The 140,648-nt window shown below is 38.9% G+C and overlaps 6 protein-coding genes, 1 long non-coding RNA gene and 5 other non-coding genes across 16 annotated transcripts; 2 read left to right on the top strand and 10 right to left on the bottom strand.

Annotated features, from left to right (window-relative positions):
• Positions 1-7,549: 7,549 nt before the first annotated feature.
• fgb (fibrinogen beta chain) lies at positions 7,550-17,508 on the bottom strand. Its single transcript, XM_023297158.3, has 13 exons — positions 17,368-17,508; positions 16,661-16,690; positions 16,468-16,571; positions 14,757-14,859; positions 14,605-14,673; positions 12,781-12,895; positions 11,487-11,593; positions 11,282-11,396; positions 10,260-10,379; positions 10,036-10,158; positions 9,856-9,950; positions 8,528-8,718; positions 7,550-8,160 (listed from the first exon to the last, which is right to left on the bottom strand). Exons 1-13 carry the CDS (start codon positions 17,446-17,448, stop codon positions 7,929-7,931), a joined length of 1,485 nt encoding a protein of 494 aa, XP_023152926.2. The 5' UTR covers positions 17,449-17,508; the 3' UTR covers positions 7,550-7,928.
• A 2,623-nt stretch (positions 17,509-20,131) lies between these two features.
• Positions 20,132-25,613, bottom strand: si:dkeyp-75b4.10 (galactose-specific lectin nattectin). Its single transcript, XM_023297159.3, has 6 exons — positions 25,459-25,613; positions 23,416-23,747; positions 23,005-23,096; positions 22,241-22,375; positions 21,951-22,059; positions 20,132-20,497 (listed from the first exon to the last, which is right to left on the bottom strand). The coding sequence occupies exons 2-6, from the start codon at positions 23,696-23,698 to the stop codon at positions 20,430-20,432; spliced, it is 687 nt and encodes a 228-aa protein (XP_023152927.1). The 5' UTR covers positions 23,699-23,747; positions 25,459-25,613; the 3' UTR covers positions 20,132-20,429.
• Positions 25,614-29,976: 4,363 nt separating this feature from the next.
• tlr2 (toll-like receptor 2) lies at positions 29,977-44,398 on the top strand. Of its 3 annotated transcripts, none has more exons than XM_055007491.1 (12): positions 29,977-30,111; positions 33,153-33,491; positions 34,636-34,792; positions 34,876-35,025; positions 36,058-36,264; positions 36,351-36,473; positions 37,773-37,923; positions 38,771-38,935; positions 39,025-39,204; positions 39,280-39,420; positions 39,765-40,273; positions 41,979-44,398. In XM_055007491.1, exons 2-12 carry the CDS (start codon positions 33,203-33,205, stop codon positions 42,382-42,384), a joined length of 2,478 nt encoding a protein of 825 aa, XP_054863466.1. In that variant the 5' UTR covers positions 29,977-30,111; positions 33,153-33,202; the 3' UTR covers positions 42,385-44,398. The 3 variants fall into 3 exon arrangements, with proteins under 3 accessions (XP_054863466.1, XP_054863468.1, XP_054863467.1); XM_055007493.1 differs by having other exon boundaries at positions 39,963-40,273; XM_055007492.1 differs by lacking the exon at positions 29,977-30,111 and adding an exon at positions 30,224-30,351.
• Positions 44,399-45,427: 1,029 nt separating this feature from the next.
• On the bottom strand, positions 45,428-51,021 carry LOC111586856 (serine protease FAM111A-like). The gene is made up of 5 exons (XM_023296684.3): positions 49,268-51,021; positions 49,025-49,155; positions 47,219-47,297; positions 46,824-47,012; positions 45,428-46,721 (listed from the first exon to the last, which is right to left on the bottom strand). Exons 4-5 carry the CDS (start codon positions 47,010-47,012, stop codon positions 45,549-45,551), a joined length of 1,362 nt encoding a protein of 453 aa, XP_023152452.2. The 5' UTR covers positions 47,219-47,297; positions 49,025-49,155; positions 49,268-51,021; the 3' UTR covers positions 45,428-45,548.
• A 326-nt stretch (positions 51,022-51,347) lies between these two features.
• Positions 51,348-62,997, bottom strand: rnf175 (ring finger protein 175). 2 transcript variants are annotated; one of them, XM_023296681.3, is made up of 9 exons: positions 62,876-62,997; positions 62,465-62,502; positions 61,493-61,634; positions 58,672-58,826; positions 56,671-56,778; positions 55,788-55,908; positions 54,338-54,471; positions 53,674-53,775; positions 51,348-52,054 (listed from the first exon to the last, which is right to left on the bottom strand). In XM_023296681.3, the coding sequence occupies exons 1-9, from the start codon at positions 62,894-62,896 to the stop codon at positions 51,934-51,936; spliced, it is 942 nt and encodes a 313-aa protein (XP_023152449.1). In that variant the 5' UTR covers positions 62,897-62,997; the 3' UTR covers positions 51,348-51,933. The 2 variants fall into 2 exon arrangements, with proteins under 2 accessions (XP_023152449.1, XP_023152451.1); XM_023296683.3 differs by having other exon boundaries at positions 62,866-62,991.
• A 17,258-nt stretch (positions 62,998-80,255) lies between these two features.
• Positions 80,256-85,479, bottom strand: LOC111586577 (uncharacterized). The gene is made up of 7 exons (XR_002747995.3): positions 85,329-85,479; positions 84,227-84,356; positions 83,334-83,380; positions 83,033-83,119; positions 81,349-81,408; positions 80,797-80,854; positions 80,256-80,551 (listed from the first exon to the last, which is right to left on the bottom strand). It is a non-coding gene; the product is annotated as an uncharacterized LOC111586577 (long non-coding RNA).
• On the bottom strand, positions 80,627-80,718 carry LOC111586582 (small nucleolar RNA SNORD14). Its single transcript, XR_002747999.1, has one exon. It is a non-coding gene; the product is annotated as a small nucleolar RNA SNORD14 (small nucleolar RNA).
• LOC129348214 (small nucleolar RNA SNORD14) lies at positions 80,928-81,020 on the bottom strand. The gene has a single exon (XR_008600688.1). It is a non-coding gene; the product is annotated as a small nucleolar RNA SNORD14 (small nucleolar RNA).
• LOC111586581 (small nucleolar RNA SNORD14) lies at positions 81,481-81,573 on the bottom strand. The gene has a single exon (XR_002747998.1). It is a non-coding gene; the product is annotated as a small nucleolar RNA SNORD14 (small nucleolar RNA).
• LOC111586580 (small nucleolar RNA SNORD14) lies at positions 83,192-83,284 on the bottom strand. The gene has a single exon (XR_002747997.1). It is a non-coding gene; the product is annotated as a small nucleolar RNA SNORD14 (small nucleolar RNA).
• Positions 83,452-83,544, bottom strand: LOC111586579 (small nucleolar RNA SNORD14). Its single transcript, XR_002747996.2, has one exon. It is a non-coding gene; the product is annotated as a small nucleolar RNA SNORD14 (small nucleolar RNA).
• Positions 85,480-86,695: 1,216 nt separating the features above from the next.
• Positions 86,696-105,949, top strand: LOC111586576 (tripartite motif-containing protein 2-like). 2 transcript variants are annotated; one of them, XM_023296329.3, is made up of 14 exons: positions 86,696-86,853; positions 93,189-93,815; positions 95,357-95,505; positions 96,018-96,198; positions 96,300-96,559; positions 97,729-97,867; positions 97,955-98,140; positions 98,655-98,850; positions 99,390-99,493; positions 99,587-99,754; positions 99,857-100,025; positions 101,202-101,272; positions 101,424-101,564; positions 101,655-105,949. In XM_023296329.3, the coding sequence occupies exons 2-14, from the start codon at positions 93,717-93,719 to the stop codon at positions 101,805-101,807; spliced, it is 2,016 nt and encodes a 671-aa protein (XP_023152097.2). In that variant the 5' UTR covers positions 86,696-86,853; positions 93,189-93,716; the 3' UTR covers positions 101,808-105,949. The 2 variants fall into 2 exon arrangements, with proteins under 2 accessions (XP_023152097.2, XP_054863470.1); XM_055007495.1 differs by lacking the exon at positions 86,696-86,853 and adding an exon at positions 92,583-92,711.
• The last annotated feature ends 34,699 nt before the right edge of the window (positions 105,950-140,648 follow it).

The raw sequence follows: 140,648 nt of genomic DNA on the forward strand, positions 1-140,648 counted from the left end.
AAACGAGAAGAGATAAAAGCATGCATTAGCGCCTCCTGCTGGCCTGAGAGAGAAACGGTCGGACTCTGGCTATGTTCTTCAGATGATAAAAACCTATTTTTGTTATATTCTTAATATGTGGCATAAAATTCAGCTCAGAGTCGAAAATCACGCCCAGGTTTTTTACAAATTTTGCTGGTTTAAAATCTTGTAGTTTAGATGAAAGTTTCTCTCTCTGGCCTTCAGGACCTATAACTAAAACTTCAGTTTTGTCCTGGTTGTGCCATTCTTTCATCATGTGGCACGTTTTTACAACATGTTGAAAAATTACATTTTTCGACATAGTATACTATGGCTTTTTTTTGTGCCAAAATTCATCATGAGTTTTTTTTCAAAGAAAACCTTTCTGGAGAGTTTTTCATGGCCTCCTTTACATTATTTCATCATATGGCAAGTTTTTACAACATGTTGAAAAATCGCATTTTTTTTCGACATAGTATACTACTGGGTTTAAACCTGAAAATATACACGCTCAGCACAGGAAGGAAAGACAGAACTCACGACTCAGATCTTTTACTTGCTGCAAGGGGAGATAGAGACTGAACACACTGCTGCTTACAGGCTTCCTTCTCCGAAGAGTCTGTATCTCCTCTGCGTCTTTTATTTAGTTTCAACCAGTCATGTAACATGGGGCGGCATCATGCATCAGCATAAGATGTATTAACAGAGAAAGTGTCAGAGAAAGTGTCACTTGCATTATCTTATCATATGGAACATGTTAACCCTGTTCTCATGTTTCTACTGAGTACATACAGATTACAGTTAAAATGTACATGTACTTCTCAACAAGAATTTGTATTAATAATTAATTAGATTTTTTTTATTATTATTATTATTATTATTATTATTATTATTATTATTATTATTAATAATAATAATAATAATAATAATAATAAGTTGTGTTATTGTTATTATATTAATATTATGGGTGGGCCTTTCTTGTAATCATAATTATTATTATTGCCAATATTAATGCAAAACTTTCAAATAGTCTATACAAACTATGCACACTACTCTTTACAGAAGCCAACATACACTGAAAGCTTATCTTGCAATTAAGTAACACTAGGTAGTCATTAGAGTAGGAGTGTTTGGTCATCAACACTCATTTTATTCCATTAAGAAAAGTACTATTCAAAACAAATGCATTCCTGCCACAGTGTTTTTCATAGGCTAAGTAAGTTGGCTAGCAAGCTAGCTTCAAGTCGAGGGCAAGGCAAGCACTCGGTTGAGATTTGAGAGACATATTAAACTCACCGCTTTCTTGTTTTCTTTTCTCTTCCTCCTCCTTTTTTTCTTTCTTTTTTCACTTCCAGAAGGATAACTTCTCTTCATTATCTATCGTCCTCTCCGCAGTTACGCCTCCATGTTTTTATTTACTGAAGAGCAGCTGCACACGCTGTGGGCACCTCTCTCTCCCCCTCTCCCTCTGTCTGACAGAGAGAAGGAGGTGAGGGAGGGGCGACTTTGACTCACGGCAGAGGGGGCCCCTTCAGGGGCTCTGCGACGGGCGGTTGTCATTGCACCTTGTAACTGCAGCTGTCTAGTGAACGTATTCTGTCCCTGTTTGTGTCAATTCTGTTGGCCCACTTGGGGCCCTTCCTAGCTAGGGGGCCCCAACTGAAAACAGTTTAGAAACAGTCTGACACCAGTCCTAAAAACTTGAAAACCAGTACAAAAGCAGGACCACAACCACAACTAAACTATTCCTATAGAAAGTCCAAGATCCACCCAAGACAGTCTGAAACCAGTCCTTATGCAGGACCAGATCCAGAGTAAAATAAATCCTAAACCAATTTTAAATCACATCCAAAACCAGGAAAACCAAGACTGAAACCAAATATAAGCCAGTCCCAAGAAAGTCCAAAACCAGTCCAACATACAGAAACCAGTCCAGAAGCACTTCTACCACCATGCTTGATGGTAGGTTTGGTGTTGTTGGGGTTAAAAAAAAAGCCCCCCCTGAAACTGTCTTAAACCAGTCCTAAAAAGGTCTAAAACCAGGACCAAAATCAAACCTAAACCAGTCCAAAAAAATGTTCAGAACCCATCAGAATACAAAAAAATCAACAACCAGTTCAAAGTCAGTACCAAAACCAGACCTAAACTACTCCTAAAAAACAGTCCAAGACTAAAACCAGTCGTAGTAGCAACACTAATTCACATTTTATCTGGTCCATCAAATCACAGATACATTCTGGGTTACTGTGGCACCTTGATGGCGTTTAAATTTGAACTCTTCTTTAGCGCTCGTTGCTCTGCTTCATGCTTTGCTGCTAACGTCTCGTTTCTGCTACCAGGTGGACATTGACATGAAGCTACGATCCTGTCATGGATCCTGCCGGTCGGCGCCACCATTCGACGTCGATCATTCCAGCTATGAAACGCTTCGAGCTGACATGGATGAGACTCTGTCCCGGAGGAACAAGGCCACTGGGCCTCCTGAAGACATCCCTCATATCAAAGTGCAGCCCGTGGATGCAGGCGTGGCGTCGTCTGCAGGATATAAGAGCATCCCGACGGTCCGCAGAGAACTGCTGACTCAGTTTGAGGACGTTGGACAGAATCAGTTAACGATGGAGGAGGGACTTAATGCCGCCGAGCTGGAGTGACAGACGCTTTAACTGAGGTGGGATGTGACCATGTTGCAAAAGAAGCACTTTGTAGGTTTTAAAAGAGTAAACAAACTGAACTATCATCTTTAGTTGGCAAGGTTACAGTTTTGTATTACACTGTGATGGTGGCAGTTCTATCTCAGAGAGGACCTGCTCCTTGGTATAATTCCCAGCTGCGGACTTTAAAGCAGGCGTCCCGAAAGCTGGAAAGGAAGTGGTATTCCACTAATTTAGAGGAAGTTTATGTAGCTTGGAAAAATAGTCTAGTAATTTATAAAAAAGCTCTTCGTAATGCCAGGACAACATATTATTCATCTTTAATAGAGGAAAACAAGAACAACCCCAGGTTTCTTTTCAGCACTGTAGCCAGGCTGACAAAGAGTCAGAGCTCTGTTGAACCTTGTATTCCTTTAGCTTTGAGCAGTAACAACTTCATGAGCTTCTTTACAAATAAAATTATTACGATTAGAGAAAAAATTACTCTGGCCCTTCCTGCAAATGTCACAGATGTATCATCGAGTACAGATACTTTAGAATTGGCTGTAAGACCAGATGGATATTTAGAATTTTTCACCCCCATACATCTCTCTGAACTCATTTCAATAGTTTTTACATCCAAACCATCAACATGTCTTTTAGATCCTATCCCAACTAGACTGTTCAAGGAGGCTTTACCTTTAATTAATTCCTCAATGTTAGATCTGATTAATCTCTCTCTAGTAACAGGTTATGTACCACAGGCTTTTAAGGTTGCTGTAATCAAACCTTTACTTAAAAAGCCCACTCTAGATCCAGATGTTTTAGCCAACTATAGACCAATTTCCAACCTCCCATTTCTCTCCAAAATTCTGGAAAGAACAGTTGCAAATCAATTATGTGAACATTTACAAAGGAATAGCTTGTTTGAAGAGTTTCAGTCAGGCTTCAGAGTGCATCATAGCACAGAAACAGCTCTGGTGAAAGTTACTAATGACCTTCTCATAGCGTCAGATAATGGACTGGTCTCTATACTTATTTTATTGGACCTTAGTGCAGCATTCGATACAATCGACCACAAACTTTTATTACAGCGACTAGAACATTCTATTGGCATTAAAGGGACAGCACTGGACTGGTTTAAATCCTACTTATCAGACAGGTTCCAATTTGTGCATGTCAACAATGACTCTTCTGAGCATACTAGGGTTAATCATGGAGTTCCTCAGGGTTCTGTCTTAGGACCAATACTGTTCACATTATACATGCTTCCCTTAGGCAACATTATTAGGAAGCACTGTATTAATTTCCATTGTTATGCTGACGACACTCAATTGTATTTATCTATGAAGCCAAATGAAACTAATCAGCTAGCTAGACTGCAAGATTGTCTTAAGGACATAAAGACCTGGATGACCTATAATTTCTTACTACTAAATTCAGACAAGACTGAAGTCATTGTATTTGGCCCCAAACATCTTAGAGAATTGCTTTCAAAGCATATAGTTACTCTGGATGGCATTACATTGGCCTCCAGTACTACTGTGAGGAACCTCGGTGTTATCTTTGACCAGGACATGTCCTTTAACTCGCACATAAAACAAATCTGTAGGACTTCCTTTTTCCACCTGAGAAATATTGTGAAAATCAGGAACATCCTGTCTCAGAGTGATGCAGAAAAACTAGTCCATGCATTTGTTACTTCTAGGCTTGACTACTGTAATTCCTTATTATCAGGTTGTCCCAATAGCTCTCTGAAATATCTACAGCTGATCCAAAACGCTGCAGCCAGAGTACTGACGGGAGTTAGCAAGAGAGATCATATTTCTCCTATATTGGTTTCTCTTCATTGGCTTCCTGTTAAATCTAGAATAGAATTCAAAATCCTTCTTCTGACATATAAAGCTCTTAACAACCAATCTCCATCATATCTTAAAGACCTGATAGTACCATATTATCCTAGCAGAACTCTTCGCTCTCAAACTGCAGGCTTACTTGTTGTTCCTAGAATCTCTAAAAGTAGAATGGGAGGCAGAGCCTTCAGTTATCAGGCACCTCTCCTGTGGAACCAGCTCCCAGTTTGGGTTCGGGAGGCGGACACCCTCTCTATTTTTAAGACCAGGCTTAAAACCTTCCTTTTCGACAAAGCTTATAGTTAGGGCTGACTGGGGGACCCTGACGGGGTATGCTGGTGTTTTCATTTGCACAACTGACTTCCCCTCTTGACGTCCCTTTAGTTTGCCCCTAGTTATGCTGCTATAGGCCTAGGCTGCTGGGGAACCTCTCTTGATGCACTGAGCCCTTCTCTAACTACCTATGTATTTACTATATATACCATTATTGCATTACATTCACTCTGTTTCTTTCTGTGTCCTTTCTCCGAGTGTCCCTGGTCCCAGAGCTGGATGCTGGATGCTTCAGATGTGTGGCTGTGTTTTATGGTCCTTGTGTCCCACCCCCCCACCTCTCTATCTCTACCCCTCTATCTGTATCCCTCTATCTCTACCTCTCTACCTCTACCCCTCTACTTCTATCCCTCTATCTCTACCTTTCTACCTCTTCTGTCCCTCTCAACCCGCCCGGCCAGCAGGCAGATGGGTCCCCCCACATTAGAGCCGGGTTCTGCTCGAGGTTTTTTTCCCTGTTAAAAGGGTGTTTTCCTTGCCACTGTCGCCTTTTGGCTTGCTCTGGGGGTCAGGCATATGGGTTCTGTAAAGCGTCTCGAGACAATTTGACTGTAATTGGCGCTATATAAATAAAATTGAATTGAATTGAATTGTAGGTCAAGAATAAAAGAGACTAAAAACCACCAACAGCTCAGACTGCCTTTGAATCTAAATAATGTCAGTCCTTCTAAATATTTCTATACTGAAATCTGGAGTATTTCCTCACTGTTGAGTCTAATTACTATAAATAAACTGAAATAATAAAAACATTTTCTGAGGTTTTTCTTTTTGCAAAAATATTGTTTTTTTCCTGTAAATTTGTTTGTTTTTTGTGAATTAAAGTGCAGTGCTACCACTTTTGGTTCATAAATGAATGTATTTGAACATATTTATTAGATGGTTGTGGTTTGATGCATGTTTTTGAAGTTTTTTTGGGGTGCTCTAAAAACTGAATAAGAATGTTAACTGTTAATTGATCAGTTGCCATTATTAGATTAATCAATTAAAAATTGATAAAATGATGACCCAAAATGCAAAGGACTTAGAATATACAGGTTAAACTTAAAGAACTATTTGCAGCCATCAAATGTGAAAAAATGGGAGTTTTCTTTTGAGAATCTGAACGAATGTTTTTGTGTTCTGTGGTGTATGAAATAAAAATTTCAATACATTTGAGAGGAAATTCAACTTTATTTCTTGTGTTTTTCATAAGCTGCACTATTCAACTACAATTTTCACAACATACTTTAAACAATTTTTGAGGACATATTACACTATGGCTATTTTTATTTTTAGACATTTTTTCCAAGAAAACTTTATCATAATGTTTTTCACAACATACCTTACACTATTTTCACCATATGGCATGTTTTTATGACATGTTGAAAAATCACATTGTTTTTGGGCATAGTATACGATGACGTTTTTTTCACCAAAATACATCGTGATTTTTTTCACACAGAAAACTTTAAAACATGCTGTGAAAAACACTATAGTACACTATTTTCACCAATATGGCATGTTTTTACGATATGTTGAAAATTGGCATTTTTTTTCCTGACATACTATACTATGATCTTTTTTCCGGCAAAATACATAATTTTTATTTCAAAGAAAACATTACTAGAGCATTTTTCACAATCTACTTGACATTATTTTCACCATATGACATGTACATAGGATATAGTATACTATATATATACTTTTTTTCACAATACCCGTTATTATAGCGTTTTTCACAACATGTTTTGCACAATTTCCACCATATGGCATGTTTTTATGACATGTTGAAAAATGGCGTTTTTCAACGTTTTCTTTCTCACCAAAATAAATCATGATTTTGAAGAGGAAAGAGATCCCACTGATTCTCTGTCCTCCCCTTTTCTATAGTTCATAATCTCCTCTGTGGTGTAAAAACAGATAATTATCTTCATTGCTGGAGCAGAGTTATGAGTTTTTTTTAAATGGTAAAAATAATGAAAACAAAATGCTCTTACAAAACATTAGAATTTGTCACGAAAAGTAAAACACTGACAAATTCCACGCAATGCAACTTGGGTCGATAAATTATTGCCTCCTTTTCATGAAAAAAACTATGACTTGTTTTTTCCATTGAAATACAGCATGTTTTTTTTTCCACAATGGACATGACTATAGCACTTTTCACAATATACTTGACACTGTTTTCATCATATGGCAGGTTTGTACGACAAGTTGAAAAAAAAATCACATTTTTTTTCAACATTGTATACTATGACGGTTTTTTTCACCAAAATACATCATGATCTTTTTTCAAAAAAAAAATTACTCTGGCGATTTTCACAACATATTTTACACTATTTTCACCATATTGCATGTTTTTATGACACGTTGAATTTTTTTTGACATAGTCAGTTATTTTTGGCAAAATACATCATGTTTTTTTTTTCAAAGAAAGCTTTACTATAGCGTTTTTCACAACTTACTTTACAGTAGCTTCACTATATGTCCTGGTTTTAAATCATATTGAAAAATTGTTTTTTTCCCAACATAGTATATTATGACATTTTATTCCATCAAAATGCAGAATTTGTTTTCCACAATAGACTTTACTATAGTGTCTTTGCAGTATTTTCACCATGTGGCATGTTTTTGCAATATGTTGAAAAATGACATTTTTTTTTCTCCAAAATACATCATGTTTTTTTTCACAATATAATTATCTATAGCTGTTTATTATTATTGACAACAAAATGAAAACTCTGTAGAAGGTGGCACAGTTTGACTCATTTATTATCAGTGGACAGTCAGTGTCACACATAACAAGACAGACATCACATCGCAGTAGATTTAGTCATAGCTCGTCCGGTTTCTCTCCTTAATGTTGAAGGTACCACGTTTATCTGACATTAAAACATCTTCCCTACATGTCAGGCTTTCATTTAATGCTGTTTTTTAATGCTTTAAATATTTCAGTTTCTTCACTCTTGTTACGCCATTTTGTCCAGACTCTGTGTAAAGGCTACAGCCAAATGACGACAAAATGTCAGTGGTGCAGCGTGAACAAAACTCATGTTACTAAACCTAAATTCTTCCTGTAATATTTCTCAGAGTCTCCTGTGTGTCTTTTATGTGTTGACGCTGTCCGACACGGCTATCTGGAGGCAAAGAAAGGCCGTATCTTCATGCTGATGGCCTTGAGCGAATACCAGCTGCCCTTCCAGTTCATCCACACCACGCCGTCATCTGTGCCGTGCTTGGCCATTTGCTTCGTGTAGGCCCCGCCTATGTAGTACCGGCCGTTGGGATTGGCTGAGTGGCAGCGGTTGTACCACCAGCCGCCTCCGTCTTCCCTGGCACACTGCTTGGATGGATCGCCGGGATTCCTGACGGGCACGAACAAGGACAGAAATCGTGTGAAATAGCTGAAAAATCTGACAAAGCAGATGCATTTAAATGGACCTGGTTGCTGCAGTAGTCCACCATTACCATCCATTAGCTTCCAGGCTACAGTTGTTACATTACTGAGACAAAAATAATTTTATGAAACATTTTGTTTGCAGATGTGTGAACCAGTGTGCATTTTCACTAGCATGTGTTGAAATTTTGCATGAAAACAAACAACTTTAGCTAGTTTAAACACACTCGAGGCAAACTGCAGAGCCCCTGATAAAAGAAAAAATGGACGGAAAAGTTCAGCAACACATCAGAAAACTTGTAGTTCGGACAATGCATTTGTTTCAGGACACCCACCAGTTGTCGTTGTCTCTGTCGTAGGTGCTGAACATCATGCCGTTGTGGATGGTCATAGTGCGATTTTCACCAAACAGCTCCAGGGATCCTTCCAGGAAACCGTTGCCAGCGTTACCAGAGTAACCGTCGACGGCCAGCACATAGTTGGACGTCTCCGACTGGATGGTGAACTGGCGGTACTGGGCTTGGACCTCAACGAAAGCAGCAATGTTTTTCAGATTCATTCGAAAACTAAACAACAAAGTTCTTCCTGGACAGTGTAGAGGGGTATTTAAAGTAGACATTCATCAACCGAATCAGCTTGGATTTAAATTCCCCACCAAGTTAATCAGGCACATTTTCTTCATGGCATTCTTTGGTTTTTGAATCAGTTGTCCCTGATCATTAAGTAAACCCAACTTAATGTCAAGATAAAAGTAAGCAGGATGTCATCGAGGTAGTGTTTGAAGTTTGTTCAGAATTACAGTTTATTGTCTGGAGTTTGTCTTTCTTTGTGCTGGCCTTTATCCCTTTATTAAAAATACAACATATGGACACCTATATATCAACTGGCCTAGTTTATCAGTCATTATTGGCAGATATTGCAGCAACACTGTCATTCAAAATTTTGGGGCACTTAGAAATGTCTTTATTTTTGAAAGAAAAGCAGTTTTTTTCAGTGACGATAACATTAAATGAATGATAAATCTAGTGTAGACATTGTTAATGTGGTAAATGACTATTCTAGCTGGAAACAGCTGATTTTTAATGGAATATCTCCATAGAGGTACAGAGGAACATTTCCAGCAACCATCACTCCTGTGTTCTAATGCTACATTGTGTTAGCTAATTGTGTTAGCTAATGGTGTTGAAAGGCTCATTGATGATTAGAAAACCCTTGTGCTGTTATGTTAGCACATGAATAAAAGTGTGAGTTTTCGTGAAAATCATGACATTGTCTGTGTGACCCCAAACATTTGAACAGTAGTGTATTTGCATGCTGTGCGATATGCACTTTTTCTTCTTTTGAAAAATATAAAGCAGAAAAGGACAGTTTGGGCTCATCTAGAAATGGAGCACTTCCATAATTTGTAAGCATCACAGCTGACCAGATGGTAGTATCTTCATGGTTTGAGAAAAACAGCGCTGTACAGTTTTTCACTTTCAATCGATAATCAAAGATTCAGGATCAGTTGTGCTCTACAGAGTCACGACGTCCTAAAGCCCAAGAGAAGGTCCTCAAAACCAAACCAAAGCCAGGTGTATTTGCCTTAGTATCATAAGACAAGTCAAAAATCCTGACATTTGAGTAGTCATTTCTGCTGTAGTCGGAAACCCCGAGGACTCACCTTGGCTCCTGTCCAATCCTGCATCTCGATGAGAACCTCAGTCGGGCCCATCTTGGTCACTTGACTGATGCGGTCGTTACCCAGCCAGTACTCACCTGTCACAAGACAAGGAGGCAAATAAATAACGCTGAATTGAACCAGTGTCGAGTATAAGACAGTGGAATGGTTTCGTCTTCTCACCAGGAGTCTCACAGTGACCCTTGCCGGCATCGAAGGCGATGTTGCCGAATCCACGTCGATATTCATCCCAACGTCGGCCAAAGTCAACGCTGCCGTCGAGCCTGTTCTGGATGAGAAGCCATCCTTGGAAGAGAGAGATAAGAAACAGTCTTAAAAAAAACACAGAGACCGAGTGAAGTCTGCAGGAAAAACAAACTTTAGTTGGGTGGACGGTTGGATGTCACCTCCGTTCAGGGTGGACTGGTCGCAGTAGACCTTGTATGGAGAGCTGAAGGCATCGGGCTTGATCAGGTACATCTGGGAGTCTTTTCCTCCACGACGGAAGATATCCTCACACTCCTTACCTGAATCACAACAAAGAAGGGTTAACTACAGAAAATCTTCCCGTCACACGGCCCTACAGCTTTCTGAAGATGACACAGTTTTGTCCTTTTTTTTAAGAACAGTCCCAACGAGGCGACAATGAAGCTTCACAAAAACATTTGTGATCCACATGGGATGAACAATATGAACTTGTTGTGTCTTTATATAACCATTTTGTGTCTCTTTTTGGTTGTTTTGTGTGTCTCTGTGGTCATTTTGTCCCTCTTTGTGGTTGTTTTGTGTCTTTGTGGTCATTTTGTGTGTCTGTGCTCATTTTGTGTCTCTTTGTGGTCATTTTGTGTGTTTTTGTGGTCATTTTGTCCCTCTTTGTGGTTGTTTTGTGTCTTTGTGGTCATTTTGTGTGTCTGTGCTCATTTTGTGTCTCTTTGTGGTTATTTTGTGTGTTTTTGTCACTGTTTGTGTCTCTTTGTGGTCATTTTGTGTCTCTGTGATGATTTTGTCTCTCTTTGTTGTTGTTTTGTGTGTCCGCCACTCTTTTGTGTTTCTCTGTTGCTCTTTTGTGTCTCTTTGTGGTAATTTTGCATTGTTGTTTGTTGTGTGTCTTTGTAATGATTTTTTGTCTCTTAGTGGTCATTTTGTGTCTCTGTGATGATTTTGTCTCTCTTTGTTGTTGTTTTGTGTGTCCGCCACTCTTTTGTGTCTCTTTGTGGTCATTTTGCGTTGTTGTTTGTTGTGTGTCTTTGTAATGATTTTTTGTCTTTTAGTGGTTGTTTTGTGTCTCTTTCTGATTATGATCCAATTCCTGCTCCCCAGAGGAAGAACTGTGCTACCAAGGCCTCTAACTAGTCCCTAATGTGTTTTAAGCTTCTTCTCATGGTTTCATGGAGGTTATTTTACCACCTCTAGGGGGCATCACACCTACCGGACACCACTGGTATGGGGCATTTGGTCTTGCATGGCTCCTTGCACTCCTCCTTCTGGGCCTGGATGGCCTTCTCCAGCTTCTGGATCTTCAGCTTGATCTTGTCCAGAACTCCCTGCAGCAATTAAACAATCGTTTTATTTGCAGTCTCGTTGTTTTAATCCCATTAAGCATTTTATTCCGGTTCTGGTCAGCTCTGCTTTACCTGCAGCACTCTGATGTTTGAAGGGAAAACGGTGTCCACAGTCTCCTTGATGTAGGCGTGTTGCTCCTCCACTCGGTCGGTGTATTGACCCACCACCCGGTTGTTGTCTGCCAACATTCAGGAACAGAAAACAACAAAGGAGTGTCAGCAAAATTTACACTTCAACACCCAGACTTGTATTTTAACTGAACTCAGTCTGTTGCAAAAATATGTCTGACTATGTAGTCTTCCTCTAAGAACAGTTTGATTTTAGAGAATGACTAAAAACAGACACAAAATAACTGAAACAGACACAAAATGACTGAAAATAGACACAGCATGACTTAAAATAGACAAAATTACTGAAAATAGACACAAAATGACTAAAGACAGACGTAAAATGACTGAAAACAGACACAAAATGATAAAAAAACAGACAAAATGACTGAAAATAGACACAAAATGACTAAAGACAGACACAAAAATGATTAAAAATAGACACAAAATGACTGAAAAGATTCACAAAACAACAACTTCCAACAAGTTGTTCCTCTGTTCGCTGTTTCTCTTTTGTTTTTCTGTCATTTAATGTAACATTTGGGTCATTTTGTGCCTGTTTTTCATTGTTTTCAGTCTCATTTTTGCAAATTAGTCGTATTTTTTGCAGTTTTGTGTCATTTTGTGTCTATTTTTTGTCATTTTCTTTTTCAAAAACCCCATTAGTCAACGCCTACCTCTAAGAGCAGTCTGGTTTTTAAGTATGACCTAAACATTTTAAGGGTACAGAATTTTAAAAAATTAGATTTCAGGAAATTTCCCAAAATTAAACCCAGACGAAACTTGGATCGTGACAATCTGCATTCTGGTATCCGGTCTTCTTATCAATTATTGCCTATCAATTCATGCTTTTTGACACTAAGCTTATTTTGAAGAATCCACTCAGATATGATCAATGACACTTAAAGTAGGATTCATGCTTTTATCTCCTCATGGTTGGATTATTGCAATGTTGTTTTTTATTGTACAAAATGTAGCGGTGAGACTCCAAACAAAAACAAAAAACTGTGAACACATTCCACTTCTTAGCCACCCAACACTGCTCGTTTGTTCAGAGATTGATTTCCTATTTTAGAACTGCTGTTTGGAGGTCTGCTTTCAGTCTTTGCTGTTGAGTTACACTCACTTTTACTCCTGACATTGCATTTGAGTTTGAACTAACTCACAGTTTTCAGCAATTGTTTAGTTTTACTATCTGCTGTTTTAATATTTATTCTTCTTTCGGTTGGTTGTGTGTTTTTGCGCTTGTCGTTCTCACCATTAAAGACTCGCTGCCTCTCCCGCAGAGTGATGGACATGCCGTTGACGTAGTTGAAGATGTTGTTGGAGGATCGGGACAAATCCTCCACCTGAGGCTTCAGCTGCCTGATGCTCTGTGAGAATCAGATGGCAAAAAGGAATTAAAAGGAAATGCCAACGTCATAACTCCTGACAAAAAACTGTAAAAATGGATGCAAAACGACCACAAAGACATTATAAAATACCTAAAGGAGATGCAAAACAACCAAAAACAGACACAAAATGAGTAGAAATAATGCAAACTAAGCAAACTAAAAAGAAGCACAAAATGACAAAAATATACATAAATTTCTTACAGTAAGACACAGAATGAGCAAATGTAGAGGCAAAATAAGACACAAAGAGAGTTATAATGGCCAAAAGGAAATGCAAATTAACAAAAGGAGCAGCAAAAATTAAGACAGAGGGAGGAAATATGAGCAAAAACAGTAATAATGGTTAACATGAGGCACAAAATGACTGAAAACAGACACAAAATGACTGAAAACAGACACAAAATGACGGAACACAGACACAGAATGGCTATAAACAGACACAAAATGGCTATAAACAGACACAAAATGGCTAAAAACAGACACAAAATGACTGAAAACAGACACAAAATGACTGAAAACAGACACAAAATGGCTGAAAACAGACACAAAATGGCTATAAAGAGACACAAAATGACTGAAAACAGACACAAAATGACTGAAAACAGACATAAAATGGCTATAAACAGACACAAAATGGCTATAAACAGACACAAAATGACTGAAAATAGACACAAAATGGCTATAAACAGACACAAAATGACTATAAACAGACACAAAATGACTGAAAATAGACACAAAATGGCTATAAACAGACACAAAATGACTATAAACAGACACAAAATGACTGAAAACAGACACAAAATGGCTATAAAGAGACACAAAATGACTGAAAACAGACTCAAAATGACAGAAAACAGACACAAAATGACTGAAAACAGACACAAAATGGCTATAAACAGACACAAAATGACTGAAAACAGACTCAAAATGACAGAAAACAGACACAAAATGACTGAAAACAGACACAAAATGACGGAACACAGACACAATGGCTATAAACAGACACAAAATGGCTATAAACAGACACAAAATGACTGAAAACAGACACAAAATGACTGAAAACAGACACAAAATGGCTATAAACAGACACAAAATGGCTATAAACAGACACAAAATGACTGAAAACAGACACAAAATGACTGAAAACAGACACAAAATGGCTATAAACAGACACAAAATGACTGAAAACAGACTCAAAATGACTAAAAACGGACACAAAATGACTGAAAACACACAAAATGACTAAAAATAGATTAAAATGATGGAAAATAAACACAAAATGACTGAAAACAGACACAAAATGACTGAAAACACACAAAATGACTAAAAATAGATACAAATAATGGAAAATAAGCACAAAATGATTAAAAACAGACACAAAATGACACAAAATAACTTCCAATGGCTTGCTCCTCTGTTCACTGTTTTGGTGCTTCTGTCATTTCTTTCTCATTTGTGTTGCTTTTTTGTAGTTTTTTGTTGCTTTTTTGTCATTTTTAGTCTCATTTTGTGTCTTCTTTGCCATTTTGTGCCACTTCGTCTTGTATTTTGTCATTTTGTTGTTTCATTTGGGTCGTTTTGTGTCAGTTTACTGTCGTTTCCTGTCCGGTTTTGTGTCATTCTGTCTTGTTTTGTGTTGTTGTGAACAGAAAAACAGACTGAAGCTGCACAGCTGAGGTTTTGTTTACCCTCTTGACGTCGTCCTCTTGCTTCAGCAGTGTGGTCTTCAGCTCACAGCCGGTGGGACACAAGACGCCCTGGTGGACGTGAAAAGCTCCGGTTAGCCTCGTTTTGTTCATTAAACACTTCCTGAATGTTGGATGTTGGCTTTTCTTCTCACCATCTGCTCTGAGGCGTGACTACATCCTCCAGCTTCGGGCTGCTGGACCTTCTCCTCCACCTTTTGACCTCCGACCGGCGCTGAAGTCGGCCGACCGCGATACCTGGAAGATAAAACACACAACAGCTCGTCTGCAAATACCTGCTTTTTGTCATTTTATCTCTAATTTGTGTCATTTTGTGTGTTTTTCATTTTGTCTCGAGTAAACACAACTTTCAGTATCAAACTTTTACAATTACATCTTTTAACCCTCTGAACTCAGCAGGTTTTTTTTTGTTTAATTTTCGGCTTTTTGTGTCTCATTTGGGTCATTTTGTGTCACTTTGTCTTGTTTTTTTGTCATTTTGTGTCTAATTTGATTCGTTTTGTGTTTTTCATTTTGTCTCAAGTATGCATGATGTCAAACGTCAAAGTTTTACAATTAAATCTTTTAACCCTCTGAACTCATCCTATTTTTGTTTAGCTTTTGTGTTATTTTGTGTCTAATTTGGGTCTTTTTTGTCAGTTTTTTGTCTCTTTCTTTGTCCTGTTTTGTGTAAATGTGTCTTTTTTCTTGTTTTTTTGTTGTTTCGTGACTCATTGGTGTCGTTTTTTGTCATTGTGTGTCTCATTTTTGTCATTTTGTCCTTTGTTGCCATTTTTATGTTTTTTTTTGTCTAGTTTTTTCATTGTGTGTCAAATTTCGGTCATTTTGAGTGTGTTTTGTATCTTTTTTCTGTCTCGTTTTGTGTCAATTGTCATTTTGTCTTATTTCTGGTTTTGTGATTCATTGGTGTCATTTTTTGTCATTGTATGTGTAATTTTTGTCATTTTGATGCTATTTTTGCCTAGTTTTGTGTCATTTGTGTCTAATTTGTGTCATTTTGTGTCTGTTTTTCAGTTTGTCTTGAGTATACACAACTTTCAACAAGAAAGTTTTACAATTACATCTTTTAACCCTCTGAACTCAGCATTTTTTGCATCTTGTTTTTGGCCTTTTGTGTCTCATTTGGGTCTATTTTCAGTCTCTTTTCGGTCCTGTTTTGTGTTGTCTTTTTTTCTTGTTTTATTGTCATTGTGTGTCTCATTTTTGTCATTTTGTCTTTTTTGCCGTATGTTATTTTGTTTTCTAGTTTTTGTCATTTTGTGCAGTTTTTTGTTGTGTTTTGGTACTCATTTGTGTCATTTTTTTGTCATTGTATGCCCGTTGCATTTTGTCATCTTGTGTTTAATTTGGCTTGTTTGTTGTCATTTTCTGTCCCATTTTGTGTCATTTTTACTTGTTTTTTGTCATTTTGTGTAGTTTTGTGTCATTTTTTTCCTGTTTTTTTGCAGCTTTCTGACTCATTTGTGTCATTTTTTGTCATTGTATGTCTAATTTTTGACATTTTGATGTTGTTTTGTCCAGTTTTTGTCCTTTTGTGTCTAATTTGGGTCATTTTGTCATGTTTGCTTTGCTGTTTTGTGACTGATTTGTGTTGGTTTTTGCTCTTTTGCGTCTCATTTTTGTCTTTTCATTTGCCATTGTGTGTTGAATTTGGGTTTTGTCTGTTTTTTGGCTCATTTCTGTCACTTTGTCTTGTTTTTCTGTGATTTTTATGTTTTTCGGTGCTGAAATGTGAAATAAAAAGTCTTCAAATGGTTTCACACAACTCAAAGTCCAACATGTGTCCTGCTGCCGTGGAGACTTTAAAGCCAAACACCTGTGGAAAGCTGGTTGACGTTGACGTACCTGCCGCCGCCGCTGATTGGTGGAGGGGCATTTCGGTTTCGGCTGTAGTACTCTCTGCCTTTCACCAGGGGGCGATGACCACGAGCGTTTACATTAGCTCCAGCCTGCAGGGTAAAAGTGGTGAAAAACCAAACGTTAAATGCAGTTTAAGCAAAGAGACGTGAAGGAAAGGCAGCGGGTTTGTTCTACGTACGGTGGTGTTCTGGTCTGTTGTTTTGGCGTCCTGCGGTGAAAAGAAAAAAAGAAAGTGAAGATTAGAACTGAAGGGTTTTTCTTTGCATCTTGTGCGATTTAAAAGCTTCATCTGACACCAAAATGTGTTTTTAATTAACACATAATCTGAGCTATTTATGCTGCAACATGTTGTCCGAAATAAATTAAAAATTCACAGCAGTTGATTTTTAAAAAAGAAGAAAATCATATTTAATGCAAGGAAACAGTATTTAAACATGAAAAAAACTACACATAAGATTCTTTGTGTTTTTATGTTTATTTTTTTGTTTGTTTTTTAAAGGGGCTTGGATTTGTGAATATAAAAGAAAAAAATACGACGCCACACAATTTTAACCATCAGCCTTTGATCAGTTACACAGATTTGAAGTAAGAAAATAACAAAAACAATAATAATAATAATAATAATAATAATAATAATAATAATAATAATAATAGACAGTTTTGTAAACAATAAGTGCTTTAAATTCACCCCTTTAAATTAAATAAGATTTTTAATGTTGCAATGGGTTTTTGAACAATAAATTTGTGATTTTCTTCTTTTGAACACCTAAATTCAATCTCAGCATCAATCATCATTTTTTACACTGATTTTACCCTTTAAAAAGGAAGAGAATGGAAGGTGCAATATAATGTATAATAATATAATGATTATTTTATGAGACTCACCGTGTCGTAGTCGTCATATTCCAGATTATCTGCTGCCCAGCTCACATAAACGCACAAATACAGCAGCAGCAGCGTCTTCATCCTTATAAAGTTAGTTTCCTCCAACTGTCATCAGCTGCTCTGCTCCCTTTTCTGAGCCTGAAATCTCCTTCCATCTGCTTTTTATCCTCAGTCCTCTCCCACGTTTATTGATCCGCTAAAGTCGGTCATTAACTGCCAGGACAGTTTGTTCAGGTTGACTCAGTGTCTGTTTGTCGGGGAACAAAAGGGCAAAAGGACTCCAGAGTTTACTCAGACGTCAAAACACTAAGAAAACGCAGCGTTGCTCTAAAGTCCTGTGTGTGTTTGAACCAAAGTCACAGTTTATCAGAGCCAGAAACTGTGAAAACAGAGAGAATCAGCTCTTCTATAGTCCTTGAACTCATCATGTGTGACTTTTGGTGTCAAGGTTTATGAAAAAAATTAAATAAAATAAAAGACAAAATAAAAAAAAGGCATTTCTGTACAATTTTTTTGCATTAAGAGCTGTATTCTCTGCTTTTTGCACCGTATTCTCACTAGCAGTTTTCATTTTGCATTACTGTGTTTATATATTCTTTTTTAGATGTGTAAGAATCTGTAAATGCATTACAGTTAAAGTTGATCTCTATTAATTAAAGTTACTCAAAAATGAGTTAAAGTTGCTCTATATTTGCTAAACTTGCCCTAAAGCTGATATTATTAGTTAAAGTTGCTATTAGTAGTTAAAGTTGTTCTATTTTTTAGAGCCTTTTTATTTTTCTCTTTCCTGACTCCTAGAGTGACACCAACAGCTGAAACCAGATTTTCTTGTGTGTTGTGGATGTTGGTGACCGATTCTGAATATATCATCAAAATTACTTTTCTTCTAAACATCTCATCTAAAAATTCACCATAAATAAATTGTTTGCACAAACCAGATTCTGTAAAAAGCTAAAAATTCTGAGTTGTTCGGTGCAACAGTGAAGCCCACAAAGACACATCTACGACCAAATGCCACGAGGCAAAAATTTCAGGGAGTTTTCAGCTGAAATGCAGGCAGAGACGAGTGTGGAAACAACTTTCAACAGGACTTCAGTCTCTTTAGGATGTACAGGTAAACGGTTTTCTGTTGAGTCTGTTGCTTTTCCCCATGTTTTGCCAAATAAATAAGCAAAGAAATTCAACTTTTGCTTTACTTTTTTTTGATGATTTGTGCCATTTGAACACATTCCTGCGCTGAAAAATTAACCATAGTGAAGGAAAACCAATACAAGAGCCAAAAAAAACCAAACTCAAAACTGGTTTTGTAAACTAGGGAAGTGAGCGAGTTTGTATTCCGAAGTCAAAAAATGTGAACATTTTGAATATTTTTCAGCTAAAGGAAGAGTGATTTCAACATTTCTCAATCAGAATACGATTCCTGGCATGGTTGACAGGGTTTGATATTCAGAAAGGACCGTTTCTAAACTCCTCTTTGCTTATTTTCACCCACCTGGAACCATTTATATTCGTCTCTCTGGTAGCGAGAACTCAGAGGAACACTGTTGACTCAATGTTTTGCCTGATTTGAACTCGGGTCATTCACTGAAATCCAAATATTAGCTCATCTCAAGGTGACTATTGACAAGATGACTTTAATCTCTCTATTTTGGAGATTCTGAACTCTTTTCTTTTTCTGGATTTATTATTTGAGCTTTTTCTGTAGAGACACGGCAGTTAGTGTTTTTGAAGTTCAGCTCACGTCGTTCATTTTGGTGAAAAAGTCGCAGCAGTTTCCCGTCACTGTCGGGAAACTAGGACAATGGAGCAACCGATGTTTGCTCGAGTCCAAAAGGCAACGTTGTGTTACGAGATCACTGTCCTCAACGCCCATACATGCTAGTAAACAAATCTGGCAGGATGCTAATTTGATCTGTTATCGCTGGACGTCTTCAGCTGTTAAATTCATCACTAAGAAGTCTAAATTCTCTGATTGCAGCTCCTCAAATGTGGCTGTTTTCTGTTTCTTCCCTCTTCTGTCACCAGTTAAAGTTAGTTGCTCTAAAATGAGTTAAAGTTGCTCTATATTCGATAAAGTTGCTCTTAATGAATTAAAGTTGGTCTATATGAGTTAAAGTTGCTCTATTATAGTTAAAGTTGCTCTAAAATGAGTTAAAGTTGCTCTTAATGAGTTAAAGTTGCTTTATATTAATTAAAGTTGCTCTTAATGAATTAAAGTTGGTCTATATGAGTTAAAGTTGCTCTATTATAGTTAAAGTTGCTCTAAAATGAGTTAAAGTTGCTGTTAATGAGTTAAAGCTGTTCTATATTAGTTAAAGTTGCTCTATTTTAGTTAAAGTTGCTCTAAAATGAGTTAAAGTTGCTCTACATTAGTTAAAGTTGCTCTAAAGGAGTTAAAGTTGCTCTAAAATGAGTTAAAGTTGCTCTAAATGAGTTAAAGTTGTTCTATATTAGTTAAAGTTGCTTTATCTCAGGGTAAGTTGCCCTATTTTAGTTAAAGTTGCTGTAAAATGAATTACATTTGCTCTAAATTAAAGTTACTCTATATTATTGAAAGTTGCTCCATATTATTTAAAGTTGTTAAAAATGAGTTAAAGTTGCTCCATATTATTTAAAGTTGCTCTAAAATGAGTTGAAGTTGCTCCATATTATTTAAAGTTGCTCTGCATTCAAGTTGAGAACTTTGGACAAAAAGCCACACCTGTGTGAACAAAATGTGTGTGAATTTGTGTATTCCTTAACAAAAACCTTCACTGGTCCAGTCTTTGTTGCTGTATTTTTTTATTGCCTAGTTTTACTGCTATTATAATTACACTTCTTGCAGCATGCTTGATTGTACTTTTTCAATGCAAAGAAAAAGAGATGATCATTAGAAAAAAGAAGCCACAGCGAGTTCACATGGAGAGTTCTAGGCAGGTGGACTGGCCAGATTCAAAGCCTAACCCTAACTTTGAAGCCAACCCCTAAAAGCTGAGGAAGAAAGGAAGCCTTTGTGTTGGGTGGTTGGTACTTTGGCACACAGCTCCACCTTGTGGTCAGCTTTTCACATTGTCCGTCTGGCTTCATATCTGCTTGCAGCAAACAAACCCCAGAGTGCTGTTGCAGTAGTCAGGGTACCACTCCAACTTGACTGCAACACAAAGACAAAGACAAAGAGATCAGACTTTAAGGATTTCAAGCTGAACACAGAAACACAGCGACTGTGGCTGGTCCTACTGTCAGGGTCCGAGCACCGCGTGTTGATATTTTAGGGGAATGGCTCAATAGCGCCCCCTGCAAAATTATGAAAATTCAGCCCCCGAACCACGTTTCACCTACAGCTATGAAATTAGGTACACATATGCAACTTGTCAGGGCGCACAAAAAAGCCTCCTGTACAAATACCCAAAACCCAACAGGAAGTCGGCCATTTTGAATTATGATTCATATTTTGGATGATTTTGTGTCATTTTTGCACTTTTTCGAAAGCTATAAACTCAAACAGGGTAACCCCGAGAGAAGTGAAATTTTACCAGGATGTACAGCAGGCATGGTTGAACATAAGTTATCAAAACACTCCACAAAAGTCTGAGGGCAAGGAAATGGCAGCCAGCGGATTTCGGATGTTTCACCATGAAACAGGAAGTGGTGTCTAACTAGCCTCTACATGCTCCAATCTGCCTCAGTCTTGACATGTGTGATAAGAGTCTGGTCCTAATCACATCCATAGGCCAATATACAGGGTGTCCCAAAAAAATTTGATATCATTTCACAGGCCAAGAATTTTGGCAATTCTTGTTGAAATAACCTCAAATTTTCACAGAATGTATAGAAACAGATCAAAATTTTATATTTAATGTTTTATTTTTGTTCTGTTTTCAGGTTGAGCCGTTCCCTCCCAAAGAGAAGCCATATTGCGTCTTGGAATATGCTGGTACACAGTCACCCCAGACTGTGCAGCATGGCGTGAGCCGTGTCACAGGCGCTGCACATATTGAACACTTATGAAATCAGTCCCATAATAAACTTATGATGTTCAACACCTAAACTGTTCAATTTTATTGAGCTAGACTTAGTAGTTTTCAAGATAATTGTAAAATTTTTTGGGACACCCTGTACATTCACAGTCATGGCACGACCTGGTGGTCAGGGCATGTTCAACACAACAAGCTGCACTGATGGTGGTCATTTTGGATGTTTTGCCATAAAACAGGAAGTGCTGTCTAACTCGCCTGTACAGGCTCCAATCTGCGTCAAATTTTCCAAGTGGTTTTGTGTTAGCGGTCAGAGAGCATTATAGGATTTCAGTTAGCAACAGGGACCATGACAAAGATTACTGTGGTAGTTAATGACTTTGGTCAAAATTCGTGTTTTGAAGATGATGTTTCTACAATCAAGTGGTATCATAACAAATTCATGATGAAAATTGCTTCATCAGAAAATTGAAAAGATTCACTGCACTCACTTTGTTGTAACAGTCAATCAATAAAATGGTCAGTTGAGAAAGCAGTTTAAAATTAGCACCTCTGGTACAGAGAGAATGACCGGTTGTCTACAGGAACACGTGTCAAGGTACAGTGATGTGTGTTTGTGTGTAGTATTACGGTGATAGTTCATCTTCAGGCAGTGGTAGCCGTCGTGGGCGCTGTAGTCATCGTGGTACCAGTTGTCGTAGTTGAACTTAGAGCCGTCGCTCCACATCCAATAACCCGGCTGTGGATGGATACAAAAATTCAAAAATTTCAGTATAACGCAAGTGGATTCAATGTAAGTACGTTATTGCACCAAACTCTAACCGTCTTATTCTCTTAAATATTTACTGTAACACCTCCTGGTCACATATCGATCAACAATCTATTAATGAGCAGGAGAGTAAAAGACAGTATTTCCATACATATATGGCATCAAAGCCACCGATCCAGGCCTGTGGGAAGTCGTGGCCGTCTCCTTTGGTCAGTCCCTTGATGAAGTAATTCTGCTCGTCACTGTGGATTGACGCCAGGTTGCCCCCTTCAAACAGACAGTAAAACTGGAACAAGCAAGAAAAACTTCATTAATTACACATCGGGATGGGTGGCCTTCACCTCAACGTCGGAAGAGTGATGCAGCTCAAACGAAGATCCTTAGTTAAATTTTCTCTACCATTATTTTGGTTGATGTCTGGTAAACATTTTTGTGCTGTTTTCCGTTTATTGTGCGATAATAACTTCGACACCTAGCTTAGCTTCATGTACGGTTCGGCCTGTTTTCTGATGAGGCTTCTCAGTGTCTAGGGGGAGTGCTGAATTTTTTACTTTTTCATGGGATCTGGTGCAAATCAGGCATTGTGGCAGTTTAAGCTAGCAGCGGGAACCATGACAAAGAATTCTGGGGTTGTTCATGGCTTCCGGCCTGAGTTCAAGTTTTGACAATAAACCTGTAAAATCTGGAGTTACCAAGAGTGAAAAGACAATTCTTCATTCATTACTGATCTTCTTATACAGTAAATGATTTGAATTTTAAACTCAGGTTTGGTTAATTTTCTGACACATGACATGATAAAGGGCCATCGGACAAGCTTCGTAGATGTGATTTTACCCCCTAAAATAGTCCTAATTGTAACATGTATGAAAGGCTAAGAGACCAGTGTTTCGTCTTTGTCGCTCTATCAGTCCTCACCTCAGCTTCGATCCATGTCTTCTCAGAGTCGATGTACTTGTAGCACTGCTCGTCGTAGTAAGTCCAGCCATCCGGGCAGTAATGGCCATGTTCTAGAAGAAAAGCAAACCCAGTTCAACTCAGTTATCTGTGCACATCAGGCTTTTTTTGGGGGGGGGTGTTTGTTTGAGTTGGTGCAAAAGTTTAAGATATTTGTACTTCGACTGCAGCTCGCATCGAGCTTAACTGGAGCTTTTCAGGAGTGTAATGTTGTGGAGGCTGGGTTGGTTAGAAGTACGAATGGGCCTCAAGTTTCCAGGTAATTTTCTTGACAGAGCTGGGTGTCACCCACGACTACTGACAAATAGACCATCAGAAACCCGAAAGGCTGATTGCTCTCTTTTTTTACAGTTTAAATTCACAACCACTCACCGCAGTTGAGAGGGTCGGAGCCCTCCGGCCTCTTCGTATACGGTATCTCTTCCCCGGTCTTGACGTTGACACAGTAGCAGTACCCGTGTGAGCACTGCCACGGGACGAAGTAGCCGTGCTCGTCGCACTCCGGGCAGTACTCATCAGGATAGTACGGGCAGTACATCCTCTTGTACTGGCAGGGCCCTTTCATGGCAACGCTTGTGTTGAGCGGACCTCCTCGGCTCAGGGACAGAACGGTGCACAGCGCCAGCAGCACACCGAGCATCCTGGCAGCGAACATGATGATCACGACTGGGGTGGGTGACCTTCCAAAGCACTGGAGTTAAAAGCTGGAAAAAATGTTCACCATACCTTAAAAGATATTCATCTATCTATAGAAAGATGTTTCACCATGCTGAATGTATCTTCAACAACTTGCTCCTCTGTTCACTGTTTGTGTCTTGGGTTTTTTGGGTGCATTTATGCCTTTTTTCCATTTTATGCAGTTTTTTTTTGTCTAGTCTGTCATTTTGTGTCTAATTTGGGTCATTTTGTGCCTGTTTTTTTTTTTTTTTTTTTTAAATCATTTTCTGTCTCACTTTGGGTCGTTTGTCACTTTGTCTTTTTTAACATTTTGTGTCCCATTTTTGTCGTTTAATGTCCATTTGTTGTCTAATTTCTGTCACTTTGTCTTGTTTTTTTGCCTTTTTATGTTGACTTTTGTCAAATTTTTGTCATTTTTTGTCTTATATAGATATTTAACTTTTTTAACTTTTAACTTTAACTTTTTTGACTTTTCTTTTAACTTTTTTCCTCTCTATTCTGTTCATCATCAGTAGAAAGATGTTTCACCATGCTGGATGCATCTCTAACAAATTGCTCCTCTATTCACTGTTTCTGTCTTGTTTTTTTGGCTCATTTACGCTGTTTTTTTGTCATTTTGTGTCCCATTCATGTCATTTTTTTGTTTCACTTTGTGTCGTTTGTCATTTTGTTTTTGTGACTCATTTGTGTAGTTTTTTTTGTCTTATTTCTGCCACTTTCTCTTGTTTTTTTGCTGATTTTTATCTCGTTTTTGTCATTTTCTGTCTGATTTTGTGTCTTGTTTCTGTCGCTTTAGGTCCATATACAGTAGATATTACACTATTTCCATGTTTCCAGCCTCTGCAGAATTTTCCTCTCTGCTCTGCTAATCATCTGTAGAAAGATGTTTCACCATGCTGAATGGATCTCCAACAACTTGCTCCTCTGTTCCCTGTTTCTGAGCCATTGCTGCACGCTTTTTATTGATCCAGTAGGTTGGATTTTGTTCTAAAGTTGTCCAAAAGAGCATAAAACTTTACTAAAGTAACATTAAATAATCAAAAATGATCCTAAAAATGATCCAAAATTTAAAATAGCTTGAAACTTGTCCAAAAATGTCCAAATTAACTTGAAAACTGTCCAAAATGACTTGAAACTAGTTCAAAATGACTCAAAAATGTTTCAAAACAACAATTTTAAACAATCTGTACAATATTTAGTAATTTTGGAGTCTCTGGTCATCATCAGTAGACAGATGTTTCACCATGCTGAAAGTATCTCCAACAACTTGCTCTCTGTTCACTGTTTCTGAGCCATGCTGCATTTATTTTATTCATACAGTAGGGTTTTTTTTATGACATCTTTAATTTCAAACATTTTGGGTTGAACAATTGTTGATCTGTATCTCAATGTTTGTTTGTTTGGTTTTTTGTGTTTCTATGAAATATGGGGGGAAAAAAACGAGCAAATTTTTAATCAAGATAACTATAATAAAGTAATTTTAGATGACCACTGACTATTAGACCACTGGAAACCTGAAAATCCAAAGCTTCCTTCTGTTTTTCATGGTTTCGTGCTCTGATAAATGGTGCAATTTTGCAGATTTTCTACAGAAGTTAAAGATGACTGAGCTCAAAATGGTTCAAAATATCAGTTTGCACGCTCACACAGCTGACAATTAGAACTCCATGCATATGCAGAACTCAACAATGTTGCAAGCAAATGAAGCAGAATGAGCAAAACATGAAAAAGACTCACGAAGCAGACTTGCTATCTTCTGGATCAGCTGGAGTGTCGAGTCGCGTCTGGCAGCCTCCACGGCTTCTCGGCCTTTTATCCCTCAGATTTCTGGCTCGTCTCCATTTCCCAGAACTTTAACTGTAGCCCTGAGGCCGAATGTCACAATAACAATGGGTCTTTTCAGCACATATCCCTTCACCTTTACCTTGTTTATTCACCGTAAACAAGCCATTGTGGGCGCAGTTATTCCCTCCTGGACGGCTGCGATCACAATGAGTGTTGGGTTACGCCGCTTTGGTGTCGCTTCAGCCGCATTGTTCGTTGAGTCTTGGCTTCCCAAAATCATATCTCCTCTGTTTGTGCCTTTTCAGGTTACCTGTAACTTTAGGTTCAAAAGAATTATTCCAATCACATCAACATGTGCTCTTATCTCACTCGATGCTGCTCTTATCTTACGTCCTCATATTGTGTAAATCTGGGTTGCAGACAATTTAAACACTGTGACCTCTTGAGATGGGCTGTATCGTATCACATCATCACGGAATATCTAAAAAGTGGTTGGTGTCCAATACCGCCTATTATGATATGTTGTTGCATATTAATTATGTTATCACAGAGTAACTGAGGCCATCGTGTCACAGGATCTAACTCCTCTTGAGGTCACGCTAACAGAACTGGGGAGCTTTTCGCTGTGTCATCATGAAAGTGCAAATCAGGTAAGTGCTTTCTGCAGCGCCCCCTGGTGCGTGGACACCGTCGTCTACACTTCTATTAAACAAGCTGCTTTTTAACTGAAACCAACTCCTGACTCCTCTTATGTCCAATCTAAATCAAAAAATGAGCCAAGAGGCAGAGCTGAGGCAACCTTGGACTGTCCCATGGCTGTCGGTCAAGGAAGCCACACTCTTAATTATGCATAAGTTTAAATTTAAATGGACAACGTACATACAGCGGTCATGAATGGGGGGAAATTAGCCATAAAGACCATTTTTAAATCAGGCTGTGAAGAGGTTTATTTCTGCAGGAAAGTTGGGCATTTTGGGGATTGGCTCACTTTTGGAGGCGACCTCTAGTGGACATACGAGGAACTGCAGTTTGTGGAGTTACGGCATTGCATGAAACCTCCCATCAATGCCTCCAAGCAGACCTCCTCAGGTCCAGCTGATTCTGTATCTACAAGAACTTTAGTATATTTAATGAAGCAATGCAAAGATTTACCATCATAATATGAATATTTTCTGAGTTAGAGGCCTTTGAAATACATAGAGGTGGGTGGAAATGTCACTTTTTCCATCATTCTTGAGCCTCAGAACTTCAGTGCAGCAGAGAGACACATGACATTTAGGAGGAAAAACACATCTGAGTTCTGGTGGAAACTGACACCAGATCAGTTTTACATCCATCCAGGTGTCACAGTCTAAACACTGAATCTGGTTTCTGTTAATGTTTTCTATAACCAACGGTGAGCATCAGTATTATGGGATGTATCCTAGTCTGAACAGTTTAACGTCTATGACATAGAGTCCTAGAAACAATTATTGGATGTGTTTTCTTTTTCAGTTGGGCCGATAATGCAAAAAATGTCAAAAATGTCTCCGAATTTGTTCAAAATGAGCCAGAATTTATCCAAAATGTCTCCTAATGTGTCCATAATGGCAAAAAAAAAAAGTCAAAATGTATAAATTAGCTGCAAAAAGTCAAAAATGGCTGAAATTAGCCAAATTTTCTCTAAATGTCTTACAGTTTGTTCAAAATTACAAATGAACTTGGTCAAAAATCTGCCCAAAATTGTCCAAAATGTCACATAATTCATGCAAAATTACAAAACACATTGTCCATAATTTGTACAAAATTACAAAAAAGTCCAAAATATGTTATAATTTTCCCAAAATTACCAAAAATATGTTTAAAAAATTTACAAATTAAATGTCAGAAAGTGAAAAATGGTCCAAAATTAGCCAATTTTTTTCTAAATGTTTCACCATTTGTCCAGAATTACAAATGAAGTTGGTCAAAAATGAGCCACAAATTGTCACAATCTAAAGACTAATTCATGTTTTTTGTTCATTTTCTCTATAACCATATTTAAGCATCAGTATTATGGGATGTATCCTAGTGTGAACAGTTTAATGTCTATGACATAGAGTTATAGAAACAATTATCGTTACCCTGGATGAGTTTCTGTTTTCTGAAAATTCACCAGAGAAAACTTAAAACGTGCCTTTTGGGTCAACTTTAAGGCTCATATTAGCATGTTGGTAGGTGGTTGGTGCCTCATTTAGGACTTATTTTGGTTATTTTGTACAAATCATGAGCAAATTTATTTATAATTTTGGACAGATTAAGTGACATTTGGGACATTTTTAGGTTCTTTTTGGAATTTGTTTTAAAATTTTGACCAAATTTAGGCTCATTCTGAATTTTTGGGGGTAATTTTGGACAAATTTCAGCTTCTTTTTCACCAATTATGTTTAGAATTCTGGACAAACTGTGAGACAATTACACAAAATTTGGCAAATTTTCTTAATTTGTACATTTTCAACACATTGTTTTGGTGATTTGGGGTAAATTATAAGACACTTTGGAAAGTTTTTCGCTCATTTTGGACTCTTTTTTCATTTTGTACAAATTATGGACAAACTGTAAGACATTTAGAGAAAATCTGGCTAATTTTGGACCACTTTTGAGAACTTGTGTTAATAGATCATTTAATAAACACTTATCTGCATGTTTGTTCCAGTTTACGCATGGTAAAAATTACAAAGATTTGGTGAAAAATCTCTTAAATTGTGGGCTGATGCACCCAAATGAGAAAGTGCAGCCAATGTAAAGAGTTTAGAGTCTGTAAACCTGAAAATCAATGCAGCATCTTTAGCTTCACTTTGAAAAAGCTTCTATTTGCTCTGGATTATTTATGAGGTTTTCTTCATGATATATTATCCAACCCAGTCTGTGACCCAGATATTCACAATAGCTGTCAAAAAAACAAGATGGGTGCAGCTTTGTATAAGATAACAGAAGATTTAATGTATCACACTCTGCATTTTAAATGCTCCTAACGGACCTAAAGTTACAAGTAACTCAGAAACTACAAGGTGGGACGCCATTGAGACACCGAACAAAGCGGTGAAAGTGATACGAAGATGGTGCAACCCAAAACTGCTGGTGATTACAGCTATCTGAGACAGAATATCTGCACACATGAGGTACAAACTAACTGAACAAAGACAAAAACTTGGCTGAAATAACAAACATCTCATCATTTCATCTACTTGTTTTTGTTATTTTGAAGTTTACCATGTTGGTGTTCAGATGGTATTTTAGAAACAATTTTCACACCAAACTGCTACTTTAACAAGCTGCCATGCACCGACTTCAAGTCTGTATTTTAATACACTGTGGGCACATTTATTAGGAAAGTGAGTATCTTGACCTTATCGACATTTTCATGCATGTTTTCCAACTCAGTGCTATATAAACTTGAGTGTTCGTTGGATTTACGTATTTTCAGGTGATGTTTATTTTGGTAATGAGGGAGGTTGTGGCCTTAAGTGATCAACACTATATCAAGGTGTGCATAATTATTAGGCAGCTTCTTTACCTCAGTCAAATTTGACATAAAAAGAGATTCAACAGACTCTAAAAAGTCAAAAATGCAGCACTCTCGAAGTAGGTAAGCTATTGAGGCATCATCACTGAACAATCCAACATTTTGTTGCAAATAGTCAACAGGTTCATGAGAAACATGGAAGAAAAAAGATGCAAATTAACTGCTAAAGATTTGAGAAGAATTATTTGTAAATTTTGAGTTGTTTGCTTGTTGTTCTTACGCCAATAAATGAATGTAAACAAGTGAGATGGGAAATTTTTAAGTTTTCATTTAGTTGCCTAATAATCGTGCTCATATAGATGTTCTTGTGATAAAGCCATAATTCACGATTCCTTCGTTGAACATTCAGGTTTGAGGTTTATCGACATTTTGGATTTATTGAGAACACTGTATTTCTTCAAAAATAAAACAAAACCTCAGGAAAACAACTTGCCTACTAAGTGTGTACGTAGTGTATTCTGCATACCAACACTGTAACAGAGATGCTCTAAACATAATATTAACTGATTTATGTCAACCATCCAGTTTATCGGCCTTTATTATTCGTAGCACTTTCCTTGATTTCTCAACAGAGTTATTTTTCATTTTAAAAAGTTCACCGGACACGACTTTAAGCCAGTTAGAGTGTTGGTTTGACGCAGACAGGAAGCCATTGTGGTTACAGTCCTGTACACATAGCAACAGCAACCACCTGCAAAAAAAATGTCTCTATATATAAAAAATGTGGATGCTCAACTTGATGAAATTTAAAAAGACCAATACTTAACAAACTCAGCTTCTGTCACGAATGAGTCACTTTCTTAAAAGTACCAGTGTCAGTGCAGTAAAATTAGTTCATGAGATGTAAAAATTAGTCTTTTTCCAGTTTTACAGGCTTCCTCCTTTATTTACATGCTCACTACTTCCTTTCACGCTTGCTTCACACACAAGTCCTCACTTCCTCCCTGCGAAGTCATAAAATCCCCTCAACTCAGTCTTCATCACTGTAAATAGATTTTTATTCTTCTCTCTAATCAGGGATCAGCTCTGCAAAGACAACAACAGCAGCAATCAACAATCAGGTCCTAACAGGATCCTCCAACCAAGCATGAAACTTGCTGCTGCTGGGCCTCAAACTTTGACTCAAAGTTGTTCAGTTGTGATTTTCACGTTTTACAACAGCGGCCAGTTCAGCCGTCACAAACACGTAAACGCCTAAAAAAGGGAAGCGCTTGAGCAAATGAGGGCCATAAAACAATGTAGGATCCCAAAGTGACTATTAGATGATGTTGCATCAACCTGAAGAGACTCTCCAGCAACAGGTAAGTACTTTGATGTTGCCGTAGCTCTAATTTTTCCGATTTCTTTAGAAAATAGGATGGTAAAAGTATTCATTTCAAGTTCAACACTGGAGTAGAAAGTAGTTGTTGGTTTTTCTGGCCGTGGAAACTCATGTCTACTTACACTACTGTTCAAAAGTTTGGGTCACACAGAAAATTTCATGTTTTCTGTGAAAACTCCCACTTTTATCCATGTGCTAACATAACTGCACAAGGGTTTTCTAATCATCAATTAGCCTTTCAACACCATTAGCTAACACAATGTAGCATTAGAACACAGGAGTGATGGTTGCTGGAAATGTTCCTTTGTACTCCTATGGAGATATTCCATTAAAAATCAGCTGTTTCCAGCTACAATAGTCATTTACCACATTAACAATGTCTACACTGGATTTATCATTCATTTAATGTTATCTTCATTGAAAAAAATGCTTTTCTTTCAAAAATAAGGACATTTCTAAGTGACAAACTTTAAAACAGTAGTGTATTTAAGCAAACTTTTGATCTGGAAACCAATGAAATGAGCTCTGAATGCTGCAGAATACAATGACGTCATCGTAGTGTTGCAGTCAAGACCCCTGAAACTGACACTGAGTCATGATAAAGACCGGGCCACTTGTGCTCCTTAATCTTGAAATAAACTTGCAGTATGAGTAAAACTTGGCTCTTTTCCGAAAGTTGTATTGAGACCGAGTACCTTCAACTTTGTGGCAACCGTTTAGAGGTGTATATACCTGTCAAAGCTTCACCAGTGTCCTTATTTCACTTATTCATTTCACTTAAGGACAGAGATTTAGACCGACATTCAAACAGCTGAGTGTCACTAAAGGTCACCATAACATCTTTTTTAAACTTGCCGGAGGATTTAAATCCCAGAACAGTAAATACAGGTCCTCAAAGCAGGGCAGCTTTGAGTGCAACAAAACAACGACACTGGATGTCTGGATGTCACTTCCTCTTCTGTACAGAGGATGTTTGTTGTGTTTGCCTGGATGGTGAATTTGATGTTGCTGATGGCGATGTTAGTGAGGATAAGACTGCAGCTGGACGAGGACATCGACAGAACCAATCAGTGTTGAGAACTGCAGTTTTTCAGATCTAATCGGTACCTGCAAGTTCCTGCAGTTGAAAAATGCCTATAGTTGAACTCCTTAGTATACACAGCCACACTGATAGGACAACGTCTGAAGCTGGTTACCAAAAACTTGGAGGAACTACGATCTGCTCAGAATAATCTAAAAAATGAGTTCCCATTGGAAACTTCATGTCTTGTCAAGTCAGAACAACAATTCTGGACATAACTGCCAAACTGTGGACGTCACAGGAGCAAGGACAAAAGTAAAGTTTGCTTTTGATTAATTCAAGTAATTCAAAACTGGATCAGCTCTCAATAAATGCAAGAATTCCAAGGTGACAAGTAAACTATTTGTGCTTAAATACAAACAAAAATGTTAGAATATATTGAAATTTCAGGCTCCAAAAAGTAGAAACTCAACAAAATTCAACCCACCTGTTGTCACTGATGCACAAGTTAGAAAACCTGTGATCACTGAAACCAACCTGAGTCCACCTGTGGTTTCCAATCAGTCTAACTGCATAAACATGGTCCTAAAATGAGCTGTGAGCATCAGGACTCTCTCAGTTTAGGACTTATGGACTGTGTCTGTGTTGTCATCATGGCTCCACATTGAAAAGAACTGAACAGAGGAAACAAAAAGTGAAAGGTCAACTAAACATCAGTGAACCACAGTGTCAGCAGTAATCAGGAGGAATAGAAGGAGTCATAGTACCACTAATCATGGCTGCAGGTATACACTGGACAAAATGCTCCTATCAAAACAAGAAAAAAAACTTATTTCAAGGAACTTTTACCTTGAAATAAATGAAAAAATCTGCCAATAGAACAAGTGAAAAATGGCTTGGTAAGATTTCTTGAAATAAGATATGATATTTAGAATATTGAGATCTTAAAATTAGCTGGGAAAACTTTTTTTTAAGCTGTATTTTACCAGGATTGTCAAGCTTAGGTGTCTTAAAATAAGCCAGACATGCTTAAAAAAATAGCAGTTTTTCACTCAAAAACAGATTTTTGCTTTCATGTAACCTCCTAATTTGAGATGTATCAACCCTCCTGTTGTCCTCATTTACAAGCATCATAAAATATTGTTTCCTTGTCTGAAAAAAATCCAAAAAATCTGCAAAAAAATTCCCCAAATTTCTGAAAATTTGCAAAACCTTCAGGAAGAAAATTCCAATAATTCCTTAAAAGTTTTTTTTTTAAAATCCCTCAAATTTGGCAAGAAAATTCTTGTAAATATTTTCAAAAAATGAGTAAAAATCTTCCAAAAGATCCTAAAAATATCTAGTTTTATATCGAGTCGAAATATCGAGTTTTTGCGGTGTAGAAGGAGTCATAGTACCACTAATCAGGGCTGTAATTATGGCCATTAAACATGATGTCATTACACATGAAGAGCTGTCAGAGAACAGCGTTACATCTTATTGACTGATCTGGAGGAGCTCCAAAGAGAGTTTCACATGTAGCTGTTGGGTTTGATTGTTTCAGAGAGAAAATAGTGTAAAGAGATGATGTGACACCGAAAGAGCTATGATGAGAAGAAAGTATTGAAAAGATTAGAGTCGAAGTAACGGAAGGTTGCTTCCTGCTGTTTAATTTAGAAGTAATGACTGTAAAGTGTTGAACCATTTCACTGAAACATCGAAGACTTCCTCTTTTATCAAATCCCATTTCTTCCCTGCATTTCTTTCACTTCTGCTTTCAGTCTCGGTGTCTTCTGAATGCCGTCGTCCATCCACCTCCACTTCCTGCAGTATGAGACGTCCGACCAGCTGCCAGCTCGCCCTCCTCCTCCTCTTCCTGAACCTCTGCCGGGGTCAGGGGTCGGACTCGGGCGACGGGAGGTCGGACTCGGGCGACGGGAGGTCGTCCTGCCATCGCTGCGACTCGCATCTCTCCTGCAACTGTTCCCACGGCGGATTCACCCACATTCCTGTGGTAACGGACCGAGCGCTGACCATCGACCTCTCCTGCAACGCCATCGCCACGGTGATGGATGACGACCTGATGGGCCACACGCGACTCAGGGCTCTTGATCTCCATGGTAACACTGATGGGATTTGTGGGTTGTTACAGCAGCACGGAAAGATCGAGATCTTGTATTTGATTCCCAATCGGGTCCCACCAGGTAGCTTGTAAAGGAGCACCATGACAGAGACTTGTATGAGGCTTAATGACGTCATATTAAAGTAACCTTGATCATATTTAACCCTTTGAGAGAAATTCTGACTGATTTTGGATAATTTTCCAGTCATTTTAGACTATTTTCTGAGCAAATTCTTAGATCATTTCTGACAACTTTTGTGTAATTCTGGACAAATTTTCTACAATTGTGGATCATTTTCCAGTCATTTTAGACAAATTCTGAATCATTTTGGATGATTTTTATTAATTTGAGAGAAATTTTGACAGTTTTTTAGTCATTTTACAGTCATTTTACACTATTTTTGTGTCATTCTCAACAAATTTACATTGTTTTAGATCATTTCTGAAAAATTTTGTTGTAATTGTGGATCATTTTTAAGTAATTTTGGACACTTTTTGGATCATTTTTGAAGCATCTTGGAAATAAGTCCAATTCACTTTCTTAGTTTTTGAGAAAACTGGGAGGATTTTTGTCATTTTTGACAACTTTTGTGTAAATCTGGAACAATTTTATGCAATTTTGGCTCATTTTCAAGTCATTTTAGATCAATTTTGAGTCATTTTGGATGATTTTGAAAGCATCTTGGACAAATTTAGTGTAATTCTGTATCATTTTTAATCATTTCAGAGAAACTTTTGATAATTTTCCAGTCATTTTAGACTATTTTCATGTCATTCTGAGCAAATTTTCATTGTTTTAGATCATTTATGGACATTTTTCTGTAATTCTGGATCATTTTCAAGTCACTTTGGATAATTTTGGAACATTATCAAGTCATTTAAGATAATTTTTGAAGCATCTTGGACAAGAAGTCTGACCCACAGTTTTTGAGAAAAATGGGTTCAAAGTTTAGTGTTTTTCAGATTGGTCTGACATTTCACTGTAACGCTATATTTGGGTCTTGGGTTAGACCACTCTGCCACTAAAATCTAGACCATAAAATATTACAAAAATTATTTATTTGGATTTAGATGTTTTGTGGATTAGACCACTCTGCTTCTAACAAAGTTTCGTCATAACTTTAGATGTTGCTGTCACCCAGGTAACGGATTAGCTGCCATCCAGCCGTCGGCCTTCGACTCTCTCTGGAGTCTGGAGGAACTGGATCTGTCTGACAACCAGCTGGCTGCCCTCAACTACCGGTGGTTCAGAAAGCTAGAAGCTCTGCAGCAGCTCAACCTGCTCAGCAACCCGTACAGGTGAGGAGCTCAGGTGACCTCCACGTTACTGCTGCAAATGTGCCGTCCAGGTGTGTGTTTTAGCACAGCTTCTTCTCCTGCAGCTGCCTGGGTTCTCCGCCGCTGTTCCAGGGACTCATCCAGCTGAGGAGGCTGGCGTTCGGAGGTCCAGCTCTGGAGGAGCTGAGGAGGGGAGATCTGTCCGGAGTCACCCAGCTGGAGGAGCTCACCGTCCACGCCAACAACCTGACCAGGTCTGAGAGGGGCGCTGGGGGTTTAGCTCGGAAAGGGCCACCATGACAAAGCCTCATGTGATGCTTAATGAAGTCAGACGCAGACCTCTTTTTGATGAAAAACGTTTTTTGTCTTTTTTTCTCATTTTGTGTCATTTTTTTCTTGTTTTTGCAGTTTAGTATCTCTTTTATTGCCATTTTGTGTATCTTTGTGTCAGTTTTTTGTCTTATTTCTGTCACTTTGTCTTGGTTTTTCCCATTTCGTGTCTAATTTTCTTTCTCGTTTGTCATTTTGTGTAATTTTGTCTAGCTTTTTGGTATTTTGTGTCTCATTTGGGTCGTTTGTCTCCACATATTTATCTATATCCATGTTTCCTCTCAGACTTTTCCTCTCTACTCTACTCATAAGCTATAGAAAGATGTTTCACTGTGCTGGATGTATCTTCCAACATCTCGCTCCTCTGTTCACTGCTTCTGTCTTGGTTTTTTTGTCATTTTGTGTTTAATTTGGCTTGTTTTTTGTCTCATTTCTGTCACTTTGTCTTGGTTTTGCCGTTTCATGTTGTTTTTCTGCCTAGTTTTTGTCATTTTGTGTCTAATTTTGTGTCTAGTTTGTCATTTTGTGTCATTGTTTTGTCTAGTTGTTGGTATTTTGTGTCTCATTTGAGTCGTTTTGTCTCCACATATTTAACTATCTCCATGTTTGCTCTCCAGACACTCTGCTCATCATCTGTAGAAAGACGTTTTACCATGCTGAATGGATCTTGTAAATTTATGTAATTTTTTGTGTGTTGTTTTCATTACATTTGTCTAAAATTAACCAAACAGACTCAAAATTGCCTAAAATTATTTGAAACTAGTTCAAATTGACTAAAAATGTGCTTAAAATGGACAATTTGAGTCATTTGGGGCATTTTTTAGTATTCACTTTTGTCTTTTAGCGTTAGAAGCTTCTTAATTACGACTAGTACAACAGGTTAACACGATAAATCTACTGAAAACAAGGAGGAAACTTTGCAATGTGTAATTCTACCCTCACTTCTGTTTCTGCAGATATGAGTCGGGCACTTTAGCCGACATTTGGCCGCTGGGTCGTGTCACTTTGAGCCTCCATGGTCCGTTCTTGACAAACATGCCGGTGGCCTCGGCTGTGCTGGGGGACGTTTCGTACCCCGAGACGCCCATCACTCTGGAGGACCTCCATCTGATCGGGAACTGGTCCGTTCAGCCCCTCAGAGAGTCGGCCAGGAAGAGGATCAGGTCCGGTCACAAGCTCTTTTTTTCTCCTGCTTTTGCTGTGACACAGAAAAACCAACCAGTCACTGTTCTGTGGTGTCCCCACACAGGCATTTGTCTTTCCGTAACCTGTCTGTGTCCGACGAGGCCGTTGTCAGCCTCCTGGTGGTGGTCGATGGAGTTCCAATCACCTATCTTTCCGTGGATGGTATTACACTGACGGGTGAGGGCAGGTGGGTAGCCAACATGTTCTTCTGTGTTTGCTTGTATAGCTATAGTATAGATGGGTGGCCCAATCCTTTCAACACATTCTGACCACAGGAAATGCCCCTGTAGAACCTTTTTTAAGGCAGAAGAAGCAGCACTTCCTGGGACTGGATAGAGAGGGTCCCCGGTTTATGATGTCCTAGAACTAGCTGGCAAGCTGAGTGGATGAATACATCATCAAGCAGCGCTATAACAGGGCTTCGTTTACATTCTCCGGTTGTACGCCACCTTGGATTGTGCTACATTCACTAACTTTTTTGCCCTTCAATTATGGCTCCCAAGCGTAAGTCTGACTCTTCTGATGGCCTTTTAGAAGAAAAGGAAAGCCATGGAACTGAAATTAGATATAATAAAATGCTTTTAACATGACTTTTCCAAAGAACTGATCGATATCTGGATGCACATAATGGCTTTGTTTACATTTTCGCCGGAGTTCCGACTTGCGGCGAAAATCAACTTAAGTCGATCTGTGGGCACAGAAATGTGACGTAAGTCAAGAACCCCCTGTACTAAACTTGGAGATAGCAAAATCGTTTTTTATTGTTTTATTGTGTGTCCTCACCCAATTGCGTCAACAATGTGAAGATCACCACATGAATCAAAGATGCGGAGTTGCATCCCGGACATCAAACCTGTCGGATCTTACAGCGCAGTGGAAAGGCTTAAAGGGCCGATTAGTGGGTCGATGTTGGCAACCCCGATGCCTGACCTGAGTTCCTGCAGTGAAAACCCTACACGACTGTTCAAGTGTGGGATCACTTAGAAATGTCCTTATTGTTAAAGAAAAACATTTTTTTTTCAATGTAGATAACATTAATTGAATCAGACATCCAGTCTAGACATTGTTAATGTGGTAAATGACTATTGTAGCTGGAAACAGCTGATTTTTAATGGAATATCTCCATAGGGGTACAGAAGAACATTTCCAGCAACCATCACTCCTGTGTTCTAATGCTACATTGTGTTAGCTAATGGTGTTTAAAGGCTAATTGATGATTAGAAAACCCTTGTGCAATTATGTTAGCACATGAATAAAAGTGTGAGTTTTCATGGAAAACATGAAATTTTCTGTGTGACCCCAAACTTTTGAATGGTGGTATCAGTAGACATGACACCAACAATACCTTACATTGACAGTTTTTTTGTAATTTCATGACTTTTTTCCTTTTTCTGTGGTAAAGTTTGAACTGCAATGCGCCACATAGTGGGATCAGTCTTACCAAACGGGTTGTTTGAATTGCTTTTCCTTTCTCGGTTGGCGGCAGGTGGGAGAAGGCCAGCTATACCGATCAAAGAAGCATCGACGAGTTCTTCGCCCAAGACGTCGTGGTACTGGACGTCTTCAAGTTTTTCTCTCTTCTGGACTTGAAGTTTTTGCTGCAATACCTGAGGAGAGTGTCCGTCATAAACTCCAAGGTGAAAAACACAACAACAATAGCATGGTGTCAGTCATAGACCAAGCAGGAAGTCCTAACATGCAAAGACTGCATTTCAAATTGGCAGTTTTTATTACATTTTTCTTCACTGTGGTTAATTTTTGACTCCAATAGAAAGTCCTGCATCTCTATGGAAATAGAACAATGTCAAAGAAGATGAATAAACTGTCTTCTGTGCAGTGTAATGAAAAATTTTAATTTCTTCAATGTAAAAAACCAAAACCAACACTGGAAAATGTTGAGGTTCTACCTACAAAAGATATTGAACTACTTACATTTTTGCAACCTTAGATCTTTCTCTCTGCTGCTGTTTTTTTCTGGATAAATTTTGAGTAATTTTGAATATAAATTATTGGCACAAACACTATATATTTGTGTAATTTTCCAATGAGACGTGTATAATGATGTTATTTTGAGAAAATCTTACAATTTTTTGCTAAGATTTTGGTTGATTTTCCTGACAATACCCACGATGGTGTGTTATAGAAAAGGCCACCATGGAAACTGCCATTAACGTCCCATTCTGGGCATAACTCCAAAGATCAATAAAGCCCATTTTTAGTTGCTACATGGCAGAAATGTTGACCACATGGATCCTCGAGTTGGGTTTTAACATGATGACTGTGACTTTGCTGTATTTTCATTTACTTGTATTCATTTACACTGCCATATTGTACTTTTCCTAACTTTATTTGGCCTCACTGCCTGACTTCCTGTTTTTATGATGCCTTCTGCTTCTGCTTCTGCTTTGCCCGCCAAACCCAAAGCACTCTCTTAAGGTCCCGTTGAAGTAAAGTTATCATTATCATTCTGACTTTTCCCTTCAGGTGTTCGTGATGCCCTGCATCACATCCAAACTGCTGGTGAACCTGCAGTACCTGGACCTGTCCGACAACCTGCTGACCGACCTGACGCTGGTGGAGACGCTGTGCGGCGACCACGAAACGCTGAAGGAGCTCCGAGTTCTGAACATCAGTGGAAACCCTCTGAAGGTGAATGCATGAAACTTACAGTAAAATTTGTGTAATCCGGAAGAACGTTTTTTTTCTGAAGACAACATGTCTGCCACTTCTTTGTCCAGTCTTTGTCCACGGTGAGCCGGCTGGTCACGAAGCTCTCCAAGCTGACCCACCTGGACGTCAGCAGGACCGGCTACATCTCAATGCCCCCTAGCTGCCCTTGGCCCTCCACCCTGCGACACCTCAACATCTCTGGGGCCAAGCTCACCACCACCACTCCCTGTCTACCCGCCACCCTGGAGGTATGGGGACTGAACCACAAAGCGCGAATCCTAACGCCGATGCAGGACTGTCATCTTGTGCTTCATCATATACAGGTGTTGGACCTGAGCAACAACAATCTGAGAGGCTTCACTCAGCATCTGCCAGTGCTCCGAGAGCTCCACCTCTCTGGGAACAAGTTTCTGAGTTTACCGCCTGGGCAGCTCTTCCCCAATCTGCAAACACTGACGATACACGTAAGACTCCTACCTACCTCCAGTCCTCTTTGTTGTAGATTGTCGTGGCATTTTTACAAATATCGTCTCTTTTTATTGGCTAATTCTTGATGAATTAAGGTCTGACACATCCTCCTCTCTCTGAAATGTCTCTCTGTGATCATCACTGAAAAAAAACTGCTATTCTTTCAAAAATAAGGACATTTCAAAGTGACCCCAAACTTTTGAACAGTAGTATATCTGTTCCAAATATCGGTTATTGGCCTTTCTCGATCACCAAAGATTGGCATCGGCCCTGAAAAACCCATATCAGTCAATCCCCACTTTCCAGTGTGGCACCTGTTGTCTATTTTTTTTTTTTACAGTCAAACACCCTGAACATGTTCGGCCGCTTAGACCTCCAGTCATTCAGGCGACTCGAGAGCCTCCAGGCGGGTCAAAACCAGTTTGTCTGCTCCTGTGACTTCGTCAATTTCCTCCAGTCTGCGCTTAAAGGACACGAAGGCATCCATTTAACAGACGGTGAGGACAACTATGTCTGCGACTCTCCTCTCTACCTGCAGGGGGAACCGGTGGGTCGAGTCCACCTTTCCATTGTCACTTGCCACCGGGTTCTGTTTGTGTCTGTGAGCTGTGGGCTGGTGCTGGTTGTTGGGGTCCTGCTGGGTGTCTTCTTGTGGCGCCTCCATGCCTTCTGGTACCTGAAGATGACCTGGGCCTGGCTGAAGGCCAAGCACAGCTCCCGGTGCCGGCAGAGGCACAGAGTCATCGAGGGTTCGGAAGCGTTGCTGTCATTTGACGCTTTCGTTTCCTATAGTGAGAGAGATGCCGGCTGGGTGGAAAACTTCTTGGTGCCTGAGCTGGAGGAGCCGAGGTGAGTATGTCCGGTGTTTCCTCAGAAGCATTGCTCTGCTAGCCGGGAAATCTAACACACTCAGTAGACCTTTGTACGGTGGCCGAGAGGTGCAAACCAAATTTACATAATGCAAAACACTTTTACAACCTCCAAGACAAATTTACAAGCGACAAAACACTTTTACAAGTTCGAAAACACTTTTACAAGTCCGAAAACACTTTTACAAGTACGAAAACACTTTTACAAAGCCAAATGTAACCGGAAAGGGAATGTCCCAACTCCGGGGCTGAAGCGGAAGTGACGACGAGGAGCGGCTAATGCACTCTGTCGGTCTGATCTGCGCCATTTAAACACTCTAAAGACCGTCCACACGAAAAACAAAACCGCGTCAATCGGTTACATTTGGATTTGTGAAAGTGTTTTGTCGAAATCCAAAAACACTTTTACAAATCCAAATGTAACCGGAAAGGGAATGTCCCAACTCAGGGCTTGAAGCGGAAGTGACGACGAGGAGCGGCTAATGCAACGGACAACGAGCGGGTGATGTTTTGCCCGTTTTGTGGGGAACATATAAACCGATTGACGCGGTTTTGTTTTTCGTGTGGTCGGTCTTTAGAGTGTTTAAATGGCGCAGATCAGACCAACAGAGTGCATTAGCCGCTCCTCGTCGTCACTTCCGGTTCAATCCTGGAGTTGGGATATTCCCTTTCCGGTTACATTTGGCTTTGTAAAAGTGTTTTCGGACTTGTAAAAGTGTTTTCGGACTTGTAAAAGTGTTTTCGAACTTGTAAAAGTGTTTTGTCGCTTGTAAATTTGTCTTGGAGGTTGTAAAAGTGTTTTGCATTATGTAAAAGTGGTTTTAGATTTGTAAAAGTGTTTTTGGACTTGTAAAAGTGTTTTGTCGCTTGTAAATTTGTCTTGGAGGTTGTAAAAGTGTTTTGCATTATGTAAATTTGGTTTGCACCTCTCGGCCACCGTACCTTTGGGTTTGACCAAAAGCTGAGCCATGCACCAAAGAGCATGATCCACTTTTTGGCTCGTGACTCATTAACCCTTAAGCTTCGATTACCATCCTTTCACAGGAAGTTGTAGAGTCTTCGGACGTGTTGTCATTCTCAAATTATGCTACTTTCTAGTCCACTTATAGATCGACATCTACCTATTCCCTCGTAGCGTAGCCGCCACAAGGATGTAATCAAGATGAACTTCACTGGCGTTTGGTGTGCTGATTTTAGAGCCACAGGACACACTGTACATGATAAAATATCGGTAGCAGTGATGTGACAAAGGAGAAGATGTGTCACTCTTGTTGAAGAAAATTACCCATAATCCTCATGAGAAGTTTGCTGTAGTGGGGTCTTCTAATTAGTATTCCGGCATACATCAACACAATACCAGAACATTTACAGAGGTGACGGCATGCAAATACAGAAGGTAATGGTGGTCGGTTTAAAAATCATTGCTAATCAATGACAGATGATCAGAAGATAAGGGCTTTTTCAGACAATTATTAATGACACAAGGTGATGGAATCAAGAGTTCTGGTAGACAACACGAGGTAAGAAAGTTGTGCCTGACAGTAGGTGAGGGAATAAAGGAGTGACACTAGGAGTAGGGGGTGTCTTGTAGCAAAAAGTTGTGTTATGTACTTCATTACTCTCTTACCAAGTTCCTCCTCAGAGATTGAGAATCTTGACCTGTCTTCTTGTTAATACCCCGACAGCGAGTCTGACTCCGGGGATCCCAGAACCTTGCGGTCGTTGACGCTGTGCCTCCACAAGCGGGACTTCCTTCCTGGACACTGGATCGTGGACAACATCATGAGCGCCATGGAGCGCAGCCGGCGGACCGTCTTCATCCTCTCCGAGAATTTCGTGCAGTCCGACTGGTGCCGCTACGAGCTCGACTTCTCCCACTTCTGGCTTTTCGACGGGCACGCCGGCGGAGAGGCGGCCATCTTGGTCCTGCTGGAGCCGCTGTCCAAGGACGACGTCCCCAAACGCTTCTACAAACTGCGCAAGCTCATGAGCTCCACCACCTACCTGGAGTGGCCTCGGGAGGAGGAGCGAAGGCCGGAGTTCTGGAGGAGCCTCCGCAAAGCTCTAAGAGGAGGTGATGAGGACGACTGATGAGAAGGAAAGGAAAGAGGAAGAAAAATTAGAGACAGAAAGACAGGAAGAAGAAGCAGTGAGGTGGGAAAGATATCAATACTTTGAAAAATGGGAGGGAAAAAAGTGTCTCCCTTTCAACTAAACATTGCTTTGATTTCTAAAATACTTCACTCATTACTCTAAAGCTGTCAAACTATGGCACAATTAACCCATTAGCCGCCACAGGATACTATTCAGACAACTATCCCTGGATGTCTTGGATGGTGAAGAACTTTTAACCAACTGTCACAGAACACCGTCACAGCTGGAAACAGTAAATGGGTCATTCCAGAATTGGAGGACATTTGGGCTTCAAAATTTTTGCAAAATAAACTTTGTCTTTTACAACTTTCTGCTCGATATTCATCAATAATAGGTAATAAACTATCAAAGGCTTGATTGGCTCAGCTTATACATCAATGGTAGCATTTTTATTCCATGTTTTCTGTGTTGTTTGCTAACCCTAATCACAGTAACAGGATTGCTAATCCATGCTAATGTGATCTTTTTCTCAGCAGTAGAAGCTAGATATTTAGCTGCTGTTACTGCTGACCAAGAGGACAAACTGACTGATGGAAAACAGTCCAAAGAATTAGTCTGATCCTGATAATATGAGGTAGAGGGAGACATTCAATCAAGGCTGACAATGTTATGAAAATATGAAAAATAGAAGAGAGGACATAGCTTTGCTCTAACCATTCTTCAGGAAAACTGCTTGATGATGTAAACGATGAAAACAAGACATAAAATGATAAAAACAAGACATTAAATGACAAAAACAAGACAGAGAACAACAAAAATGAAACACAAAACGCAAAAACAAGACATAAAATGATAAAAACAAGACACAAAATGACAAAAATGAAACATGAAATGACAAACGAGACACAAAACAACAAAACAAGACACAAAATAACTAAAACACCAAATACGAGATAAAAAATGACAAAAATGAGACACAAAATGACAATAACAAGACATAAAACAACAAAAACAAGACACAAAATACCTAAAACAACAAATTCGAGACACAAAACGACAAAAATGAGACACAAAATGACAATAACAAGATACAAATAGACAAAAATGAAACACAAAACAACTAAAACGACAAAAATGAGGCACAAAACGACAAAAACAAGACAAAATACCTAAAACAACAAATTCGAGACACAAAACGATAAAAATGAGACACAAAATGACAATAACAAGACACAAATAGACAAAAATGAGACACAAAACAACTAAAACAACAAAAATGAGGCACAAAACGACAAATACGAGACACAAAACGACAAAAACAAGACACAAAATGACAAAAATGAGACATGAAATGACAAAAACGTGACAGAAAACGACAAAAAATAGACACAAAATAACAAAAACGGCAGCAGGGTTGCGTGCATGTTGTGGGACACATGTTCCATCCATCATAATTATTATTTAAAATATTATGTTGATTAAAAAAATGCTCCACAATTACAAGAGATATCATGAAAAAAATTAAAACTGAAAAAAGGAGATTTAAATGTGATTTTAACTGTTTTATTTGATATTTAGTTTGGTCATCGGGGGGGTGGGACAAGAGAAAAATGACATTTTAGGAGGAACTCCAGACTTATTTGGTATTTTTAAAAATATTTTTAAACATTCTTCAGTCTCAGGACAAGAACATTTACACAACAACTGCATGTTTTAGTATTTTCTACATGGATTATTTTAAAATTTGATGGGTGGGATGTAAAATATCATGAAATCGTTGTATACTACGTTAAAAAAACTGTTTGCAGTGATTACATTTAGTGACAAATCAAAAAGTCTGTTTGCAGGTAAACTGCAGAACAAAAGGAGAAAAGAAATGTGGAGACAAATTAAATGTAGAAGTCATCTGATTTCTTTAACATGTGAAGTCATCACTTTTCTTTTTGCAGTGTTGGATACTGTTGATAACAGGGTTTTTTCAGTTTTGTGAAATAAATCAAAGAAAATCAACCATTTTGATTTTTCTTGTTTCACAATTTCAGTCGTTTTACCTTTTGTCATTTTGAGCAAAAGACATTTCTGAGTTCTCGCTACTTCTTGCTGCGGTTCTGTTGTTTTGTCTCTGTTCATGAAGGTTGTTTCTCGCTGATAGTTTGGTGAAATGGCCACTTGGGGGAGCTGTTGGTTTATCATTGAGGCTTCAGCACCTGCGTGAAAGCAGCAGCAGTGAAGGCGGACTTTTTTTGTGTGTGTGTGTGAGATTTTGGGCAAATTTCTCGTTTAGCGAAAGCGTAACTTTTTCATTTTTTTGAATTGGATGATCCATCAAACAGTTTTCTATAGTTTATACAAATTGTTTTTTATCATAAGGAGTTATTATTTACAGCAGCAAAACTGCAGCTAAAACCATGCATGCCATCAAATTAAGTATCAAACAGTGCAGTGAGACAAGAAGAAGAGAATAAAGGCAAGGAACCTGCAGTAAAAGTGAGTTTTAATATAATACCAGGATATTTCCAGCAGCAGCAGATGGTTCTGATTCCAGTGCATCCAGAACACAACATTGGTGCTATAAAAGCAACAACAAACATTCACACTGGTGGTTATAGTGGCAGAAGCTGAGCATGAAAACAAAACATACAAGTTCTCCTAAAATACAAAGCTGGTGAGTTTCAGAGAAAAAAAAATCTAATGTACATCAGTGTGATTATTTGGAGTAAAATGATTTTATGAAGTACAACATTTTGGTTTGGCTTTGGACCAAATTTACTCAGGAGTCCTGGTGGTACTTTAGCTTCCTCTGTTTCTGTTGTTTGGTTTTGTTTTTGGCCCTTAAGACCATTTTTAAATTTAATTTGAGGAATAAAATTAAACAATAACAAAGCTCAAAAACACCTGATTAGAAAAGTGAAGCTTCCATGCAAAAGTTATTACAGAAGACCCAACAACTTCCACAGGAACTCAGAACGCAAAATCAAAAAAGGTGACAAAACTCAATTACAGTGATGGTTGTAATTGTAGAAGCTGAACACAAAAGAGTAAAAAACACCTCTAATGCACTAGATGGTTTGGGTGTTTGGAGTAAAATGATTTCATGAAGCAGAAAATGATCAGCCAGATGTGGTTTGACATTTTCATTGAGGAGCTTCTGATCTGGTTGGCTAGTTGGTTTCCATTTTCTCCTCAGCATTCAGTTCCTCAATGATCTGTTCTAGGTGTGAGTTTCCAATTGCATTCTCCTGAATTCTCTCCAGCAGCTCCTTGTTTCCACTCTTCTTCACTTTGCTCACAAAGTTCTCAAATATAGTCAGCAGAGGTAGTGCAAACTCAATCACACTCTCTGTCTCTTTTGGAAACCCATAGGCGTATCCTGCAGTGTGCAAACCAAAAACTCTGCACTTAACATCAAACACTGGGGAGCCAGAAGCTCCGTGATACATGAAAGTGTTGTAGGTCACGACTTTATCTGCTTTGCTTCCTCCCATAATTATGCTTCCAATGTGCTGTTTTTGGATCACGCCAATGATTGACTGGACAATGAACAGTGTGTTTTTGTAGGGATGTAAATGTTTGTCCACAGCCTCCTCTCTCTTCTCTATTGGAATGATACATGTAGGATCCATTTTTTTCACTGCTCCTGCTGGGTGACCAATCAGACAGGCTTCACCATTGACAGGTGGAGGACCAAATTTACTCAGGAGCCCTGGTGGTACTTCAGCTTCCTCTGTTTCTGCTGCTTGGTTGTGTTTTTGGCCCTTAGGGTTGAGCTCCAGAATGGCGTAATCTAGCTCCAAGTCTAAGTCAATGAACATCTTCTCTGCGGCAAAGGTGTCATAATTAGTGAATGGCTCAGGTTCATCATAGTTAAACAGGGCATAAACTTTTGTATCCTCCTGCAGCTTCTTTTCTTTAACACAATCCTTAAATAAATGTGCATTAGTCAGGATCAACCTGTCAAACAGCACAAAGCCTGTTCCCTGGCAAACATCGCTAACGATGACTTTACAAACTGATTTGCCCAGTTTGAGCAGCTTCTTGACTCTGTGAACTTCACTGAAAGAAAGTTGGATCTTTCCAAAGTTCTCCTTCTTCAGCTCCAGCAGCTTCCGAAAGGAATTGCCATCGAACTCACTCAGCATCCGTTTAATCCAACCGTAACTCTCGTCAGTGTTGTCGGTGCTGCCGGTTCCACTCGTCTTCTTCTCCTCAGTCCTTGTAAGTTTTTCTTTTAGTTTTTTTATTGTATTCCGGAAACGAGATGGACCACGGAAAATGCACAACATTTTCTCATCTTTATTTGCTAATTTCTCTATGAACTGATGGGAGTGTCGACCCTGATGGAAATCAGAGCGAGAAAATTAATGTAACTTGATCCCATTATGAAATAAAAAAAATAAAAACAAAACACATTTCATGCACTATATCAGTGTACTGACCTTTGAATCAATATTGTCCTCCTCTTTTTTTCCCTTCTCCTTCGCATTTTCCACTTCCTCTTCCTCCTCCTTTACCTCCACCTCCTCTTCCATCTCCTTTACCTCCTCCACTTCCACTTCCTCTTCCTCATGCTGTTTTTCCACTTCCTCCTGCCTTTCCTCCTCTTTCACCTGACCGGGTGCAGCCATCTGTAAAGCAAGAAGAACTGAGATTTCAAGTTTTGTGCACGATTTTTGTTTCTTGAAGGCACAATCTCAGATTTTGTTTTAATAGCGCCTCATAAACTTTTGCCTTTACACAAAGCTAGACACTATCTAGAAGTTGAAGGTTTGTGCTGCTGTTGTCCTGCACTACCACATATTGTAATCTCCATAACATCACTTCATGAGCTCACCTGAGATGATGTATATCTGCTATACAAAGTTTCCAGGGTCTTAATTCAGTCCTTTGGCAGTTGTAGCTTCCAGACTTCACTAGAAGAAGAAGAAGCCTTGATTAGTCTTGAATACATTATACAGCATTGCAAAATGTTCCTTTCCCATATCCCAGCTGGAGTCTGCACACTAGGATTTAAATAGTACGTCTCATTTTGCCTCTTTCACTCCATCACACTCTATTGAAGCATCTGAACTTCTATGGTCAGGTCCCTCCACATCTGTCTCACTCCCCTCAGTTCAGACCAGCTTTTCTACCTCTGCTGCTGTGAAGTTGCCCCACAGCATGATGCTGCCACCACCGTGCCTCATTGTTAGGATGCCGTTTGCAGGTGATGAGTTCTGCTCCAAGAGTTTATATGAGATCAGATAATCTTCGTCCTGACGCTCTCAGGGTCTTTAGATGCAGCTGAACAAACTCCAGAGTGACTGTAATGTGTTTTTACTCTGAGAGGTTTCCTCTGGCTGCTCTACCCTACAGACCTGATTGATGGAGAGCTGAAGAAACTGTCATCCTTCCATCTCTGCATTGTGTCATGCTTTCTCTTAGACATCGGAGATGTGCAGATGTTGGAAGAAAACGTCCGTTGACACTGTTACTTTTATAATTTATTATATAAAAAGACAGCATCTGATCAGGCACCATGGTCTGAGGAGACTTCAAGCCAATACGGAAATCCCACAGAATAACAGTATGCACTCACTTATATAGGTTCATGTATGGGGAACATAACATATGGCTTCGTTCAATGATAGGCCCCACTTCACTGTGCAAAGTTACCAGGCACAGAAGCCTCTTCAACATAAACATTCCCAGAACCAAAGCAGAAAAACATACATCTCATGTCAGAGACTACCTGTTTATGTAGGGAAAAAGGAAACATATGTTTTCCCACAAATTGCTGGTCAGATACTACAACAGGCCAAACAGATTCCATTCTACTAACTTAGTAACACATGTCTCAGATCAGAGACTACAAGAGCATTTCTGAATCTGTGGTGTATTTATCTTTAGAGTGGCTGTATTTTATTCCTATTTTGCTATGTTTGGGTCGTTTCCTGGCTGTAACCACCAGGCAGCGCTGTTCTTTCCAACCATTCTCTCTGCCTGCTGCTCTGTGTCTACGTGGACAAATGGACGGCCACTTCCTGTAACTTTTCGGATGAGCATAATTCTTTGAGCTTTGTTCTGAAACACACAAGAAATTCTGTGTCTTAATGTATTTGCCTGAGTGAAAATTAAGTTTAGATGAGCTTTATGTAATAAAAAATGTAAAAAGTAAAACATTCCCTACACTATCAGTGTTCTGACCTTTGAAACATCATCATGCTCCTTTTCCTCCTCTTTCACCTCACTGGGTGCAGCCATCTGCAAAATCTCTGTCACCGTGGTGTGTTCATGAGTAGAGATCCTGTATTTCATTCCTATTTTGTCCTGTAGTATCTGACCAGATAACGGTCAGATAGCGACAACAGACGTTTTCTTCAACATCTGAACATCCTTGATGTCCGATAAACAGCTATGTTTGGGACGTTTCCTGTCCATGTGGGAGAGAAGACGGTAACAGAGAAACTGTTTTTCTAAAGACACAACTGTTTCTGTTTTACATTGAAGATAGAACTTTTCTGAACTACAGTTACAAACACACATATCAGAAGTTTTCTATCCTGGCAAAGGTTAGATTCAAACCCAACTCACTGCTGCTTTCAAATGGTTTGAAATTAAGTCAGAAATCAGGTGTTTGTCCAAAGTTAAAAGAATTTACCTGTTGGTTGTGAAGGAACTTGTGAGGTTCAGGTCGCCGTAGTGATGAGTGGAGAGAAGAAAATCGACTTCAGTTCTTCTTTGCAGCCTTGAGCAAATTTAATCCTTTGGTTGGCAAACAGAGCGTGAATCCTTAAATTTAGAGAGAAAGCTTGAAGATGTGCATCATCAGCCTCACAGATAGTATTTAGCTCTACAGTCAGCAGCAGTGATAAAGAGCAGTGATCTCCTGATCTGTGCTTACCCTTCAGAAATACCACATCTCTACCGGTACCGCCTTCAATCCCCCTGCTTGTTTCCCCAGGAAAGCAAAGAAAGGAAATGCCTTCCTCCAGTGACATAAACACGTTGTGTTAAAACGTGTCAGACCTCGTGGGATCAAATAGAGATGAACCCTCCGAACGCCAAACCTGCCCATTAACTACTCATCCATGATGAACTTCACTGAACAAAAGCATAAATAATGTTATATTTCATCCAAATCACTTTGTTCTAAACGTGTCATTAAAAATTTGTCAAAAAGATCAAAAGAAAATCCATCAGTGATCAAGTCTATCTTCTGTTTGTGTGTGTGGATGAACATTTTTTACCTTAAAACTAAATGTATAAACCATAACCGCACAGGAAGAACTCTGAAACAATGTAGTTAAGACCACAGACCTCCAAAGTCTCATCAGAAATCTTCTTCATACTCTACCAGTCCAAGATCATTAATTTGTTTTGTTTCTTTTCAGTCTGCTGCAGTGCATTATAAATCATTGCATACAATTTAAATCTTCAATTCTGGTTATATCACTGTTTATTTTTGCTTTGTTCCTTTTTAGTTCACTAATGTGTTTTAATAATCTTATCCCATTTACATCTTACATTCTGGTCTCATCACCTTTTTTTCCCACTAGTTTAAGCTTTCCCCATTGAAGTTTCCCAAATATTACTTTAACCAGAACCAGCGTCCCCACAATGCTTGGTCACAAATGTTAAAACTAGGCTGCTTAAACCAGACTCGAGTAGAAACAAGAACAAAACTGAAAATATGACGTGTAAACTGGGTTCATCCACACTGAACAATCCTGTGTAAACTACAACTCAACTGAAACCAAACAAGACAACAAAGTCTCTCTCGGCAGTCGTGAGTTGAAATCAAGGGAAAGATGAGCTAAGCAGAAATGAAACAGGGAAAACCCAATAGTCGTGGAAGGAGAGGATTGGGTGATTTTTTTAAGAAAGGGAGAAGGTCAAACTTTTGATATGATTGCATTATGCACCCCCCAGACATGAATAAATTCAGACATAAAGATGATAGAAATATCCTGATTGGGTTTGAAGATGGATGGGTTGTGGCTTTTCAGGACGGAAGAGGAGTGTTTAGAAGTCTGCAGAAGTACATAAGATGATGTAACGCGTTGTGTGTCATGTGCTCATGTTTGTTCTTACAGCCTCTGACTGTTTGAAGACTCGTCTTTTGAGAGCCTATTTTCCAAAGATATTTGATCCAGAGGTGATTTTTTTGACTGCATGTTTGACAAAGCTGCCTGACCATCACTGGCCTTTAGGCGGCAGACTGAATCACAACACCCGACCGACACAAACATTCGTTGTTAGCTTAACCTCTCATCGGGCTTTGACTGGTTAGCTAGCCTAGTTAGCGCGGTGCATTGGTATTTAAATATGAACTGGTATGCAACAATTTCTAAGGTGCATGGTCCATGTTACACTGTGCAAAAATTGTATTTAAAAGTACTTTAAAAGTAGAAAATAAAAATGCACTCACCAAACGGGGTCTCTGAGTTTCTTCAGGGTCTGCTGATAAAAGTCACAGTTATGTTGAAAAGAACACTTTACAAAAACAAGCCAACAGAAAGTAAAACTGTGTGGGGAAAATGTACTGCTGCTCCACCGATAACTAATGAACTGCTTTACTTTTATGATTTGTATGATTTTAAATGTGCCATGCCAAGCAGAACATCTCTACTTCTAGCCGTGGTTCTGCTGTTTCCATAGAGGTTCAGGAGGTCGTTTTTCATTTTTTGTAACAATTTATTATTTCACTTTCTCCATTTTATTATTATTTTTTCTCTGTTTTTCTCTGTAAAATCTTGTATTGTCAGATATAAACAAGGCAGGAGAGTAATGTGAAGCTGATACGCAATTAAAAGAAATCATTTAGTTTGAGAAATTCACCTTTTGGCAGGATTCATATTAGTACAAGTGAAAAATCCAAGTCATATATGCAACGCAAGTGACAGCATGAACACACAAAACATGCAGAACAAATACAAAAGTACAAAAAATCTTAAACTAAACCTAAAGTATTAGAACATAACTTTTTAAGGATTTATAAATATTTATTGAAAACAAAGTTTTCATCAGCAGCAGTATTCATAAAGAAGCTATCTCTGTCCGATTTGGCAAAAGAAAGCTCCGTTACCTGACGGGAAACTTCCAACGTTTCCACATTAAGCCACCAAATGTTAACAGATTGGTTGTTTGAGGTGCCGCGTTGGGCGAATCCCAGCAAAGCCGTTATAAAACATGACACTTGAACTGACCCCTTGAGTCATCGAGAAGATTTGGCTGCCGCAAGCCTACGAAGCTGTTGATCAGCTGCTACATGAAGTGGAACATTTCAGCATCAACTTCAGCTCCATAAAAATTAAAACAGAACTTTCCGGAACAAAGGTGCACAAAATGTAAACAGGTTTTCCACATCTTTTTAGACAGAAAAGTCTGACGATCAGAATCAACAAAACCAGCAGGGAGGAGTGTGCAAATAAAAACGCAATGTAGCATTGTCGCCTCGACACGAACAGCATGCGTAGCGACACTCTCGAAACTTCCACCGTGTGCTGCCGAACCTTTCTGGCACTTTCCTCGACTCCAGGCGTACTTTGGGTGGCGTTCCTCAAGGCGCTACTCGAGGCCCAGGGTGAAATTAATCCCGTGAACGATACCGATGATGATGGGCTGCCAGGCCACCAAGTATCTGAGCCAATCGAGCAGCTGACCGTACAAGACATGTGTCTTCTCCCAGCTGGAAGGAGGTGGTAAGAATTAAGGAGCGCTGAGGCAAAAATCGTGTTCTCAAAGTCCGACATTGACACTGTAAAATTTGAGATTGAAACCACAACAATCTGTGCACCGTCATTTTCCTGCTCTGTAGAAAATACAACATACCAACATCACACATTGTCTCTGCTGCTCACAAACTGAAACAGGCCGACAGAATAAAGTGACAAAATGACTACACGCCATCAGATAATCTGAAAGACTCTCAAACAAACTCTGTATTAAACTAGTTTGACCCTTGAAATTTGTCCTGTTCTAAAAAAACATGCGAATGCTGTTTCTCCATTTCAGTCAAACTACATTTGCAAGCATCAACAAATGTCTGCACTAGAATGTCATTTTGCCACAGAAGAACTCTGGTCTAGAAGATGATTCTGGTATCTTCTGTGTGTAAAATTATCCTTTCATTGTCTAAAACTGGTTCTAATCAACCACCTGACGATATGAGCCTTGAAAGTTGACTCAGAATGCACTTTTTAAAGTTTTCTCTGGTGAATTATCAGAAAACAGAAACACATTTTGCACATTTGGCTGAACTGAATCAGAATCTATGAGACTATGTCATAGAAACAATCATTGGTGCCCTGGATTGCAAAAATTGCCAAAAATGTCTAATGACAAAAAAAAAAAACTTTGTACAAATCAGCTGCAAATAGTCAAAAATGGTCAAAAGTAGCCAAATTCTCTCTAAATGTCGCAGTTTGTCCAAAATTACAAATGAAATTGGTCAAAACTAGCCAAAAATTGTCCAAAATGTCACATAATTCATGCACAATTACAAAAAACATTGTCCATAATTTGTACAAAATGACACAAGTCCAAAATAAGTCAAAAGCCTCCCAAAATGTCTCATAATTTGCACGAAATTATGAAAAAATGTATCAGAAATTTACAAATTAAGCCACAAACAGTCAAAAATGGTCAAAATTCATCAAATTTTGTCTATCTCAGTTTGTCCAGAATTACAAATAAAGTTGGTCAAAAGTTATCAAAAATAATTGTCACAGTCTAAAGACTAATTTGTGTTTTTTGTTCATTTTCTCTACAACCATCTTTGAGCATCAGTATTATGGTATGTATCCAACTGTTACAATTTACCAAAACAATTGTCTGAAGCAAAGACATGATGAGCAACAGCAAAACAGTGAAAGATCCAGGCTTTTATCTTTAACAGTTTATGAGATATTGTTGTTCAAACAGTAATTTTTAACATGAGAAATAAAAAAAACAGCCTGTATTTGATGTATGAAGCTAAATTCTTTAAAAATATCCATATTTTTGTGCTCTAAATTTTGATTATTTGACATGCAATGACCCAATAACTGATTCGGACAGAACTCAAATGTATTTTTTAGCCCTGAAAACTGAATTTCATGTGTCCACCTCCTGAACTTACGAGGACTCAAAAATGCGACAGGAATTGTAAAGTGTGGACCATTTCAAGGGCCTGTAAGTCAGAAAAGATTCCTAGTGTGAAGGTAAAAATGTGCACAGATTCATTAAATATACTGAAGTTGTTGTGCATGAAAATCTGCTGATTGTGTCGGGGACAGAACAAGCTGCACAGGTCGGATTAAAGGATACGGGTTGTTCATCATCCTCTTCAAGTCCACCTTCTCGTTGCAGTACGGACATGTTTGCTTCTTCCCCACGATGCACCAGCCGCGGATGCAGAACTCGTGGAATCTGGAGGGACGAGCAAAGTTAAGGACGGAAAACAGCCACACATCAACCTTGTTTACTCCAGGCTCCGTGTTGCTAACTAGAGCATCCTGTCGTAGACTTCCCTCATGTTTATAGTCACAAAACCAACTCGAAAACACTCTTATGTCTGTGCAGTAAATACAAAGCAACAAGCCTGCCGCCGCTGGAGGAAAAAATCCTAGAGGAAACACTGGGCTCCAAGTGACTTTCTCACTTGTTCAATCAATCTGATGTGCGACTGCATTTCATGACAAAGACTTGTGTGTTCCAGTCATTCATTCATAGAAAGTTCAGGGTTAAAAGAGTCATTAGAAACTCAAAACTGTCATGATATACATGATCTTTAAAGTGTATGTAAACTTTAGTTTATGACTATATGTGTGCCAAAGCGTTACATTGTACTGTCAAAACCATTTGGACAAATTGAATTTTCATGCAGAGGCAGTATTTCCTGAAACTCTGATGCAAAATAAAGCACCCTTGGGTGTAAATGCTATCATTAAAAGCCTCTCCTCCTGCAGAGACCAACACAACTGGAGGATACATGTGTCCACAGGAGAGCTGGTAGGTGTCTTCTATGAATCCTTCCTCCTCCACGTCCACCAGGATCCTTTGACCACACACTGCACAGATGTCGTCGGTGAGGCTCCGGCTCGGCATGCCTCCCTTGTTGTAGTACTGAAAACACACAGCGCGTATTTCATACAGTGACGTTATTTCAGGGTTTTATCAAGGGATCCATCACGGTTATTTGTAACTGATCGGATTTGACACAAACCACACACAAGTGTGTTTTTAGATGAACACGATCGTACTGTTTCCCAACATCAGACATTCAGAAACTCACTGTTTTATTACAAAAACACTCAAGTTTTATTAATCACTGACTATTTTCATTAAATATACCAGAATTACTGATAATTTCCACACATGCAACAAGTCACTGAAGGAACAGTATCCTGGCTTGATTCAACGTAGGTGGTCTTCTGGAAATATGACAAAATCTGCTAATAATGCTAATATATGATTGTCATTTGTCCATTTTTACCCCAACTAGACCTCCTTGAGACAGAACTGGTTCAACTAAATTTGTTGTCTGTCTAACTCAGACTTGTTTCTTAATCCGGTTCTTGGTGGGTTTTAATCAGGACTTTGGGGAGACCAGTCTAAAACCTTCATTCTAGCCTGACTGAACCATTTCTTTACCACATCTGATGTTTGTTTGGGCTCATTGTCAACTGTGTCCAAAATCAAAATGTGACAGGAAAATTACCACAAAGGGACAAAATAGCAAGAAAGCAATGCAAAAGCACTAAAATCAGTCATGCTGTGCCTTGAATGTGACACAAAATGACCAAAACTGAACAGAAACATCCAAAAACGGCCACAAAATTATAAATATGAGATACAAAATGACCAAAACTGAACAGAAACAACCAAAAACGGCCACAAAATTATAAATATGAGATACAAAGTGACCAAAAAAGGGCATATTGTTACACAGAGATGTCAAATAATCAAGATATGACAAAAAGAAACAACCAAATTGGGACAAAAACAACCATAAAGCGATGCAAAATTACCACAAACAGACACTAAGTTATCCATATGACACAAAATAACCAAAATGCGAAAAAAAAACACTAATTGCAAACAGAATAAATGGCAGCAAAGCGATGCAACATGACTGAAATCAGACACAAAATGCCTCAAATGCGACACAAAACAACCAAAATCCAACAAAAACAACCATGAAGAAACACAGACTCAACAATATGCGACAAAACATTACCAAAATGTTACAGAAATTCACAGAGGCCTCCGTGGTGTGCATTTATTCACATTTAATCACAAGTAGGGCTGCAAATATTGATCTAAACTGCATTCTACTTCAAAACACCATTAGATTTGACATATTTTATATATTTAAATACCTTTAACATGAAAATGAAAGTCATTTTTCACAAAGAAAACCCATAAAAAAATTGTTTTACCCCAATTGTGGAAGCCATGTAGTCAGAGCAGATTTCAGCAAAGTCTCTGCCCATGACGCCGTAGTAAAGTCCGTAGAATAGCATGATCACGCCGACATCCATAGAGTCCTCCGCTTTGATCCTACACAAAGACAGGAAATAACTCCTGTGCTGTCAATTTAAATTGACTGAAAAGGCTCCAAGTCACATCAGGCTTTACAGTGTCTTTACTAGGCTTTCAGTAGAAGGACTGTCTACAGGTGCTCAGACCAGTGGAATAAGTTTTACAGCAAACAAATATTTCTTTGGTTTTGTCCCAATACGTGGCCAGATATGCAACTTTCAGTCCAAATCTGTAAGTTTGTAAGTTACCTTTACAACAACCACGTACATGTTACCATTTATCAGCCAGACACAGCGAAAACAGAACGAATCGGCAACTTTGAAACTGTCCGTGAGCTACTCAGGTGAAATTAACCATATCTCAGCTTAAAAATATTGAGGTATCATTTCTGATGGATGAAATCGTTAATAAAAAATTACCTTTCACTGAGCACAGGTGTGTGTTATACATGTGTACGTTATGTACGGATACCGAATCGCATGACCTAAATATGTAGCAGGTGGCAGGAATTGATGGGACTCAGTAACACTCCCACAATTTAATCTTGATGATTAGAAAACCCTTGTGCAATTAGCACATGAATAAAAGTGGGAGTTACCTTTTGAACGGTACTGTACATCAGAAAAGACGTGTTTGAGGACTATCAAAAAATTGAACATCCAACAAATATTTCTATTTTTACACTTTCTGGCTCAGAAAAATGGTGCCTTTCTGCCGTTTTTTTTTTTTTTTTTTTTTAAAAAGATAAGCAACATTACCTGGCTGTCAGCAGTGACTCACCTGAAGAAGACATTGAAGCCGAACATGGTGAACATAATGGCCAAGTAGCCCAGAACCCCGACTGCATAGCTCAGCTTGTAGATCAACAGGAACCACTTGTAGACCATCCTGAGGAATTAGGAATATAGATAACTTATTATAAATGTGGATCTCGCTGCTACAGGCACATGGACTGTGTCGGTCGTTGGAGGTAATCAGTTCTGAATTATTGGCTGAACAAAGGCAGCAAAAATTACCTCCAAGAGACCGAAGTAACATTTTTAAAAACATTGTTTTGTTCCACCACCAGTTAAAAACCAAACAAGTTTAATATGAAGACAAAGAAAAGGCAGCAAACGCTCACATCTCAGAAGCTGGAATATTTAGAAGTTTATATACTACTGTTCAAAAGTTTGGGGTCACCCAGATGATTTCATGTTTTCCATGAATTTTCACACTTTTATTCATGTACTAACATAACTGCACAAGGGTTTTCTAATCATCAGTGAGCCTTTCAACACCATTAGCTAACACAATGTAGCATTAGAACACAGGAGTGATGGTTGCTGGAAATGTTCCTCTGTACCTCTATGGAGATATTCCATTAAAAATCAGCTGTTTCCAGCTACAATAGTCATTTACCACATTAACAATGTCTACACTGGATTTATCATTCATTTAATGTTATCTTCATTGAAAAAAAAATGCTTTTCTTTCAAAAATAAGGACATTTCTAAGTGACCCAAAACTTTTGAATGGTAGTGTACATGAATTAAAGTTGCTCTAATATTATTTAAAGTTGCTCCATATTACTTAAAGTTCCTCTGTATTAGCAGTGCATTTTTTTGCATGAGAAATTAAATAAAATAAGATACAAGTCAATTAATCATTGGTGCTCACTTCCAAATATTTCAAGACTAAAGACACAACCCACAATTATTTTCGTTTTTAATGTATAAAAGCTAAGAAAATCATTAAAAAGAACAATTCCCCAAAACCCAACGTGAAATTTAACTTTTTGTTTGTTAGTAACCCAAAAATGTCGCATTTACTGTCACAAAACCTGAACAGTTTAGCATTTGAGAAGCTAGAACTAGTTCCCTGTTTTCTATTTTTGCTGAATAACAGATTTAAGCATAATAAAAACTGTTGTTTCTTTTCTCCCAGTCAACTTATTTACTTTGGTCAGCCAGTCTCTGAACTCATCGTGTGACTTTTAGCTTCAATGGAAAACTCAATCAAATCTCAGTTTACAATCACTTTATTCTACATGCCTAACTTTATTTTAAAATTGCTAAAAATAAACAGTTTGCAATAAGCAGAATCTGTAGAAACCTAAAAAATTTTGGGGTCTTTGTTGTAACTGTAAAACCACTAATAACTGACCTGCAACCAACAGTCATTTAACAAAAAATGTGATAATTTTTGGCTGAACTGCAGGCGGTGCTTTATTGTTTTTGACACTTGTGGCGGCTGAAAAAATGTACATCTTGATTCTAGGTTGTTTTTCAACATTTGCAAGATAAATGATATTGTTTTTTTATGATTTGTGGTGTCATAACTGTGTCGTTCTGCACAGCAAACATTTCTGAATCTCTCTCCTTGTTCTGTTTCCATACAGGACTTTATATCTACCACATTAAGCGCTGTGAGGTGACATATGTTGTGAATTCGTACGTATCAATAAAATTGAATAGCAGTGAAAAATGAGCGAAGAGTGTGGAAAAATTTTAAAAAATGCAGCATGTCAAATAAACATATCCTAAAAATGTAAAATGCTCCCTGTTTGGAAATTAAACATGTGATAAGAAGCCACAATTCAACGCTTATTTCAATTTGATGGGTTTTTTTTTTTACGTTGGGACCAGATTTTAACGACATTTTTAAAAAATATCCTGCATTTCTTAGTCAGTTCCATCAACTTCAGGTAATTGTGAAACATTTAAAAAGCAAAAAGAGCAACAAGAGTGTGCAAAAAAAACCCCAACTCCATAGAGATTGGTGGCAACAAACTGCTCCTACCTGGGCGTCCTGCAGGCCAGTGGCTTGCGGGTGGCTCTGAAGATGACGTAGCTGGTGATGACAGAGAACATCCCCCACATGGACAGAAACCTCCACCAGTACAGTTTGATGGTGAAGTAAAGAGGAACCACCCACATCTGGACCAGAGTCACCAGCTGAGGAGGACACGGATCACAAGTTAAGCTCACTCTTTGCACTATTCTCTGTCTCCATATGCTAATTCTGCTGCTAATTTAGCATAAAGAGAAAAGCTCGACACCAACAGCCTTCAACGATTAATCCAGTGTTATTAGCAACAGGAGAAACACACTAAACTTAACAATGAGGATAAATAGACCAAAATCAATGCAGAATGGTTCCAAAAAGAGACGCAAAGCAATTGAGATGTGACACAAACAAAACAAATTGGGAGAAAAAAAACAACCATAAAGAGAAACTAAAGAAAATCAGACACAAAATGACTGAAATTGGGAGAAATAAATAACCACAAAGAGACAAAGTGTCAACAGGGTGATGCGAAATGACTAAAGATCAGACACAAAACAAACAAAATCTAACAAAAACAACCAGAAGGAGACAGAATTAGTAATGTGGGGTCGACTGTCGCGTAAAACGAGCAAACCGAACAGAAACAACCACAAAGAGACACAAAATTGACAATGTGAAACCCAAAAGAACCGAAACGCAGAAAAAATAACAATCGCAAACAGGAATAATGGCAAAACGATGCAAAACGACTGAAATCAGACACAAAATGTCTCAAATGTGACACAAAACAACCAAACAACATTTTAACACTTTTAACATTCCATTTTCGACATTCTGACATTTGAAGCATGTTTCTGTACTTTCTAAACAAATGCATTTCCAAAGTGACAATTCAAGACACTTTTAAGCAAGAACGAGTGTCTTCAAGTCAAAGGTAGGCCGAGTTTGATTTGTCTCTTTCCAGATACAACATTAAGAAACTGAAGTCCTTCATTCGAGGTCGGTAGAACTGAAAATCTTAGTGTCTGACAGGACTATAAGCCGTGTTAAGAAGTCTGGAAGGACTATGAGCTCCACTAAGTACTGTTGAAAGAAGTATTGAGACAATAAAACAATATAACATGGGATCTTCTGAGGGCAAGCTCACAGGGGATTCAAAATGCATGCATCAAATGGACCCAAACACAATAATACAAAGAACAAAAAGAGGAAACAATAACCCTGAACCCAGGGGAATTGGAAAAGTGAAGATGAAGTTTGAGAAAAGTGAAGCCATACAGGGCTGAAGCGAGCCCAGGAGTAAATAGTGTGCATTGAGCATGCATTGTGAGGTAATGTGTTAAATGATGTTTTCTTTTTGAACTTGCTTGGCCAAAGTGAAAAGTTTTGATGAAGACAGAGGAAAATCATGAATTAGTCAACGATAAAAATTAGGATCAAACGCTGCTGATGGTTTTATTTTTTTTAGTGGGGGCAGGGGGAATGATGTTTGTTTGCTTGGTGATTCTTGTCTGTTGGACATCCTGCAGCTGTGTGTTGATGACTGTATATAGAAAGCCATATGAGCTAAAGAATGCATTCATGCAGGGTCTTAAACCCACCATATCAGACTATGTGCGCAGACACATGGTGACACACCACACAGGTCCATCGGCTGATGTGCTCCAGTATGCTGAAAATTTTCAGAGTTGTTCCAATTTAAAAGCTAGAAAACCACCAACAGACACCTGTTATGGTGAAGCTACAGTGAGGTAAATAACTTCTATCAGACTATTTGTTCAAGGGTATCACAGAATTAACACTGGATTATCACAGATATTTTTACGAAAAAAAATTTACTGGGAAAAATGTGTTTGTTGATGATCGCATGCCTGCTTGCTTAGCTATTGATTTGTTTATTATTTGGACGTGACTCCACAAATTTTTAATGAACACGCTTCTTCAAGTCCAAACAAACTCATTTTACATTAATTAGTATTCACTTTAGTTTCTTTTAAGCTGCAGAATTAATAGCGTGAACAACTGCATGTAAGTTAGCTAATGACCAAACTGTCACAGTTTACACGGACAGCCAATGCGCATTTTCCACAATTACAACTTTTGCAACTCAATGGAATAGAAAAGGAATGATTACCTCAAAAGGTAAATCGATCAATCACCAACAACTCGTAAAAGACCTCTTGGCTGCAGAACAGCTACCAAAGAAGATAGCAACATCCAAATGTGCTGCACACACATCTAGCAAAGACCCAATATCAGTGGGAGTTCATACCCTTATGGTACGAGTCCACAGGCTCTGTCAGTTTCTAATTGCCCTGCAGCTCATTTGCATAAAGTACACTGGACTTCTACTTCATACAAATTCAGCACGGTGTGTGGAGGTCTGACGCATCACGAAACTTTGGTAAAACGTCTTAACTAGCCATGGTTGAACCAAAACGAGGACAGATTCAAGAAAAAAACGGATCCCGTGGACACGTAGCATGACAATAGTGGACTACCTTGTAAGACGCGTTCAACATACACGCCAGATAATCAGCCGACCTCTACATCAGCGGCTGGACTTCTGGTCTGTGGAGGAATGGATAGCAGTCACGAGGGGTTCGTCTCTACAAAGTTGCATCGCCAACTACTGGCCTGACATGCACGCTACAGCGTTTTCACCACTTCCAGAGTTACAATGTAAACGTAGATTTTTTCCACTCCATTGTCGTGGAAACCCAACAAGGCAAAGGAAATACTTTTGTGTTTTCGGGTGAAACGTTGTCATGTAAACGGGGCTTAAAGCATAGTCCCCTCGCTGTGGATGAATCGTTCTCCTTCCCCTACTTACGTTGTAGGAACGGTGGTGCCGCTGCTTCCACTGCACCAGGACGATCTGGGCCACCACCAGTGTGGCGATGAGGATCAGCACCATCTCGGCGTGCATGGCCTTGTGTCCCTGGTGCTTCATATGCAGACGCTCGTGCCGCACCCTGCAACCAAACGTTGCATTCAAATCAAATCAAAGCACAAAATTAGACAACTGAAAATGTGACACAAAATGACCAAAATCTGACAAAGAAAAAACTACGAAGAAGAACAAAATTATCAATATGAGACACAAGATGACTGAAATGGAACAAATAAATAACCCCAGAGACACAAAACGACAACAAGGACATGCAAAATGACTAAAATCACACACAAAATGTCTCCAATGTGACACAAAACGACCAAAATCTAACACAAAAAATAGAAAACACAAAGAAGACACAAGATGACTGAAATGGGACAAACAAATAAGCCCAGAGAGACAAAACAACAACTAAGACATGCAAGATGACTAAAATCACACACAAAACGACCAAAATCTAACAAAAACAACCCAAAAGAGGAACTCAGTTACCAAAATGAGGTGAAAAAATAACTAAAATGAGACAAAGAAATAATCACAACCAGACAAAACAGCAATAAAGTGATGCAAAATGAATAAAATCAGACACAAAATGTCTCAAATGTGACACAAAACGACCAAAATCTGACAAAAAAACCACAAAGAAGACACAGGATGACTGAAATGGAACAAATAAATAGCCCGAGACAAAACAACAACAAAGACATGCAAGATGACTAAAACCACAGACAAAACGACCAAAATCTAACAAAAAAGAAGAAAAAAAAACCCACAAAAAAGACACAAGACGACTGAAATGGAACAAATAAATAACCCCAGAGAGACAAAATCTCCAAACTGTGATCCACGTGCATGCCTGCGTGGGTGTGAAATGGTTTAAAGATGGAGAAATAAAGCAGAAACACTCACTTCCAGTTCTCTGTGTGTGTCATTTTCAGCAGGTCGTCCTGAAATGAGGAACAGAAATAGCAGCTGGGAGGTTAGTGGGTCTCACTGGACGCCTTTATGTAGGTTAACACAGCCTGAGGGCGAAACTACGCACAGAAAACAAACTGAAAGTGGCTTTAATTAAAGGAGGGGTCTTTTATTTCCTATTCTAGTGCCTTTTATATTACTCTCTGTGTTGCCACGTCGAAGCAGCAGCTGCAGCAGCCTCAGTGTTGACAGCTGACCTGAGCTGCCTAGCTAGCTACTTAGCTTAGCTACCCAGCTAGCTACTTAGCTTAGCTACCCAGCTAGCTAGTGAGCTAACCGCAGTTTTTACCAAGGTACACGGCGAAAACACAGGCTCCGTTAAAATGTTAGCTCACCTTTACTCACCTGGGGATGCAAACCCGCCATTTTCGACTTTCCTACCCTCCTCTAGGTGCGAGCTAGCCGGTACGTTAGCCCCGCTGTGACAGCCGCTCCAAGTCGGTGCGAGTACGGAAGACTGGGAGGGTCAAAACGGTGGGTGACGTGAAACGTACAACGCGTAAAACGAAATCTAAAATAACCAACATGTGGCACAAAATGAACAAAATGGGACAAATAAAAGAACACCGAACACACAAAATGTCTCCAGTGTGACACAAAAACAACCACACAGACACACAATTACCAATATGAGGTCCAAAATAATCAAAATGGGACAAAAACCTAATCACAACCAGGCAAAACCACAACAAAGAGATGCAAACTGACTAAAATCAGACGTCTCAAACGTGACACAAAACAACCAAAATCTGACAAAAAAAAAAAAAAAAAACCACAAAGAAGAACAAAATTATCAGTATGACACACAAGATAACTGAAATGGGACAAATAAATAACCACAAAGAGACAAAACAACAACAAAGACATGCAAAAGGACTAAAATCATACACATAACCTAAATCTAACAAAAACAACCTGAAAGAGGAACAGTTATCAATATGAGACACAAGATGACTGAAATGGAACAAATAAATAACCCCAGAGAGACAAAACGACAAAAAAGACATGCAAAATTATTGAAATCAGACACAAAATGTCTCACATGTGACACAAAAACAACTACACGGACACACAATTATCAATTTGATTCAGAAAACAACCAAAATAGGACAAAGAAATAATCACAACCAGAGACAATGTTGAGCCGAATCTCAGGACATGGGACCTAAAAAAAACTTCACTTCCCAGAATGCACTGGTAGCAGCAAGGAGGGACCTGACACCTGGTGCTTGACCTGATCAGTGAGCACTGATTTAGAGCACCTGGGAAGGACTGGGGGAGCTCAGCCAGTCTGGCAAACAATCTTCAGAAGAGAGACACGAGGAAAGAACAAAGAAGGTCCAAGTCCACTCATGGATTCAGTCCAAAGATGCCAATGGTTGGTGAAATGTTTGCTTTTTTTTTTTTTTTGGTTATTTGAAATGTTTCTTTATATGGCCAAGTGTATGTTAACTGCACTGTATGATTGGTTGATTTAAATGGTTAAGTGACTAATATGTCAAATTTTTGGTTCTGTGTTTGATGGTATGAACGGTGTTTCTCTGTCTTTAAAGGTTTACAACCTATTGAAATACTCTGACCAACCAACGAGAAGGAAAATAAAGTTTTGAGTTGGAAATTTAAATTGAGTTGTCCTCGCGTCCTTTGGAGGGAAAGAGAGGTGGACTTGACAATAAAGTCATGCAAAATGACTGAAATCTGACACAAAATGTCTCAAATGTAACACAAAATGACCAAAAACTAACAAAAACAACCAGAATCAAGAGCACAGTTATCAGTATGAGGCACAAAACAGCCAAAACGGTACAAAATCCTAATCAGAACCAGACAAAACAACAACAGAGATGCACAATCACTAAAATCAGACACAAAATGTCTCAAATGTGACAAAAAATGACTAAAATCAGACAAAAACAACCAGAAAGAGACAGTGAGAAAATACAGAATGATTACAACCAGATGCTGTAATAAAGGTTTTCTTTTACGATATATATAATAAAACCTTATAATCAATGTTCCCTGTAATTTTTCATGAGTCTGAGCAAACACACAAACTCCCTGAGCGTCCCTTGGACCACTGTGAGCAACATCAGACGTGTGCACTGTGGTCACACCAGCATCACATCCATTCAAGTTACATGGTTCATTAAAAGAATCAAATTACAGCATTTACATTTCTGTTAAAACACTTTGTCAACAGGAGCCAGTTGAAGGCTGCAGTGATTTTAGTGACACTACAATGTATAAGAGTGAAGTTATTGAATATTTGTCTCTCTTTACTGTTGCAGCAGTTTTGCAAATTGCAGACGGAAGCAGAACAAAGAAGATCCAAGTCCACTCATGGATTCAGTCCAAAGACGCCAATGGTTGGTGAAATGTTTGCTTTTTTTTTTTTGGTTATTTGAAATGTTTCTTTATATGGCCAAGTGTATGTTAACTGCACTGTATGATTGGTTGATTTAAATGGTTAAGTGACTAATATGTCAAATTTTTGGTTCTGTGTTTGATGGTATGAACGGTGTTTCTCTGTCTTTAAAGGTTTACAACCTATTGAAATACTCTGACCAACCAACTAGAAGGAAAATAAAGTTTTGAGTTGGAAATTTAAATTGAGTTGTCCTCGCGTCCTTTGGAGGGAAAGAGAGGTGGACTTGACAGTTGTAAACCACGCGGAGCAGCCTGGCCCTGAGGATAAACGGCTTCAGAACCAGAAATAAGCTGTTGATGCAGAGAAAGTCAAGATGGCGGAAGATGTCCTGGGGAAGTCGGTCAAGGAGCTCAAAAAAGAGAGGATCACTGCAAAAAGCAGCTTCACCAGACAAGCCAACTTCATTTCAAGAGGAGCAAGCAGCATGCTTCAAGTGGAATTAAAGGAGGAATTCACTAAACTTTCAGACTGTTTCAGAAAGATGCTCAATGCCAATGATGATTACCGGATTGGACTGGAGGCTGACATTAAGACTGAGAATGAGGAGGCAGATCTTGATGAACAGCAAGAGGCCGACATTGACAGATCTGTAAAAGAAGGTGAAACAAAGTTTGCAGAAATAAGAGACATTGTTCAAACAAACCTGTGGTCAAGGTACGGGAAGAGTGAACTTGATGTGGCAATCCTGGAAGCAGAAAAAGCCGCTGATAGAGCGGCTGGTGTAACTGTGGAAAGCAGCAATTTGGAGGGCTATGAAGTGCACCTCATTCTCTTGGACAAAAGAGTGAAGGAGGCCATCTCAGCAATGTCAACATGGGAGAGATGGATCCCTGCGGAATTAAAGGATGAACTGGATGGAAGAGTCAAGGATGTGAGAGCGTCCTATTACAGCCTTGAATTAAGGAAAGCTGACTTTTCCACTGCTCGGACGAGGGATGAGAAAATCACAGGAGTGAAACTACCACCCCAACTGGCAACGCCCACACCAATAGTGAGAATCCAGCCAATCACTCTACCTATCTTCAATGGAAACAAGAGAGAATATCACAGATGGAGGAAAGACTGGGAAAGCCTGCAAAAGCAGGGAGAGCCATCTAGTTCAATTGAAGTTAAGAAAATTCAACTCCTGGAGAGTGTGGATGACAAAATCTCAAAAGATCTCAGACTTTCCACCTATACCACTGCCAATGACATGTTCAGAGTTCTGGAGAACAGATATGGCAAAAAGTTAACCATCACTGTGGAAATCCTTGAAGAGCTGGAGAAGATGCCACATGTGAAGGGGAACCAGCCAAGAAAGGTCATTGAGCTCATACAGTCAGTGGAGAAGGCCCTAGCAGATCTCACAGAGTTAGGAAACTCTGGAGCCATAAAGAACCCACTGGTAGTCAAATCCATTGAAAGTAAGTTGCCTGACTTTATTAAGAGAGACTGGCTGATGTTCATGGTCGAACCTAGAAACAACGTCACATCAGACAACCACTTTGACATGCTCTTGAAGTTCCTGAAAAGTCAAGAAGAAATACTAGAGAGACTCGAACAGCTCAGGACTGTGGAGAAAACAGAAGACAGATCGTTTTGACAAGTATGAGAGAAAGATTGCCTCAACAAAAACCACAAAGAAAGAAAAGTGTGATGAGGTATGTGGTGTCTGCGGTGATAGTGGGCACAACAACAAAATCTTCTTCTGTAGAAAGTTCAAAAGACTTAAGCTACCTGAAAAGAAAGCGGTGTTGAGAAAGCTGGGAGCATACAGGAAATGTCTTGGATGCCATGATGAAGATGGATACTGCAGAGACACTTTCCTATGCAGAAACAAAGACTGTAAAAGGGGAGGCGATGCCCCAGACCACCATTTCTTCCTCTGCCCAAAAGGAGAAGTCAAAAGAGGTGAAGAGGAAAGGAGTGGAAAATACAGCAAAGGTGAAAGCACACTGACGGAGGAACAAAGGCAAATCTTGTCTGAACTTACCCCAGAAATGGCAGATCGATGCAGGAAAGCTTTTACCAACACCAACAAGACCACGGGGACATTCGATGCTTCAGGCCGGTCTGACCTACTGCAGAGAAATGGGCTCGCTGAACTTCCTGTCATTATGATGTTGATGCAAGTCACTGCAAATGCAGGGCAGAAAATTGGGACTTTAATTGACCTTGCTTCAGATACAAACTACATCACCCATAAGGCTGCTGAAAGACTGAGGTTAAGAAATGAGGAGATAACCTTAGTTGTGCATGGAGTTGGTGGAATGACCATGAAGGTGAACACACAAAGGTATCTCCTCAAAGTCAGAGTCAAGACTCCTAAAGGAACAGAGAGAGCTCATGAAATGGTCTGCTACGGCTTGGATGAAATCGCCAGAGTGCATCAAGTAATTGAACCTGAGCAGTTGAAAAAATTCTTCCCAGAAGTCAAACTTGAAGAATTGGAAAGGCCAGAAGAGGTTGAACTTCTCATTAGCCACCGAGAGGGAAGCCTCGCTCCCCAGAGAGTGAAAGTCACTGGGGGGAGGGTCCATTGGGGAAAACAGTGGGTGTAGCGCATCCCGACTTGTTTGAAGAAGTGGAGATGGCAGCATATGAGTCCAAGACACACTTTGCTCGCTCCATGAGGACAGCAGCTGTCAAATATCAAGAACTCAGAATTCATTCGACTGACATAGCCCAGCTACAGCAGGAGGACATGGCTCAGACCAAATTCACAGCTGCCAGTAACCGTAACTTCCTTGAGTGGTGGCACTGGGACAGCATCGGCACGGCTTGTGAGCCAAGATGTGGAGGATGTCGATGTGGAAACTGTCCACCAGGAGGAAAAGAAATGACCCTGGCAGAGGAGATGGAGCTTGATGTCATTAAAAGAGGCCTCACCTACAGAAAAGGAGACGCTCACACACCATCTCCACACTGGGATGCAAAGTATCCTTGGACAGTAGATCCAGCCTCTCTTCCAAATAACAAAGGTGCAGTCCAAGCTTGTTTCTTAAGGATGGAAAAGCAACTGAGCAGAGAGCCAGACTGGAAAGTTGCATATGCTACACAGATCCATGAAATGGTGGAACGAGGTGCAGCCATACAACTCACCAACAAAGTCATGGACAAGTGGAACGGACCAGTGTGGTATGTAAGCCACCTGGTGGCACCAAACCCTCATTCAGTGACAACACCAGTTCATATTGTATGGAATAGTAGCCAGAAGTACAAAGGCGTGAGCATGAATGATCTTCTTCTGAAGGGACCAGACGTCCTCAACCCTATCAGAGCTGTTTTGCTGAGGTTCAGAGAAGGAATGCATGCAGCTCTAGGAGACATCAAAAAGATGTACAACTCTGTATGGCTGGAGGATCGCGAGATGCATCTTCACAGGTTCCTCTGGAGGGACAGCCCAGATGAAGAGATAAGTGAATATGCAATTACCAGAGTCAACATAGGGGACAGACCGGCTGGTTGCATTTCTCAGGTGGCCATGAGGGAAACAGCCAGCCTGCCCAACTTTGTTCACTTGGAGGATGAACGCAGAGTCATTGAAGAGGACAGTTATGTGGATGACCTTTTAACCTCCCACAATGACCTAAACAGACTCGACAAAATCACAGCAGAGAATCGAAACGTTGCTGTTGGAGATGTGGTCTGGTTGGCTGACCAAAACGCCTTGAGAGGACAGTACAAGCTGGCTAGAGTGGTCAGTGTTAATGCTGACAGCAAAGGCATCATAAGAGATGTGCTTGTGAAGACTTTTCCCAGCTATCCTGTTCCAATCACAAAGCCAAATGACAAGAAAGGGCCCACAAGGGAAAAAAGTGCAAGAACCAAGAGGCTTCAGACGAAGATCCCAGCCACAATTCTTCATAGAGATGTCAGACGCCTTGTCATTCTACTTCCCACTGAAGAACAATGAGAGGTGTAAAGGACTTGTGACCTCGCTGAGTTTGGAAAAACCAGGAGGTCAAGTGGGAGGTGTTGAGCTGAATCTCAGGATATGGGACCTAAAAACTACACTTCCCAGAATGCACTGGTAGCAGCAAGGAGGGACCTGACACCTGGTGCTTGACCTGATCAGTGAGCACTGATTTAGAGCACCTGGGAAGGACTGGGGGAGCTCAGCCAGTCTGGCAAACAATCTTCAGAAGAGAGACACAAGGAAAGAACAAAGAAGATCCAAGTCCACTCATGGATTCAGTCCAAAGACGCCAATGGTTGGTGAAATGTTTGCTTTTTTTTTTTGGTTATTTGAAATGTTTCTTTATATGGCCAAGTGTATGTTAACTGCACTGTATGATTGGTTGATTTAAATGGTTAAGTGACTAATATGTCAAATTTTTGGTTCTGTGTTTGATGGTATGCACCTTTTTCTCTGTCTTTAAAGGTTTACAACCTATTGAAATACTCTGACCAACCAACGAGAAGGAAAATAAAGTTTGAGTTGGAAATTTAAATTGAGTTGTCCTCGCGTCCTTTGGAGGGAAAGAGAGGTGGACTTGACAATAAAGTCATGCAAAATGACTGAAATCTGACACAAAATGTCTCAAATGTAACACAAAACGACCAAAAACTGACAAAAACAACCAGAATCAAGAGCACAGTTATCAGTATGAGGCACAAAACAGCCAAAACGGTACAAAATCCTAATCAGAACCAGACAAAACAACAACAGAGATGCACAATCACTGAAATCAGACACAAAATGTCTCAAATGTGACAAAAAATGACTAAAATCAGACAAAAACAACCAGAAAGAGACAGTGAGAAAATACAGAATGATTACAACCAGATGCTGTAATAAAGGTTTTCTTTTACGATATATATAATAAAACCTTATAATCAATGTTCCCTGTAATTTTTCAGTCTGAGTGTGAGCAAACACACAAACTCCCTGAGCGTCCCTTGGACCACTGTGAGCAACATCAGACATGTGCACTGTGGTCACACCAGCATCACATCCATTCAAGTTACATGGTTCATTAAAAGAATCAAATTACAGCATTTACATTTCTGTTAAAACACTTTGTCAACAGGAGCCAGTTGAAGGCTGCAGTGATTTTAGTGACACTACAATGTATAAGAGTGAAGTTATTGAATATTTGTCTCTCTTTACTGTTGCAGCGGTTTTGCAAATTGCAGACGGACCCTGTTCACTCCATAGACACCAGTGTTATTCCTGTAGCTTGAAAGACAGCTACTTTTGATGAAACTGGGCTTGTAGCACATTGTCTGCCTTGCAACAATGGGAAAGAGGCACCGTTTATGTTTTGACAACCTATATCTAATGAGTTATTGATGCTGGAAGTCCGAATCTGTGAATATCTTTCCAACTTTACTGAACTTGGGGCCACTACCACCTAAGGAGTGATATATTTAATTTTGAAAAAAGCATTTAGCCATACTTAAAGCTTTAAGTGCTTTATTAACACGGAACTAAAAATTTTGTATTGTTTTATTATCACAGGTTCTGTCTGAAAAGAAGTGGCATCATTTTAAACAGTGAAATCAAACTAATAAAATGTAATGACCAACCAGTGAGCAATACTGGATTCTGCAAAAACATAAAGAACTTTTTTTAAATCTAAATCTTATCTTAACACAGTTAATGTATTAACTTATTTATGTGTGTATGCATGTATTTATAGATTTATTTAGTACTGTCAACATATCAGAGTTCTGAGTGAATTTTTCTTAAGATAGGCAAAGGCCATTTATTGATTACATAGAGGCTGTTAAATGTTTATTAAAAACTAAAAAGCATTTAAAAAAAACAACTTAGGCATTTATTGAGTCACTAAAATACTGTAGAGTACAGACCACATCAGCATGATTCTAAGCATCCTGTGGTAAATGAACAACCAGATACTGATGTCTCTCACCATATGGACTTCAGGAGATGATTAGATGATGATAAACTGTGACCTACTGGTTGGGTTCTCTCTGTTCTCATGTTTCTTACATGTTTGTCCCCTGACAGCCGGGTCCTAATGTTTTTTGAGCAACACACCATACTATGATGTTTTTACAATGATGGTTCTACTATGGAACCAGTTTGACATGTTCAGGTGTTCTTTGTGTGAAAACTCAGAGATTTCAGGGATCAGAAGGTGGTTTTCAACTTTCTTGGTTAACTTTCTGCTTCAACTTTAAACTAAATTTCCTTCACTAAGCCAGCCCTCTGGACTTCCAGTAAGCTGTGTTCCTATTGGCTGTCCAGGTGGCTGCTTGGTGTTATCAGGAACACCTGAGCAGCTTGGTGTTATCAGGAACACCTGAGCAGCTCAGTGTCTTCCTGCTTTATGTGGCTGCAGACAAACATTTCCTCTGGTTCTCTTCACCAGTGAACTGGGTTTGGCTCCATTGCTTTAGTTTGTTTTTTAGGCGTCGGCTTGCAGCTTCCAGCAGTAAAATCATCTTTAATGTGTTTCTTGGTGTGTTTTAGGGCTTTGTACTGGATAGTTGTCTTGGTAAATGTGGTTCTTTAGCCACAGTTAGCACATGGTGCTGATGTGTGCAGTGATTAGTGGATTTGGTGCAGCTGAGTTGTGTCTTTATCTTGGCTGTAGTGAGTCTTTAGAGGTTTTTGGTCAGACACATTCTGTATTTCTGTTTGAGAACCAGCGTTGGTTGTCCAGAAGGTAAGAGTTCCTGTCCTGATTCTCTGTTCTCAGAGGTTCTCTGGTAGGCTGCAGGAGACTTTAGCGTTTGGGTTGTGCTAGTTTGGTTTTTGTATGGTTTCATTTGGACGACTATCTTGAGGCTCCTCCATGTGGTTTAGTGAGGTTTTCTGCAACAGTTCTACAAAGCAACCTGCAGCAGAAGAGACTTTGAGAGTTTTTAGGAAGTTCTGGAGAGCAGACTTTAGAGCAGCAGAAACATTTATCAGCAGTTTGAGCAGGAGAAGGTGAACTTCAGAGTAGAAATGAGACAGAAACCTTCTTGACCCGTGTGGTGAGGTCCTGTACCAAGAGTTTGAGCAGGTTGTGAAGAGTCTGTAGTTCTTTGGTCTGAAAGCACAAGAAGAGTCGACTCATTAAAGGAGAAAACAGGAGATATTGTTGGTTCTTCTGTCGCTCTGCAGTTTCCTTAGACTGAAAATCAAGTTTATATTTTAAATGATTTCCCATGTGAGCCCAAGAAGACTTCAATAAACTCCCTCCATCCCCTGAACACAACACATTTTATTACCATGTTAAATTTTTTTTTGTTTTTGAGTTTTAATCATAGTTTTAGCATAGTGTTTTTCTCTTTGCTTGTTTAGTTTTGTCATCTGTGTAAAAGGTGCTAAACAAATAAAGTTGAATTGATAAACTGAATAATTGACTAACTCATGATTGTGACAACAGAAGTATTTTTATTGTGATTTAAGGGTTTGTTTCATTTTTAAGGTTGGGGTTAAAATCTTGACAGAAAAAGAAGATTAAAAAAATAAACTACATAACAAAAGCAATTAAATGAAAGGGAAAAAATTAATACAATAAAACTTTTAAAAAGAATATTATTAAAAAGATTGAAGAAATTTAAGATGTAATTTTCTAATTAAACATTTAATTTTTTAATTTAATGTTTTGTCTTTTTAAAGGTTTAATAATCTAATTAAATGTTTTGCATTTTTAAAGATGTTTAATATTCTTCTTGTTTAATTGTATTTTTAAATGTTTAATTGTGGAAAATATTTTATCTGTAATTTGTAATATTTGTATTTTAAAAATTTTGTTGAATTTCATACTTACATGTATTGTATCTTGTTGAATTATCTAATTAAATATTTTGTTTAATATAATTTAATTGTATTTAATGTTTAACTATATATAACTAACTATATATAAAAGACAAAACATTTAATTAAAAAATTAAATGTTAAGAAAAACTACATCTTAAAGACAATAAAACTTCAAATAGGAATTAAACAGAAAATACAATGAAGCATTTAAAAAGAAAATTAAACATTAAAAGGTGGTAAAACATTTAAAAAGAAAAACCTTAAAGATTTAATCGAAACATTAAATATTGGGAAAGAAAAAGAAACTCAAACAAGCCGATAAAACATTTGAAAAAACAAACATTAAAAAGACAAAACATTTAGAAATCAAATCAGACATTAGAAAAGAATAAAAGGTGAGAAAAGAGCAAAACTAAATGTTTAAGAAGAATCAAACTAAAGACAAAACATTTGAAAAGACACCAGTTAGACTTTAGAAGATCAAATTAAACAGAAGAGACAATAAAATGACCAAAAAGAGCAAAAACAGATAAAGTTCTTAAAGCCTTTTCTAGTCTGAAATGAAAACAAGTTGTTTCTTCAAACATTTCCTCTTTCTATGTTCTTGGTTTGATTGTGGACAGATTTACTAAGAACTCATTTCAGAAAACTGCTTTCCAGATAAAGTCTACTAGTAGTTGAAGGCATCGATCAAACTAATGTTACCTTCTGATCTCCACAAACTTTACTGTTCAGTGAAGAGAATCAAAGTTTGTTGAGGATTTCTAAAAAACCCACAGGTGAAGGTCTGAGAAGAACTCAGATGGATGATCTAAATGTGAAATCAAGACTCATGGTCACAAGTTTTAAGGCTTCTGTGAACCAGAAAGTTCAAACTAACAGAGAAGTACTGAGAAACTTTTAAAACTTCAGTCCTCAGACTGTCTGAAGATTCAAACTAACAGAGAACTACTCAAGAACTTTTAAGATTTCAGTCCTTGGACTGTCTGAAGGTTCAAACTAACAGAGAACTGCTGTGGGACTTAGAAAATTTCAGCCCTCAGACTGTGTGAAAGCTCAGGTCCTGAGGACTCGGGAGGTGTGGAGGCTTTGGAAAGTCTTGGAACTGAGGGTTCAACCCTCCAGCACAAAGGCTGAAGTCCAACCTCCTGAGAAAAACGGTCGAGTCGAGACTCGAGTTGAAAAAAAACTCAAAAACGACAAAAAATAGATGATAAATGCGCAAAAAAAAGTAAAATTAGTATCTGAGCGAATAGCTCAGGGGGATAAGAAGAGGACTACCAAGTGGTAGGTCGCAGGTTCGAGACCCGCCACCGGCACTTTTCTTTGTCTTTGTCAGAATTTTGATAATAATTTAAGAAGTGTCTGGTCTTGAACCAGCGACCTGCCGCTCCATAGGCAAATCCTTAACTCACTGAGCTACAGATCAGATACAAAGAAATAAATTCGTCGTCCCTTTGACATCGTAGTTCCTCAAGTGACCACGTGGGCGGAGTCTGGGTGGAGTCAGGGCGGAGAGTAGGGGGGGGGGGGGGGGGGGGGTTGGGGGGGGGGGCCCCCCCCCCCCCCCCCCCCTACTCTCCGCCCTGACTCCTCCCACCGCCCACCACACCTTCCCCCGCCCGACGAGTTTTTCGAGTCTCCACGAGTTCTTCGAGTCTCCACGAGTTCTTCGAGTCTCCACGAGTTCTTCGAGTCTCCACAGGTTTTCCCGAGTTTCTGGAGTTTCCACCTGGTCGGAGGCAGAACAAGTTGTCATGAAGAGGTGTTGAAGTCGGCCAGGATGGACTGACTTTTTACAGCGACTAGAAGGAAGACCACTAGAAGAGCAGGTCTTTAACCACCATCCATAAAATCCATGGAGTCGACTCCAGAGAAACGAAGGAAGGTCAACTTTTATCAACCTCCATCCAGATGTTCAACTTGATATCTTTACTGTGACATTTTTAGCACCACAAACCTTTAGTATCACACTTTATTATCCTTTATTAGGACTTTAATGGAATCCACTAGCAGATTTAGTTTTTCTTGACAAACTTTATTCTTGTCATCGTGGGACTGCAGTATTTAAAACTCTTCCTTCTATTTGACCTCATGTTTATTAGTTTTAGTGGAGAAAGTTATTTTAGTTGTCGATTAGTCTCTTAAAAACCAAATAATAAATTGGATTAGTCAAGAGGTTTAAATTTCTTACGTTGTCATATTTTAATATGACAAAAAATATAAAAATAAAGTGTCTTGAGACAATCTGAGCTGTAATTGGCATTATATAAATAAAATTGAAATAAAATTGCATGTATCTTGTAATGTTGGAGTAATTCAGCCATATATGTTGGAAAACACATTTTCTTTGACCATTAATCTGTTGGTTGTTTTCTCCACTAATTCATTTCTTGTTTTGGTTTATAAAATGTCAAGCCCAAATATATTCAGTTTACTGTCATAAAAACCTAAAAGATTTACATTCATGATGCAGGAATCCGGCAGTTTTTCACTTTTTATCTTAGTTTAGTCAGAAAGATAGTTGATAATGTGTAAATTGTTGCAGCTTGTGAGCCGTAAAAGGTTTTAATCTTTGGGGCCGAGTGTCAAAAAACACTTAGAAACAAACATCAGCAAAGTGCTCAAAGATTTGAACATCATTAAAGGGAAATCCAACGTTTGCATGACAATGTCTAATTAAAGGACATTTATTTCCAACGTAAATGTGTAATATTCATCCTCTGGAGCTTTCTCTTCACATCGTCTTCCACCTGGACTGGTTTGGTCAGGAGAATGTGCAACAAACATTTGAAAAACTGCACTTTAACATCAATGAATGACACTGAAGTTTAATCTCTACATAAATGAGACTGAGTCTGGATGTGCTGCTCTGTCATTAACTCCTAAGTTTAGGGAAAGTTCAAACAAAAGAGAACAGTTCAGATAAGACTTGAGAATGAGCTTATTCTGAACAAACATCTCAGACTTTCTGAGCTTCAGCACCTCTAGCAAGATATTTTAACAACAAGCAACTCAAGAGATCCAGAAGTTGGAGAGAGTTAGCTTTAGCTGAGCCAAAGAACATGTGGGATGCTAACCTAGCAAACATTTCAGACTTTTCTCTGTGAATTCTGAGAAATAATTTACTATTTAATGACAGAGCTACACAACTTGACTCAGTCTCATTAAAACAGACTCTAATTCAGTGTCATCCATCCATATTAAAGTGCAGTTACCCAAAATGTTTGTTGCATGAGCTCCAACAAAACCTGTCCAGGTAGAAGTCCACTTTGACAAACAGGAAGTGGAAGATTCCAAGCAGATTTATAGAAGGGGGAACCGGACTGTACTAAGTGTGGTCCAGTATAGAGGGGTGTTTTGTGGGTTTTTAAGGCTGATAATGATTATTACTGAGACATTTGGAGTAGATATTCATTTGCAGTAAATGAAAGTATTTAAAATCTTGGAGTTAAACTTAGAAGAACACAAACTCTAACAGAAAACTTTGTTGATACGTTTTTGTTTTGTTTACAGATGTTAAGTTAAAGGAGTTTTATTCGTGAAGTATAACCAATCAAATCATTCCAGAAGACAGAGCGACCACAGGTAGATAAAGGTTCAGAGCCAAAGTAGCGCAATTTTTAAATGTATTTATTACCGTAAATCAGTAAAAAATAAAATACTGATAATCAGTAAATCAGTCAGCCCATAATTACTACAATTCTACAGTGGATGTCTCTTTGCTTTGACTTGTTATTTGTACAATATACGATGTATATGATGGTGTTTTTTCATAGCAAAGGCTATACTATGATGTTTTCTAAGAGACATACCATGCTACTCTGGTTGTTCTAGCTCTGGGCAGCTGCACTCCTCCTCTGTTGTTTTCTGGATTGTACTCAGCTGCATGTCTTCGTCCATCCGGCCTCCGTTGACTCGTCCCACCTGCCGTCTCTGGAGCTGAAGCTGGATTGGAACAGACCAAAGTACAGTCCAATCACGATGCCAGCTGCCTCTCAAAAGGCTCCTTCATCTGGCAGGTGGCAGCACTTCTTCTAAGGGGAAGCTGAGCTGGTCCAGCAGAGCTTTGGAGATGTGTTCCAGTGGTTGGTGGATGTGTGGGGAGATAGAGAGGGACCTTTGAATTGTTCACAAAGGAAAACAGGGAACCCATTGGTAGTTTTAGTTTAGGGTGCAGCTGCGGTGTGTTTTTGGGTTTTAAGAGGTGAACATGAAGAGTTTTTTTCGTATTGATTATCTTTTACTTTGTTCCTGGTTGGAATGTCCATTAATGTCAACAGGAAGTTCACTTTTAGCTCTGTTTATTTATTTTTATTTTACTAACACCCATTTGTTTTTAACCCCCTCACATGTTGTGTTGTTGTAAACTTCCTCTTTCAAATAAATTCTCAACCCTCTGGAAACCAGCGTTTGGACTGTTTTTGTGTTGCTCCTCACCTACTGACAGCTGTGGACTAAAGGCTATACTGTGACGTTTTTAGAACGACATGCTATACTATGATGTTTGTTGGGCGACACACTATACTATAGGCTTTTTTAGTTGACATTACTGTGACCTTTTTTTGTTTTAGTTTTTTTTTTTTTTTTAGCAACATATAAGAATTCGAACAGTTTTAAAAGTTACTATACTTTTACTTGTGCAATGAAATTATTATTCTATGGCATTTTTTAGATGACATATTATACTCTGATATTTTCTTGAATTACATACTATTTTGACAAAATACTGCACTATGACATTTTTTGAACCACATATCATACATGACAATTTTAGGCAACATCCTATCATTTTGTGCTTTTTGAACCACATAATAATCTATGTTTTGTTTTTTTTTCTTGCCAACATGCTGTACTATGAACTACAGGCCATACTATGTTATTCTTGAGTAAAGCATACTATACTTTGACATTTTCTGAACTACATCCTATACTATGGTGTTATACACAGAGTGCTTTGGTTACATGTTGATTTATAATCTAGATTTTTTTTCTGTTTTGTTTTTTGACGGGATTACCACAGACCTGACTGTGAACACTGTTGACACCCACCTCAGGGAGACGCTGTCTAAGATCTCAAGGCTGCTTGGTCGTGGTCTTTCTGGCACGTACTCTTCCAAGATGAGCCGGCAAGTTTAACACTGATGGAATGACACCAGGTCTAAGCCGACAAACTTCCAATTCCTCCTCAACCCATAGTCTCCGGGAAACCTACATGGAGTAAGAAAAGTAGACAGAGAAGTAATTAAGTCTGTACACAACATATTAAAAAGAAATCATGCTAATAAATTAAGTACAAAGAACCGAATTCGCCAATATACTGGAGACCAGAGCTATTTAATTTGATAAGTATAACCTTGTTTAGTAACATTTCGATTATTTGAGAGCAGTCCTAAAGAACTGCCTGTAATCCCAATCATAAAATGGGTTTGGAGGAAGAACATAGATGGTAATCTGGATGTACATGAGTTAGGCTTTATAACTACTATTGGTAGTATTGGTGGCAGTAATAGCAATGTGACTACTACTAGTAGTAGTGATAGTACACACTACTGCTGCTGATACTGGCACTGCTACTACAACTTGTAATACTATTACAAATGTGATACTACTTCTACGACTCTAACAGATCTTTATACTACTACTGCTGCTTTTACATTTAGTATTACTACTACTGCTTGTACAACTATACTACAGCTACTATTAATCGTCTGGTATTTGGTTATCAAGCTGCTAGCTCGCCTTAGCGTTTTGCTAGTGGCTAACTAGTTAGCTCTCATAGACTGGAAGCTCTCAACAAGATTTCATAATGAAAAAAGAGCCAAAAACTATTCTTACCTTTAAAAAGTCATTCCAAGTTTCCTTGTCTCAATCGTACGACGCAGTGTGTAACTGTATGCAGCACAGTGAGCCGGCATACTTGTTGTTTCCGTTTTCACGCTGTCTACATCAACAGAATGCACTGAAACTTCGCCCCCACTAGCTTAGCCTCGCTGTAGCATGCAGCTCAAAGGGGCGTGTCCTATCGACTCATTCATATCTATGACAACAACGATGGCTGCACATAAGGACGCCTGACGTTGATTAGCTGCGTAAATACCATTATATACAGTCTATGGTAAATACGTATGTGAATCGCATCATTGGCTGCAGCAGCCAGTCACCGGTCACTCACTGACTCACATTGAAAAATAGCACAGAATGAATTGTTACGTGTTTATTTCATTTACAATTTAGGTTGGATTTTTTTTTTGTGCGCAGATTTTCTGTGCGCGGAGACCGTGTCAGCAGTGCGCAATTGCGCACGCGCGCAGCTTAGAGGGAACAGTGCTTATAATCAGGACCTTAGAAACTCAAACATCCATCTTCGAACAACTGCCAATAAAATACTTAATATAAAATATATAATAATATTAAAATATCATATAAAATGTTATGTCAATATTATTTTGTTTGCTAATATAAACTCATTTTCATGATTTTGACCCTGATAACACCAGTTTGTTTACAAAACACAATCCCTTTTTAAAAATAAACATAGAATATTTAATAGAATAAATGGTAAGTTACATTTTTATTATCAAAAGTTTCATAATTAGCACCAATATTGATTCTAACAGTATTTATGTTGTGTCGGATTATAAAAAATAAATACAACGTGGACCTTACAGACAAAAATGTCCATCAAAAAAATAAAAGAAAAATCATCTTCAATGACTAAATTATTTTTCACTACCAAATAATCATTAAATTTGAGGATTGTAATCCCTAAAACACATAAAAATGTATTCTTTTTGACTCACAGCTTCAGATTATTTATTTTAAATGCAGTGTCAATAATAATAAATCATACTTGCATTAAAAAAAAAACATCCACTTTCAGTTTTTTTTTTTTTTACAGTCCTCATAGTTACTAAATATTCCCTTTTCCTCCCCAAGGCTTTGACGTTTTAAATACCAGTATGTAAAAGCCCTGAAAAGGGGAGAAATGAGTGAAGAATGCACAAGCTTTGCTCGGCCATGTGTGTGATGACTGTACCGTTAAGACCCTCAACACATTGGAGCTCCCCCTGCTGGAGCCCTCCGGTCACTGACGCTACAACAGCATCTTGGACATAAAGCTTAATGGAATAACGGTTACTATACTAAGACCACTGCAACTGGCAATAAACATAGATGAAATCACAATGAACTCTGAAATAAATTGGATGCCTTCAATTATCAGAATTTGAAAAACAATGCAAATGAGGATATATATATATATATATGTACACACAAACAAACATTACTAATACATGCTACAAATACATATATGTATATATTACTAATATAACTATACATAGTAATATATTACTGTATATATATATAGTTACTTATCCATATAGATTAGTGACATTTTAGTGCATATTTATGAAATATACTGCAAAATCTTGTAGCATTTCAGTTTGTGTGGATATCATTCATAACATCTTCTAGCTGTCAAAAGCCTTCATTCTGCGCATATTTACTGTCTTTATTCTGTGTAGTGCATTGTAATTTTGTCCTGTGATAGCATCTGTGATGTTAATTACTGAATGACAATAAAGGAGTCAATCTGAATTTGCAGTTTTCCCCCTTTTATTTCTTTGTACAGTCAACCTTAACTTCAGTTACATCTTCAGATACAAACGATATCATGAGTAAGCATTTTTTCCACTGTGGACAAAAAATAAATAAATAAATCAATCCTCTGCCGCTGGTCTGTTGGGTTTTCATCTCTTGAGAAAGAAAAAAAGGAAAAAAAACTCCCAAAAGCATCGTCCGTCTCAGTGGACAGAAGCTCTCTTCATCCAGTCGACCTTTAGGTACAAAGGAAACTTCCTTCCACTGGACGCCAAGTAGACGCACAGACCTGCAACACGAAAGAGACGCATCAGTTTTCAGGCAACTAACACTAAGATATTAGATTCCACTAATTTCTTTCAATTCGCTCAGACATCCAAGGAAGGTTTGGACCATCTTTGGTCATTAGACCTCTGGTGGAAACTACGAATGGCAGGAAAAGCATCATCACAGCGAACTCAACTGTCCATGTTTTTGAAAAAAATTACAGCTTGCCAACCAAACTTTCATTGGTCTTAAAGACTAAATACCAACCTGGCAACGTATGGCACTGCTTCGGTTCCTTCCACTGGACGTTAACCAGGCAGCACCCCTGCAACATGAAAGAGACATCAGTTTTCAGGCAAATTACACTAAAATATTAGACTCAACTGATTTCTTTCAATTCGCTCAGACATCCAAGGAAGATTTGGACCATCTTTGGTCGTTAGACCTCTGGTGGAAACTACGAATGGCAGGAAAAAGCATCATCACAGCGAACTCAACTGTCCATTTTCTTTAACCCTCATGTTGTCTTAACATTCTGTCCACTCCCCGTGTCCTCAGGGCCAAAAATGACCCTAAGACAATCTTTGTACACTGTTGATGTAAAGCTTTCATGAAAATATAAACGAAGACTGTTTCACTTTTTCTAATGTTTGAGTCACTTTAGGAAAAGTCATCGAATTTCAAGTTGAAAAAAGGTCATTTAGGGGTTTTCTATGCTATTAAACATCATGGCAGTGTCATTTTTGACCCCAAGACAAAAAAAGGGTTAATTACAGCTGGACTCCAAACTTTCATGGGTCTTACAGACTAAATACCAACCTGGCAACATACGTCATCGCCTCAGTTCCTTCCACTGGACATTAACTGGACAGCACAGACCTGCAACACGAAGACGCATTAGTTTTCAGGCAAATAACACTAACTTAATAGATTCCACTGATTTCTTTCAATTCGCTCAGACATCCAAGGAAGGTTTGGACCGTCTTTGGTCGTTAGACCTCCGGTGGAAACTACGAATGGCAGGAAAAAGCATCATCACAGCGAATTGTGGCCAACGATCAAAGTAGTTTCCAGGACCAGGCTGAACTTTTTGTATTTGACAAGTCGAGGCTGCATCAACGTCTTACGTGGGTTACTGTGGCAACGATGTGTCTTTACAAATCCGACCTCCAAACGTGGTCCGGCTTTTACTTGCTCAAGCTTTTTGCCATTCAGACTTTATGTCATTTGTTTCATTAAAATAAATAAATAAATAATAATTCAGCTCTATTTAAGGATTTCCTGTAAAACAACTCTTCCTTTTTTAGCCTTTTAAACAGAGTCCGACTTTAAAGTGGCGCAGTTATAGATAATTCTTCATATCAATAGGTGATAAATTTATTGTCATCCAGGATGGTAACTCGTAACGTTCGTTAATTTTGCCCATAAAACATGAGAAAACAGTAAAATAATGCCCCTTACAGATCTCTACACCAAACGAGGTGTGTTCTGAAGCATGTTCGCTGTAGCCAACATGAAAAACCACAAAGACAGTTTACCGTCATGTACGACTTAGAAAAGTATCAAATAATCATAGGTTAGAACCAGAAACAAGCTAGTCATTAGCTTATCACACACTTATCAGGTTGCAGACATTTTACAATAGAGTTGCACGATTAAGGCCTAAATGCTAGCTAGGTGGCTATACACAAGACCAAAAATGATCTCCAAAAGAGTGAATTGGCCATTTCCCACAAAATGGTTCTTCCTTTTTAGCCTTTTAAACAGTCTGACTTGATAAGTGGTGCAATTCTGGACAATTCTTCATTTTGTAAACTAACAAATTTATTCTCATTTGTTAATTTTGCCCACAAACCAAAAGAGAACAGTAAAATGATGCCCCCTACAGGTTTCTACACCAAACATGAGGTATTCTGAAGCATGTTTCCTTCAGCCAACATGATAAACTACAAAGACGCCTAGTTTACTGTCATGTACGACTTAGAAAAGGATCAAATATTTACAGGCTAGAACTAGAAACAAGCTAATTCTTAGCTTCTAACACTCATTTTATAATAGAGTTGCATGACTGAGGCCTGAATGCTAGCTATGTGGCTATACATAGAGACCAAAAATGACTTCCAAAAGAGTGAAACAAGCCCTTCAAATGTCAAATTTACTGAAATTGAAACCAAGCCATGAGCAGTTTTCTGAGAGCGTAGCATTTTAAACTCAGTCGCGTTTATTTACATTTACAGTTGTGATTAATGTTCAATTAACCGCAGGCCGACTTCTGGAGGCTTCCGGTCAGAGATCTTTTATCGTCAACATGATCTAAGGACATGCTATTGTTAACTCTGATTTAGCTCACTTGATAACAAATATGATGTATTCTGAGCATTTTAGCATCGTTTCTTTTAGATATTTGATGGTTTTTGGAGCAGCCACTGGATACCATTAAGCTCTTTGTTATCTGTGTTGGTGCAGCTGCATTTCTCCGTTTCCTTCTCAGGTGAAAACACACCTGTAAGATCATCTTGGAGGTCATCTGTGGGCTTTTTCCAGATGGAAACACCTCCGTCAGTCCCTAGAACGTCTGCTCACCGGCAGCCTGAAAGTGAGATTTCAGATGTACTTAGTTATTAAAGTAACAAGGACAAAAATCAGCTTTATTTCCTTTCAGTCGCTCAGACATCCAAGGAAGGTTTGGACCATCTTTGGTCTGCGGACCTCTGGTGGAAACTACGAATGGCAGGAAAAAGCATCATCACAGCGAGCAGGACTTAAAAGAAGAGAAATTTTGAAGCACCATATGTAAAACTTACCAGCTTTGAGAGCTTTCATCTCCACACCTGGACAGCATCAATTCAGCCTAAAAATAAAGATCGAGATCAAGTTAGGTCCAAAAGTAAGAAACGCTAAAGAGACACAAACTTTGAACGTTCGCTCAGACATCCAAGGAAGGTTTGGACCATCTTTGGTCTGCAGACCTCTGGTGGAAACTACGAATGGCAGGAAAACATGTCATCACAGCGAGCCGCAAATGTAGATGTAAGATTATGCACCAAAACAGAATTCCTCTTAAAACATGATTTTACAGCCCATCCAGAGTGAAACCATATGGCCTCGCTGATTAATTTTAGGAACTACACATAAGATGCTGCCAAATATACATAAAAACCAAAATGAAACATGAAAAACTACAAATAAAATCAAATTGATGTGATGTTTTATCTACAAAACCCACATTTGTGACAAATTGTGCAAAAACAAAACTGTATGTTTGAAATCTTTAAGTAGGGTTTCCTAGATTATAAAGCACAAAACCACAGTTTTTTCTCTGTTCAATGCCTTTATGGTAACTTTGTGTCCTGCACAGAGTGGAAAATATTTAACTTTAGACAAATAATTAATTGTTTGCAAGCAAAACGAGTCAATCATGCCAAAACAAGACAAACATTTGTGGCTCTTTTAATGTACAGATTTAAAAAGATTGTATTTAGCTTTTCAGAAACTAAAAAAACATAACCTGAGATGGGTAAAGTTAATGGCTTCTAGTGGCAGACACTAGATTTTTGGGACTTCTTTAAAAACAAAATTTAATCCTAAATCTTAGTAGCTAATTGCCTCTTTATTTTAGTTTTACAGAATCTGCTGCTGCAGTGAAATATCAGAGAGGCACTGAATCAATTAAAAAGAGAATAAACAATCAACTCACCCATCCCAGGTTCACAGTTGCTTATCGGTTCCTCGTCGTCATGGAATCAACCGAATCTTCCATTTTATAACCGCTGAGCCGTGGCTGTACGGTGTCCCCAGAGGTCATTTTCAGTAGTGGCTGATGGAATCTGTTGGGACACAAAAGAGAAAGAAAAAAAAAAAAAAAAAAAATCAAGAATCTAAACATCTGACTGAAACAATTCCCAATAACAGTAATTACGTCAGGCAAGAGAAATTGTGAATTATTGTTGAAATTGCTGAAATAAAAAACAAAAACTGGAGGGTGTCGCTGTGACATTAGTTAAAATAAGCTTTTCCTTATATTGTGAACAAAATCTCAAACTTCTTTGTCTTATTTCTGATGGGGTTTGTTCAAATACCAGTCACAGCCTGATTTATAAAACAGTTCATTGCTAAAAACGTGCACAAAATAGATATTTCCCCCCACATTTTTATTCTAATTTGCAGAGAAATTAATAAAGACCTTCACATTTCCCTCTGTAAACAAAAACTTTCCGTCTCTGATGAGATAATACCTCGTTTTAATTCATCTTAATAGGATTAACTGACTGAGGAAGCTGTTGGATTTAAAGTGCAGGATTTTGTGCAAAAATAATCATACTGGCTTTTAAGTCTATTTTGGAAATAATGAGTTGAACAAAAATTGCATTCATGAGGCTAAAGGCTGCTTTCCTCTTTGTAAAAAGCTCCACCACGTGTTACTCGAACCGAAACTAACCGCCCTTATAAATAAAGTTTCCCACTTTTGAATAAAGTTCAGTCCAGTAGCACAACTTAGCTAGCATGTTTGTCTTTTTTTTAAACATCTTCCACTGACATTTTAAAGCCGCTAAACGTTAAATAATTCCACAAAAAAAGCTGTGGTGGTAAATTAAAAATAAAAAAGAAGCAGTAAATACAGGACGTTAGATAATAGTCGTAGTAGATTTTCAGAGTACACTGTGAAAATATCTACAACCATCCGTTAAATTAAGCGGTTAAATCCGGTAAACATCACAACGGAACAGCTCACAACACTTTAGGTAATTCGAATAATGTAATTTTGGGAGCTAAAGTGAAGGTTATAAAGCCATATTTACCGTGAGAAGCAGCACCATCATCTTTCCTCCTGCCGATGGTTAACAGGGACCAGATTAGACCGCTGCTTCTGCTTTTATAACCGTCGCGGCGTCGCTGAGGCTCATTGCTGCCCCCTGCTGGTCCGGATGACGAATTACAACTAAAGTATTAAAGGTGAGCGTAAAGCTATGTGACAATAAAGTAATATTAATACAAATGCTTATTGAAGTTCAACATGAAGCTTTTCGACTTATTTACATGAATAGCATAAATTAAAATCAATGAACAAGAATAAATTAAGGGCCATTCTAGAATTGGAGGACATCTTACGTCCCACTCGTCCTGAGACCAAATCTAAAAAATAGGAGAAAAGAATGTTTGAAAATATTTTTTTAAAATGCCAAATAAGTCTGTAGCCTTTGATAGTTTATTACTTATTATTAATAAATATGGAGCAGAAAATTGTAAAAGAGGAGGTTTATTTTTCCAGAATTTTGAAGCCCAAATGTCCTCCAATTTTGGAATGACCCTTATAAAAGGGTTAAAAAATATACTTCGTAATATGTTTAGAATTTTTCAGATAAGGTAGCCCTTTGTTAAGCCCAAAGCGGAGAGACATTTACTGAATGAAGTATAAAAATACAATTAATCAGAATATACACCACTGTTCAAAAATTTGGGGTCACCCAGACAATTTCATGTTTTCCATGAAAACTCCCACTTTTATTCATGTGCTAACATAACTGCACAATGATTTTCTAATCATCAATGAGCCTTTCAACACCATTAGCTAACACAATGTAGCATTAGAACACAGGAGTGATGGTTGCTGGAAATGTTCCTCTGTACCCCTATGGAGATATTCCATTAAAAATCAGCTGTTTCCAGCTACAATAGTCAGTTACCACATTAACAATGTCTGCACTGGATTTATCATTCATTTAATGTTTTTTTTAGTTTAAAAAAATGCTTTTCTCTCAAAAATAAGGACATTTCTCAGTCACCCTAAACTTTTGAACAGTAGTGTACTTTTTCTAAAAACACAAAAATAAAACAACAAACAGACAAAAAAAAATTTACCTTCAATTAAATTTTGTGTTTGATTCAAATGTGTTTCATGTAGATTTGGTTGGTGTTGGTGCAAGTGAGAGGCGAAGGGAGAGAGACACTGAGATACATGTAGAGAGAGAGACTATGACTGACAGGTGGATGAACCAATCAGCTGTGGCCTTTCCTCCATATCTTGCTCCTGATTGGAGGGTGCACCAGCAGTGCCCTGATGGATGCTCCTCCTCCTCTCCTCCTCCTCCTCAGAGTGATGCTGCTGCTGCTGCAAGCTGCTGGTGTTGCCGTGACGATGATATCCTCCTCCCTCCCTCCCACACACACACACACACACACACACACACACACACACACACACACACACACACACACACACACACACACACACACTGAGGAGAGGCAGCAAACAAGACGCTATCATGACGCGATGGCTTCAGGCTGCAAAACAGACACTTGCAGCGATCGCCTCAGGAAGACGTGGTGAGTGGCGGCTTTGCGTTTTATCTGGGATGAGAGGATGAAGGGATGGGCGGATGGATGGGTGGATGGATGGAGGAATGTTTGAGGATGACAGTAGCAGCTGTAGCATGCTGTGTTTTCCTGCCAGAGAGGGGGGGAGGCAGGGAGGAGGAAGAGCAGAGGGATTGAGGATGGACAGATTGCAGCATGAACGCTGGTGGAGGATGAATGAGTGAATAAATGAATGAATGCAGATTGATCAAAACAGCAGAGCAAATACAGATGTGTGTGTGTGTGTGTCTGTGTGTGTGTGTGTGTGTGTGTGTGTGTGTGTGTGTGTGTGTGTGTGTGTGTGTGTGTGTCAGGCCTGTATGTGCACGTTAGCATCCCGGGCGCTAACAGTAACAGAAGGTACGTCACTTCTGTGAACAGAAAGCTGGGCTGATCCACTCTGATTTCTATCAGCGATGAGCCACAACATTAAAACCGCCGTCAGAGGAAGTGGCCAGCTTTGGTTCTCTTGCCACGGTGGCTGAGAGGTGCTGGGTGGCAGGTGAAGCACCAGGTGAGACTCTGACAAACTGTGGCTGAGCCAGAATGTCCACCACCGAACGAAACCACAGAGCAATGGAAGAAAAGGGTCCGGTCCCATGAATCGTCTTTTCTTTGCATCACGTGGACGTCCAGGTGTGTAGTTTACCTGGCGAAGAGGTGACAACGTCAAGGCTGATTGGTGAAAGTGGTCCATATGAAGAAACGCTAGAGGCCTCTTCTAGGAAAACCAATGAAGAGACTTTAAAAAAGGCACAGAAAGACCAAAAGAAAGAAGAAACGCAAATGCAACATCGCTACAAAGAGACGCAAAACAACTACAAAGAGAAGCAAAGCAGCTAGAAAGATACACAAAACAGCTATGAAGACTCACAAAATTACTATAAAGAGACCCAAAACAGCTACAACAACATGCAAAATGATTATGGTGACGTAACATAGCTACAAAGAGACGCAAAACAACTACAAAGAGAAAGCAACTCGAACGACACAAAGTAACAATTTTAAAAAAGGCACAAAACAACTACAAAGAGATACAACATGACTATGAAGAAACCTAAATCCACTAAGGGATGAAATATTACTATAAAGTGACATAAAACATCTACAAACATTCACAAAATTACTATAAAAAGAAGCAAAGCAGCTAGAAAGACACACAAAACAGCAACAAGATGCAAAATAATCCTAGCAATGCAACATAGCTACAAAGAGACGGAAAACAACTACAAAGAGAAGCAAAGCAGCTAGAAAGATACACAAAATCACTATGAAGTGACACAAAACAGCTACAGAGATGCAACACAACTACAAATACACAAAAAATAGCTGTAAAGAGACAAAACAGCTAGAAAGACATGCAAAACAGATACAAGACAAGATGCAAAATAATTATGGTGATGCAACAGAGCTACAAATAGATGCAAACAACTACAAAGAGAAGCAAATCAGCAAGAAAGACACACATAACAGCTACAAAGACTTGCAAAATTCCTATGAAGAGACCCAAAACAGCTACAACTATGTGCAAAATGAGTATGGTGACGCAACATAGCTACAAAGAAACGAAAAACAACTACAAAGACTGGCAAAATTACTATAAACTGACACAAAACAACTACAAAGAGACACAAAATAGCTATAAAGAGACACAAAACAGCTAAAACATGATGCAAAATCATTATAGCAACACCACATAATTCTAAATAGATGCAAAACAACTACAAAGAGACACAAAATAACTACAAAGACTTGCAAAACAATGATAAAGGGAGAGACAACCGCAATGGAACAAAAGAAAGCTACAAAGGGGACATGAAACGATGACAAAGAGATGCAAAATGACAACAAAAAAAATGGCACAAACCAGAAAAAGACAAAAGCAGCTACACAAAATCCAAAATATCCACAAAGAAACAGATGCAAACAGATGCAAACAGCTAACAGACACGAGGAGAATCTGTGAAATCGACACGTTTCATTTATTAAATCACCAAAAGAACAAAACCTACAGGTGCCAAGAGAAAAAGCAACCTTTTCATGGGAATATATGAGGAGGAAGCTCAGGTTACTGGCGTGTCAGCTGTATTTTCTGCTGTCGGTGTGACGTCACGCTGTGAATTTACTCAGCAGCACTCCAGAAACTGGTTTCACAGCTACAGTTGTGTTTCCACCTGGGATGTAATGGAGTCTGAAGCAGGGTGATGTAAGTAGGTCTTCAATTAGCCAAGTGTGTTGTGTCCAGATGAGTGGCGTTTATTCATCCCTCGAACCATAGAGAGTTATGTTAATAATTGATTGCTTATTGACTAGAAGGGATTTTAATGAGCTTTTGAATATTTTTTTGGTAATAACATGAGAATAAGGTGAATATTTTGAGTTTCTGAACTGAGATCGTTTCAAGGTTTTTCTCCGGCTAAGTGATAAAATAATGAACAGGTTAATAATTGATGACGATAAAGTTTAATTACAACCACCTCAACCAGCTGCAGCATTAAAATGCTACTTACACATTAGTGCATCAATAATACTTTCGTGTCTGACCATGGAGCATTTGTTCTCATGTAAAATTGAAAACCCCAACGGTATTCTTAGACACATTTTGACCTTATTTGGAACTGGTTTTGAGGAATTCTGAACAACTTTCAGTCATTTTGTAGGAAACTGTAACTTATTTCACTTCTTTTGCTTCTTTGTGAAGTTTCACAATCAGATTTTCAGTTTCTCTGTTCAATTCTTTTTCACATGAAGCCATGATGTACGCATAGACACAGTCCATAGGTCCAAAGCAGAAAAAAAAAAACTTTTTGGAAAGCACATGTACTCAGTTTCATTTCACAGCTTTTCTTTGGACCATTTTTGAGTCATTCTGAACAAATTTGGAGTGATTGAGTCCTTTAAGTAATTATAGACCAAACAATTTTGAGTTATTTTTAATAAATATTGAATCATTTTGCCTAAATTTGAACCTATTTCCATCCTTTCCCATCTTTGTTAAATCTCAGTCGGATTTTTCACTTCTTCTGCTTAATTCTTTTCCATGTGGAGCCATGATGAAGACACAGACACAGTCCATATGTCCAACACTGAGAAAGTTCACAGCTCATTTTAGAACCATGTTCATGCAGTTAGATTGATTGATTGTAAATCACAGGTGGGCTCAAATGAGTTGCTTTCTACTTTCAGACTTGTCCTTTCAAAATAGTCTTAGCAGTTATTGATACAGTGTCTGTTCTGAAGAGCATCAACAGTGTCAGAATCTTAGATTTGTCCAAACTACAGAAACACATGGTTGCAGTATAAACTGATGTTTGGACGCCAGACTTGGACACAAACAAACGCAAACAATTGGCTGCAAATGTGTCTGATTCCACAAAACACGGCGATACGTTCAAAACAGCGATGAACAGATGAACTGTGTCAATATCGGGAATGAAAGAAAGAAGGAGTTCAATTGTGTCGCGCACTGTGACAGTTACCGACAGTCACTGCACACAAAAAAATAGAGCCTCACTGTTGCCCCATAATCCTTTGCAGCATTGTACTGCAGAGAATCCTTGAATGGAGGAGTGGGGGTGTAGAAGCAGTGAGTGCCTGACATAGGAAATATAACATCCTGTTCATTTGCACTGACGAATGAATAAATAAAAACAAGAAATAGCTGAAAAATGTTTCCTTCGTTCTCTATCGTGTGTGCATTTGTGACGAGCTTTTGGTTTTTTCAGACGGACACTAACTGCACGTCCGTCTTTGTAAGGCAGCTTTCATGTCAGACAAGGTTGTGGCGACTTGTGGACAGAATATTTGGGGGAGGAGGTGTTAAAACGGGATTATGAACAAGATCACACAGAACTCATATCCATAATCCCTCCCCTCGATAAATTATTCATGACAACACTGGGTTCATATTTTACACACACATGGGAGGAAAAACACTTTGGATGGCAGTGAGACGGTAAAAAATAAACCAAGAGGACGGACAGAAAGAGAGAATGAAGGCAAAAATTTAAGAAAAAATAATAAAAAATGCTTCACATTTGTAATAATAAATACAAATTGACAGAAATGTAAAATGTAATATATAATACAGAGGATAATGTATGTCATATGTAGTTAAATATGTGAAATCTAATGTAATCTGGAACAGGACTCTGTTATTTTACTAGTTATTATCTGTTATTTAAGAAAAATGACAGCTAGAAACTTTTTTTCCAGTGTGCCTCTTCAGAATTTGTCCAATGCATTTAACTTTGTTGTATCTTTTATTGGTTACATTGATAATTTCTCGATTCCCTCATCATTTTCACGCATCGAGATCCAATCAAATCCAATCAAACTGAGGCAGTTTGCTGCATCATCGCCACCAACCAGGCGGCTACAAACTGCGACACTTTGTGCCGCCAGCGTTGGCGTCATTTCTGCTCTTATCACACATGCAGCTAAATTTAGGACATCAGGGTTAAAAAGGCTCCTCGTTGTTTCACCTTTTCTTGTGTTTCCTCGTTGTCGGCGACGCCACCACCCGCCCCCTTCTCTCCAAGCAGTCTGTTACCATGGAAACCACAACCCCATCCCCTCTTTTTTCTTCTTCTTTGAAGACATTTTGGTGACCTACATTGCTGCTTCCTAGAGCTCTTTATTAGTACCTTGCTCCTACTTTTCATGCCTCCTGTAGGTCGTACAAGCAACAACACCGACCCCATCCCCCTTCTGTGGATCATACCACCTGTCCCAAGGCTTGTTGCACAGCCTAATCTCTGTGGACTGTACCATCTGGGAGTTAACTGGGGAACAGAGCCATCTAATGAGCCACCTGGTAGGAACATATGGGCATTCCTATAGTGGGGAAGACACACTAGTTTTATTCCAGGTTTGGGCATGTTTTCCCAGCTGGTACATACAGTTGCAGTTTGTGTTTTTTTATTACACAAATACAGGAATTTCTGAACTATTTTTTGAAATCTTTACCTGAAACATTCTGAAGATAACGATTTTCTTATTCTGATGCAACATCCTCACTCAGCCGGCTGAATTCCAAGCACTTTAATTTGCTCCTATCATGTTTTTCTTCGCCGTGGTTCGTTTTTCAATCTGAAGTCCTGCAGCTCTGTGGAAACAGAACAACCATGAAGAATGAGAGAGAACTCAGAAAAGTCGTCTCTACAGAGCAACACGATTAGAATGCCATAAAGCACAAAAACAAACAAAAAAGGATGTTTAGTTTCTTCATAATTACACATTTTTTAAAATTAAAAAATTATGTCGTCAACATGTACAACATTTTTCAAGTGTTCACAGGTGCTACTAGTATTGTATACTATAGATCAGGGGTGTCAAACATGCGGTCCGTGGGCCAAAACCGGCCCGCCAGAAAGTCCAATCTGGCCTGCAAGACGACTTTGTAAAGTGTAAAAATTAGAGAACACATTAACTGTAAATTTTTATTCATTGTTAGTAAAATTATAAATTGAAAATAATTTCTAGACCTTGAGAAGTTGCTTTGATCATAAAGTAAAATACTAGATTGTTCATTGTTCTTTTGTCGTTTTGTGTCTCATTTATGTAATATTTTTGTCTGACTTTTCTCGTTTATCTCACGTTTTTGTCATTTTGTGTTTCCCTTTTGTCTCACTTGTGTTTTTTTGTCTTATTTTTGTCATTTTGTGTTTTGCTTTATTCATTGTTTTGTGTATCGTTTTCATCATTTTGTTTCACGCTTTTGTAATTTTTGTGTCATTTGTTCATTTTTTTTATTTCTTTGTAACTAGGTGGACATATCTCCATGTTCTGATAAAGCTATTCTGGACCACAGACTCGTGACATGCACAGTAAGACTGCCTTGGTGGTAGGAATGTTCTTTGACCTCCAGCCACAAACCATTAACCACCACAGAAGTCTCTGTCATGGTGCCCATTGCTAGCTAAACCCCCACAAAGCTCTCTGCTTGCCAACACTGATCAACTGTAGTCCGAGCTGGTTGCTACAGTAACAAACACAACAAACCAGCCCTAGTCTACCATCTCATCAAACAGTAAGAGACTCCACCTGGTGGCTCTACTAGGTACTGCAGCTAATGCACAATACAGGTCCTGACACACTTGACCTTCATTTTCTGCCTTATCGGTTGATACGTGTGTTTTATTTTGATAAGCTGTTAGTGTCAATTAATCAGTGAACAGTCATCACTAAAGTTCCTAAATAAGACAGATGAAGAAGAATGAAAATATCAAATCATTCTTTGTCCGTGTTTTTCTGTTTTTCCAACTAACTAACTTGGTCCCTCCTTATCTATCTCTTCTTCCCAGGACACAGTGGATTCCATCTTCAACCCTCTGTGAATTAAATTAACGCCAAGGCTCGTCACATTGTTCTAAATCAGACTGGAAGAAGACCGGACTGCTGCTCTTACACTATAATTCTTATGGTTTCAAGAGACATATATTACTCTGGGAGTGGACAATACGTGAAAGCAGAAGGATGTCTTAAATTGGAAATGAATCAAGATGTTAATGCCTGGATCCTTTTCTCGCCCAACAGGAATGTAATGGAATAACGTATGCCGAGACTGATTGACTACAGGCTCAAATAAAGGCCATTAGCCTCCCCTCTTAGCAGTGGACGCATCAAGAACAGGGTGTTTTTGTCGTGCTACACTTCTTGCTCCCTCCCGTTGAATGTACGATGGAATAAACCCTGCGACGTGAGAAGAAGAACCAGAACAAGCAGCTCAAAAAGACAGTAGCTGTATCGGAACATAAAGCCCCTTCCCCTGGCTGCAGAGGGGAACGAGGGGTGTGTTCGGAGGTTCACCCCCACCAGGCTGCCGCTCGCAGATGGAGGCCCACCAACACTCCCCAGATAGCAGCAGTGAGGAGTGCACCGTCCTGGAGGCTCCGCCCGGCAAAAACGCCTGCCCACAACATGCAGGGAAGGTAAGAGTGCAACACTGACAACGCTCATTTCTTTCTTTATGAAACGTCTATTTGCAAGATGAAAAGCTCACTGTACATACAAAGCACAAATCTGAGTTACTTGCACTTTATCTGAGTCTCTCCTTTTCATGACGTTTTAAAATTCCATTCAATCCAAGACGGAAACATCACACTTTTAACTTCACCACAGTCATCCAACAGCTTTAGTTACTTTAATAATTAAGATTTTTTTTTCACATAAAACAGAAGAAAAACTTAAATAACGTTGCATTGTGAAGGCGTCACTTTGTGCTAGGGGAAGTCATGACGGCATTTCTAACTACTGTCAGAATTTCTCACAAACAATCAGTCTATTCCTGGAGAGTGCATTCACAGTAATGCACCAGTAATAATAATCTAATGCACACTACTAGTCAAAAGTTTGGCCTCACTTAGAAATGTCCTTATTTTTGAAAGAAAAGCAGCTTTTTTCCCCAATGAAGATAGCATTAAATGAATCAGAAATACAGTCTAGACATTGTTAACCCTTAGATGCACAAGTGATTGAATCTACACTCTTCCAAAAGTGGGTCAAAAATGACCCATATAAAAATCTATTTGTTTTTATGTCATTTTGGACATTTTGGTGAAAAATAATCATTTGTATTATTGTTTGTATTGTATTTTTGTCCTCACAAGAATGATTTCATGTTTGAAATATCTTTATTTTTCACTTTATGACCTATTTTGAACATTTTGATAATTGAAAAAGAAGAATATTACACAGAACAGAAATAGATGAAATGCCAGCATCCATTTTGTTGACATTTTTCCACTCTTTTCCTCCAGCTATTGCTGCTTTCCGTCCCTCCAAGTTTTTGCATCATCTCTTTATAATATTATCAGTGACAAAGAGCTTGGGGTAGTAACACAAGTATTACAGTTTCTTTAAAAATAGAGAAGTTAACTTAGACATTTTGAATGGAATGATGTCAAAAACGTGTTTTCTGAGGAATACCCAGAATATGAAATGATAAAAGCTTTTCATTACAAAGATATTGCAAGAAAATGACCTCACCGGGTGCTGGAAACGGCTGATTTTTAATGGAACATCTCCATAGGGGTACAGAGGAACATTTCCAGCAACCATCACTCCTGTGTTCTAATGCTACATTGTGTTAGCTAAGTCACTTAATATTTATTTTGTCTGATATAAAGTCAGATTTCCTCAATAATACACAGTTCAAGTACATTAAAGTTAATAATATTATGAAAAAAATGCACCCAAGCTATTCTTTTATGCTACATAGGTGATCAGCAACCTAAGCTAATTGTAGATCAGTTATAGTACCTGGTTGTTCTGGCAGGTCGAGCTTCTTCCTGTTTAATACTGTACAGACCAGAGGAGGAGTCACTCAGACTACAGTTCATGTTGGTCAGCAGACAGCATTTTAGCTAGCAAGGGGCACCACGACAAAGACTTCTGTGTCCAATAATTGACCACTGACCGGAGCAACGTGTGAGTTAAACTTTGATTCTCTCTTCTGCCTTTCTGTCTGCAGGTGGCGGACCTGTACTGTTCGGCCTGTGAGGTTGCGCTGTGTGAAGACTGTGTGTTGGAGCATGAAGAGCACCCAAAGGTGGCCCTCAGCCAGGCCCTGGAGCAGCATCGTATCAGCCTGCAGGAGAGGCTGGGGTCTGTCAACAACAGGTCCTGGAATACTAACCATTTACTAAAAAAAAAACAAACAAAAAAAAAAAACTCTTTCTAAGTTACTTTTAGTTGTTTAAACTGCTTCGGTGTGTCAGTGGTTGCTAAAAATATCAAAAATATCATTTTTTTTCTGATATTATTACAGGTTTTCAATGTAAATCTAAGTAGCTGAAGTAGAACAAAGTAAAATATATCATAGTTACCTCTGAATCACAGTGAAACTCAGTCATAAAGCAGTTAAAAATGAAAATATTCAAGTAAAGTGCAAGTACAGTTAGTGGGAAAACAGGGAGATGCTGACATCTAGTGGACAGCCAGAGAAATGCAGGACAAAATGTATCAGGATGTGAAAGTTAGACAGAAACAGACATTTTATATATACAATAAAAACTAAGCGTAAACTGTATATTCATACTAGTTGCACACATGAATAATTAATGTGTTAAAGCGCAGATGACGCCTCATCTTTTGTTTACTTTACCTGACATTTGACTTTGATTCCGGTTTAGACTCCCTCAGATTTCAGATGCCCTGTCCTTCGTCAAGGAGATCCTCCAGCAGCTGACCAATCAGAGAGCTTCCATTGAGGAGGACATCCAGTCGAGCTTCGAGGACCTGCACAAGCAGCTGGATGTCCGGAAGAGTGTCCTGCTGATGGAGCTGGAAGTTACATACGGACTCAAACAGAAGGCATGTGCACACAAATTTTACACTACGGGGATACTTCACTCAATAAAATACATCAAACAAAACCACAAAACCCCATGAAGGTCGGCTCTTTGTGTCTCCAGGTCCTTCAGGCGCAGGTAGACAGTCTTGTCCGAGGAGAGGGGGACATCACGGCCACCTGTACCCAGACGGAGGAGGCCCTGGCTGGGGAGGCCTGCGTGGCGAGCCTGCAGGTGGAGCAGGAGCTGCAGGAGAGGCTGGGGGAGCTGGTGGGCCTGGGCCTACCATGCCAGCCAGAGGAGAACGACCAGCTGGATCTGGTGATGGAGACGGACGGGCTGAGGAAGTCCATACACAACCTGGGGACCATCGTCACGACCAGGTGAGACCACGCTTATCAATATCACTTAACACTGTCTCACCCTGAAACCCAGAAACACTCCACCGCTGAACATCCCAGGACTTGACAGTGAGAGAGTGAGGACCTACAAGTACCTGGGTGTTCACCTAAATAACAAACTGGACTGGACAGATAACACTGACTGTCTTTATAAGAAGGGTCAGTGTTGTTTATACCTGCTGAGGAGGCTTGTATCTTTAGGTGTGTGCTGAGGACCCCCTACTACTCCATGGTGGCATCTATGGTCTCCTATGCAGTGGTGTGCTTCGGAGGGGGGAGAACAGACTGATAAAAAGAGTCCTCTAGTCTGAGGGGAGGGCTCTGACCAAAGTGTCCATCATAGGAAACACCTTCTACCCTCTGCATCAGACTGTAAACTCCTTCAGCAGCACCTTCAGTGACAGACTGTTACACCTGAAGTGGAAGAAGGAGTGTTTCCGCAAGTCCTTCATCCCTCCATCAGTCAGGCTGTACAATGACGCATTATAACGTCACTGATCTACATTATTTACTGTTGCATTTCTTTTCTTCTTACATACACATTCCACTGACTTACACTACCGTTCAAAAGTTTGGGGTCACTTAGAAATATCCTTTTTTTAAAAATGCTTTTTTTCCAATGAAGATTATATTAAATGAATGTGGTAAATGACTATTCTAGCTGGAAACAGCAGATTTTTAATGGAATATCTCCATAGAGGTACAGAGGAACATTTCCAGCAACCATCACTCCTGTGTTCTAATGCTACATTGTGTTAGCTAATGGTGTTAAAAGTCTAATTGATGATTAGAAAACCCTTGTTCAGTTATGTTAGCACATAAAAGTTTGACTTTTCATGGAAAACATGAAACTGCCTGAGTGACGCAAAACTTTTGAATGGTAGTGTATGTCCAATAATTTGTTAAAACTTCATCCTTTTGTATATAGTGTTCTTCAAAATATCATCATGTGTGTATAATGTTTCTCTGCAATTTTTCTGGGATCAATAAAGTTTATCTTATCTTATCTTATCTTATCTTATCTTATCTTATCTTATCTTATCTTATCTTATCTTATCTTATCTTATCTTATCTTATCTTATCTTATCTTATCTTATCTTATCTTATCTTATCTTATCTTATCTTATCTTATCTTATCTTATCTTCTGTAGTGCGGTGGCGAGCCAAAGTGAAGCCATGGGCGCCGGCCTGGAGCAGTGTGTTGTGGGACATCCTGCCTCGGTTACTATCGTTACAAGGGACAAGTCAGGGGGAGCGTGCAAGAGTGGTAACGCAATCCTATCGGCTGAGGTTTGTTTTTACACCCACAATCTAGCACAGCTTTGTGAAGACACGAGCAAAAGAAGTTTACAAAACATCACTCGTGTGTTCATGCAGGTCTTCACCCCAGATGGCAGCATAGTAGACGGTGAGATCGTGGACCACAAGAACGGGACATATGAGTTTGTGTACATCGTACCAAAGGAGGGCAACTTCTCGCTGGCTCTCCGACTGTATGACCAGCACATCAAGGGAAGTCCTTTCAAACTGACCGTCACCAGGGTCTCAGAGGCAGAGGTAGAGGTGGGCAGAGCTATCTTTTAATTTGTGTTAAAGAAGGGCAAGAGGTGGAAATGATGGGGGTCGTACATTGAGTGCAACTTTCACAGACATGGAATTTGTCCCGTGAGGAATGTATATATACTAAGCATAGGGCAAAGGGACCCTTCACACATCTATGAGGGTACTAGATCTGAAGGTCCCCGGTTCGCATCCCGGCCTGGGATCTTTCTGCATGGAGTTTGCATGTTCTCCTTATGCATGCGTGGGTTTTCTCCAGGTTCTCCAGCTTTCTCCCACAGTCCTAAAACATGCTCAGGTTAACTGGTAACTCTAAATTGTCAGTAGGTTGGAATGTGAGTGTGATTATTTGCCACGATATGTAGCCCTGTGATAAACAGGTGACCTGTCCAGGGTGTCCCGTCTTCTCCCTAAGCCAGCTGGGATAGGCTCCATCCCTCCACAACCCTAATGAGGATTAAACGATTGAATTCACGCTTGAAAGCAGCACCTTCTCCCTCCATTGCCACCTCTCCAGGTATCTCCATCCACGACGACAGCAACCAACTCAGCAGCCAACGCCACCCCATCCACAGGTTCCTCTGAGGGGGCAAAGAGACGAGGGAAGTCCCCGGGCCAAAAGAAGAAGGGCTCCAAGAGGGCCAGTAGCGCCCTGGGCACCCCACGGCGCAAAACTCAGAACCCCATCGAGGATGACCTCATCTTCAGGATTGGTGAGAAACACATCTGGAAAAAAGAAATAGTGCAGAGAAACAAGGAGACTTGGGCATTTGCTGCATTACAGTAACTGAAGTTACAGCTATTTTTGAATCTTTACAATAGCTTACTGGGCTCGCTGCTTAAACCCCCAAATTTGGGCAACAAAACAGAACCTGGTTTAGCCTAGTGATTGCAGTTTTTGTTGGAGAATGATACACCCAACTGTAATTAAGTGTTGGTTGAATTAATGGGGCTTAAAGTAAAGCCAAAAGCACCCCAGTATGATGGGACTTCAGATTGTCCCAAAGTCTCATTTTGTCTCTCCATTAAATTGAAACTGCCCTTGAATGAGTGCCATACAGTGTCACACATGAAGATAAAGTCTTTCTAATTTGTACTAGTTCAATATATTGTCAGAATAACAAGATCATAATTGTATGACAAAAAACAAAAGGCACTGCGACAAATCAAGCTTCACCGATATATAATATTTCTGAATCCCAAGATTTACCATGTCTAATAGATGCTTGAGACTATTTTTTGCACTCTTCAGGAACAAAAGGCAGGAATAAAGGAGAGTTCACCAACCTCCAAGGAGTGGCTGCCTCTTCCAACGGCAGGATACTGATTGCCGACAGCAACAATCAGTGTGTCCAGGTAGAGCTTGTTTTTTTTTTTGCGATCATGTCGTCTTTAACGGCAAAAACCCAATGTCTAAGTGACAATCTAAAGAATGCATTGTATCTCCAGATTTTCTCCAATGAGGGGGAATTCAAGAGTCGTTTTGGAGTGCGGGGACGATCGCCGGGTCAACTGCAACGCCCCACCGGCGTAGCCGTGCACCCCAGTGGTGACATAATCATCGCCGACTACGACAACAAGTGGGTCAGCATCTTCTCCTGCGAGGGCAAGTTCAAGGTGGGTCTGCTGTTGTGGCACCGGTAAAAACACTTGAAAGGTGACCCTAAGTTGCATAAAAACTAACCTTTCACCCTCTTGCATCTTGTGCCTTGTCACCAGGCAAAGCTCGGCTCTGGTAGGCTTATGGGGCCTAAAGGCGTGTCCGTGGATGAAAATGGTCACGTGATTGTGGTGGACAACAAGGCGTGCACTGTCTTCATCTTCCAACTGACTGGCAAGCTCATCACCAAGTTTGGTAGTCGGGGCAACGGTGACAAGCAGTTTGCAGGTAGTGTTGTTTCAAAAACATAAATAGTTGCCAAGAAAGTCATGAAAATAAGCCGATCTTGAATGTTTTGTAGACTAAATTATCATATTCTAAATTATATAAATCACATATATCAATAACATCACTGACTTATACATTGGTATCATATGAGTAAAATTGGAATTCTGGTTGAATATACGCACTAAAAATGGGTCAGTCAAAAAGAAACGTTGCCTACCAAGGTAAAAACACCAATAGTGACTGAATATCTGCTGAAGTGTAAACACTGAGAGCAGCTGAGGTACCATGACAACAAAGAAAACATGTATCTTCAAGTGTTCTGAAGGTGGTTGAAGTGCCAGTTGACATGTAAATATTGAGAGTTGCTTTAAGTGTCAAACGACTTGCAAGTTCTGACATTAACCTTTATGTGCAAGTTGTGGTGTACTTTCTAAGAAAAACCGAGCTTTGATCTCTGAAAGCAGCGAAACTTGCAGTCAAAAGTGTTGGGTTGTAAATTGTAAAAACAGTTGTCAAATGAAGTGCTATGTCTGAAAGTTGAAGTGCATTCACTGAAAGCAATTTAAGTTTCTTTTAAAGTGTAATCAAAGCAGATAAAATAACACCTCTGAAAACAATTTTAGTCTAAGCTAGGGATGTCCCAGTTAAGGTTTTTCTTTTGCACCCAATCCCATCTGGATTTTGAGAGATAATACACCCTTCAAATACTGCAGATTAACTAGTCTTATGGTTTAATCTTGTATGACCAGAGGAAGAGGTGAGCACTTCCATGCTGGCAAACAAAGAGCATCATGGGAGTTTAGCTACTAAAGGAGCACCACCATAGAGACTTGCATGGGAATTACTGACTTCAGGCCAGTGAACAAGTTTTTCATCAAGCTGTGAGACAGCAATCCTACATCCTAGTGGAACATTTTAGGGGCATTTTGCAGCTTATTTTTGACTTTTCTGTGTGACAGATGCAAACAAAGAATCAGGCTCAGGTTTGTGCTACTGCAGATTACTTCAAAATTCCACAATCCTGATTTTAGGATCTGTCTAAGCACATAAAAGTGAATAAAGTGAAAATTATGAAAGCAGCAGTTGTAATGCTACCACTGTAAACAACTTGCTTGTTGAAATGCCTTAACTGAAAGCACATTCTGTTTTTATTGTTTCTGTGTTCCTGTCCTGAAGGTCCACATTTTGCAGCAGTGAACAAGAACAACGAGATCATTGTGACAGACTTCCATAACCACTCTGTCAAGGTACTAAACAGAATATGATATATAATATATATTTCTTCTCTTTCACGTCTTTGTTTAATGTTATATTTGCAAACAGGTAAATGTTAAATGTTTAGCTCAAGGATTAGCTGAATATAGAATCTGATGTCTGCCTCTTTGTGTCTCTGGTCAGGTTTTCACCCCCGAGGGAGAGCTGGTGTTGAAGTTTGGCTCAAACGGTGAAGGAAACGGCCAGTTCAACGCTCCCACCGGTGTCGCCGTGGACATCAATGGGAACATCATTGTAGCCGACTGGGGCAACAGCAGGATACAGGTATGACGCTGGTGTGCAGGGTTTGTGGACATGGAACGACAATGAGCTTCTTTTTGGAAAATGACTACGTTTTCTCTTGAATACTTCCAGGTGTTTGACGGCAGCGGCTCCTTTCTGTCCTACATCAACACATCGGCAGACCCTCTGTATGGACCACAAGGTCTGGCTCTGACCTCAGATGGACACGTGGTGGTTGCCGACTCTGGCAACCACTGCTTCAAAGTCTACCGATACCTACAATGATGGAGGCTTGGACGGGGATGTGAAGAGGAGGCAGGAGGGAGGTGGACGGGGGAGCAGTTGTTGGATGTTGTTGGAGATATGGTGCGCAATGTCATATTCTAGGAATTACTGCATAAACCTTTACCGCTGCCTGTAACTCTGGATGGAAGCATGGACAGAAGATAGGAAAAAACAAAAGAGATGGATTAGCTGAGCTGCCATCAATACACTGTCAGAACTGCAATGGGAATGTCTAACTTTGACATCTGTGATGATTTTGAGATGTCTGAAGAGGGGATGAAGATCATAGAAAATGGAATGGAAAAATACAATGTTCTTGACAAAGAAGTACACCAGAATGGGTAACACAAGTGAAATGTGAAATGCAGCAGTAAATTAACGATGCCAAAATCAAGAGGCAACTCTTCTTCCAGCCTGACATGAGTGGAACAATAGAGGATTGAATGAAAAAGGCTTTAAGAAAACAAAGGGAAAACAAAAGAAAGTTGCAAGAAGAGCCGTGAAACCACTGCTTCCCTAATCTACAATGTAGTGAATGCTGGATAAAGGTATCAAAGAAGTATCAAAGCCATGAAAACATACATAGAGGATATGAAGTGGAGAGAATGGATTGGAGGATTGAAAGTTTTCTAATGTTCTGCCTTCTCATATTGTATGTAATCCACAAAATAATAGCCAATGAGCTAAAAGAGGTCTATGTCTGTGACATTATTTGGTCTTTTACATTACTACAAACTTCCCTGCAGTTTAACCCGTAACATTGGAAGCTAGAATTTGCTACTAAATCTGCACTCAACTTTAAACTCGTTTAGCAGTAGAGGGATGCAGTTGTGTTGGGAAATTCCCAGCAATGAACGCGTTAATTTGTAAATATTGCGATAAAAAAGGACAACTTCTCCCAGTCAAACTTCCTGTGATTGTTGGCTGATTATAAAAAATAGAATGTTAGACTAAGACATGGGCCACTTTTAGCCTGTTGTGCATTGTTTGTATCTTAGGATTGTTTGAATATGGAATGTTTATTTTGTTTCCCATATGCTAGCATTCTTTACACGTTAGAAACGATCGCTTGACTCTAATTCTGATTGTCTGAGTGACTGATTGATCGATTGATTGGCTTGATTGACTCAGTAGCTTTGACGGGCATCATTGTCTCTCTCTGCTTGGTTTGAGTGTTCATATATTTTTCCTGAAAAATCCGTTGCAATGAGAATAAGTCTATAAATCTATCCTATATATTTGTGAGAAGACGTTTAATAATATGTAAAATGCTCAAAGTAATCAACATATTTGGAATCAGCAACATTTTCACACTCGTTTCTGCTTGACATCTCGGTAACAAAAGAGAAAAGGGAATTACAGACTGTTGGGTTCACTCCTTGCCAAAGCCAAGGATTTTGAGAATGCTGTAAGAGTTACATGAAGTGCTGTCACCCGCTTGTACAATTCCACATGTTCTGTCCAAAAAAAAGAGAATACCTCAGTGTTTTAGAAGCATGCCTCTGTTATCATGTGATTGTTGACATCTGACATACCAGATTTCAACTGTAAGCTCCCATTTTACAAACTGTTCACCCACAGCACAAGACAATTAACACCTCGTTTCCACATAGCTTGTCAACCGGAACTCCATTTGTTTCATTGTCGACCAAATGTGTCTATGGAACTAGTTCACTCATGAAAGTTTGCCTTCAGCATGTAAAACAACGTGAACTTTTAAAGTGGATTTTGGAAAGACTGTTACAGTAAAATTGAGCTACTTTCACACCTGGTTAATGATTATATGTTTAAACCTAGCTGCAACCTCCAAGAGTGAAAACTAAGTGCCAACCCCTGCATTTCCTTGAATGACCACTGGACCACATGAATCAATCCATATATACCCCGATGGTAAACTGGCCAACTTTACAGTGGAAAGTACTGATGCTCCATGCTCATATTCCATAAAACTAGATGGGGTAAAACCTATTGCCTTCCGTCCATCTGTGAAAAGATGCATTTCATAACATTGAACACTAGAGGGCATAGTCTGTATGCTATACAGAATTATGGGCACCAAACAAAAGGTGGCTTTGTAGATGCACATCTACCTGTTTGCTGCTACTATTGTGCTGCAGTTGATCCTTTTAATTTTGCGCTCGCTGTAGAAAAGACAAAAGTCATAAATGATGTTTGTACATGAATATAAAGCAATTTTGATTCGCAAAAAAATGTGATTTACGCTCGTTTCCATTAATTTCTTTGGAATTCATAAACTAGGCTATGTAGTGTCATCAGAAGGTGTCTGTAGAGACTACATTAGATTGTCAAAAAACAAATTGGCGCTGTCTGAAGATGAAGATAAGGAAAGACATGGAAAAAGCTGACTGTTACATCAAGACTTATTCAGAAAAGATGCTACAAACTATCCCAAGCCATTAATTTTCTAATGGGACCATTCAAAAACATAAAAAACAGGATGGAAACGTGGCGAGTGAAACTGACTACTGTTGCATTAGTGTTCAGAAGCAGCATTAACAGGTGTTGCTCTGTTCGTCTGCATTGGTTGAATTCCCCAGAATCCTTCACTGTTTCATAAACCATATATCTGCCTAAAGCTATGTGGAAACGAGACAAGCAACCATGACAGTAACATCAGTAAAGTACACTTAAGGACATTAAACACCTGTGAAATTCCAAAGCATTTACTTGTAACTTATGGAAAAGTGCCACGTGATACAATAAAAACACAGGACATTTACATGAGCTATTGACGAGGCAAGAACCATATTTAAGTTACTTACATGATTGTTGAGTTGGACACTGTTAATATAAGAGAAACACCGGATGTTTGTGGTCGCCGAAGTGGCGTCCTGTCAGTTATTCACACAGCATTCAGTCTTTTTTGAACAATTAATTAAGAGAAACATTAATCACCATGTTCACAGCCGGGTCAAAGATTTTCTAAGTTATTTATTACTTCTATTTATTATTTATTTATTTGGTTAGTCATTCTAATCTTGCCATTTGATTGTGTTCCACCATGTGCTTTGAGATTCTTAAGTGCCCATAACATTTCTTCTTTTTGTACATTTCATCTGAATATGATTGTGGTGACTTGTATGTGTGTTTTGCTACGTTTTATTCCTGTTATTTATTTATTTTTGTTGTTGTTGTCATTTTTGTCAAGTTGAAGCTGTCATGCTGTGGGGCAAAAAAAAATATTCAAGCTTGCCAGTTAGCCGGAATAGGTTGTTAGCATTGCATTTCCGATCAAAACCAATGGTCAGAAAGCTAACGAGTAGCCTGTAGTACAGCACAATGATCAAACTGATTAAAACAATTTGCTTTTGAATGCTAATACTGCCAGTTCTGAATGTGGTTACAGGCTAACTTAATAGCTCATTTTTGCTATTGGTTTAGATACTGAATGCTCATCACTTTTACAGATAGCTAAGACATTATAGTTTTTAGAAGAAAATAAAAAAAGACACAAGTGCATGTTCAATAAAATAATAGGTTAAAATGAAAGGAGTTCACATGGTTCCTCATTTGTGCCGATTGTTCAAGAGTCTTTTAAAAGTACTTTTTCTGACTTTATTCAAGCGCCCAACAATCCTGGAGGACATTTTTGGATTTGTCGGCGCTTATTGATTGTTTCAACAAAATCTGGCCACGTTTTTTAAAGTAATCCAGGCTTTGTTTGCTGGATATTCAGCCTTAATGTCAGTAATACATATGAATGTTTCAAAGTCGGTATGATGGAACTGCCTTCTCAGTAATCTTGTTTTGAAATTTTACGTAAACATACAGTAAGTAATAGTTAGCTAAAAACCATTTCAAGCATAAATAGATTAGATTGGAGGCTACACATCCATTTGAGGGAACTTTGGTTCTGCTAAAAAATATCTTCGGGCTTCTGTGAGTGAGTGTGTGTGAGTTTTCACCTTGAAATAGATCAACATTACATATTGCTGACATTTTTTTCCCCTCAAATGGATATGTGGTGTTGTGGAACACAGCTCAGTTCTTACAGTCGGTCACTTGCCTGCTCTTTTGCTCTCTGTAATTACTATCTGTCATGTCTGTTCACTGTTAATGGGCTATCTCTTAGTGTTCACACACACTCAACACTGAAATAAAGCATTGATTCCTAAATGGCAGCCAGTAGTGGTTTGGGTTTGTGAAAATAATGCACATTAAGTTTGCCATTTGATACATTTGAAGAGTCGCCCTTATTCTTGAAGCTCAAATGTCAAGAAAACTGTTGAGAGTTTCCACCACAATATGCAGGATGCCATGTTACAGGGTCAATTGTGATCCCTATTCTGTTCATTTTTCACTTAAATTATGTGATATCATATTTAGACACTAGTAGTTCATGTACATGTCTATGCTGATGACACATTCTTCTATTGTAAAGCTCAATCAGAAGCCTGGTTGTTGAACAGATGCAACTTGATTATGACAATCTCCATGGATAATCTTTTGAAACAAAAATACAGAGAAAAAAATATTCTCAAAGGAAACAGACCAACCAGTCTGTGTATCACTAATTACTTCTTAATTAATCTTTCATTGAAAAAAAATTAAACATGTTTCTGTTCTTTGTTTCAAAACCAAAAATGGGTTTCAGGTCTCACAATGAAAAGGCTTTTTTTTTTTCCCTTTTTTAACTTTCAGTAACAACCAGAATCACTATTTGTCTATTTGTTTCTTGTTTCCAAACAAAAATTTTGAATTGAATTTGAACTATTTTGATGAATCACTTTCCATGTCATTCTTGAGTGATGAGATGTCAAAGTTTGGTATAAATGATGAAGGACATCAATCAGTTGCCATCAAACTGCTCCATGTGTTATTGCCACAGTCTGCAGTCGCCTCTATTTGACTAAGCATCTGTCTTTCTTTACATATTATTTGAATCCTCTCAAGTCTAATGGACTCATAACGTGAATCATAGCCATTAGGATGGAAATATGTCAGTCCTGCTCAAACGCAGAGTTGCAGTGATATTTTGCTTCATGTTTGGATGAAAAAGTACAGATTTTGGTTGCATAAAGTCTCCATAGCGGTTCTAAACTGCTGGGATGAACCTGTCTTCTGTCCAGTGTCAGCTGGGATATACTTCAACCTCCCTGTGGTCCACTGAAGGGTGAAGTGGGGACAGATGATGGATGGATGGATGGATTTGCATGGTTTAGTTTACAGTAAGAGAGTCACGCAGAATCTTTAATTTGTTTTACATCATGCAAAAAGCTCACACAGTCCTGTTGCTGGGACACTTCAACATCTTCATCAGAGGCAGAAGCATCACTGCACACTTGGAGTGAACAGCAGTCAGAGAGTTTGAGACGAGAGATTAAGGACAATCAGAAACACTGCAGAAAAGGTTGGTGTTCTTTAATAATTTACTGATTAAATCCACTTCTGGAATGAGATTTCAAGCCGCAAAAGAAATATTTACAAATCAGGAGCAACACAAACTGGAGGTCACTGAATACGATTTTCTTTACATTAAAACAATAGTTTGTTTGTCCAGTTGTCCATCTTGAAATATTTAATTTATATGTGTGTGTGTACCATATATGTATGTTTTTAGAGTCAATACTTCTTCAACATTTTTGCTAGTTAAAAATGTTCTGTTGTAATAGGATTTGACATTGGGGGAATACACTTAACACTCATGCAATCTGTGGAGATTTATGTTCTTGTCATCTGACATTTTTTGATAATTTGGTCTGTCTTTGTAACAATAATATAGTGAGCTCACAATAAAAGTTACACTAAGGACCTTAAAGATAAAAACAGGCGTGAAACCTGTAAAAACTGCTTTTTGATCTCCCTGCATTTACATTCTTAAATCAAGCATCTCGTGTTATTCAGCTGTCATTCTGGGGCTTTAGCTGGCAAGTTCTAATTTTTACTGTTTTCCATCAGATTGTGACATTTTATTGTGATTGGTCTAAAGAGACAAAACAGGCTTTGTTCATTAACTGCTGTATTACAGAGGACTGCAGGCCAATGGAATAAATGTATACAAATAAAATGGACTAAGGTGTCTGCAGGGACGACTGAGTGTACTGTGTATGTGTTTGTTCACACACCTGGTTGTGTGTGTGCATATTGGTGTTTGTGTACATTTCCAAGCATAGAAATGATGCAGAATGCAAATTCCACCCTCTGCTTACACAGACATGCATGAACACACAATGGACACACAGGCCTAGACACTGAAGAAAATGTAATATATGACACCTGATGGATGTGGTACATTTCTGGATATGAGTTACAGCAGGCCTCTGAGCTTTTCTACTCACATGCAGGTGTATGTGGCCACATATGCATAGCACTGCCTTTCATTAACTTTGAAAACTACAGAAATACAATGAGAGATTAGCATCGTTATAGAAATTTAAAGCCCCTTTGACAATTTCTCTGTTATGAGGGGGGAGCTGGAGAACTCAAGTGCAAGCACACAGAAACTGGCAGAAAGGTGAATTAAGGCAAGACATTTATTTAACCCAAAAAACTAAACCAATACATAAATGGAGAACTGAACTGAGAGGACAGAACTAAACCAAACAACTCAAAACTCAACAATAAACACTATGAATACAAAAAAACGGAAGTCTATCAAAACTAAACTGAATTTACAAAACTAAACTAAGGAGGGGTACTCACGAGATTGGGGAGGCAGGCTTGGGGAAAAAGAGAGTCCAGATATGACTGAGGCAGATATGAAACAAAAACAAGAATTGGGAGAAATCCAGGCGACAAACAGAGTCCAAGTGGGGAAATCCAGGAGGGGGGAAGCAGAGTCCATTTAGGAAACAGAGTCTACATGGAGATGTGAGTCTTTATGATCCAGCGGGGAGTGAATGAAAGGACAGAGCTTAAATAGGTGGAGGTGAGGTGGAGAACAGGTGAATGGAGTGAACTGATTACTGCAGCTGAAACTCATAGTAATCAACAGGTAGCAGAATGCAGACAGGTGAAACAGGGAGAGCAGGAGGGTGAGAGACAGGGAGAGAGAGAGACATGAGGAAGAGGAGACAGACAGACAGACAGAGGGAGCCAAAGAGAGAGACAGGTAAAAACAGAGACAGATCAGGACCCAAGGGAGAAAGGAGGAAAAAGAGGAAGAAGGGAAAAAAAGGGCAGGGGCTGGAGCAGGATCCTAACATTCTCCTGACCACATCAACATAGTAGAGCCGGACGGGAAAAAACTAAGAAAGCCTGTTGTTTCTCCTGAAGCCACATATATTTTATCATATAATGGAAGAGAGATTAAAAATAATAATGTTAATGGGTTTCAATAGGGAAATTTTTGTCTTGAAGGTGATGAGTGTAACTTCTTGCACACACAGTGTAGTATTGGTGCATTTTGAGGGTTGAGGAGAAAATTTCAAAATTACCTCCAGTAAACACACATTACCAAATGTTATGCTAAATGCATTAAACTAGCCAAAATGATCTAAAACACAAAAATGTCCTCATGGGCACATGAGGGTTAAGAAGACCCAACTATGTCAATCGCTCTCATGTCCTTTACCCATCTTTTATAAGTCTCTCCTCCTTATCCTTATGGGGCGGCAGGGCTCAGTGGGTAGAGTGGCCGTCTTGTAACTGGAGGGTTATCGGTTCGATCCTGGTGTGGAGAGCTCATGTCGAGGTGCAAGACACTGAACCCCTAACTGCTCCTGATGGGTCATGGTTAGCGCCTTGCATGGCAACTTCGGCCAGTGAATGTGTGTGTGAATGTCATGTATTATGTAAAACGCTTTGGGTTTCGTTTCAGGAATAGTAAATATATATAAGCAGCGCTATATAAATACAGACCATTTATCCTTCTCTCTAATTTCTTTTTCTCTTCAGACCACCAATTTTGCAGCAGAAATGTCAGTGAACTCCTCATCAACCTCCACCGATGGTCTGCCTTCCCAATGCATGAGAGTTAGCGTGTACATGTTCGATACCTTTGCTACACTGAAAGTCCTCCTCCTCCTCCCTCTCTCCACCTTCGTCCTCTACCTGGGTCACCAAAGATGGAGGCAGCAGCGTTCCTCTAAAGCAGCAGCTCATTCTGACGTCTTCACCTACCACCTGGCTGCCATGGAGACGATTGGATTCTTGGGGATCTTCTGCTACTTCAGTGGTGCATACGCTGGATACGCTGATAACCTTATATTGCTACAAGTAGCAACATATACTTATGCTGTCCCATTGTGTGGAGAGACATTTTTTCACATCCTGACCTGTGTGGAGCGCTACCTGGCTGTTGTTCATCCCATCACCTATCGGGGGCTGAAAAATGCTCGTGGGGTCAGAATCAGAAACATCTGTGTTGGATGTGTTTGGCTGCTGAGCTTTGGAATAACTTGTACATCTATAAACTTGCCTAAATATACCGTCATCCCATTGCTCTGTATTTATGTTTTCTTCATAATAGTCATAACTGTCTGCAGCCTGTCAGTTCTCTGTGTTCTGATTCGTCCAGGTCCAGGGGAAGGAGGCAGGGAAAAGCAACGAGTTGACCAAACAAAGCAGAGAGCTTTCTACACCATCACAGTTATATCAGTCACTGTTTGGTTGTGGTTTCTCGGGTTTACTGTTACAACGGCTATGGAAATGTCACCTCAGCTGAACAAATTTGTTCGCTGTGTGGTTTTATCAACTGTCTACTGGTTTAACCTGCCCAGCAGTTTGGTGTCTCCTCTGTTGTATCTACACAGAGTGGGAAAATTATCACGTTGCTGTCGAAACAATTAGTGAAGGCAAGTATTGGACATGAGTAAATTAGACCTATTTCAGTTTAAACAACTGACTAAGAGAAGAAACTCTGGTCTCAAGAAGATGCTAGGTTGATGTTGCTGTGATATTATTCTTTGTAGTCAGTTACTGTGGTATTTACTCAACTGTTCAGATTGCTGGATTAGTGTTGGACCTGCTTGGGTTTTGCTGTTGTATAGCAAAGATGGCCGCTTCAATGTAGAAACACAATTTTATTTTTTTACAAGTCAAGTCTCAAGAAATGTATCAGTTAATAGATTAGTTGATAAGTAAATTAATAACCAATATTTTAATAATAGATTCTTTGATTCAGGATGTGATCTAGTCTTTGAACAGAAGGTCATTTTGGTTCCTTCTGCAGAATTTCGTCTTTTGATGAGTTCTGGAGGTTAACATTAGATGATATTATGAATAGAAATACTTAATGCAGTCTGACTCCCAACTCATCACATACTGACACTTAGCCAGGACCATTTGGTGGAACATTTGAATGCACTGGAGGCCTTTAGCATTTTGTTTTAACATTTGTATTTTATCTTTGTTTTGCTGATGACACACTCTTGTATTCTAAAGCTCAAATCAGCAGCCTGGCTGCTGAACAGATGTAACTTGCTTTTGTCATTCTCCAGGGATAACCTTTAAAAAAACATACAAGGACAGAGAAACGACAATTCTCAATGGAGACAAACCAACCAGTGTGTATCTCATCTGATATTTCATTGTTAGTTTCTAATAAAAAATGAAAAGAGAAAACACATTTCTGTTTTATTGTTTGAAAATCAACAATAAATTTCAGTTGTGAAAGTGACAGTTTGGTTCTCTTTGCAGAAAATGCTCCTTTGATGAATCACTTTCCATGTCATTCTTGAGTGATGAGATGTCAAAGTTTGGTATAAATGATGAAGGACATCAATCAATTGCCATCAAACTACTCTGTACATCATCTCCACAGTCTGCAGTCACCTCTATTTGACTAAGCATCGATCTTTCTTTACATATTATTTGAATCCTCTCAAGTCTATTGGATTCATTACATGAATCATAGCCATTAGGATGGAAATATGTCAGTCCTGCTCAAACGCAGAGTTGCAATGATATTTTGCTTCATGTTTGGATGAAAAAGTACAGATTTTGGTTGCATAAAGTCTCCATAGTGGTTAGAAACTGCTGGGATGAACCTGTCTTCTGTCCAGTGTCAGCTGGGATATACTTCAACCACCCTGTGGTCCTCTGAAGGGTGAAGTGGGGACAGATGATGGATGGATGGATGGATGGATGGATTTGCATGGTTTAGTTTACAGTAAGAGAGTCACGCAGAATCTTTAATTTGTTTTACATCATGCAAAAAGCTCACACAGTCCTGTTGCTGGGACACTTCAACATCTTCATCAGAGGCAGAAGCATCACTGCACACTTGGAGTGAACAGCAGTCAGAGAGTTTGAGACGAGAGATTAAGGACAATCAGAAACACTGCAGAAAAGGTTGGTGTTCTTTAATAATTTACTGATTAAATCCACTTCTGGAATGAGATTTCAAGCCGCAAAAGAAATATTTACAAATCAGGAGCAACACAAACTGGAGGTCACTGAATACGATTTTCTTTACATTAAAACAATAGTTTGTTTGTCCAGTTGTCCATGTTGAAATATTTAATTTATATGTGTGTGTGTACCATATATGTATGTTTTTAGAGTTAAGACATTAAAAATGTTCTGTTGTAACAGGATTTGACATTGGGGGAATACACTTAACATTCATGCAGTCTGTGGAGATTTACATTCTTTTCATCTGACATTTTTTGGTAATTTGGTCTGTCTTTGTAACAATAATATAGCGAGCTCACAATAAAAGTTACACTAAGGACCTTCAAGATAAAAACAGCCGTGAAACCTATAAAAATTATTTTTCTTGATCTCCCTGCATTTGCATCCAGAAATCAAGCATTTCATGTTTTTTGGTGTTCATCCTGGGGCTTTGGTCTAGGATAAAAAAACAGGCTTTGTTCATTAACTGCTGTATTACAGAGGACTGCAGGCCAACGGAATAAATGTATACAAATAAAATGGATTAAGGTGTCGGCAGGGATGTTTGCCAGTCCATCTATGTTCCAACCTTAACCTATGGTCATGACCTCTGGGGAGAGAATGAAATAACAAGACTGTGGGTAGAAGCGGCCAAAATGAGTTTCCTCCACAGAGTGGATGTGCTCAGCCTCAGAGATAGGATGAGGAGTACAGATTAGAGTCATTGCTTGATCACATTAAAAGGAGCCACATGAGGTGGGTTGGACATGTCATTCAGATGCCACTTGAGAGACTTCCTTTGGAGGTTTTCTAATCACATCTGTCCAAGAGGAGACCATGGGACAGACCCAGAACCTGCTGGAGGGATTATATCTCCCCTGGCGAGGGATCCACTGGGAAGAACTGGAAAGCGTTGCCACAGGGACGGACGTCTTTACATCACACTTTAACATCCAAGAACCCCAAACACTTTTATCTGCACATATTGATTCCATTGACCTGCAGTTGTCCATAGTAGAGCCGCATTAAAAAAAAAAAAAAGAAAGCCTGTTGTTTCTCCTGAAGCCAAATATATTATATTTTATTATATAATGGAAGAGGTAATAACAATAATAATGTTAATGGGTTTCAGTGGGGACATTGTTGTCTTGAAGGTGATGAGTGTAACTTCTTGCACACACAGTGTATTATTGATGCATTTTGAGGGTTGAGGAGAAAATTTCAAAATTACCTCCAGTAAACACACATTACCAAATGTTATGCTAAATGCATTAAACTAATTAGCCAAAATGATCTAAAACACAAAAAAGTCCTCATGGGCACATGAGGGTTAAGAAGACCTAACTATGCCAATCTCTGTCATTTTCTTTGCCTGACTTTTATAAGTGTCTTCTCCTTTTTATTCCCTCTAATTTCTTTTTCTCTTCAGACCATCAATTTTGCAGCAGAAATGTCAGTGAACTCCTCATCAACCTCCAGCGATGGTCCGTCTGTCCAATGCGCTAATATAAGAGTTAGCCTGTACATGTACGATACCATTGCTGCACTGAAATTCCTCCTCCTCCTCCCTCTCTCCACCTTCATCCTCTACCTGGGTCACCAAAGATGGAGGCAGCAGCGTTCCTCTAAAGCATCAGCTCATTCTGATGTCTTCACCTACCACCTGGCTGCCATGGAGACGATCGGATTCTTGGGGATCTTCTGTTACTTTAGTGGTAGATACACTGATAACCTCATATTGCTACAAGTAGCAACATATTCTAATGTTGTCCCATTGTATGGAGAGATATTTTTGTAACGTCCTGACCTGTGTGGAGAGCTACCTGGCTGTGGTTCATCCCATCACCTACATGGGGCTGAAAAATACTCGTGGGGTCAGAATCAGAAACATCTGTATTGGGTGTGTTTGGCTGCTGAGCTTTGGAATAAGTTTTGCAGGTGTACTCTTAAGTGAAGCCACCTCCATCGTATGGCTTTGTCTTACTATTTTCTTCATAATAGCCATGTCTTTCTGCAGCCTGTCGGTTCTCTGTGTTCTGATTCGTCCAGGTCCAGGGGAAGGAGGCAGGCAAAAGGAACAGGTTGACAAAACAAAGCAGAGAGCTTTCTACACCATCACAGCTATATCAGTCACAGTCTGGTTGTGGTTTGTTGGGTTTACTGTTGCCAATGCTATCAGAATGTCACCTCAGCTGATAGAAAGTGTTCGCTGTGTGGTTACCGTAATTATCTTCTGGTTTAATCTGCCCAGCAGTTTGGTGTCTCCTCTGTTGTATCTACACAGAGCAGGAATTTTATCATGTTGCCATAGAAACGCTGAGTGAAGACAAGGATTGGATCTGAGGAAATTAGACCTATTTCAGTTTAAATGACAACATAACAGAAGAAATTCTGATGCATGTGAGGTCGCTAATATATTATTCTGTCTAATTACTTTCTAGGAGAGAGGATGCTAGATTGTTGCTTGGTGGCAGCAAAGATGTTGCTGTGATATTATTCTTTGTAGTCAGTTTCTTACTCAACTGTTCAGATTGTTGGATTGGTGTTGGAGCTGCTTGGGTGTTGCTGGGTGATGGCAAAGATGGCTGCTTCAACGTAAGAAGGCAGTTTTATGTTTTTACAAGTCTTGACTCAAGAAATGCATCAGTTAATAGATTAGTTGACTACTAATTTAATAACCAACTATTTTAATAATAAATTATTTGATTCAGGATGTGATCTAGTCTTTGAACAGAAGGTCATTTTGGTTCCTTCTGCAGAATTTCATCTTTTGATGAGTTCTGGAGGTTAACATTAGATGATATTATGAATAGAAATACTTAATGCAGTCTGACTCCCAACTCATCACATACTGACACTTAGCCAGGACCATTTGGTGGAACATTTGAATGCACTGGAGGCCTTTAGCATTTTGTTTTAACATTTGTATTTTATCTTTGTTTTGCTGATGACACACTCTTGTATTCTAAAGCTCAAATCAGCAGCCTGACTGCTGAACAGATGTAACTTGCTTTTGTCATTCTCCAGGGATAACCTTTAAAAAACATACAAGGACAGAGAAACGACAATTCTCAATGGAGACAAACCAACCAGTGTGTATCTCATCTGATATTTCATTGTTAGTTTCTAATAAAAAATGAAAAGAGAAAACACGCATTTCTGTTCTTTGTTTGAAAATCAACAATAAATTTCAGTTGACTCTATTTGACTAAGCATCTGTCTTTCTTTACATATTATTTGAATCCTGTCAAGTCTAATGGACTCATAATGCGAATAATAGCCATTAGGATGGAAATATGTCAGTCCTGCTCAATGCTTAGTTAAATAAACACTCTGGTCCTGAACCACAGTTTGTCACAGACTCGCTAATCTAATTACAATGAGTTGCTGTTGATTCTATTTTACTGCATGTTTGGATGAAAAAGTACAGATTTTTGCTGCATAAAGTCTCCATAGTGGTTAGAAACTGCTGGGATGAACCTGTCTTCTGTCCAGTGTCAGCTGGGATATACTTCAACCTCCCTGTGGTCCTCTGAAGGGTGAAGTGGGGACAGATGATGGATGAATGGATGGATGGATTTGCATGGTTTAGTTTACAGTAAGAGAGTCACGCAGAATCTTTAATTTGTTTTACATCATGCAAAAAGCTCACACAGTCCTGTTGCTGGGACACTTCAACATCTTCATCAGAGGCAGAAGCATCACTGCACACTTGGAGTGAACAGCAGTCAGAGAGTTTGAGACGAGAGATTAAGGACAATCAGAAACACTGCAGACAAGGTTGGTGTTCTTCAATAACTTACTGATTCATTGTTTGTATTTTTAAAATGCACCTGTTCCATGCAAATTGGTGTTTATTTTTATTAAATCCATCAGGTTTGTTTCAGCTGGATTTTGTTGCTTCTTGTGGAAATATCATTGTAACATATAGATCAGTTTACTACCTCTAAGATTACACTGAATGTAAATTGCTGTTTAGTAATGATGGTGCAAAAGGAAAAACTGAAAAGAAAATACATTTTGTTAAAGATCCCTTTCTGAATGTGTTTTTGTCCCCCATTTTTTTGTTCTGGCAAAAGATCATTTATCAGCAAATAGCAACAAAAACTTGGCAGTTGGGATAAATAATGAGCCAGTGATTAACACATCCCAGGTACATGAGCTGATGAACTATTACTTACTATAGTTGCACCAATCTATCTTTCCTCTTCCCCTTTCTTTACACATTTTCTGTCCTCATCAACCTTTTCATTTCTTTTCCTCCTCAGACCTACAATGTATGCAGCAAATATGCTATTTAATCATGAAATAACGCATTCTGTGTTACTGGTGTTTCATTGTGGGGATTTGGCTTTGTCATTTTGACTGTTTTCCACCAGATTGTGCCATTTTTTCATTTTGCTCAAAGCACACAAAACAGGCTTTCTTTGTTATTTGCTCTATTCAGAGGACTGCAGGCCAAAGGAGTAAATGTCTGCACATAAATCTGATTGGGGTGTCGGCAGGGACGACTGAGTGTGTTCTGTATGTGCATGTGTTGTTAATTCACACACCTGGTTGTGTGTGTGCATATTTGTGTTTGTGTACATTTCCAAGTATAGAAATGATGCAGAATGCAAATTCCACCCTCTGCTTACACAGACATGCATGAACATGGACACACAATGGACACACAGGCCTAGACACTGAATAAAATGTAATATATGACACCTGATGGATGTGGTACATTCATGGATATGAGTTACAGCAGGCCTTTAAATTTTACTACCCACATGCAGGTGTATGTGGCCACATGTCAACAGAAGCTGAGAGCTGGTGGTTCTTTCATTCATCTTGCTGTGTACAGAAATACAATGAGAGATTCATTTTGATGAAGAAATTCAAAACCCCTTTGACAATTTCTCTTGACCCCATGAACAAACACACACACACCTGTAAATATATTTCATACATTAATTAATGCAGACCTACACACCACACTGCAACATCTCTACCAAAAATCCCACAAACAATTTGCATATATTTATTCCAATGGCCTGCAGTTGTCTATATTACAGTTGAAAGGGAAAAAATTAGGAAAGCCTGTTTTTTCTCATGAGGCCAAATATATATATATATATATATATATATATATATATATATATATATATATATATATATATATATATATATATATATATATATATATATTTTTTTTTTTTTAAAAGACAGTCTGATGGAAAACAGTAAAATTTTGAAAACAAAGATCCAGAATAACAGCCAAATAATATCAAATGTATGATTTCATGAGGGATAATAAATATAATGTTAATGGGTTTCAATGGAAACATTGTTGTCTTGAAGGTGATGAGTGTAACTTCTTGCACACACAGTGTATTATTGATGCATTACCAAAAGTTATGCTAAATGCATTAAACTAATTAGCCAAAATGATCTAAAACACAAAAATGTCCTCATGGGCACATGAGGGTTAAGAAGACCTAACTATGTTCGTTGTTGTCCCTATTTTTGACACATCTCCTTTTTGTCTCTTTAATTTCTTTTTCTCTTCAGATCACCAATATATGCAGCAGAAATGTCAGTGAACTCCTCATCTAATTCCACTGATGGTCCCCCGACTCGCTGCACTGATATCAGAGTTAACCTGTACATGTACAATACCATTGCTGCACTGAGAATCCTCCTCCTCCTCCCTCTCTCCACCTTCATCCTCTACCTGGGTCACCAAAGATGGAGGCAGCAGCGTTCCTCTAAAGCAGCGACTCACTCTGACATCTTCACCTACCACCTGGCCTTCATGGAGACGATCGGAGTTTTGGGGATCTTCTGCAACTTTAGTGGCAGATACACTAATCTCCCTGTCATGATGCAAGTAGCACGGTTTATTTATTCTGTCCCATTGAGTGGAGAGGTATTTTTTCATGTTCTGACCTGTGTGGAGCGCTACCTGGCTGTTGTTCATCCCATCACCTACATGGGGCTGAAAAATGCTCGTGGGGTCAGAATCAGAAACATCTGTACTGGATGTGTTTGGCTGCTGTGCTTTGGATTGAATTTTGCAAATATAGACTTTCCTCACTTCATCTCCATCCTAACACTCTGTCTTACTGTTTTCTTCATAATAATCATGTCTTTCTGCAGCCTGTCGGTTCTCTGTGTTCTGATTCGTCCAGGTCCAGGGGAAGGAGGCAGGGAAAAGGAGCGGGTTGACCAATCAAAGCAGAGAGCTTTCTACACCATCACAGCTATATCAGTCACAGTTTGGTTGTGGTTTGTTGGTCTGACGGTTGCCACTGCTGTGGACTTGTCACCTCAGCTGAGCAAAAGTGTTCGCTGTCTGGTGCCAATGAGTGTCTACATGTTTAACCTTCCCAGCAGTTTGGTGTCTCCTCTGCTGTATCTGCACAGGGCTGGAAAACTGTCATGGTGCTGTTGAAACAGTGAGTGATGGACTGGATATGAGTAAATCAGGCCTTCATGGTTTTAATGATTGGATGAAAGATGACTAATTTAAAGCTGGTTTTATACTGGATATATTTGCATTTACAAAAGTTACACCTGGATTTGCACTGTCGTAGCTAGGATTACCAGGGAATTCCTGTGACTACAGTGCTACATGTCCGTCCATGTGCAACATCAGAATGGCCACATTCTATGTGGCTGTGATTTCTGATCATCAATAACTAATAAGCAAATGCTTCATTTACAGAAAAAAATGCTGTATTTGTGACAATGACATATGGGGGAATGAACAGTTTTGGTGGAGTACTGCACTCTGAGTGCTTTTCTTGTTCTTGATGTAACTGTACAGCTGTATTGATAAATCAATTAGTTGACATCTATTAAATTAATTGTCAACCTTATCTGGCCTTGGATTGGGACATCAGTTTGGTTCTTTGTGCAGAAAATGAATTTGTGGTGAATCATGTTTTGTGTCATTCTGGAGTGAAGTGTTAAAGTTTAGGAAACTTTTCCCAGTGGTATACAGCAGATGATATTCTGAATATGAATACTGAGGATGGTCTCACAACGGGTCTCACATACTGCCACTATGTCAGGGCTGCTTGATGCTACCCTTTAGCATAATTTTTCAACATGTAGGGTAATCTGATGGAACTATAAAAAATACTATTGACATGAGAAATTGTTGCCTGATTCATGCTACTGCTCCCTTTTAAGTAATGAGAAGTTTACCTTGTAAAGTGGTCATTGTTCAGAAAGGAGGTATTTTAACACAAACGGAGGTCTTGTACTTAACTTTACTTAACTTTACCAAGTAGTTTCAGTGCCTAAACCTAGCTAAGTACTTTGCTGTCTTTTCTCTTTTTCAGGTAATAAGAAGTTTGCCTTGTTACATAGTCATTGTTGTGAAAGGATGTATTTTATTTGAACCAACATCTTTTACTTAACTTTAATCAGTAGTTTTGGTGCCTAAGCTTGACCAAATAGTGTGTTGCCTACATTTAGCAAAATAATCTTAATACCTGCATTTAAACAGATAGCTTTGATGTCCCTATTTAATAAAGTGCTTTTGGTACCTAACTGTAACTAAATAGTCTTGGTACCTGAACTTAACCAAGTAGCTTTGATGCCTAAATTTAACCAAGTACTGTAGTTTTGGTGCTCGCATTTAATGCAATCATTTTGGTGCCTGAATGTAACCACGCAATTTTGGTTTCACTGAATTTACCCTGACAATTTTGGTGCCTATATTTAACTAAGTGGTCTATGTTGATCAGGATAATTATGTGGAATGAAAATAAATGTCTCAAATTCTGGAACATCATCTGTTAATAATAATAATAATAATAATAATAATAATAATAATAATAATAATAATAATTATTATTATTATTATTATTATTATTATTTATTTATTTATATAGCACCCTTAAGAACAGGATTCACAAGATGCTTTGACAGTCAAAACATGCAAACACAGAGACAATCAAGTAGCACAGTCAATTAAAATAAACAGCAAAAATGATAAGTTAAATGAATAATTAGCTAGATTAGCATGCATATCAAACAAATGAATTAGGTAGTTTACTAATTGAAAAATAAGATAGAAGATTAAAAATTAGAAATTAAAAATCCAAAAAATTGAGAATTAAAGAATTATAGATGATACCACACAAAGAACTAGGCATTTAAATCAAATTAAAGCAAAACAGAACCAACATATAAAAGAAACAATTCATAGTTCATAATAGAACACTAAAACTAATTAAAGCTAAAGGGAAACTTCACAAAAAAGCAAGTCTCTAAAAGTGAGTTTTAAGAAGTGATTTAAAAGAATTTAATAGTGAGTTTGATAATGTTCTGTAAGTGCAGTGCTTTTTAAAGGTCTTTATAGGCAGTCAAGTTCAGGTTAATAGAGCAGTTTAATTTTATAGTAGGATAGCTGTGATGTTAAATGTCTGCTGGGTGTTACTACATATTTTGATTGGTTGTACGTTGATTGGTGGAGGTACTTGCTAGTGTGTATTTTTTTGGCATGGTGTTTTTTCTTTCTCACCTTAACTCTGTAACACTCAAGCTCTTTGAACTAGAGAAGACCAGCAAAAATGTCCTCATAGTGCAGACTTGTGTTACTGTGAGGGCTGCACATGGTCCTCAGAAGGATAGCAAAACAAGCACATACACAGCAGCGCAAACAGGTCCTTTGAATCCTGTATTCAAATCTAATAATGTGTCTGTGTAATGTACAAATCAAAGGGTGTGATGAATTTCATCATTACTGTAATCTAATGACAATAAATGAGCAAATATTTTGGTTGTGTGATCTCTGATGTTCATCCTTGTTCATCCAGGCGAAACCTCCCAAGATGATGGACTACGTTTTATAGACACTATATATTATATGTGATATATTAACAGCTTGTCGTAGGGATATTATCATTCATCAGTAAAAAGGTTTACTATTGCTGAATATGTACATAGTTTCTACCAAAAAAAAATCAATGGAATGAGATAATTTTAATTAGATCTGTTCATTTAATTTATTTTATGACACCTTACAATCTAACAATTTAGCATTAGTCACAATGTGCTTATCTATATTTTGGACATTGAAGACTGAACTTGCATTAAAATCAACAGTAAACAGAGTGTAGTGTTTTATTCAAATTAGTGCCAGATTTTCTGTGTGTTTCCTGCATGTGTTTCATAAGAACCATGAGTACAAATAAAGCAATAATCCAAATATTTTGGTTAAATTATTGGTTAAATAAACCAATGAGTGTGACCTGTGAACATATCACAACAAAGTCAGAGCTTTTTTGATGAAGAGATTTTAATGAAAGCAGCAAAATTACATTAATGAGGATTTCACTTCACACACAATTATCTACTTTCCATTAAATGTGTTTTAGGCTTCTATAAATGAAAAATGGAACTGGTCACACAGCAAAAGCAGCAAATAAAAAGGGACCATTAGTTGAAATTACAGTGTTTATACAGGATGTCTAATTTTAGAAAAGATAACAGTCAACTGTGGTAGACAAGGGTAATTTATCATGCAACAGAATTCATTTAAATCCAGACTGCAATATTCATGATGAAATGATGAAACCTCTGCAAGTGTTTTTTTGATGCTGCTCCATTTTAAGAAAAGTACTGGGCCAACAATCGATCTCTGTGGCACACCAGAAGCTAATTTAGCAAAGCCATTTTGATCCACTATTTATGTGCACTGATTACATCCAACAAATACTACTGAGTAGCTTAGGAATAGAAAAGTCCGACAACTTTTTTTTTTTTTTTTTTTTAGTAAGAATGTGCTTTCTGGATGATGCAAGATGTGGACTCCTAGAAGAGAACAATTTTTAATTTGTGTACATTTGAGTCACACCTCTTACCAGTTCTCAATATATTTTCAAACTAAAAATGAAATATTTTTGTTATACATTTGCTTGGAGCACTTATTTGATTATTAAAGTGAATAATAATTATTAGTGTGAGGCACATTACAGAAATTTAATGGAGATTTTCAAAAACTGGTTGAACGCAGATTCATAATGTTTCAATCCATTACTTGATGGCTCTCTAATGAAATATAGTCAGATTTTTCTTTTTACAGAAAAGTCATGTTAACATTATTTTTTATGCTTATTTTGAAATATCACGATTGTAAAGGTTTGTACAAACATCAAAAAACAACTTAATTCTGCGAAAAGAGTTTACACTAAGGGTTAGTTTCAACTTTTTTTTTCAAAGAGAGTTAATGCCCTTCTTAAAAGATTGAAAAACCTTTTCCTATTAAGCTCTGATAAAGCAAACATTTAACTTTTTACATGACTGATTAACTGTTCATGCTGGACACTCTTCCACTAAAATGAATAAATAATTAGATGAATTGAACAAACGAAAACAAATCTTAACCTCTCTTGATTTTATTTGTTTTTCTTTTTTCATCAAGGTTTTCTCTTGGACCTCTTCTTCTGTTTCTGTTTGCTGCAGCTAACATAGTGTAAACCACCACCTTCTGAAGGCACTACGCAGACTAGTTTCTTAAACAGGTCAAGTTGTATTTTCTTGTGTTTTTATTCTTTTTTCTGATGAGAAGACTGTACTGTTATCTGTTCCTCATTCCACACTGCTGTTACATCCTGGTAGTTTTCCTGCTCTGTGCAGAAACAGTAGAGGTAACACCAGACTGCTGGGCAGGTTGAACCAAGCCATAGATGCAAACAATGCACACCAAAGACTGGGACTGACTGCTTTTGAGATGATCACCAAAGTGCTAAACAGATTACCTCCAAATCTCACCAACAGAACTCCCAGTATGATAACAACGGTCTGGAAAGCCCGACGCTTCAATTGGTCTACATGCACCCTGTCTCCGCCCACCTCCCCTGGTCGAGGACGAATCAGAACGCAGAGAATCAAAAGGCTGCAGAAAGTTATGGTAAATATGGAGAAGGCCATTAGGCAGAAAGGTGCAATGTAGGACTGGTGGGATTTCCTGGACACCGTCATAAAACTCACTCCTGCAAAGCACATCAGCCAAATGCTCACAGTACTGATGTATCTGATCCAGACCCCTGCTCCCTGTTTCAGTTTCATGTAGGTGATGGGATGAACAACAGCCAGGTAGCGCTCCAGACAGATCAGGATGGGGAAGAACATCTGTGCAGTCCAGGGAAAACCCTCAACGGAGATCCCCACTAACAATAATTCAGGGAGATTGATCAAGCCGCTCACATTGCTAATTAAAGCACCCAAGATTCCAATGAGCTCCATCACAGCCATGTTGTAGGTGAAGAAGTCAGAGTGACTCATGACGGCTGCAGAGGAACGTTGCTGTTTCCATCGCTGGAATCCCAGATAGAGGACGAAGACAGAGGGTGGAAGGACGAGGACGATGTTGGTGATGTTGGAGGCAGCAAGCATGTACAATGAAATGATGGACTCAGAGCATAAATTGTTAAATATGGAGGAATTGAAGGAGGGAGGCTGAGGAGGAAGGGAGTCATTGTTGGGGGACGAGAAGCTGACTGACATTTTCACACAGTGGAGGCCTGAGGAAGCAAAAAGACAAGAGGAAGAGGGAAAATTATATTCAGAGAGTTGGAAATGACAGAAGATAGCTCCCAGAATACATCTATAATGCACTGATACAAAAAACTACACCTAGAACCTTGAGATCTAAACTGTGCCCACAGAAACCCATTAAAGCTGCATTTTTAAAAATGATTACCAGCCTTTCAATCTGGAACAGACACTGTAATATTCTACCTTTCACGGTTTTAATTCATAAGCAAATGGACATTTAAAGGCCATTATTTATTTTTAAAAAAAATCTGAGACAGCAAAAGAAATAATAATGCATCAGAATCAATAACATTACTAATCAATAACAAATCACAGACTACAATAATCAAACAAATCCCTTGTCACAAAAACATCCCCTTGATTCTTTATTTAGAAAAGGCTTGATTTTTTGTGTCTTATTTTGGCCTAGAAACAACAGTGGCATTTGTCAACCAAATTGATATTTAAGGGGTTAAAATCCTAAAAACAAATAATTAGTCAATGGTTATGATCAAAATTGACGTCAGTGAAAACAATTCAACCTCACTCAAAGTGGAAAACAATAAGAATTTATGCTTTGAATGTCATTCCAATGCTTTTCTGTGACCATTTGAAAATGCACCACATAATTTGAAATGTAATTTCAAGTTGTTTTGCCTTTGCTTGATACAGAAGTGTAGCTGGGGATCACCAAAGTTAGTGCTATTCAAAGAGGAATATGAATGCCTGCAATACAAATTCATTCATATTAAACTCAAAATTACAAATGTCAATCTCACGATTGCACTAGACAACAAGTCAGGATGGGGCATTTTCTGGGTACCATAGATATCTGTTCAAAGTAGTTCCAATCCATCAGTTAGTTGGGACAAATCCCCAAATGTCAGCTTCATGGTGGAAAAAGGTCAGTACATTTTTGTGGTCCTGTCGTTGTTTGACATCTACTGTTTGTGTCAATTTTTAGTTAAAGACAAAAGCCTCTAGTGGCACTGGCATTGAGGTGAAATCAGGGAATCACCAAAGTTATTTGATGTCATGTAGCAATAAATACACCAATCAGCCACAACATTAAGACCTCTGACAGGTGAATAACATTGGTCGTATTGGTACTATGTGGTGTTCTGCTGGAAGATCCTGGATTCTGGCATCCATGTTGATGAGACGTAGACACCAAAATAAACGTTGTCCCATAACAAGCACACTCCCTCATGCAAATCCCAAATGACACAGGCCTACTCCAGCAGGAGAATGCACCCCACCACATCGCAAAAACACCAATCAGGAACATCTTGGGAAATATGCCAGTCACCCAAGATGTTGATTTGACCCCCAAACTTCCTAGACCCCATTCTGATCAAGCATCTCCAGGATGCAGTGGAACAAGTTTGATTCCCAGAGGCCCCACTGCACAAACCAGAGCACCCAAAGGATCCACTGCCAACGTCCTGGTGCCAGAGACCATAAGACACCCTGAGAGGTCCTCTGGTCCAGACCTCATAGGACACCCTGAGAGGTCCTCTGGTCCAGACCCCATAGGACGCACTGAGAGGTCCTCTGGTCCAGACCTCATAGGACGCACTGAGAGGTCCTCTGGTCCAGACCTCATAGGACGCCCTGAGAGGTCCTCTGGTCCAGACCTCATAGGACGCACTGAGAGGTCCTCTGGTCCAGACCTCATAGGACACCCTGAGAGGTCCTCTGGTCCAGACCTCATAGGACACCCTGAGAGGTCCTCTGGTCCAGACCTCATAGGACACCCTGAGAGGTCCTCTGGTCCAGACCTCATAGGACACCCTGAGAGGTCCTCTGGTCCAGACCTCATAGGACACCCTGAGAGGTCCTCTGGTCCAGACCTCATAGGACACTCTGAGAGGTCCTCTGGTCCAGACCTCATAGGACACTCTGAGAGGTCCTCTGGTCCAGACCTCATAGGACACCCTGAGAGGTCCTCTGGTCCAGACCTCATAGGACACTCTGAGAGGTCCTCTGGTCCAGACCTCATAGGACACCCTGAGAGGTCCTCTGGTCCAGACCTCATAGGACGCACTGAGAGGTCCTCTGGTCCAGACCCGAAGGTTCAGAGCAATTTTGATCACATAAGAGGGACCAACACAATATTAGGCACTTGGTCATAATGCTATGCCTGATTGGTGCATATCAGTGTGACCTAAAAACAGTGATTAAATTTTACCCCCAAAACATGAGTTTTCTGACATTCAAATGTAGTGTATATTGAGTCATTTATCATTTATCATATATTTTTCAAAAGTCCAGTCAAAAATGTGGCCACACCTTCTCATTCAATGGTTTCTTATTTAATTATTTTATACATTGTAGATTAACACTGAAGACAGACAAAATTCTAAAAGAATACATATGCAACTATATTGTAAACAAAAAGGTGACAATCTTCAGTATGTAGAAAATAATACAAATAAATAAAAAGCATTGAATGAGAAGGTGTGTCCAAACTTTTAACCGGCATGTATATCTTTGTATGAATACTATTGATAAAACAATATTTGAAAGGTTAAAGCAATATGTTTTAAACACAAGGTTTAATCTGCTGGATCACTGATGGATCCTCCTTCCACTGGGTGTGGCCCATGACATCGCAAACTGGTTTTTCATTTGACTGTTACTATGCAGCTGTTCTGACACTTAAACCAAATTAGTCAGCAATTAAACGATTGAAGACCTGAAATAACATAATGAGAGTCATCTACCAGAAATATGTCTTTGGCTGCTGTTTCCTCAAAAATATCTTTAACCTGTCAATCAGTGATTTTTGATTTTTTTTTTTTTTTAAATCCAAATAAATGTTTGCATTTCTCTCTCTCTCTCTCTCCATCTATATCTCTCTTTTTTCTTTTAGAGCCAGCAGAATCACAAAAAGGGATTTCAAGTAGTTCATTTTACAATGACCAGAGAGACAATGACAAAGTTGTTCAATTCTCTCTTTTTTGGTCACTTTAACTGAGGATTTAAAATGATGTTAAACAAACAAAGGAGAATCTAAAAAATGCAAAAAAAAACAGCAGAAAAAAACAACACAGTGGCCCTTTTTAAACACCAACTTAAGTTTAAAACCAGTGAAACAAGACAATATGACAAGTATTTTTTATAAACATGTAAACAAGGTTGGATATTTATTTATGACAGAATTAAAGATATAAAGTGATGCCCACCTCGTCTGCAGTGACTCTTTCAGACCTTGTTTCCCCTTCAGCTCCGAACTCACTGACTGCTCTTTAACAGATGTTAATGCCTTCGAGTGTATTAATATGTCAAAGTGACAGACAGCTGCAGGACAGTTGTTTTTTTTATGCACGACAATAAACAAATGAAGGAGTTCGTTTGAGAAAAGAGCTGCAGGGTCAGCAGAAGATAAGCATCACTGGTTTAGATCGAATGTTTGAAATGGAATAACTGGTGAAATCTGTGGGGTTTTTGTAGGCAGAAAAGAAATTTACAAGCAATGCATTTTCCCCTTCTTTCCTTAAAATCAAGCTGTGTTCATCAATCATTTCATCATTCTTCAGCATTCAAATAAGCTGCCAACAGAGTCTGGTTCTTATTCAAAGTAGTGTTAAATTTCCCGTATGTGTCCTGAGTGTGTTTCATAATAACCATGAATACAACAACTATGCCCTGCAATAAAAGCATTCTTGGTGAGATTTGTCCTTGAGGAAAGTCCAAAAAATCAAACATCAGAGTGTAACTGTGGGCAGTAATTATCTAATTCCATTGAGACAACAGCAGATGTCCTCAAATTGGCTTGATTTGCACTTTGAATAATATGTAAAAATCCACTACATCCACATGATCCGCAGGTCAAATCATGTCAGGTTAACTTTATTCAAAGCCACAAAATTCATATAATGCATTCAGAGGTAAGGAGTCCTCATTTACAATCTAGAAAGGAAATAAATGATGTAGACACACACATAAGTAATTGAGAAACACGGTTTTCAATAACAATTAAATATTCAGAGGCAAAATTGTTAAAGTAATAAGAAAACATTCAGGAGAGCATTTATATTTTGAAAACAAGTGATACAAATGAAACAAGAACAGCTGGAAATAAAATGAGATGATATTAGAAACAATGGTAAGAATGAATCAAGCTTCAGATTGTTTTGAAGGTTACTCCAGGCTGCATGAGAACAGCTAATAAAGTCAGATTTTTAACGCACAGTAAAAACAGTTGACACTTGCAGTGTAGTTCAATCATTTCAGTGCATTTGGTAAAAGCCTGCATTAACAAAAAATACTGCTTAATATAGGGTAGGAAAAATCAGTTAGAGCATTGTAAATATATGAATAATAGTAAATTAAACCTAGTGTCTATCACGCATTTCACAGACTGAGGGCTTCCAACCTAAACATGATGGTCTATAAAATGCCACCGAAATCCAATATGAATAGAGAAGTGTTTGAATTAAGTGTTTTTCTACAATGCAGTGGGGAATATGTTTGTTGCTGTACAATAAACCACAATTTTGTTCTAGTTCAGGTACCACTGCAGAACACATGATGTTTAAAAGTCATCTAACCAAATTACCAGATATTTGTACTCTGTGCCTTCTTCAGTATTTGCATCCTTTAGAAAAGCCAGATAGTTAAATATATTTTTTCTTCTGGGTAAAAATGTGTTTGTCTTCACCTGCACTGACAACTAATTTATAGCTATTGAATAGTTGGTAACTACACAAAGCAGTCCTCAAGGGCTTCGATAGCAGAATGTACATTACATGTATTATAGTGCAAAAATGTGTCATCTGCATAGAGATGTATATTAACTTGTTATTAGCTTTCTTTGTTAATTCAGACTGTCTGCTTCAGATTCTGTTTACAGAGAAGTAGTTGTTTAATGCATCATTTGATTCCTTTTCTGCACAAAATGAACTGAAAGCAGGTTGTTTTAATGGAGAGCAATGAGAAATATAAAAATTTATGATGGGACAAAGCTGCAACTGGAAATTATGTAAGACTGCAAAACTGGTAGAAAACTGTTAAACATGCATAATGTGTTTATTTTACTGATCAAAGCAGCTGATTATTTCTGTACAATAAAGCTGTTAAACTTGAAACTTCATATATTTAAACATGATATTGTATTAAAGTGCATTTAGGTCTGACACTGTCCCATAATGCAGGAAAGCACTTTAATTTTGGCCACATGAAAGTGAAATACATGTTATGGATTGAATAATCTCTGTAATAAAAATTCAGTTCAATTCAATTTTATTTATATAGCGCCAATTACAGTCAAATTGTCTCGAGACGCTTTACAGAACCCATATGCCTGAACCCCCAGAGCAGCTCTAAGGAGACAGTGGCAGGAAAACACCCTTTTAACAGGGAAAAAAACCTCGAGCAGAACCCGGCTCTAATGTGGGGGAACAATCTGCTGCTGGCCGGACGGGTTGAGAGGGACAGAAGAGGTAGAGAGGTAGAGATAGAGGGATGGAGGTAGAGAGGTGGGGGGGACACAAGGACCATAAAACACACAATTTGATACATGCGTGATAAGACAGATGATACATGCAAAGTACAACTAACATGGAAACTAATTATAGTTTACTACCAAATGAATAATCAGTGTTCTACTCTGTGTTCTATTAGCTGCAGTACCAGCATGTAAACAGTCTTGGCAGCAAATCAGGACCAAACTTAACATATTTATACAATTTCTGCATCACCAACTAAACACATGTTGGGTTCCCATGAAATTGCAATGCATACAGTGTGCAATACTTTAACTACACAGCTTCTTTCAATACTATTAGTAACAAACAGCTCAAGGTGTTTCCAGATAAAACATTTTTCTTGAGCTGAGAATCTGTATCGGCCATAAATAATTGTCAGGAAACGATTTAGTTAAAGGGAGATGCTTTTTTACAGCCAATTTAATTCCAAAACTCTGAACATAAACCTGCTCCTGACCAGGTCATCTCCACAGGATCAGTTACCATGAAGACGTAGCAAATGAAAAGAGAGCCACATTGACTGAAAACTCCGACTTTCGGCTCAACATACCTCACAAATCCACTAATCTCACATTAACCATGGATGTTTGTGAACAGTTGTTAAAACTTGTGCGACACTCTTGATGTTTTCATGATTTTGTCAATGCATATGAGGACAAATTTTGCCCAGAGTGTGTATTTTTGGCTGAAATTAAGAATTTCAAATTTAGCTCTCATAGTATAGGATGCAGTCTAAAACAAACATGTCCTTATCAAAACTTGTTAAATCAGAAATTTCTGCTCACAGTTCCCAGGCTGGAGCCTGGCTTCAAAACTAAACATTTTAAGCGTTAAAATAAATTAATGAAAGATTTGTTAGGTTCGATTAGGACTGATGATGGTTTAAAAAAAATCTTTCTCAGTGAAACCAATGACCAGCAAAAACAATTCTGATATTAGATAATTGGATGGCAGTTTGACTGTCATCAGTAATTTTGTCTTGTTTGTTTGGAGGTGTTATGTGTGGTTCATGAAAAATTCTGTAGAGGCCACTATTGAGACCCAGATAAGCATTAACTTTCACCACTTCTGACACATTTGCCAGGATTCTTTTGCCCTTCAACAAATTATGTTTCATAACAAAACATAAACTTAAACCACACTGCCAGGACAGCAGCAGTCACACAAAACCCTGAAAAGGAGAACGTGCAGAGAGAGCAGAGACAATTGTTAAAGCAAATTAAGTCAGAAAGTTATGTGGCTTAGAAAAAGATGCAGATTGAGGCTTTGTTACACCAGCTTGGACTATTCTGGACAACCAGAGTCAATATAATCAGTCTGCCCAGGAATTCGTGATGTTGTGATCGCACCAATTCACGTGAATTCAACCAATCTCCACAAATTCTGCATGATTTTGCAATTTTGTCCAATCACTGCAACTTTTTCACAATTTTGGCCAGCCTCCCATGAGTTCCACCAATCATAGCAGTCCCCAGTGCAAACGTAATGCACGTACGTCACCAGATTCACTTCCTTGTTTATGGTTTGAAGATCCAGACATGTCAGATTCTAATGTCTCTCATTTACCAACAAAAATTACTGTTGAAGACTGTCCAAAACAACTGCCTGATGTTCTTCACGAAAGTGGAGGTAAACTGTTTTGCACCCATGCCATATTGTGGTGGAATCCAAAAAATAAATAAATGAAAAATCATCGATTGACAAACACTTTTCTACCACAAAACACTTTTGGAGAATGGCTGAAACGAGCGGACCACAGACCAGACAAATCACTGTGAGGAAAGCTGTTGCATCCAGATCTGCTGGAGCACTGAAAGAATGATGGGAAGTTAGATTAATGACTCCACCAAGTTATGCAGTGGAGTTATGTGATGATCGGCGTACGCGAATCCTTCCTCTGTGCGAAAAACACAGTGTCTGATGACTGGAAGTACCAGCTTTGAACAACTTTCTGCTGAGTCTCAGAACTCACTGAGTACAATTTGGTTCATATAAGCATTAATATGTGCAGAGCAGGTGGCAGCAGGACTGAGATTTTTTTTTACATGTAAAACCGATTGACACTGATTTTCGGATACTTTCACAGTCAATTGAAGAAGGCAAATGTTCTTTTCCTATTCCTCCTGCTGACAGGACTTTGAATTATGAAGCAAAGTTTCATAACCAAAACTAATGAAGCTCCTCTGTTGTTACGTATCTTCTCTGCATCCGTTTATCGTGAATGTGCTGCACAGATAAACATCAGAGATTACACAACCAAAACACCAACATTTAGTCATTTATTGTGTTGTTTGATTACATAAACATTGGAACATCACACCATTACATTTGTACAGCACAGAGACACACCATTCCATTTGAATACATTATTCAAATCACCTGTTTGCTGTGTGAGTGTGTGCTTGCATAACCATCATTCTGGGGACAAATCTAAACCATCATAGTGAGGACAGACCTGCACTATGAGGTAATATAGTTATAAAGCTACAAAATTTTAAAGTTAAGCTTAGACATATGGACCTTTTTAAAACCAGTAAAACCACATAAATGTCTTAACTTCACATTACATAGAACTCATTAGATTTGAAAACATGACTCAAATCAGCTGTATGCTGTGTGGGATTGTATTGTATTTTCTTGTAATTCATCCAGTCTGTCAAACTAAGCCTGTTTAATTCCAGTCATTCACTCACTGTTTCTATGGCAACATGACAGTTTTCCTGCCCTGTGTAGATACAGTAGAGGTGACACCAAACTGCTGGGCAGATTCAACCAGATGACACTCATTGACACCACACAACTGACACTGGTGTCCAGCTGAGAAGGCATGTTCAGAGCAATGGAAACAAGGAGCCCCACAAACCACAACCAGACAGCAACTGTGATCACTATCATAGTGTAGAAAGCTCTCTGCTTTGATTGGTCAACTCGCTGCTTTTCCCCGCCCCCTTCCCCTGGGCCTGGACGAATCAGAACACAGAGAACTGACAGGCTGCAGAAAGACAGGATTATAATGGAGACAACTAAAAGGCATAACAATGTGATGGGGGAGGAATCAGGCAAGATTACAGACGTAAAACACATCAGTCCAAAGCACAGCAGCCAAACACATCCAACACAGATGTTTCTGATTCTGACCCCACGAGCATTTTTCAGCCCCCGATAGGTGATGGGATGAACCACAGCCAGGTAGCGCTCCACACAGGTCAGGACATGGAAAAAAATCTCTCCGAAGAAAGTAATGAAATTCAAGCTCATTCCTATTCTTAACATTACTGGGTGATTAGTGTATGTACCCCCAACAAGGCAGAAGTATCCCAAGACCCAGAGCAGCTCCATGGCAGCCATGTGATAGGTGAAGATGTCAGAGTGAGCTGCTGCTTTAGAGGAATGATGCTGCCTCCATCTTTGATGACCCAGGTAGAGGATGAAGGTGGAGAGAGGGAGGAGGAGGAGGATTCTCAATGCAACGAGAGCATAATTTATGTGAGAGAAAACCTCAGTGTTGCCACAGGCAGGGGAAGAAGCATAGCTGGATGATGATGAGGAGTTAACCATCATATTTGCTGCTTGCATTGTAGGTCTGAGGACGAAAAGAAATGAAAGGGTTGATGAGGACAGAAAATGTGTAAAGAAAGGGGAAGAGGAAAGATAGATTGGTGCAACTACAGTAAGTAATAGTTCATCAACTCAGGTAACTGGGTGTTAATCACTGGCTCCTTATTTCTCCCAACTGCCGTTCATATTGTAAATTTTTTGTTGCTACTAGTAAACAAATGAAATTTTGCCAAGAACATCAACTCTTTAGGCGCCACAGTTTTTTCAATCAAATATTCAGTTTTGATATCACTTTTTCAAAAGGTTGCAACTTGAAAATGATTAGAGATAAAGGCATGCTGTAAATGAGTAAAATCATCAGTATGATCCAAAGTTTGTGATAGGAGTAAATTCACTCATCTAATTTGCATATTATGACGTCACCAGGCGGCGTTCATATGGATTACATAACTTTTACAGATGTTTATCGATCAATTTGTCAGATCACTGTCTCCACATGATGAGCCCAACAGGCTCATCTAAATGTCTGATCCACTTGTGATGCTGTTCCTCATTCCTCAAGGGGTGATGTGGATGTAAACATGTCAAACTCTTGCGTTTGAGAAAGGTGGAAAGAGTAAAAATACAAAATTTCTGATTGAAACTTGACTTTAACAAGATCTGAAACGATGGTAAGATTCAGTTGAAGTTGGTTCAAGATAAACACCAAATTTAATTTTCATGCAAAAGGCACATTTTAAAAATACTGACAGTGAATCAGTTAGTAGTTAAAGAACACCAACCTTGTCTGCAGTGTTTCTGATTGTCCTTAATCTCTCTTCTCAAACTCTCTGACTGCTGTTCACTCCAAATGTGCAGTGATGCTTCTGCCTCTGATGAAGATGTTGAAGTGTCCCAGCAGCAGGACTCTATGAGGTTTTTGCATGATGCAAAGCAAATTAAAGATTCTGCATGACGCATACTGTAAACTAAACCATGCAAATCCATCTGTCTATCAATCACCTGTCCCCACTTCAGCCTTCAGAGGAGTCTATCTGAGCTGGCAGTGGGTGAAAGGCAGGATGAGTGACCACTCAGTTACCTAACAATGCATGCACTCGCAAAAAAAGAAAAAAGCAGCAGACAAATTATAGTTTCTAATTTTTCTTCTGCACACAGAATACTGGGTAGCTGCAGGGCCATCAGCATCAATTTCTAACCACTATGGAGAATTGATGCAGCAACATATAAACCAGCTGCAAGTCTATGTACTTAGAGTTTTTCATATTTAGTTTATGAAATCCAAGAGTCAAGAGGCTGCAGTTCTGGACTGCAAAGGAAAATACACAAGAGAGCCTCTTGTATTTTGTGTTTTCTTGTTTTATTAAGCATTGAGCAGGACTGACATATTTCCATCCTAATGGCTATGATTCATGTAATGAGTCTATTAGACTTGACAGGATTCAAATAATATGTAAAGAAAGACAGATGCTTAGTCAAATAGAGGCGACTGCAGACTGTGGAGATGATCCACAGAGTAGTTTGATGGCAATTGAATGATGTCCTTCATCATTTATACCAAAGTTTGACACCTCATCACTCAAGAATGACATGGAAAGTGATTCATCAAAGGAGCATTTTCTGCAAAGACAACCAAGCTGTCACTTTCAAAGACTGTTAAACTAAATAAAATCCACAAGATCCCCATTAACAAAATAAAGTAGGCTTGAGAGATAAAGTCCGCTGTTTAATCACTGACAATGCAGCAAACATGGTTCTTTGTGCCAAACTGTTGGCTGTTAGAAATGTGTCATGTCTGTCCCACAGTTTCAATCTTATTGTGAAAAAGGCACTGGATCAAACACCTCCACTTGCAGATATTCAAATGAGAGGCTGAAAAATAGTTGCATTTTTTAGGACAAGCACAAAAGGTAAAGAAAAACTGGCAGAGATGCAAATTCAACTGCAGAAGCCAGTTCACAAACTGATCCAGGAGGTTGAAACCCAGTGGACTCCACACATTTAATGCTGCAGAGACTGTATGAACAACGGGAACCAGTTAGTCCAGCAGTTGCATCCCTCACCACAGACATTCCTCCTCTTTCATATGCAGACTACCAGACAGTCAGTGAGTGCTTTGATGTTCTTGTACCTTTCCATCTGGCTTCCACAGAGATGTCAGCTGAAAAACATATTTCTGCCTCTAAAGTCATTCCACTGATCCGAATGGTGCAGCACAAACTGGCTGTAAAGGCATCAGCCATTAAAAACCAAACAGCACAGCATCTAATAACACAACTGCAGCATGAGCTGCACTAGCGATGCACAGTGGACAATGTTAGAGTTCTGGCCTTAGCCACCATCTTGGATCCAAGGTTTAAAACTTTAGCGTTTGGAAATGAAACTCATGCACAAGAGGCCATGAACTGACGGCAGAGTGCTGGAGCCATGAGGACTGAGAGGGGAATGAATGCCATCAACCTCACAGGTAGTGAACCATTTATTCCATGTTATTATTGTGTTCTCATACCTCTCTAGTAACACATATTAAATGTTATTAACTCCATCAGTCAGCTGCCAACATAGAACCTTCAGCAGAAGACAACTTGTGGGGTCTTTTGAACAGCAGAGTTGGTTTGTATTATGAACTGTTTTTACTCTATGCATCAATTTCTTACTATAAAAGATGGCTAATCTCCCCATTCTTTTTGTTTAGGAAGAACACAACAATCTGCTACTGCAGATGCTACAGTAGAAGTGCAGAGACATCTATCTGAGCCCTACCTCTCCAGAGAAGACCCGCTTACTTAGTGGGAATCTCATCAAACTCTGTATCCAAACCTTTTCAAGATGGCCAAAAAATCTGTGCCATGTGAGCAGGTCTCCTCCAAAGCTGGAGAGGTAGTGAGCCACAAAAGGAGCAGACTGAAACCACGCACTGTAGAAATGCTTCTTTTTAAAAATAAAAACCTCTAAACACTCCCTGGTTTACACCCCATTTATATTTCTACAATGGCAACGTTGCAGAAGCACTACCATTCACTTCTACATCCCATAATACTAGAGTCCCACACAAAGAAGCACAAGCACTTTCCTGCCCCTCAGTCCCTCTATACACACCATATGTATGCAGATTTTATACACACACACACATATTTGTGCAGCCTCAGAACGACCTGGTTCTGTAACAGTTTCATCCCCCAGCAGTCCTGAGGCTCTTTCATTTATTTCTGCTTAGATGCAGTTCTGACACAGAGCCAGCAGATGTCGCTCTTCTGGTTGTGTGAAATGCTTTGAAGCAGTGCGTCATTCTTGAAGCAGTTGTGTCAAAGTGGTTCACTGCTTCATAGTGATGTTAGGAGATGTGTCGAGGCTTCGAAGTGTGTCGAGTAATGGAGGGGGCGTGTCCACGAAGCGCATATCAAGGCTTGTTTCATTTAGGGGAGGAGCCAAAAATGATGACGTTCGAAGCCTCGCAAGCCGGTCGTACCGCTTTGACTGGTTCAGGAAGTGGTTCAATGGTTTGACGTGCGATTCAAAATATAAGGGGCAGTGAAACGCAATGGATTCCCCGTTCACATTTGTTGGATTTTTACCTGCTGTATCTTTGCATTCAATCGGTTTGAGACTCTTTTTTCTTAATAGAACCAGGCAGAAAGAGAAGATTCTCCCCTGTCTGGGAACACTTTGACCTGATTTCTCCTAATAAAGTAGGCACATAACAAGTGAAGTGTAATATGTATAACTGTGACAACACCACACACCACTTGTTCTAATTAGGGTCCGAGCACCGAACGGTGCGAAGACCCTATTGGAATGCAAGGAATTATTTATTATTATTATTATTATTATTATTATTATTATTATTATTATTATTCTTTTCCGGACTCTTGAATTGCCTTTTTGGCGGCCTTATCATACCCCAAAACGCATCAAACGTGGCATGCTCATCAGGCCTCGCGAAAAATTTGATATTTTATGGGAGTTGCGCATGTGTGTGGCAAAATGGCTCCATAGCGCCCCCTGGAAAATTGAAAATTTGGTCATTAGGCCAACTTGCACGATGTTTCATGTACAGCTACAAAATTTTGTATGCATATTCAGCACATCAGGAAACCCAAAAAAGTCAATCATGACCACGCCCTAACACCAACAGGAAGTCGGCCATCTTGAATTAGCTGTAAATTTTTCAAAATTAATAACTCATCGGGGATAAGTCCGACAGACGTCAAATTTGGCCAATATATGCAAACACGCGACCTGATGAAAAATTATCAAAATGTTCATTTCATTTCAAAGGGCGTGGCCATGGCGACTCCCAAAAAAATGGATCCTTCGCCATGAAACAGGAAGTGGTGTCTAACTCAGCTGTACATGGTCCAATCTGCCTGAAATTTGACATGTGTGATCAATGTCCAGCCCTGACAATATCCATGTGGTTATATACATTCACAGTCATAGCGCCACCTTGTGGTAGCAGGAAATTGACATTTTTCACACTTTGATGTACTATTCTTAGCACGTTGATCAGATTCACCTCAAATGTGGTGACATAAGCCTGAACACATTGATGATGATTCCCAAAGAAAATGGTGACTCGTCGTCAAGGGGCGTGTCTGTGGCATTGCGGCGAATTTCGATTTCTCGCCATAAAAATTGAATTATTAATATCTCAGCTGGAAATGATCCAATCCGGACCAAACTTGATGTGATGAACACCAGTCCGATTCTGAACACATCCACACTCATAAATTTAGAAATACTCATAGCGCCACCTATTGGCAACAGGAAGAAATTGTCATTACATTTGCACGTGCCATTGCCTGATACTTTGTCATATGATTCTAAAAATTGGTCAGGTGAGTGACCACACATTGACGATGGCACAGTGTGAAGATTTTGACGATTCATAAAACGCTGTTGCCGTGGCAACGTATCGTTGCCGGAATAAACAAAGTACTTTTTAACAGGTTAAAAATGCTCAAATGCTCGCCAAAATTGCCACACATATCTGGACCGGCAACCCATTTCAGATTTTAGGGAAACTGCACATGTGTTTGGCAAAATGGCTCCATAGCGCCACCTGGAAAATTTCAAACATTTACTACGGCCAGTACGTGTCACCTAGAATTATGAAACTTGGTAGGCATATGTAACTCGTCAAGACACACCAAAATGTAATTGACAGCCATGCCCAAAACCCAACAGGAAGTCGGCCATTTTGAATTATATGTCATACGTTTTGACGATTTTGGGTCATTTTTGTACATTTTCAAAAGCTATAAACTCACATAGGGTAACACCGAGAGAGCTGAAATTCGGCCAGGATGTAGTCCAGGCATGGGTGATCAAAAGTTATCAAAATGCTCACCTGAAGTCTGAGGGCGTGGCCATGGCGGCCTCGTGAATTTTGATGCTTCGCCATGAAACATCAACTGCTGTGTAACTGCCCTAAACATGCTCCAATCTGCCTCAAACTTTACATGTATGATCAGAGTCCAGTCCTGATCACATCCATAGGCCGACATAAACTCTCGGTCGCAGCGCCACCTGGTGGTTGGAAGGAAATGCTCTATAACTAGCCTGTACATGGTCCGATCTGCCTGAAATTTTACGTGTGATCAGAGTCTGACCCTGATCACATCCATAGGCCAATATACACTCTCGGTCGCAGCGCCACCTGGTGGATGGACAGGAAAAGCTCTAGAAGTAGCCTGAATATGCTCCAATCTGCCTGAAATTTTGCACGTGTGATCAGAGTCCAGCCCTCATCGCATCCATAGGCCGACATGCACTCTCGGTCGCAGCGCCACCTGGTGGATGTGCGTGGATTCGCCGACCGGCAAGGATGCGAGGACCCGTCCAACGCTGCTTGCAGCTTTAGTTTACTTTTTGATCGCAACAACTTGTCAAGATATGGAAATGATTTTAATTTGATATTCATTTCCACGTGTAGTAATCCTGACACCACAGCATACAAACTAAACAGGAACTATTAAGGAAGAAGTTTCGGTTATTTCCCTGCCTTGTAAATGGAGAAAATTTATTTTTAAAAAATGCATAAAAGTTTTCTTGGTGCATGAACTGAGGCTGCTGACTGACCTTATATTGCACAATGTTCAATGTCTTTAAATATTTTCACAGTAAGGATTCATCTGTCGATCTATCTATACCTGAAACCTGATCCTCTGTATATAGTCTTCTACATGTTTGTTGTTTTTTTTTTTTTTAAGAATAAAGTCATCTGTATATAATGCTATGGGCAATTTTTGCACCGTTTTTTTCTTATTTATTCTTGCACTGCCTTTATACTCTTATACTTTCTCCTTTCCTAAGGAAGAAGTTTCGGTTATTTCCCCAGTTATGTTTGAAATGTAACATTACTTCTTCAGCTCAGTGCATCAGTGATCATATTGGTTTAGTGGTTGGAAGTCAATAAAACATTAGCGTCAGTCAAATTGAATGCGTCAGTGGATGGAAGTGGTGGTTGCCTTGTGCTGCTCTTCACTTGACTGCAGCTCCATGGCTCCATCTGCTGGACGGACAGAAGTGCAGCAGCTGATGGCAGCTTCTTTGACCTCACGCTGCTGTCAGACCCACAGATTAGGGTTTATTTCAGATATATATATAATAGAAAATAGTAATTAAAAAATAAGCTGATGTTGTATTTTTGCAGCAGTGAGTTTTACAGGGTTAAGAGCAACCAGTCAAAGGTTATTACTGAGGATTTTAAACAAAAACATTCAGGCAAACAGTTAACATCATAGGGTGCCTGACATGTTTGTTTTTTTTCCGGGTCGATACAGATTTTTTTTGTAATCAGGGAGATCAGTAACCAAGATTTGGAATCACTACACATTTGCAGAAAAAATAAAGTTTTTGAACAGCACATAAAGTTAAGTTAAAATTAAAATAATCACGAGTTGCAGCCTTTGCTTATTTATGTTTTACATGCTGAAGTTGTCCTTCAGTGTTTCACTGATCAGATTGTGCTGTGGGCAGGAACAAGATCAGAGGGAGGCAGCTGCAGCAGACCCAAAGTAGTTTCACATTCATTTATCTGATCAGATTTCAGGGGGCTTTTTTTTTTTTTTTTTTAAGAAATGGGACCAATAATTGAAAACATGCTAAATATCAGATGGGATCATTGGTGTCACAGGACATCTGCAGACACAGGTCAAAGATTACAAGGAGTTTATTTAACGAATGAAACTGTCGTAGTTTCTCTTAAACCTCAAGGATGTGTAGATGTTGAAGAAAACGTCCATTGACACTGTTACTTTTATAATATAATTTATTACTTGAAAAGGACAGCATCTGAACAGGCACCATGGTCTGCCTGTGGAGAGTTTCCCAGCCAATATGAAAATCCCACTTGAACAAAGGGCTGGTGGTCATTTTATACCCTCTGGTAAAGGATCGAATTACAACATCTGGTTCAAACCCCTACTCAAGAACAACACCTCCTCAGACAAAAACCCCCTACTCTGCACATTCCTAAGGGTCACAGGTCAGCTATAGGTTAACAGTGGACCCCAATGTCAACAAAGCATAGGATTTCTGGAGCCTGAAACACACATACCTCAGCACTTACTACCTCCTGTTAGTTAACAGGTCACTTTATGGTCAACAACTATCAGAACTCATATCAGATCAGATACTACAAAACTAAAACCAACACAGAAAGGATAACTAAACCAAGGTGAAAACAAAAAGGGGAAACCAGACTAATTGTAGGAGAAAGGTTCTGATTTCAAAGTCTGTGGTCTGGCAGAGAGCGGAAGAATGAAGAACCGGGCCTTCGTGGATTAAGGTGATTGAGAACAGGTGAATCAACCCCCACATCTGTGAGAGAGATGGATGGATGGATGGATGGATGGATGGATAGATAGGTAGGGAGGTAGATGGACCATAGATAGATGGATGGATAGGTAGATCCTGCAGTGGGGAAATTTTCAGTGTGACAGTAGCAGATAGGAAA

This window comes from Amphiprion ocellaris, chromosome 23, assembly GCF_022539595.1.
Source record: "Amphiprion ocellaris isolate individual 3 ecotype Okinawa chromosome 23, ASM2253959v1, whole genome shotgun sequence".
Taxonomy (NCBI): Eukaryota; Metazoa; Chordata; class Actinopteri; family Pomacentridae; genus Amphiprion; species Amphiprion ocellaris.

Coding starts and splice junctions, on each gene's coding strand:
- LOC111586856 (XM_023296684.3), bottom strand. CDS start 47,012: ATGGCTGCACCCGGTCAGGTGAAAGAGGAGGAAAGGCAGGAGGAAGTG. Junction 46,722..46,823: donor AGGACAATATTGATTCAAAG/GTCAGTACACTG, acceptor GATTTCCATCAG/GGTCGACACTCCCATCAGTT.
- tlr2 (XM_055007491.1), top strand. CDS start 33,203: ATGAGACGTCCGACCAGCTGCCAGCTCGCCCTCCTCCTCCTCTTCCTG. Junction 37,924..38,770: donor TGTCCGTCATAAACTCCAAG/GTGAAAAACACA, acceptor TTTTCCCTTCAG/GTGTTCGTGATGCCCTGCAT. Junction 39,421..39,764: donor TGCAAACACTGACGATACAC/GTAAGACTCCTA, acceptor TTTTTTTTACAG/TCAAACACCCTGAACATGTT.
- si:dkeyp-75b4.10 (XM_023297159.3), bottom strand. CDS start 23,698: ATGTTCGCTGCCAGGATGCTCGGTGTGCTGCTGGCGCTGTGCACCGTT. Junction 22,060..22,240: donor GTGGCTTTGATGCCATATAT/GTATGGAAATAC, acceptor ATCCATCCACAG/CCGGGTTATTGGATGTGGAG. Junction 20,498..21,950: donor CCTGAAGATGAACTATCACC/GTAATACTACAC, acceptor TTTGTGTTGCAG/TCAAGTTGGAGTGGTACCCT.
- fgb (XM_023297158.3), bottom strand. CDS start 17,448: ATGAAGACGCTGCTGCTGCTGTATTTGTGCGTTTATGTGAGCTGGGCA. Junction 16,691..17,367: donor AATATGACGACTACGACACG/GTGAGTCTCATA, acceptor TTTTCACCGCAG/GACGCCAAAACAACAGACCA. Junction 14,674..14,756: donor GTCACGCCTCAGAGCAGATG/GTGAGAAGAAAA, acceptor CACGTCCACCAG/GGCGTCTTGTGTCCCACCGG.
- rnf175 (XM_023296681.3), bottom strand. CDS start 62,896: ATGGCGGGTTTGCATCCCCAG. Junction 62,503..62,875: donor TGGCGGGTTTGCATCCCCAG/GTGAGTAAAGGT, acceptor TCCTCATTTCAG/GACGACCTGCTGAAAATGAC. Junction 55,909..56,670: donor GGCTTCAATGTCTTCTTCAG/GTGAGTCACTGC, acceptor GTCTTTGTGTAG/GATCAAAGCGGAGGACTCTA.
- LOC111586576 (XM_023296329.3), top strand. CDS start 93,717: ATGGAGGCCCACCAACACTCCCCAGATAGCAGCAGTGAGGAGTGCACC. Junction 96,560..97,728: donor GGGACCATCGTCACGACCAG/GTGAGACCACGC, acceptor TATCTTCTGTAG/TGCGGTGGCGAGCCAAAGTG. Junction 101,273..101,423: donor TCCATAACCACTCTGTCAAG/GTACTAAACAGA, acceptor GTCTCTGGTCAG/GTTTTCACCCCCGAGGGAGA.